Consider the following 133,078-nt stretch of genomic DNA (forward strand, 5'->3'; position numbering starts at 1 on the left):
ATGAACATCATGCTGTATTGTAGAAGACTTGAAAATTGAAAATGTTTATTGAGGCAATAAACCAAATCTTGCATGGACTATTTGACTACCTACTGAAGAGCATCTGGGCCAAAAAAATATTTTACTCAGTAACATTTACACATGCAGTACAACCAGGGTGTGATTTTCCAAGGGGGATGAGTGGGATTTCCCCCTTTCTGGGCTATATATCGCTGCCTCTGCTCAATTATTTTTATCCCTGGTGGGGACAAAATGTAACCCCCTCAAAGTGATCAATGCTACTTCACCAAAAGACCATTATATGCCTAAAATAGAAGTATTTTGAACTAAGTAAAATGCTGTAATGTAAACATTCTATAGTGCGATAGAACGTTAAAATCTGAGTGGCAGTTGCTGGTTGTATTTTGCCACTATAGAGCTCCGGGATGCCGGCTACCAGCGGCAGTTGTTTAGCTGCCAATAGGTGAGTGCGAGCCGGTAGTGGAGTTTAGCCAGAAAAAGTTAGCATCATGCACCGATTATAGTTAAGGTTAGGCACCAAAATGACTAGTTAAGTTTAGGAAAAAGATTGTAGTTTCGATTAAGACATTTCTGAGGAACGAACGAGCATTTCCTGGGTGAAAGTATTTAGTTTTCGCCGTGAAGTGAACTCCACTCTCCGGCTTGAAAGTGGTGTATTTTCCATTGAATATTGAAGTGCATATTGAAGTGTTTGGCATGCCTGGCCAAGTGGCACCATATTCATGGTATCGCAAGGGGGATTTAATTCTTGCATGTTTTTTGTTGTTGTGCATGATCAAAAAACATCCCCCCCTGTAAACAACTTATGTAAGTGTAGGCTACTAAATATGCTAGATCATTATAAGTAGTTTTATGGTATGATATGTTCTCCATACTTGTGATTGTATATTGGTGTTGGTAGTAGCATTGACAGCAGAAGCAGAACTTGTGGTTTCACTGGTCGCAATAATGGAGGTAAAACTAACTAAGACTTGTAATTCACTCCCATGCCTCTATTCTGAATATCTATAAATTTAAATCTTTTCATATACTCACACACCTCTTCCTATTCCCAGAGCGGTAGATCTGTTTGTGTCAGAAGTCACATTAACCTCTCCAAGTCATCTTATTTTCTAATATTGTATCTAGCTGCAGAGCAATCACAATTACACACTGTCCCTCAACTTTTATTCACCTGAAATGATTGTGAAATGACATTACCGGTGACAGCCAGGCAATAATAAAAGTACAAAAACTTCTTTGAAAAACAATAAATCAATAAGCTTCACCAACATATCCTGTTACATTTCCCACTCCTTGACACCTGAAGCTCATTAAACACAGCCTAACGTCAACTTAGAAGAAAGAGAGTACACAGAGGCTCGCCTTTTCACAGCCTATCACAATAAGAGCTACTGAGCAACCTTGATATATTGTATATACTAGAAATAAATGTGATTGTCCTTTAATCTGATTTTATTATACTGGGGACTCCCGCTGGCAAATCTACTGAGGGCTGATAGCCTGTAATCTTATTGCAGGGAGCGCTGTGTGTTTCATATCCCCTTCTTGATGGTGTTTTATCATGTCAGGACTATTATTGTTCCTATTGGTATATGTGTTTCTGCATTTATATGCGCTGGTGTATATAATCTAATAAAGTTGTTGCATATTCTTGAGCAACTGTCTCTATTTGCATATGCATACGTGCATGTTTACATGCACCCTGAAGTCCCTCCAGCTCGGATGTAGGTGCTAATTTTGCTCCTCACTGTGCCGGAGTGCTTTGAGGGTTTTGCTCTGTTTATGAACAAGGCATATTGACCAGATTTGTGGCCTTGGTGCTCTCTCTCTCTCTCTCCCTCTCTCTCTCTCTCTCTCTCTCTCTCTCTTTCTCCTTCTGTCTCTCTTTCTTTGTCTGCCTGCCGGGACATATTGTGAGCCTGCATGGCTGGAGAAAGGGGCGCACTCAGACTGAACTAAACGCCATACGCATCATTGAGCAGCATTACCAACCTTTCCCCACTCATCACTCTCACTGGATGCTGCAGGTGTGTGTGTGTGTGTGTGTGTGTGTGTGTGTGTGTGTGTGTGTGTGTGTGTGTGTGTGTACAGTATATGTGTGTGTGCATGTGTAGAGGGCTCCGCTAACTAGAAGGTCTAATACATCAAACTGTCTGTCCACAACCTCCTCCCTTCCTTCGTTCTTACCTATTACCCCATTACTCCTCCCCACTCGCCTTTTTGCTCCCTTTTTCTCTCTTTTTTCCTCCATCGCTCTTTCCATCTCTCTCGTTTATGTCCTGTAATTCTTCTTTTAAAGCTCAGGGGGTGGTGTTGGAGGCATTATGTGCCTCCTGATAAATCACTGTCTGGGAGCAGGTCAGAGTAACATGGTCATTTGCAAATCAATCAACTTACTGACGTGTGTGTGTGTGTGTGTGTGTGTGTGTGTGTGTGTGTGTGTGTGTTTGTGTGTGCGTGCGGATATTCTTGCAATGCATAGTATTGTCCAAGTGATTTTGTACGCTTTTATAGCTGTGTGTATTTGTGTGCGTGCATGAGTACATGTGTCTCAGGTATTGTATATTATGCGCATGTGTGTGCATGCGCTACAGAAAGTGAATGCAGTTTCTGGCCAGTACTGATCTCCCTGTCCTGCTGAATGGTGGCTGATTGAGACACATGGACTGCCTTTGTGCCCTGATCTGGTTGCCATTGATTACCTATCAGGGTTTTTGATTGCATCCTGGAAGTAATTCTTTTAAATAGGCCCTAATGGCTTCCAATCTGGGCTGATGACGACCTCAGAGAGTCCAATCGCAGATCCATTTAGGCCCTTTCAGACCCCTCTACGTACACTCTGAAACTCCCACTCATTGCTCACATCCCCCCTCCACCTCCACCACCACCACTAGTAGCGCTTTGCCTTGTGTTGTGTCAGCGCCACATCTCTCTGCTCTGGTACTCGCATGTAAAAACACAGTGACAATGACAATCAACCTCAAACTTAGATATACAGATCCTACACATCCTTTATAGCATGGACCAGGTCTTGGTAAAGATGAGAGAAGCTGATGATGGCAGGAGGGGAGCAAAGTAATTGAGAATGACAGACAGATAGAGTAAGGCTGAGGGAGGCACAAGTACAGCGTAATCCTGCTTTTAACTGAAAAAGATGAAGTAAGAGGGAAGGAAGTCCAGGTTTCAAACCTGCAAAAAGAGGAGGAAAATGAAGCTGAAGAGAAAGAGGAGGTATGACAGGTCTGTTAGGGTAACAGAGAGAGGGGAGGAGGGGAGCGGGGGAAGGGGAGGGGGGATATGTCAGGCTGTGTTATTATAGTCTGAGGGTTGGATGGAGGCATGAGAAGGAGGAAGAAGAGGAGGAGGATGAGGGGGGTTGCAGCAGACAGGAAGAGGGCTCGCCGTCTAATCCTCCAATTTTCTTACATTACTGCTTTCCCTCCTTCTCTCCACCTCCATCCATCTCTCCACCACCGCCTTCCTCCACTCCCTCCCTGCTGGCAGACCTGTCGACAAATGAAACTGATAGCGCCAGCTTCACAGAGATTGACTTGAAGGAGTAAAACACACAGAAATGACAGAGTGAGACAGAGACCTCCTGCATCTCTAACAACATAAATGTACCTAGAAAACCCCAGTGGCTCAGTCTATTGTTCTGTGTTGAACAAAAAAAAAACCTGTGTAAGTTCCTACATGTGCTATATGCTTTCTGCAAACTTTCCTCCACCTCAGTCAAATAGCAAATCACAACTATACGAGCAGGGAAATGTAAATACACATACTGATTTGACTGACGCGCAGAGAAAATGCAGCTGTCTTGTTGTGAAAGCAGCCCTGAGTGTGATCAATAGCTTCCTGCTGATGAGGAGAAAAACCTGATGACAGAATATTAAATTAAAGAGATTGTTTTACGCTGGGAATGTATTAATGGCTCACTTAGCAAAATTATGAAGCAATGATGACAAACAAGGTTCCTTTGCCAGGCAATGCTGTTTATTAATATGCTGAACCTTGTTAATTTTTTGATATATTTTATTATTTTCCCCCAGGATTGGTTCATTTTATTTAATTCAGAGTCATTCTGTACCTGGTTGGCCTGGCACTGATTTGAAGTGGAAATGAAGCTGGGCTTTTCGGGGAATTAAACTCACAAATTCAGAATAATGTTTCTACAATTTACACTCCATTTCCTTAGATTAGTAACACTTTCATGCACTATTGCAAGGCATCGCCCTTGAATGTTTTGTCTCTCTTTCATTTTTCTGCTGGTAACAAATAAGCCCCAATTTGGCTTTATATTGACCTTTTCCAGTTTTGTTTCTAAATACTAGCAAACAAGACAACTTGATTTTTTTTCAAACGTCTCCTCCAAAATAAACGTGAACACATTATTCTCATCCTCCCCTCTCCACAATTTAGTGATTTCCATTTCCCCGCCCTCTTGATTGATTTGCATTCCTATCACTTCTTATTGGGCAAGGCAGAACCCTGACTGAGTGGGACTAATTTGCCATGCTAATGAGATGGCTCCGACAAACAGAGCCAGCTGGAGACCAGAGTAAACGATCCTGTCATCAGTCAAGAACACAAACATGGCTAACAGCTAATTAGCTCGCGGCAGTTTGTAGAGGTGACATTCTATCTGATCTGTGCCGCGGTGGAAGAGAGGAAGAAAGAAAAAGAGAGAGGGAGGAAAGGGGAGGAGGGAGGTTTAGCTTGTTAAGGATTTTTGTTTTGTTTTCCCAAACACACTCTTGTGGCATGCAATGTAAAGCGTGCACACGCGTGCGCACACACACATACACACACACAGGCATCTATAACTTCCCTTTTTCATTGCTTTGTGCTATGCAATGAGGATAAGAGCGAGTATGTGCCATCAGAATGAGGGTAGAAAATATGCTAAGCAGACAATCACAGGCGTACCCCCTGGTGCTAAACAGCCAATCATGGCTGTCCCAGTGTGTGTCACCAGCCAGCAGGAGGCAGAATTAGTCCTGGTTAGCAGCCAGAGCCCTGCCGAGTAGCTGATTAGTCTTTTAGACTGAAGAGGAGACAGAATGTTAAAAGTCAAACTGCATATCCGAGACTCTTATGCACAGCAGACAAAGGAAAGGACTTATTAAATTGAAAAGAAAAGTTAGCAGCCTTGTTGTCGCCTTGTGAATGTGATAGGAAACTAAACAATAATTTAATTTACCAGCATTACACACGTTTGTTTTTAGCATGCATCTGAGGAATTTATTTGCTACAATGGAACAATGGGTTGAGGTGGACTAATTCCTTTTAGTACAGATATAAGAAGAGTAAATGTTCAAATTTTCAATATTTTGTATTTTTAAGTCTCCCATATTTAGCATTTATAAGCAGTACATAAACTTTTATTAGATGGTTCATGACACATGATAATTTAGTTGCAAGCAGATATATGTGTTTATTTATGTATTCCTATTCTATAACTCCTTCTGTGAGCACCCATAAGTGGAGACTTGTATATAAACACATAATATAAAAATTGTCTTCTTAAAAGACGTTATAATAGTTATATGAAATGACTTTATAGCTGCTCATAACTACATTATAGTGCATTGCAAAGCATGTATTACATGTTTACATATAGCTTATGGATACTTTTTTCTACAATGTCTGTGATTAGCTCGCTGCATTATTTAGGCCTTCAGGAATCTTTTTTTTCCAGCCGTTCTCAATGTCACCATTTTGCTGTTAATTAATTGTGCTTCTTCTGGGTCTGTCTACCTTTTTCTGCCTTCAGCGTCTTGGTCTGTTTGTCATCTAGCTGCTGCATGCTATTTGGGTTTGTATCAGCACAAACACTTTCATCCATCCATTTGTAATGTAATAAAGAAATGGCAGCAATCTGTATGTTCCTTTTGGGGGACTGGATGACTTTGATCACCAGATGCTGATGTTCCCCCAGAGTCGTTACTATGATTGAGCCAATCCTTAACTGTCTCCAATAAAGGCACACACATCCTCTCACACACACACGCATGCACGCACGCACGCACACACACACACACACACACACGCACGCACACACATCGTCTCCCCTCGCTCACTCAGTGCGGAGGCAGGATTAACCTGCTGGTAGTGGAGTAAATCCAGCGATGCCTCCGCCTCTCCGTCTCTGTGTCTGATGAGGCCTGGTTATCCCCTCACACAAGCTCCCTGTTCAAAGGGGCGGCCGCTGGGGATTAATGACGTGTTAAAGAGGCGAGCATGAGGGATTCAGATGCAACTTGCTGTAAGGACAGGAGATTTAAGAACACGAACCGGTAGTTAGTGCTCACTGAAGTTTGATTAGTTAGACATTTAACTCCCAACACACAGACACACAGACACACACACACACACACACACACACACACACACACACACACACACACACACACACACACACACACACACACACACTGTGACAGACAGGTGTTATATTATTATTCTATAGTGTATACCCAGAGGATGGTTCGGGTTTGAAAGGAAAATACTGTTATAAAATACTGCTATAGGACAACAGCAGAAGCCTGCAGGATAATTGTCACAGATAATTTTTCATCTTTTTTATTCATTTTGAAATGATTTCTATCCTTTAAATGTGTGTCTGATGTTTCTTCTATATGTAAAGCCCTTTGAATTGGCATCAACAATAAGATATATACATGTAAATAAACTTGTCTTGTCTTACCCTGATGTGTGTGTTTGTGAATTATATTCCTTGGCTATTTAAAGTGCTTCAAAGTTTAACTGGCATGTTAGGATGTGAGTGACATTAAATCCTGAGCTACAGAGATGTATCACATCTCAGGTGATAGAATAAGTGCAAAGAGTAGTATGTGTGTGAAGGGTTCATTTAAACTGCAGTGTGCATACATATAAGACAATTGGCACTGCTGTTAGATACCACTGCATTGTTATGTAGCATAATATACATGTTTTCATAATCAGGTAGTATTGGTGATTTATGTTTCAGTTGTAATTCAAGCCAAGGATGAACTTGTGTGGCCCTAAATCCATCTCTAGAAAAGTGAGCCTTGCTTTAACACTGTGGTCTGTGGTCATCAGTCAAACCAGTCGAAAGGCTGGTCATAGAGGAGCGTGATAATTGTTTCAACTTGATTAGTGTCGTAAGAATAGGAACAACAAGAAAATGGGAAAAACTAGCTATGAAAAATAGAGAAGGTGCAATGCAGCCAAATAGTTAATAAATGATTAATTTCTTTGTTTTAATCCTTTTTCCTCAAATGAACGATCTAATAGACCCATTCCACCATCTGACTTTCCCTAATGATTATGAAAAAAGTCAAGAGCCATAATGTTAAAGCTACTGTGGATATGAACATGTCTGACGTTGGCACCCTCTAATGGTAATAAAAAAGACAATATGGCAGACTCCTATGAATTAGAACCAACGCTCAGTGCCAATGCAGGAGCGAGTTTACGTGTCTAAAATAAGGGTGTGTAGGTTGGGATGGAGGATGGGTGTGTACCTCATCCAACTTTCATGCGGCAGACAGGAGTTCAGTACAGGAGCTTTGTGCTACAGTTATTGATCTTTCCCTAGTCTGGATTGACGACGGTTCATTTACCGGATAGTTCCTGTCCGTCGGATGTCCCTCACCTTCCGCTTTCTTTGTGTTTACTTTCAAAATTCTGGTCTCTTCGAGAAACAGCAACTAGAACCTTTGAGCTAGGAAGCTAACTTTACACGCTGAAAATGGCAAGTTTTGAAGTAAATTTGGATCGTGCAACAAGGCAGGCCTGCTTGGTTCTTTCGTGGAATGATTGTAAAGATATAAAAGGATATGTTTACAGTATTTACTGTCTAACTGGAAAGTTTTGGGACCTATTGGCGGGGATTAGCTATGGACAAAATACACATGGCAATACACTGGTAAGAGCAAATCACATTTAACTGTGTATTCAGCTAACTTAAAATAGCTCACGTCATGGATTGTGTGAACAGTTAACTTCATTTAACATTGTATGTGGCATTTTCTTTGGCGGGGTGCAAATGTTCCACCAAAACAAGTTCCTTCCCGAGACTCCACAGACTTCAAAGGGTCTTGGGCACCTCGAAGTAGCTAACAACTAAGTCTGTGGCTGCACATGTTTAGCCCACCTCTCTAATAAGCGCTGTCACCCATACAACCAAACTACATTCTCAATTACATCTTGAGGAAAATGTATTTTGTCCCAGATTATGTTTGTCTTCGACGTATCAGAAACATGTTTCTAATCGAATGAAAAAGATCTTCTGGTGAGTTAGAATGAAGTGAGCTTACCTGACCCCTGTAGAAGGAAGGAGAGTGCGTGGCATATGAAACAATATCTCTGGTTATGCTGTATCAATTTGTCATTAATCAGTGGAGTACTCTTCTAAGTCTGACACAGGTTAAATACCACGACCAGTGGGCTGTATGTGAGAGAGTACATGGATGTCAAAGTTACTAATAGTGAGGGAGTATAATATTACATAATATATAAGCATATGTGTGTGTGTGTGTGTGTGTGTGTGTGTGTGTGTGAGAGAGAGAGAGAGAGTGAAAGGAGGGAGGACTTGAGAGAGAGAGGTGCAGGGAGATTAAGAGACATATGTACAGGTGCTGATAGCTAGTCGGGATCAAGCTCTGAGCAAGATGTTAAGGCCGGGGTTTCTCGCCACCCACTACCCACCTCCTCCCACTTAATCCCCCCTTCCTCGATAAGCCACTTGGCCCCAACCCCCCACACACACACACACACACACACACACACACACACACACACACACACACACACACACACACACACACACACACACACACAAACACATCCAGCTTGCTACCCATCTACCCTCAAAATCCGCTCCTGTGCAATCTCCTGCGCATCAGCTGCCAAATGAAGTTCCTCTTTAGAAAAAAAAAACACTTGGCTGTCGAATCGCCTGAGGCATCGTGGCTGGCGGCAAAGGCAGCCCTTGTGTTGAAGCCAATAATCCGGCGTCAGGGCTTCAGGTGCGTAGAGGGATGTGATTGACAAGGCTCGATATGAGGCCCTCGCCTCACTTGACATTTGGGTTTCATAAGGTCTGGAACAAAAGGCAGGGGCAAAATAATCAGAGAGGGGCGCAGGCAAATAAATCTGTTTATTCCTCCTCACCTGCCCCCCCCTCCATCACCTCTCCACCTCCCCTGCTCGCCCACATCACAGCTCAACCCTTGGAGTGAAAAGAGGGAGGGCATGATATTACCTTTTCTGAGCCTTAGTGGATTCACATAGACGGCAGCAGGTCACTTTAGGCGCTGTGCTTACCTGAGATATTAGTTTGTATGTGTGGTAGATAGAGATGTGTATTTGAATGGCTGAAGCGGTGTGTATGTGTGCACAATCCAGTGTATGTATGAGAGAGAGGCAGAGACAACAGGAAAGACAGAGAGACAGAGGCAGGCAGACTGAACAGAGGAGAGAGGATTGATGTGGTGTCATATTGTGGATAACCATTTGTACGCCTGTGTGATGGTGTGTGTGTGTGTGTGTGTGTGTGTGTGTGTGTGTGTGCGTGTGTGGCAAGAAAAAAAAGATGAAACAATGATAGAAGTCCTCCTTTACTGTGTTAAATAAAGCAGCACAGCAGCTTTGAGACACAATTAGGCACACAAATGATAACAGATCTGATTCTAAGAGGCGGTAACACATTCAGAGAAAGAGAGAAGAAATATAAAGCGTAATGCAGCAGAAGATGATTAGGATTTTCAACACAGTCATTTATTGCAGCTAAATGACTGAACGCAGTGTGAGCTGCTGACCCAGCAACAGCATGTGTCATACCCACACTAAACATCAACTCGCAGCTGCAAATGTAGGCTGACATACTGAATGATGAGTGTGCATCTGTGAGACAGAGAAAGAGAGGTGAGTCCTAGTTATAATAGACTGTATTTCAATTTGCTCGGCAATAACTGCCTTACTTGGATTGTAGACAAATGTGTAAATGTCATGTAAGCTGATTCAGATTGTTTTTCCTTTAAGTAATTTTACATGAATTTTACTTTTACTTATTTCCATTTTCTGCAACTTTACACTTCTACTGCAGTTCAGAGGCAAATATTGTGCTTATGACTTCACTACATTTATTTGATAATTTTAGGTACTGGTTAGTGGTTACTTTGCTGATTCTGATTAATAATACAAAATATACAACCAACAAATACATTCTGATATATCATTATAGGTTAAGATAAGACATTATTGATCTGTAAATGGAAATTCGCGAGCTACCCAGCAGTATACAAAGTAAATAAATTAACCCAACTTTCACCAGCTGCAAAATTAAAATGATAAACACATTAATGCATCAATAATACAATCATATCCAGTCCAATTATATAATATAATAAATAATATATAATAAATATATTTTTATGAAATGGGCCATTCTGTATAATGAGTACTTCTGGTACTTTAAGTAGCCTACGATGCTAAAGCTTTCATGTTTTTACTTCAGTAACATTTTTAACGCAGGGATTTTATTTGTAACATAGTATTTCTACACTATAATATTGCTACTTTTACTTAAGCAATAGATGTGAGCACTTCTTCCACCACTGTCAAACATAATAAAGGGGGTTAAGAAAGCCTAATATAACCTTTGTAGCAGTGATAATATTTCAAATTGAAATTCATTAAGTGTTTACAATATTTGGTCTACAACTATGATGCCTCCAATACAAGCAACCAGAGGTACATAAGGGATCTAATTTAATTGCAGGGTTGTGAGTGCAATATGTGTACATAATAGCAGACTGTGTTAATAGGTGATTCAATTTAAACAACAGGAAAAACACGAGACACCTAGAGGCCACATGTTCGCTTCTGTCTGGAAGTCTCTGTAAAAAAAAAACTCATAAGTCAACAGATAGTTTCCAGATTAATCCCTGTGACATCTTTTAGTACCAGACTGAGCCCCCACGTGGGGAGTCTGCATAAATTGCATCCTGTTGGAGGTGATTGGACAAAATATATATGTATATCGATGATTGGCAGAAGGATGGAACGCAGTATGTACTCTCATCTCTCGCTATTGGCTGTCTTTAATGGCCGCTCCTCCTTCTGACCACACACCATTGGCTTTGGGGGGCTTCGCGGAGGAGCCGGGAAGTTGTAGTTCTTTACAGCAGACGCACATCTGTAGTGCTCATTATCGACTAATATGAATTAAACTACACGTCCCGACGCCACGCTACGGGCTCTTATACTTTTTGTGAATATGTAATTGCGCTCGTACGACTGGTTGCTTCTAAATTTGGCTTCGCAGTGGCAGGCTGCTACAGTCGGTGAGGTGATCGCTCCGCCGGTGCTGTGTGGGGATGTGAGCATTCACGGAGGCTGTAGGAAAATAACTGATAAATGCGTGACGACGGGACGCCGTGGAGAAGCTCAGTCGCGGACAAGCAAGGTCATGATGTGTCAAAAGTCGATGCTTTGTAGAGAAAATCTGAGAAAATAGAGGATTTGTTGTTAGTTTAGAGGGAGAATATCAAGCGCGCTGGAGATTTTGGGAAAGACTGAGACAACTCTTGCTTCGATTATCACACTGAATGGACTTTTGAAACACTGTCTAAAACAATGACGTCCAGCCAAAGGTCCAAGGATGTTTCCACTCTTCACGGAACCTGCACATAGGCTGCAAACCGGCCACTGACTGACCTTTTACGCACGGGAAAAAGATCCGTGCTCACACAATTTGTTTTCTTCTTTATGTGGATGAACTTTGCAATACATTTTAAATGATTCGCGATCTGAGCAAGATGTACCCCCCGGCACGGCATCCGGTAAGTAGCTGAGGCACTATATGTCAAAGTATGTTCAGATTAACAGCCGCGCGCCTGATGCGTAATCCGTTTAGATCAAGTTCCCGTGCCACTGCGCGCTCGCACGGACAATTGCGGTCATTGTCAAACTGCTGCAGCTGCGTGCGTCTGTGAGTGTGCGTGGGTTAACGTGTAAAGAGACTGAGTGAAACCAAAGGCCATCCGTATCACAGAGGCCTTTTGTCATCTACAGCCTTGCCCCTGTGTGTGTGTGTGTGTGTGTGTGTGTGTGTGTGTGTGTGTGTGTGTGTGTGTCGTGACACTGAACTTTGGTGGCTCAGTTCTTCCTCTCTCTCTCCCCCCCCTCGCCCCCACCCACACACACACACACACACGCCGTTTGGTTTGAGGTCCCCCACCAGCCGGGACAGCCGTTAAAGTTCACTGTCACCGAGTCCTGCGACCGGATCAAGGAGGAGTTCCACTTCCTACAAGCCCAGTACCACAGGTGAGAGTGTGGATGGAGCATGACATTAACATGGAAACATCTGCTCAATAAACATTCCATGCATTGGGCTGAAAAGAAATTGTAAATCTGATCTATGTGTTATTCTAGGTCCAAATTAGAGCTGTAACGATTAGCCAATACATTATGGGCATTTTCAAATGATTCATTGAGAAAATCGGTAGATTTGTCGATAATTAATAATCATTAGCTTAGAAAAAGGGTAATTTCTGTGATGTTGACTTCCCTTGCACCATGAATCACACACTATGTGACCAAAAGGTTTGGGAATGATGGAATGAAATGAAATACAAGACAGAATTTTGTTTAGGATTTGATTGAGAAATAAAACATTCTAAGTTTGAGGTAAATATCCATGTGGAGTTCCCATGAAATGATTCTCCTCAAAGCCCTCAGTAGAGCCAACATCCTGGGACAATTTGCTAGGTCCATCTATCACTGGTGACTAACCCCAGGTAGACCACATCAACCTTGGTATGCACGTCTCTCTCTGCAAATGCAAGTGGTGTGAAATACTTTTTTACCCAACATGATGAAGTGTGAAATACATTGCTTGGGGGCAGAACCATAAGCACGATACCAATGCATAATAATCGCCCACCTCTGGCCTCCTCCTAAGTATTGCCCAATCACCTGATGAGATGGTGCAGCGTTCCAGTTTGCTGGCCAATCCTGGAACTGAATGAGCTGAACCAAGGATAGTGTCTGCTGCATGCCTAATACTGTGATCAAACTGCTGCATACACGTGAAATCCAAACTGAGGGGAGACACTGGTGTGGTAAAATAAAAGGAAGTACGGCTTGGTCAGATATACACATTGAATACATCATTATTTTCTTTGGAGATATTTGCTTTTATGGATGTCGGCCTTTACTTGGAAGAAAGTAAAATGTCTTCTTTCTTTGATCTTAGACATTTGTCAAAGTAATTATCCAATCTCTAATCACATTTAATATAATTTTAAATAGCTGGAAAAGCTTATTGAAATTCGTATTGTGTAAAAAAAAAAGAAAAGAAAAAAAGTCTCCAACTTAGATTGTTAGCTGGGTAAATTCTCCAACCTTCTGGGTTGATGAAACCAACTAAATACGGTCAAAAATGCATCACCATCAAGCTGAAATAAAGGTTTATGTTAACGTATTGTAGATCCAAAAGTTTTAATGTCCTAGTGCCAAAATGATTCAGCTGATTTTATAATTTATGTTTCAGTCACATGCACAAATGTCTCTATTTGGCACATCGGCGTCCTAACTTTACCTTGCAACATTGTATACCTGCCAATTTTCTCATAAATGACATTTACAAAAGCTTGCTGTAGTGACATGTGGAGGCTTTCCAGTAACAGACAACATTTGAAAGAGTTAAGCTTTTGTGTAACAGTTGTAAAATGGATCCTAATTATCTGGTTGCTTTTTTGTTGATGGTGCAGTTTGGGCATCCACTCACACTGTAAAGAATATATGATAAGGTTTGTGTGGTCGTTTATTGATCCATTAATTACTGCACTGCTGAGTAAGTGTCTGTGTCTGCAGGGGAAACTGGGGTTATCCAAGCAACTCTTTTTTTTTTTCTTACTTTCTTAGTTGCACTTAAATTTAGAAATGCAAATTTAAAGTAACAGGATGTAGTCACAGGCTCAGTATTATGCATTTAACATCTCCAATTTTCATATTTTGTGAATTTGTTTCATGTGAGAAAACATGTAAGGTATCTTGTAGAGTATAATAATTTAAAGTCATAAGATTCCAGGTGTTTGCTTTTTTTTACTTTCTAACGTACGTGTGTGTGTGTGTGTGTGTGTGTGTGTGTGTTGCTATGTGTTTAATCATGTAATTCACTAACATAACATTTTCCTTCTGCTTCACAGTCTGAAATTGGAGTGTGAGAAACTGGCCAGTGACAAAACTGAGATGCAGAGACACTATGTTATGGTGAGTCTCATTGACTGTGTGTGTGTGTGTGTGTGTGTGTGTGTGCATGAATCAGTATTTCTGGTGTGTACAAAAAGGGGAAGAGAGAAGACATGTTTGTTTGACCTTACTTTGATCTTTGTTTTTTTTTTAGTACTACGAAATGTCATACGGACTCAACATCGAGATGCACAAGCAGGTAGGAAATGTTTTCCTTGAATGTAAAAAAAAGTAAAAACTAATTCAAACCACACTGTAGTAGGTGACCTGGTAGGTATTATAAGAGGTAGGTATTATAAGAGGAATGCATATGATACATGAATAAGATGAAAACTTGAGGTTTTCTTACACCAGTTTTAAATTTTGAAATCTTGACTGAAATATCTCAGGTTTCAAAATGTCCCATTATGTTTTCCGAGGCCCCATGTTTTATACGAACTGGCAAGAATACACAAGTTTTAATTGTTTTTATCTCCTTATAATGACGCTTTCACCTTTCTTTTGTCAACAAATTCCCTGCCAATGATATTCTTGTGTTAGTCCAGTTTGGGCCTGTCATGTATCACATTCAAGCTCCAGTGCTAAGAATCAGTAGCCTGGTTAACACCAGACCCTGGGTCTGGGAAAGGTTCATTGACAGTTCATTTCATTTCCCAACCCTAATGCCTCATGCCTCTGGGCTCATTGGATAGTCCTTCAACCAATCAGAGCAACGATACGGGTGACGCTTTTCACATCCAACAAAAAAAATGTGATTCTGGTTTTTGGTGTCGTCCCTCCACGCCCTACTTTCTCCTTGCAGGTGTTGCATATTGCTAACTTGTTATCTTCTGCACACACGCTGAAGAATTTCCAAACAGCTGATATGTTGCAGGTTAATTCACGAGGTTCCCTACATGTGCAAGAATAGCGCGGACACGCGCTTCACACCGCGAGCGGGTACACGCCACACACAGCGGAGAAGTTGAGAGAAAGGAAAAGGAGACTGTGTATCTGTCCGTGTGTACGTGCGAATACACAAGTGCGTCCTTGAGAACTGTAACTCGTATAACTTATGTTGTCAGTTAATTATAGCATTGACCGGTATAAAATCGGCATATGTCAGACTGACCTGCCGGTCCCTGGTCATGGTGAAGCACGGCTTCGGTAGCCGTCATGTTGAATGTAAACAAAAAGCTGCTCGCCGTCGCTGCGCTATCCTCGTCGCGTAAAGCCCGCCTCAACGGTTGTGATTGGTGTTAAGCCCGCCTCAACAGTTGTGATTGGTGTTAAGCCCGCCTCAGCGGTTGTGATTGGTGCCTCAATTTTGAGGACATTGGAAATGGGTTTGAATGGGCTCTTCGCCAGACTGACCTGCAGAGCAAATCTCAAATTTGCCGGAAGTTCGTCAGGGTTTACCCAGGCTAAAGAATCAGATGTCCCTAAAAATAATTACCTACTGATATTTTTTTCAAATATCAGTAGGTAATTATTTTTAGGGACATTTAAGGTCATTTAACACTTATCACTTCTTAAAAAGGTATTTCCAGAAGAAGAAAAAACTCTTCTAAACATCTAGATGAACAAAAATATTCCCTTTTCTGCATGTTAATAAGATTCATCAAGCAACAAACTACTCTTTCCTAGTCCAAACAAAGATGGTATCTCCAGGAAATGACAAATCTCTGTGCAATAATTTGTGAATAATAAAATAATAATACCCCCCCATTATTATCACTATTGGTATATATTGATGTTTCTTTCCAATATTTTTTACTTTCATACAAAATAATGCATTGTTTTTTTTGCTTGTTTTACAAAAAGAGCCATTTCTGGCTGCCTATATCAGGAATAAAAGTCACAAATTGAGAAACGGGGTAAAAAGTGCATACAGAATCTGTTTTTCACCCAGATAGAAGAGTCTTTGAAGATTCTGGAAATACCTTCAGCACAGCGGTCAGTTTTCTCAGAAAAGCTTCTGGGTTTTTTCAGAGATCGCCGGGTAATAATATTTAGAAAAATTAGATCCTTAGCTGTGACTTGAATGTAATGGAAAAACATGAGAGATACAAACTGGAGCTCTCAAAAATCAGAAAATCATCCCAGAATATACATTAAAGGTGTTACATTTTATAATGGAAAAGTGATTTACAGGGTAAAAACAACGGTTTGGTTGCCTTGTGAGGTTGAATAGTAATCATGTGAACAATGATTTCATCAGTTTAATTGAACGAGAAAATGGGCTGAAAAATGACTTGAGTGAATGAGGATTTGGCCTTTAACGAGCCTTTACATTACTGCTGCCTTTTTTTAAACGCGGAAGGTCATTAGCATAAATGTCTGTGTTAACCACACATCAGCTGCCAGGCTAAATGGGCCACAGCTAACCAGCTACACAATCATTTCCAGAGAAATGTGTGTGTGTGTGTGTGTGTGTGTGTGTGTGTGTGTCTTTGTGAGTATGAGAGAAAGTGATGTATGCTTGTCCTTTGTTTGCTGTGTGTATGGTTTTCTGTTTGTGTCTATCTGTACTGCATTTACTTTGCTTTATGTGTGTGTGTATGTGTTATGTGTATGTATACTGTACATGTTTACTTAGTATGTGTGTGTGTTTGTGTGCATTTGTCTATGCACACTGTTATGGTTTATTTAGTTGTGTGTGTACTATTTGTGTATCCATGTGTGTGGTGCGTGTGCTCATATATTGTAGACCTTTACTTGGGTGTGTGTGTGTGTGTGTGTTGGTCTTTGTTTCTGTTGTAGTGTTTATGTGTGTTCGGAGATTTTTACTGGCACACTAATCAGGAGGTATGGGTTGTCCACTATAAATCCTGCTGTCTGCTGTGTGTGTGTGTGTGTGTGTGTGTGTGTATCTGTGTGTGTGTGTGTGTGTGTGTGTGTGTGTGTGTGTGTGAGAGAGAGAATGTTGCACACCCATGCAGCTTTTTACTGGCGCACTAATCAGGTGGTATGGGGAGAATAAATAAAAAGAGGCAAAATGTGGCACGTGCCTCTGTGTGGTGCCCAATGATTTCTTTGGAGAGTGCATCCCTAATTTCTGCCAGCTGTGTGTGTGTGTGTGTGTGTGTGTGAGAGTTTTGGAAGCAAATTATTTTGATGTGCAGGCTGTGTTTGTGTGTACAACGTCGTGCATGAGATTTGATGTGTTCTATCCACGGCATTCAATATGACGATACAAAGTGTGTGGCTCATTGAGTGGATGCCGAGATTAAAGAGGGGGGGTTCGCCCCATTAAGGCAGTCAGTCTCCTCTACCAAGCGAATTTCTAACATTGCTTGTTTAGCATTTTCTGAGGGTAATAGGCCCATTGATTTTTGGCTCTGCTCTGTTTTATTTACACGGAAGGGCTCTGGTGCCCTTGTTAAAGAGAAATTGACTCATGGATGGAGGAGAGGACGGGCGGGAAGGCGGAGAGGAAGGTGCGAGGGGTGTAGAGCATGGGACTGAGCTGCGAGAGGACAGCTAATCAATTGCAAATTAGTGAGGCTGAAAGAGAAATGAAGCAAGCGAAGGATGGGGAGAAAAAGGAAAGGAGGAGGGAGGAGAAAGTGGTGAAAGAAGGAAGTAATAAGACGTTTTGATACTGAAGACTGGCAGTGTTTTCAACGAGGTCTGACAACTCATTTTACAGCAGCGGATAGAGAGCCATTTGTTTCATTTCGAGGATTTTGGTCACGTAATGTCTTACTTCTAGAAAATGCATTTAGGTTAAAAGCACATTGGAACCTTTGAATTACGCGATTTGAAATGACGATTTGAATTATTTCGTCATATTTTCTGATGGTTTACGAACGTAAAACTTTTATGTATATATATTTTGCAATGCAACCTTAGTCTGAACAGTCAAATCGGAATTCATGCAACTTTTACGTCACTCAAGATTGACATTCATCTCAATTCTGTGCTGGCGGGAGTCACTCACGCAACAATCCCACCCCTCCTGGCTCCAACTTCGCATCCATACACCTCTGTACAGAAGCAGCAGCCATTGCTTCACTAAAAGCCACAATTAAAAATGTTGCTTTCTTACTCCTCATCCACGCCTCATCATCATCTGCTCAAGGATATGCTTGCTTCCACTGCACAACTAATAAATTAAAATTGTCAACTGCAAATCAAGGTATCAACACTACTGACCCTGTCAGGAGGAAGAGAGGGTTTACAGTATTTTAAACTTTAATAAGGTGCAAAAATACAGCATCATTTAAATTATGAACACATTTTGCAGCTTGAGCTGTTTGTGTATAGTGCCCTTTGTTGTTGTTTTGTCTCTGTCCATCTCTAATGGTGTCTTACACATACACACACACACACACACACACACACACACACACACACACACACACACACACACACACACACACACACACACACAAGGGAATACAGTCTGTATATGGTGGGTTCCATTAGGTGTATTAGCTGGTGGTGAAAAGTGGTGCTGATGTGGTGCTTACAAAGCTCCACAGGGGAGATGGACATTTGATCTTCTATCTGACCCAATCTGACTCTAGAGCTCCTGACTGATCTAATTTCTTTGTTAGGAGTTAAAGTCAGAGTATTTGAGCTGTTTTTTTAATTATTCTGGGCAACATCTTTGGTGATAAGTGTTTTTTGCTGGGCCATCCTGTTATCACAAAGAGAGCACTGTAATCCAATAAGATAAAAGATAGCAAGTAGGTGCTCTCAGGTAAATAATGAAAGCATATTCAGTGGCAAGTTCCGCAGGAGCCCTTATTCTGTTTATAAAAGTCAGTGGCTCAGGCAGATCACACCATTCAGTGCATGTTGTTGATATGATCACAAGGGGCAACCCATAAAACAAGTTCAGTCAGACAACTCATGTTTGAAATGTTTAATATAACAGCAGAACATTGTGTTTGGCGGCCAGACTCCGACCTCATCACTCTCCGCAGTATGGGTTTATATGAGATATTGGGGAGTGATGTTAAAGTAGCTTCCCCCCTGGCCGGAGCCTGCAGGTGGATGCTGGGGTGGTGGTGGGGCTAACAGCGGGCAGTGATACAAGTGCAGGGTAGCACCAGCATTGACAAGGCAGAGATGGGGGAATTGTGCAGCTTAAATAGACTGCCAAATTGAGGGGGTGTGTTTGGTAAATGATACGGGGAGTGAGGCATGTCACGTGTGTGTACACAGCGGAGCTCGAGTTGGCTGCCTGAACTAGCTCGCAGGCGTCACCCCATAAGTTTGATGTTGTACAGCTACTGCTCACTGATTTTTCTCTTTATTAACTGGAGCAACATTTTCTCCAGCAAATCACACAGAGGGTCAAAGATATATTCAGTGCACATGATCTCGCCTCTGAGGTTACTGGGATTTATGTGACCACAGAGTCCTCTGATCTAGCAATAAGCTCCATGGATCCACCTGAGTTTGAGTCATCACCTTAGAGGACTCTCAAGGCAAGTCTTTTTTAGTTATTTATTCACTCGTGATGGTGACAGGTCCAGGTCGAAGCCAAGGCCCGCTTGCTGCAGGAAAAAAGTTTACACAAACCACAGCACACTTTTTTTGAGAAAAAAGTAGCCCTGCTTTTTCGTTTTGGTCTCTGTAGTGTGAACAGACATGTGAGCCAAACAGGCTGACATCCCCTGCACTCTGGCCGACAGTCACAATTGTCTGCTATTGATGTAAAATGTCACCTGAAATTGGTTGTGTTGCCTCGTGGTAAGGCATCTCCATTTCCTTTTCTGCTCCAGTGCTTTTGTTTCCCTTTCTGTGCTATGTACATCTCAGGGTCAACTCTTCAAAATGAATCGATTGGAGGTTGTAGTTGTATTTGTTAGTGGAGATCTGCATCTTACAGCTTAAGCGTCCTTATTTTTACACTTTTGTACAGGGTTGAAACTAATGATTATTATCAATTAATCTGTTTAATATTTTCTTTGATTTCTCCATGAATCGCTTGGTCCACAAAAAAGTACAAAACCCCCAAAGATAATTAGTTTAATATCCTAGAGGACTAAGAAAACCAGCAAATATCCACATGTGAGAAGCTGGAGCTTGTGAACTTTATCTTTTTTACTTAAAATATGACTTAACTAAATTTCTGTTGAACGTCTAATTGTTTCAGCTCTAAATTCTATATGTTTTACATTTGAAACCATTAAGAAAACCATGCAGTTGTGTTCTAGACAGCTGTGTGTGTGTGTGTGTGTGTGTGTGTGTGTGTGTGGGTGGGGTGGGGTGGGGGGGTTAAATGCAAAACTCAACACTGCTTTGTCAGGCAATAACAAAAGGAATGAAAATCCTATCCGTTGCTCTCCTCATTTCCCGTCAGCTCTCTAATGGCACTAATATGCCCCCCAAATACTTCAAAATCAATAACAATACTTATAGAGCCAACTTTTGGAGCTTCACTGTGTCCTTAAATATCCGTTTCCATAAGCTTGACCAGAGGAAGCAGTTATGTTATTCATTCACTTCTTACGGTGCAAATACTGAGCATGGCCTCTTTTGCCTTCAACCCATCACACTACCTTGAGCAAGGCACTTAAATTCCAACTAACTAATACAGTAGATTTTCTCAGAGGCTAATATGTACTGGGTAGCTCCCCAGTGTGTGTGTGATTGTGGAACAGAACCGAGCTGAAAAAGGGCATGTGTGCACAGCAAGTCTTCCCTGGATAAAGGTTAAATATAAAAAGAAAATGTCAGTGTTTTAGGTTGTCTGTGGGAGTGTGAGCGGCTGCAGCACAGTGGTAATCACAGGTAAGTTGAACTGCAACCCTCAGTCGAGTTCCCCATGCATCTGCTTGACAGTAAATGGCTCTCTAAGTCTACTGATAGCTGGTGCTCAGACATCTTGGGTCTTACAAAAGATGTTTTTTTCTTCTCTGAAGTCTTATCCTAAAAGCTCAGCACAACACTCATAATAAAAACACATCATCAGAAAGAATGAGAGCCCTTGGATGTCAAAGATGTTTTAGGGTATTTTGGTTTATACATAGTGTGATCATTTTCAGTAAGTGTATCATCAAGCGTGAACATTGAATGTATCAGTGTACTCAGTGGAAGCTCTTCAGTACATTACCCCTGAAATCTGTGGGAATGACTGCAAATGTCTGCAGAGTGAATAAGACTCAGCTTATGCTCAGTTATGCTATTGCCCTTATGTTTGGCTCTTCTGTATGTCTGCTGTCTGGCAGAGGAGAAAATGGCAGCATTTTTTTTAGCTTCTCTTCTATTCTGCAGCATCTACTCTTTATTGGCAAAACCTTCACCTACTGGCAGATTACACATCTTCTCCCTGAGCAAAGATAAAATCAGACATGTAAAAGTCAGCTTTCAGCCCTTGACTGCTGATCTGTAACACTGAGCAAGTCCAAAGTATTAGACATAATATATAATAATTTTTTTTTATTTATGGCACTGTTTGTACTTAAAATGCAGCTGGAAGGGATTGTTATATATAATATTTGTGTTTGCATTAAGACAGATCCTCTCGAATTCTGGCACTTTGAAATATCTGAAATCTGGTGTCTTGTACACCTGAAATGATTAATCGAATAGTCGACTGACAGAAAATGTATGGAGCTCAGGAGTACTTGCCAAAGGAGGTCCCAAATACTTTGAATAGGATCTCTTCAGGGCCTTGAAATTTCCCTCTTTACATTCCACTCATTGCAGTCTTAAGTTTATGTAGAAACATTTAATAATAAATGTATACATTGCAAACCCTTACATCTCTCAAAACCAGATGATGTACAAATCTTTTTACATTAATATGTTTAAAAGGTGTTGTGTGTATCTCCCTCTGATCTGAAACCAAACCTTCACTAGGGGATTGTATTGAGTCAATGAAAGCACTGGATTCACACAGTTTTAGTTTTAGATCTAGAAACCTGCTGGGTTTGCTGCCATTACATCAATATTTTTGTCTGGTTCTGTGTGCAACTCCTCAGCAGGTCATTCAACTCTAGCAACCTGCAACTAATCTCTAACTGTATTTGAATATCTCTTTTTGAGTCTTTTCCAAACAAGGCTTTATGGGTGGTTAGACCACAAAAATAGTCAACCCTTGACAATGATTCATGAAATGCAGAAACACTGCACTGTAAACCTTTGATGTACGTTTACAGCTACAATCTCAAAGTATCTTACTGTTTTAATGTTATACAGGATCATACTGTAAATAGCCATGCATTCTGGGAAAAAATAATATAACAGCACTATCTGCGAATGTTACAGATTACAGGTATTTACTCCAATGCATCTTGGGCAAATAAAGGAAAAAGGCGGGAATTACTGTAAATTAAAATAATACAGTAAGAAACTGTATGTCTATTTACAGTAAAATACCTTAAACTTTAAAAACAGTATGCATACTTTAAATAAACAGTAGTTTACTGGCAAAGCTGCTGCCAGTACAGTATATTACTGTAAATCTACGGTGAAAAGTTTTACAGTGTGGTGTAGTCTTGAATGCCTGACACCAATAAGGTTTGAGTTGTAAATGCAATGTGCTCTCTATACCTTTAGTGCCAAGTAAGGGTCTTCATTTGGGAAGCATTTCCTGACCTTACCCTCTTTGTTGGTACCAATCACGGCAATAATCCATTTATTGTTTCTCCTGTTATGGTGTCTCAGTTTTGTTTATTTTTATCCATTCTGGCTCTCTGGTCCCTCCTCCTTTCAGCCACATTTCAATTTCTCCAGGCCCCTTCATTGCCATTTGTCTACCTGTCCACCAGATACCCTCAGACTTTTCCACCTGTCCCAGTCACCTGACTCCCACTGCTCTGCCCTGTTGTAACTTCTTCACCGCCCACTTGCTCACCTGTTTTCACTTTCTGCAGTATATAACCGGCCCGTTTTAACTCATTCCCTGTAAGATTTCATCACTTATGCTCATGCCTGTGTTTTACAGCCATCTGAACCTGAAATGTTTCGTTTTTTTTTGTTGCCTGCTCCTGTGTTTTGACTTGTTGCCTGTTCCTGACCTGAGGCCTGTACTATGAAGCAGGATGTGGGTTTAGCAGGGTAATTCCGGGTTTAACCCTGGGTTTTCAGTGTTACGACTGTGGTTCACTTTTTACTGGGGCACATTGCCATGGTAACTTATGTTGCACACCTAACCTGCTCTGAAGCAGGTTATGTTCGAGTTAACAGATCAAGCTGTATAAAAGCACTGCCTACTGACCAATCAATTCTCTTGGCATCACCATTCAAAAAAGATCCCGAAACTCTGTGCGCATATCATGAGTTGGGTCTCTTAGAGGGCAAGAGTGTTCAGAGATCGGCAAAGCCCTTTTGCTTTCCCTGATGATTATTTATATGAGAGATATAGATTATTGTCAGAGGGACCGATTTATCTGTGTCAGCTTCTTGAGCTGTATGTTGCCCAGTGCAAAATTGTGTTGCTTTTAGCCTGGATTTTGTGTTGAACTTCTTTGTATTTGTCTAATATTGTACTTTGCTCCTTTTTTGTGAAATATGCCACGCTTCTCGCAGTAGACTTGTCCATGTTTGTGATTGGTCACATGCTGCAAACACCTCCCTTTTACCTGTATGTGAACACACTCGTGACTAGATTGGGGAAACTCTGGGTTGACTTACCGATTTGTTAACCATGGATGTGTGAGAGCTTAGCGTGACTGTGGTTGTTAAGCTTAGTAGAGCAAGATAACGAAAAGATATCCTGAGTATGTTGAACTTGCTTTGTAATACAGGCCTCTATTTCAGTCGTCAAGTCAAATTGTTTCCTGTTGCTTGCCATTTTATATTGTTCAAATTACAAAAGACAATACTGCTGTAAATTTTGGAAGTTAAAATTAAATTTGTAAAATGGAAAAGCCCAAGTGTATTTCAACCATTCTGCTTGCAGGTTGACCTCTTTCGAGGAAAGACATATATAATACAGTGTTTCCTCTATGTTGATATTACCGCGTTTATGAAAAGTCATAAAGTCGTAATTACACGACTCTGCAGAGCCGTGTGCTCTACTGAACTCAAGCAAACTGTCATCCGCTCTCTCGCCCCTTAGGGTGAGCAACTGGAACAGTGACAGGACCATAGACAGTATATAATGGACCAATAGACCCCGTTGCTCTGGACGGAGACCAGTGAAGGCTATTAGAAGCACTTTTCCGGTGATGGCCAGCTTTACTGCGCAGCCTCCAACTGAGAGAATGTGACGTGAGCAACGTGTCTGAAAGTTGTAAGTCTTCTGGTAGCTGTGACAAGAGAAATCTCAATCATTCCCAATCTTACAGATACGGAGACTGTAGGTGTAGGAGATAACATGGGCACAGGCTAATTATTGATCACTAACATGCTAGTTAACATTAGTAATTAAACCTAAACATCTCATGTAAGTCGAAACTGCCTGCGAGCTTCTCCTGTACTATACGGTAATTCCTCTACTATGCGACAGTAAGTCACTTGGTTATGACACAATCGTTAGCTTATTTTTACAAAAACGTCTGCTACGGAGCCATAACGTGAGGTACAAGGTAATGAAGCCTTTTATACATTGTCGTGTTTCTTTGGAACTAAACAACGGACAAATAGAGTCTTTAAACGCTTCAGATGTAAAGTTATTGGCGGTCAAGTGAGGTAAAAAAAAAATGGCGGTCAGCGGAATGCTAACAGGAGGTGATGGCCAGTTAGCAACAAAATGGCGCCATGATGGCTCGAGTTCTGAAGCGAAGCTTACCCCCTTGGACAGGACGTCATCACTCGCGAAGTCATGGCAACCAAATAAACAACAGGGCGAGTACTACTCGTCACTCATAGGCCTGGCAAACTCGATTCCTTTTAAGGATTCAAGTTATTCTGAGTCACTCACTAAACTGATCCGGGTTGTGCGAGTCACTTGAGTCAGTATTGATCGAGGCGAGCTTGCAATGTTTCGGACTGTCTGCTCAACCTAATTGCATTTGAATATACTACATTTATACACCAAACCAACAGTAGGCCATAGCTAGGCTACGTGCAGAACATTGTATGTTATTTCAGAAGCAGTGTTTGGAATAACGCCGTTTAAAAGAACGGCGTTAGGTAACGTTATTACGTTACCTAAAATAAAATAAAATATAAAACGTTATTTTTTCAGTAACGGGGTAATCTAACTAATTACTTACAACGCCGTTAACGTTACTGGACGTTAAATGCGTTGCGTTACTATGCATTGATTGAATAAACTGTGTAATCCGAATGCACCCCTGGCTCACAGCTATTGAGGAGGTGGGTTAATAATGAGGTGAGCGATTATGATTGGCTAAGGCAGAGTCATGATTCATGGTAGCCAATCAGAGCCAGTGTTTTTACACACATGCCAGCACACGCGCCACACACACACACACACACACACACACACACACACACACACACACACACACACACACACACACACACACACACACACACACACAACAGCTAAACAGAGATTTGATGAAGCAGCAGAGATGGCGAGTAAGGAGCAATCCGATGAAAAGTTGGCATTTTCAAGGTGGAGATATAAGCACTACTTCAAATTCATTGTAGTCAAAGGCAAGAACGTGCATGTAATGTGTACATTATGTCCAGGAGCGAAGACTTTGTCGAAACACCGATACCTCAACCACAGATGATAGCTCGCCATCCATTAGCAGAAGAACTCGGAGGAAAGTCCTCCAAGCAGCAAAAGCTAGATCTTTCTGCCTCACAACTAAAACCTATGACACAGGCTGAAGTCAACCGTATGATAGGAAGGTATGTTGTTAAAAGTATGTGTCATATAAGTTGGATGTGTAACTGTCTACTTTTCTTACAAAGATAATACTTGAAGTGCAGGATAAACCTCTTGCTGTCTGTCGACGTGCAATAAATATCGAAAGTTATGTACAAACACCTGTCTGTTCTACTCATTTCAACTGACTTGTGAAAACTTGCTTTTTTTAACAGTAACACAAATAGTTACTTTCCCTGGTAACAAGTTACTTTTATTATAAAGTAATTCAGCTACTAACTCAGTTACTTTTTGGAACAAGTAGTGAGTAACTATAACTAATTACTTTTTTAAAGTAACGTTCCCAACACTGTACAGAAGTGAAAGAATGGCTTTTGTTGTGGATTTGCTTTACCCTGACTCAAATGAAGTTCACTCTGCTCACTCAGTCGCTCGAGTTGACTTGTGGAGTTGTTGTTGCCTACGAAATTGTAAGTTATAAAGCTTGTGGCAGCAAAGATGGCTAGGACAAATGTTGCAAGAGGTTTGTGTATGGTTATCATTTTAGATTGAATTGTAGTAGGACTCAACTGATCCGAGTTAATGATGGGACTTGCGACTCATGAGTTAATTTAAAGAGTTGGGTTAAAGATCCGAGTGAGTCACGACTCAAACAGGTTTAGTCACTCAATCTTAGGCAAAGTGACAAACAGCGACGAAAGCCGTGACATGAAATCCGCACTCAAGTGGGTCCCGAAAAAATAACAGCTACAGTTTATTGGAAAATAGCATTGTGAACACTGAATTTGATGAATTTACTGTTTATCAGACCCCAGATGAGACAAGAAACTAACGTTAGCAAACGCTGCGGTGATGGTCCCTCTGCCTTTGACTCTGACGCTGTATTCCCGCGACACGCCGTATTAACGTTACTGTTTTAAAACCGTTTCCCACGTTAGTGGGGGTGCATAACACTCAAAACCAACATGAAAAACCTAGCTAGTAATGTTCACTCAGCGTTTTGTTTTGTTGTTAAACTGTATGTAAAATGCCCCGCTGCTGCTGAAAAAAATTCTCGAGGAAACACTTTATATATATTTATTTATTTATAGTTGTACATATTTAGTCTTAAAAATAAAGAAAGTGATGTTTATCTCTGTGTGCTATTAAGTGTGTGCTTTTGTGCAAGTCTGTGTCTTTTTTCTGTGTTTGTGTTTGGATTTGAGTTGCACTACCAGCACTCCCTTTGGGACAGTGGATCAGGCAATTTCCTATAAAAAAATCCTACCTGATGTCGCGAGAGAGAGAGAGTGTGCTGTATAATCTTTAAAAGCCAACCCTTGGGTTCAGTAAAAACATCTGATGAATACAGAGAAGGTGGTGGAGGAGTGTATCTGCTTGTGCCTGTGTGCACATGGTTATGTTTATGTGTACCATCCTGTTGCCGGTGCGTCTGTCTGAAGGGTTTGTATCAGTGTGTGTCTGCAGGTTTGCTGTCATGGCCTCCAAGGGCTTCTGTTACTACTGATTCCAGAGCAAAGTTCCCCTCTGTCAAGGTTATGAAACAAGCCCTTGACATGTAGCTTCTTCTGCATTTGTGTTGGACTTAGAGGAATCATCTCAGTCCATGATGACTTTTTCATTAGTTGGCTCTTAATTTAGTCGATTAAATCGACAAAAATCTCACATTTTTCTTTAGCTGTCTGCTCAAGTGGACTCATCTCTATGTGCTCCTCCAAATTCTCAGGATGACAAAACCCTGGGTTTATATTTACAAATCATCCATTATGCTGATGTTGATTGATGCTCAGAGAGTGCAGGAGAAGAATATCTTTCCAGACATACTGAAGGATTAGTGGTACAGCCCAATACTGGATTTTGGAGGCTGATACTGACATGGATATTTGTGAATTTAAAAAAATCAGATACAGGTGTGATATAGAAGTTAAACCGTCATGAAGTTGGCACTAAATCTTGCTCACAAAAATGCCTCTCTAATAGTTTTAAAAGTCACAAATCTTGTCAATAAAGTGGGACTTGCTCCACTTAACAAGTATTAAGAGATTTCTATTGAAATGTGCTTCTGTGACATACTAGCTACTAGCCTAACACACTGCTGTCAGTGATCAGGTTGCATTGTGGGTAATGTAGGCGCCAGGTAGGAAGAAGGATGCATGGAATAAATAGCAGGGCAATCCGTGGTTAACACAACTGCATTGTTCTGTTTCTGGCTTTTGCTGAACAGACTCGTTGAATGCTTGATGTATGTAAAATAGCTCAAGATTGTTAGAAAGCTACCAGCTGACATCTCTTAAAACCTTTGGTTTTTGTGTTGGAGTCAATTGATTTGGCTTCTGTGTGTTTATGCTACTCAGTGTGTGTATAAAAAATGATGGATAGAAAAGAAAAAAGCTTCAGCATTATTTCATGGCCAATGATGCAATGCTCTATAATGATGATCACGAGTGTGTGCTCTATGAGTGCATTCATGAGCATTTGCAAACTAGATTTGTATTATTGTCATTGTAAATGTGTGTGTGAAAATGGGGGTGTATTGACTTCTTGACTCCTGGTTAGCAAGATTAGGTAACCCACTTTGAGGAATGTTTGTCTCTTAATCTTAATCACATTAAAGATTACCTTTAACCAGGGCAGCAACTAATGATTATTTTCACTATCAATTCATCTATTGATTATTCTTACAATTTAGTTTATCTTTTAGTCTATAAAATCTCAGGAAGTATACTTAAAAAGGCATTCACAATTTCTCAGAGCACAAGTGTCTTTGGATTGCTTATTTTGTCAGCAAATATCACATCTGAGAGGCAGAAACCAGATCATGTTTGGCATTTGAGTTTGATTGATAATTGAATTGATTATCAAAATAGTTGCCACTTCATTTTCTGTCCATTGACTCACTTACTACTCATCTAATTATTTTAGCAGTACCTTTGTGGAACTAACTCACTCCCTGGTTGACACCTAAACAACCACATTTTTTGTTCAAGTCTAAATAATTTCTCATTAGTCAGACTTTTAACACTCAATAATAAAGCTTCAGACAGCAGTCTGTCTGTGAGTTTTTTTTTTTCAGTTTGGGCGACATTGGTGTTAAGCGCTCATTACTATGCTGCCTGTGCACTGCACGCTCCAGAGATCATCGTTACAACACACAGTGTGGGTGGTACTTTGATGTCTTTTATCTTGCATTTTTCCGCAGATGAAGTTTGAGTTTCTGGTGGTTTTTGCTCTTTTCATGGCCATTGCTGCAAACAGTAAAACATTCTGTGTTACTCATTAAAACGCATTGTGTGTATCCTTGAGGTCTAACAAATAGGTCAGGTCCATTTCCTTCCTCATAAAACGTTTGTGAAGCCTGACTTCCTGTGAACTAGAAGATTTTTCTTGGCAAAGACCCACCAGACAGTGTTTCTAACAGCACATGTAGAAGCTTTCAACAACTGAGAATGCAGCTTTTTTTTGGGCTATTACTTTAATCTAACACTCATCACACTGACTTGATGTGAGCATTTATAGGTTATGTGAAAAGGATGACGCCTTGTCTGTTGGTGAATTTAAAGATGATTCTGTTGTCTGTGCCCACTTCTCTGTCTTGCAGGCGGAGATCGTCAAACGGCTGAATGCAATCTGCGCCCAAGTCATCCCCTTCCTCTCTCAAGAGGTAAGACTCAAAAGTGCCTGTCGCTGTGAGTTAAGACGGAGGAGAGAGAGAGAGAGAGAGAGAGAGAGAGAGAGAGAGAGAGAGAGAGAGAGAGAGAGAGAGAGGACCCATAGAAGAAGGAGAAGTGTGTGGTGGATTGTGAGGCAAAACAGACAGATATGGACACACACATGCATGCACACAACCATGTACACACACACACACACAGATTATCCTGGGCTAATCCTCCCTGCTCGGGATAGGCAGATATGCACTGAACTTATTAAATGTCTCCCACTAACATATGCAGGAGCCAGCGGCTGAGTGTTTGTGTGTGAGACAATTATTTGTGTCATTGTGTGTGTGTGTGTGTGTGTGTGTGTGTGTGTTTGTGTGTCTGTTTCTGTGTGTGGGTGTGTGTTTGTTTAGCTGGTTAATCCTTCCTCTGGAGGAGTTGAAAGTGGTGTGTGTGTGTGTGTGTGTACGTGTGTGTGTGTTTGTGTGTGTATATGTGTGAGGGGTGGGAACAGCAGCAAGGAGTGAGTGTGGACTCCAAAGCTCTCCTCCAGATTAGCCATGGATTAGGAGGGTTTAGGGTGGATTAGGAATAATGGCATTAGACTGTGGAGCTGCTACACAGCCCTGAGGCCCACAGAGAGGGGAGGCAGGGAGAGGAAATGGTTTTTACTGCTTTGTTTTGATGCACAGTCTTTACTGGGTGTGTGTTCGAGTGTGTGTGTTTTTTTTTGTTTTTTTTTTTTACATTATCAGAACTAAAATAGGCTTCACCATGTGGTTATTTTGTATATACTATTTATTAAATTATCAGAAAACATTCTATACCGTGATGTATATCGTTATCGAGATAACCCTCGCAGTCAACAATGCACATCCTTGGGTCCTCAGGAATACATCCACCCAGTGTGACAGACAGACTGCTTCCATTTTAGTTAGATTATGCCTAATACATATAATTGTGCATATATAAATATGATTGGGTCCCACATCTTATAAATACAGAATTAGGAGCTCATCCCAGACTAAAAAAACTGTCTAGCAACTAAAGTTGGTACTGAGGTCACGGGTCACAGTCTTGTTATGCTCATTCTTTGATCAGGTATTTCTTGACTTACAGTAAATCATGATTTTGCTAAATACTGCATTTTATTGAGGCAAAGGTATATGTTCACATTGTCCTTCTTTAAGAAAATTACTTTTTTTGTAGACAAGCATTTGTCCTCAGCACGTACTAATGGAGTTGAATAAAGTACTGTTTTGGTATCTGTGCCAAAACTCAGTTACTGTGGTGGCACCGGTATTTTTATTTTATTTAATTTTTTTAAACAAACCCAGCCAAAAATCCAGCATAATTCCGCTAGACTGATCCAATGTTTTTGGTAATTTTGTCTGTTTAAATGTGACAATTACTAGCTAATTATTGAAAGTAACAAATTGTTATTTTACTTTTATGTGATTGTATTTGTCTTTGTAATGATTGCGGGAAACATTTGATATGTATTTCCCTTGCAACAGTGTAAAAGTGTCTATCCCAGGGCTATAATTATTAGAATCGATTATAGTTTAGAAGCTATTTGCCAATATTCATCAAACTGATGGATCTTTTCATGTGTGTGAGTCACGTTCAGGCAGGTTAGACTCTGCAGAGGTGATGCTGAACTCGATGGTCAGGTTCATTTTCACACTGGATAAGCTCTTTCATCTCTGCCCTACTTTGATGTTTTGCGCTCCTGGATGAATCTTTGCTGCTCTCTCTCATCGTCTGGATCTGTGTTTCTCGCTCTGTACCCTTTGGATGACTTTGCCCTGTTAGCTGTCTGTCTCTCTGGGTATCTGTCTCCTTCTCTCTACAAATACATCTGTTTTCTCTCTGTGTTGAAGTTTTTGCAGCTACACCATTTTGAGATGTGTGGGCAGAAAACAGACGACCAATTTTATGGTTATAGCTGCTGTGCCTTAAACATGTTGATTGAAAAACTGATGGATGGTCTCCATCACAGAGAACATAATTATATGCACACTGGGCTTCTCCATAAGATATTGTCGGTGTTTAAATGTTTGGCCACTTGCACTACTGTATATCTTGGATGCATTAGCAAACCTGGATCTTGAATCGTCCCTTTGGACCTCTACTTGTTTGGTTTTTAAATTCTGCAATTCCCCAAAGAAAGAATTAACTGGCCTGTGCAAGTTACACTTGACCAACTAGTACACCCCAATTAGCTGCACATTTTTTCTATCCGGCGTTTTAATGAACACACTGGTGAGTATCAAATTGTGAGGGAGGGCTTTTGTTTTCCAAATATAAAGCAGTGATAACTCAGATGTGTCCCCGCTTCTTGTCTGATGAATATTTTAACTGGATCTGGCTCAAGGTACCATAAGAAACTGTAGCTAACTGCACATTTATAGCTGGTTTAATGAGATATACAACAGTTTGTCAGGTTTTATGATCAGTGCATTGCTAATGGATAAGTGTATGTCAGACCATGTAATGTTACAGTGTACAGCTGACATAAAAAAGCATCACTTTTATATGAGGTGTGCAGAGAGTCTTTTTTGATATACTCTATTACCATCTTCATTTATACCAGATAATTGTGTAGGAGGAATGAATGTGTTGTTGTAGTTCCTCCTGTTTGTCCATAGAGGTCATAATCTTCATAATCCCTCTTTAAAAATCCAACACATCTTTCCTCCGTCTCAGTTGCTGCTTCAATTCACTATCTCTGATTGTCTCCATCTGTCTGTCCCTCTCCCAGCATCAGCAGCAGGTTGTGCAGGCGGTGGAGCGGGCCAAGCAGGTCACCATGGCTGAACTCAACGCCATCATAGGAGTGAGTGTATTGCACACACGCACGCACACACACACACACACACACACACACACACACACACACACACACACACACACACACACACACACACACACACACACACACACACACACACACACACACACACACACACACAGTCACAAGGGAATACAGTCTTTAATAGAAGATGCTATAAGACAGATGTAACTGCTAAATGAGTGGACCAGTCAGTTGCTCGCTCTTGAATAGAAAGAGATGAATGCAACAATAAAGTTTTATTTCTACCTTATTCATTCACCAATGTTTAGCACATTGGCCAATACTCAGCTTTACATTAATGAGACTTTGTTATAATCCTGGGTCAGTTTTGAACTAGTTTTACATTGTGAAAAATAGGCCTTTCAATGTCTTCTTTGATATTTCCAAAAAGCACATGTTAATTGTGGCAGTGGGTTAAGAGCCGTGGATTTACATCGGCATGGCAGATATTATCAGATGGTTTTATTTTATCACAGATTAGAAGTATTGGTGTATATGTTGGCTGATAGGCAACGAGGAATTGCACTACAGAAATGCCAAAGATACTGTATGTATGAGGAGATTTGGACACAGTGTCACAAGTTTGTCCATCATCTTAACCAAATCTTGTGTTACGTTTAAATACATTTATGGGATCCTTTTGAAAACAACAACAACAAAACGAATATAAGCTAAGATAATATCATTTTTAGATATTTTAAAGCTTTGCTAAAAAATGAAAACATTGCCTTTCTTACTGCTGGTATCTTTATTTATTCAAGATGTTTTGCATGGACCATACCAGCAGTAAGCAAGAGTTTTTTTTAATTTCTGTTCAAGTTGTTCTTTTCTCCGACACACCTGTCACTTATTCAGGTGTCCAGAGACTTTTTACAGTTTTTTGAGGACACTACAATACTTGTATCTCATGTATTAGACAGTACTGTTCAGGCTCTTAATGTTTAAGCTACCAAGTGGTGCTCCTAATGTTTTTTTCTTCCTTTGCACTTTGCTTGTTTTGTCCCCCAGTTCTTCCTGTTTGTCTCACCATCCCAGCTTCTTCTTTTTCTTTGACCATGCAGACTGCTTCAGGTCAAAATGCAGCATTGAACTAATCATTATTTCTGTGTGGTTCAGCAGCAGCAGCTCCAGGCTCAGCACCTCTCCCACGGCCACGCCATCCCCATCCCGCTCACACCACACCCAGCGGGCCTTCAGCCCCCCCTGCCCCCAGGGGCCGGTACTGCCAGCCTGCTGGCTCTGTCCTCCGCACTGAGCCACCAGCTGCCGCTCAAAAACGAGAGGAAACACCACGACAACAACAACAGCGAACACCCGAGAGGTAAGGCCTGTCCTTGTGTGTGTGTGTGTGTGTGTGTGTGTGTGTGTGTGTGTGTGTGTGTGTGTGTGTGTGTGTGTGTGTGTGTGTGTGTGTGTGTGTGTGTGTGTGTGTGTACTGTAGGTGTTGATGTGTTTATGTCTGCAGTAAGTCTTAGCGTGCATTGCTGTTTTTTTATGAGTTAAACTTTACAGTCACACCTTGGAATGATGCAAACACATGAGAAGGAAATATAGAAATCTTCAAAGCTACAATTTCTTGTCAATTTATGTATTGTTGAAATGTCTATTATGCATTATACATTATTGTATCATCATATTAAATAAGAGTTTTATTAGATCTTTTTATGATTTTTTGTTATTGCTGTAGATTTTAACAAAAATTTTCTTTCTCACATCCACTGACAAATGAATTATCCAGATAAATGGTATTTACGTATACCAGGCTAAAATATAATTTTGCTTATCTGACATTTTAAAAAACACAAACAACCCCTTATAACATGTATAACAACCCCAGAATCATCATGTCTGGAATATTCAGTCAAAGTTATGAATTATACCACCACTTGTCTTGGCTGATGCTTAATTTTTAGTGCTCTGAATGAAGAGCAGATGAAGCAATTAAAAATGTTTTGTCATTGTGCCATTTTAATTGGCCTAATAGGGAGCGATACACAACTACCATGATGCTTCTTTTCTTTTGTACACGCACAACGCCTCTAATTCTTCTGTGAGCTGACTTTGAACTCAAGCATTTAATTACAGTACATAGAAACTGTGTGTGTGTGTGTGTGTAGAAACAGTGTGTGCCTGCTCTTAATTACCCTATTGCAGCATGACTGTGAGGGTTTTTACAGTGCAGTAGAGCAGTTAACCTTGGCCTGCAGCTGCAGTAAAGCTAACAGCTGCCAGCTCAGGTAATACTTATCCGCATTAGGAGCCCAATCAATAACAATCCAATTCCTTTAGTTCCTTTGAATGGGTGTATATGTACAGTAGGGTTTCTTTATTTGTCTTTTTTCTAATACATGCTGTTTTGAATTAGGTCACTTTATTGCCAGATTTGGTGTTATTTTGACCCCCTGGGCTCCTTAATTTACAAATCCAGCAACTTCCGGGCAATATCCTCATTGTCAGTGTTAACATTTTCACAAACAGCTGATCATGTGTACATAGTATGTACATTTAGGCTGCTAGCTTGTCTAATCTAAACAGGCCTGATAATCATAGAACTTCCATTGGATTGGAAAATGCAATTTCTTTCTCTGCTAAGACAGCAAATGTGACCTAGTGTCATCTTGCAACGTCTTGCAGGTTTTAAGCAGCCTTTTGCAACACTTTTCAGAACAGAGTTGATTGATGATCATCTTTAAACTTTCTCAATGCTTGTTTTTGCACCAGCAGCTGCTGCAGTACTGAACTTCATATGTCTTTCTTTATGCGAACAGGATGATCAAACTGTATTCTGACAGAATACATCAGTATAATTGTGTATTTCTGCTTTGTTTCCCATCATAACATTTCACTTAACATGCTGTAGGCTATCAGGAAAAATAAACAAGAAGATTGAGAGTTAATGTACTTTTAGCTTTAGCTGGCATTAGTGATACCTCAGGTAACATCATAATTAAGCAGGAGAATCAGTAACAATGGCAATCCATTATTAGCTGTATTGCTCTCTCTATGAGGTTTCCATTTTCGGTCTGTTTTTTGTGTGTCCATCTTTGCTCATGCATTATTGCGCTTGTTGCTGAGACATTAAATGCCTTAATTAGTCATTTTATTTCTGTTTCCTGCCCTTCGCCTCCTCAGACAGAGACTCGGTCAAGGTAAGTCCTTCCTTTTATTTTCTCTGGTACATACGGATGTGTTGCTGTGCAGTCTCATTTCTTATCACTCAACCTAGCCCGATAAAGTAAAAAAAAAAAAATCAGGTGACAACCTACTGCCATCAACATTCCACACCAGATATCTTCATTCATTTTCATTCATGACACGCATGCTAGTGGCTGAAGACTAATATTTGCTATCATATGCAAAGAACATGACGTGAGACTTGTATATGATTCTAGTTCAAATATGAAGGAACGATTTCTTGGCATATAATAATAATATATTTTTTGTCAACTTGTTATTTGTTATAAAGTCACAATGTAAATTACTGTAATGAAATTCAGATTTTGTTACAACAATGTAATTTTACAGAATGTTCAGGAAAAACAGTATTGTGTATTAACCTGTTCTGCATATCTTTAAATGAGTTTTAGATGTTAGTAATATATAGATAGCTACTCTATATATATATATATATATATATATAGCTACTATATATATATATTTCAATATAAAATGTATAATTATAAACGTACAAATATTAAAGACATTTAAAAGTGGCTAATCATTTTAATATTAATAATGATCAGACTACTGCCTTCATTTCTCTATCAGATTAGTATCCTCTGATCCACTAGTCGTTTATGTACAGTGTTCCACATTCACTGTAAAAAAAAACACAAAAAAACAAAAATGTATTTTTAAACATTCAGATTTGTGGAAATGGAGACAAAGAGGAAGACAGAACAAGCCATGGAAAAAAATTGAAAAGCTAACGTCTGACTAGTGAAGAAAGGATGGGGCAAAAAGAGGCAGTTCAACAGAGCAACATTACATCCAGCACTTGTAGTAATTAGTCCCTTAAGCTGAGCTTTTTTTCTCCCAAGGCAAACATTTGGTTTGTTGAATCCTCAATGAGCAGATTAGCATTTCTTCAGCAGCCCGAATGCGCGCACGCATGCACACACATATACACACACACAAACACACACACACACACACACACACACACACACACACACACACAGATGTAGGCACCATGATGGGAGCGATTAGCTGTGTGTGTGTGTGTGTGTGTGTGTGTGTGTGTGTGTGTGTGTGTGTGTGTGTAAGAGGCTATACTACATGTGTGTGAGAGAGAGAGAGAGAGAGAGAGAATCAGAAATCAGTGGTAAAGATAGAGGGACCAGAATGATGAATGCCTTTCATTAGCGCCCTGTGAGAACACACCCAGCCAAAAGTCACTTCATGAAACCAATAAGCCCCTTGTCAGTGGTCTACAGTTGCCTTGGCAACAGTCCACAGGGTACAGTGTGTGTGAATTGCATGAACATCTGTGCCTTAATGTCCTTGGCGTTAGCACCTCACACACTTATAAAGGTTTGTGGGTGCTGATGTGTGTCTGCATACTTATTGTTGCCAATACAGACAATCTATTAGGCCTATATAGTCGTGACTGCACCTCCTCAGGCCTGTCAGACGCACTTATCTAATGAAGCTAATTGTTGGTTCAGTTGTCAATGCCATTGATTTTTTTTCTTCTATAATGTTCACTTTTCAGTCCATGATGTGATACGTGGCGTGAAATATGACCTTAAATATAAACACTTGTGTAAAAATGTAAAATCACTCTTTAATAAAAATTGCCTTCCTTGTTTATGTACTCTATGTTTAGAATAATAAGTAGAGAATGATTTTCTAATGAAGCCACTTTTTTTTAGACTGACCTTTAGAATGAATCACTTGTTGAAAGTAGACATACTGCTTGTTGTTAGTGTGACCACTGCGGTGGCCATCACACTTCTTTCTTGTAATTTTTTTGTCTTGTTTTTTGTTCACTGGTAAGCTGCAGTCTGTCTTCTTGTTAATGCTGGGATGCTCTTTACAAAAAGTGTGCACACAGTGTAAATCCTGCCTTCGATGCTGAGTTGGCTGCAGAATTAGAAACAAATTGTATCGAACAGAAGTATCAGAGGTGAAAGAGTAAACCAACTGACTTGAACCCAGAGTTAGAAAGGATTTTTGGTATGAACAAAGCCAAGCAAAAGCAGCTTAGAAACAAATGGAATAAAATATAGAATTTCAAAATAGCTACATCTCTTTCTCACTAACGGTGGCATAAAGCAAACTTGTGATGTCTTTCTCAGGGGAAAGAAAATAGGTAAGGTGGAAGAGAAACAAAGTAAAGATTTTATATTTAGTAATGGTATTGTAAATAGGGTTTAACATATTGTATGAATGGCTGAATTTGCTGTGAATGTACACAAATGATTGTGTTTTTAAGTAAACACCACACCACGTCCATTTTCTTTTCTTTTTTTAAGAAATCTTTGGGGAAGTGGAGGCAGAAAGTGTAGAAAAGTGAGCTTTTGACCTGAGAGTTGCTGGTTCAATCTTTGGACAGCCAGGATAAATCTGGGTGAAAGAGAAGGAGCAACTCGCTCTCAGAACTACAACTGAGGTGCCTTTGAGCAAGATCCTTAAACCCCCAACTGCTCAAAACCCATCAGATCAGGCAGCTTCCAGGTGTGAACTGTGTGATTGGGAGCAGGTTGTTCCTGACAAAGATGCACAATCAGATATATTAGATTGCTGGCCTTGACTTCTTAGATACAAGAGAAGTTTGGCTATTCTGGGCCTCTCAAGTGTAATTGAGCAAAACAGTGAAGGTTACAGGTATCATTATCACGGCTTGCGGAATCAATTTGAAATGGGAGGCAAATATAATTATGTTGTGCTGGTAAATTAATAATTTCACCCAGTCACACCGCACAGTTCTTCACACTTACAGTGCTTGTACTGCAGGCAGACCATCCATTTGTCTCTGCAGTAAAATTAATTTGCCTTGATGTTTTTCAAAGAGCTAATTTGCAGGCTAATTAATCTAATCAGTCTGGAGAGAGAGAGAGAGAGAGAGAGAGAGAGAGAGAGAGAGAGAGAGAGAGAGAGAGAGAGAGAGAGAGAGAGAGAGAGAGAGAGAGACCTGGCTCAACCTGCTCTGTCTCACTCAAGCGAAGACACCTGTAGACACACTGACATCTTAACTAAACATTGTTTGCCACACATGGAGTACTAAATAAAAACAGGTACAAGTGTTGCGCGCGCACACACACACACACACACACACACACACACACACACAAACCTCACAACTCCCCCACAGAATCTTTGTCATCAACACTTGCAGCACGGCAAAGGGCAGTTAAAAGGTTACAAGCGTGAGTTAGTGGAAAGGTCGAGGTAAAGGTCCTGCTTTATTTTTCTTCTCTCTGTCTGTTGTGTGCTGGGTAAGGAGAGCCTCCCAATGAGAGAGAGAGAGAGAGAGAGAGAGGGAGAGGGAGAGAGAGAGAGAGAGAAGGGGGGGGGGGGGGCTGGGAAATGTTTAGTTGACCTTATTTTGATCTTTGCCTCTCAGAGAGGATTAAGAAAGAGAGGATTAATCCTTCAGTAATCGTATTTAAAGGATGCCATATTTGATTAAGAAAATAGAGACATCAATGGATCAACTCTCCCCCACTTTCCCACATTTCAAAAACAATGCTGCTGAGTTCAAGCCATTATGGTGTAGTCAAGGATGCAGCACTGCTTTAGTATTGTGTTATACAGTCAAAATAAAATGGTTTGGCAGGAAGAGGAGTTTTGAAAGTGATAAAGATATCCAGCCGTGGAGTGGATCACAGTCAGTTGCGGTGTTTGCATTGCTGTCTGGCTGCATGCTTAGTCCAGACATTTGAAGTCTTGACATACAGTAGTAATCTATTTTGTAGCATTTGAACTGTAGCTTACTTGCGCTTTTCACATAATAATTTAGCCTCAGAGCCCCTGCGTCTAATTTCCTTTGACATTGCTGAATGCAATTTCATTTTTTGGTATTAAAGGGTTGGTTCTCCTAAGTTACAAAAATTATCTCACCTACCCCATTGTTATGTAACCATGCAGATACAGTAGTTTTTTGGGGATATATCTGCTTTTACCCGACACAAAGAATGTCAATGGATTTATGTTGATGGATTTTGCTGCTTGCTTTTATGAAAAAGATGCAAAATGTCGGTGTCCTCATTACTCTGAATAATTCATAGAACACAGTGTCAACTGTTTAAGGAGTGGCATTGTTCTAAGACAAGATGGAGATGGTTACAATATATTCAAATGTATGCATGAATGAGACCTTTCTTTCTTATAAATGAAGACGGATGTTTTTTCATCTCCTTTTAAGTAAATGGTTCTTTTTTCTTCCAGAGCTCATCTGTGTCTCCCTCGGCCAGTTTTCGGACCCGAGAGAAGCACAGGAGTTCAAGTGATTACTCCTCCGACAGCAAGAAACAGAAGACAGATGACAAGGAGTTGGCCTCTACACGCTATGTGAGTCAACATAAATGTTAGCTCTTCTGACGTGATAAGTATATTATTTAAGGTAGAGTCTTGTGTGAGGTATCATTTAACTCAGCAGAGAGTTCTTTTGTCATTGGTGATGCTTTGCCCCGCCCCCTATGCTTAAGCCCCTTTCATAACTACTGACCCGTTTATCGTAGACTATTGTGTGAGGTATCATTGAACTCAGCAGAGAGTTACTTTTTCATTGGTGACCATTTAAGCACGCTCCACCATGTGCGCTGTGTCCAACTGTTGCGCAAATGCAGGGTCGTGTTGAACGGCGTCCGTTAGTAACCCTGATGCGCGCAGAGGAGCGAGGGCCGGTCCAACGCTGCTTGCAGCTTTAATTTTAACTTATTTCTGAACGAAAGTCTGATTCGCTTTATTTGACTGTTTTGTGATCAACTACATTTGTTTACACCTTTGACTCTTGGTTCAAATCTATTTTGTAGTCAATGGTTCAAATATTCACCATATTAGAGAAGAAAGAGGAGTGCCACCTTTCTAATGCAAAATCCACGACAAAACAAAGACGTCCTGACAGACAGTGTGTAAAGTTATCTCACATGAGCCACATTCAAACCCACACTTTCTTTCTTTTTTTGGACAACACAGTGAGAGAAAGACCTGACATGTTAAAGGACGTAGCTTGGATTTGAGCTCAGTCTGTTTCAGTTCATGACATGTTCTTTAGCCAGATGAGCCATCTGGATGATACACAATGGAACCATTCATACCACTTTAATCTGATAATTAAAACATGCAAAAATATAAAAGAAGTAATGCCAGAGGAATGATTACAATGGTCTTTATGGTCTTCTCTCAGATCATTTATTAAATCCTTGATTTTATGATTACCCTTTTTATGAATGTCTGAGTAATTTCTATTTTATGTACTATCAAATAGGTGGGATATTGAATTTAAAAAAAGCACTGAATATATGTAGTTTTTTACTACTTTTACTGATGAAGAACATAGGTCTACATACAGTAGAAATGTTTAACGCCAGAAGTCCAGCCATTTTATAAAATGCTGATCACAGACACATATGCCAATTTGATACATGTGTTTGTTTATACTGTTCCATAAATCTAGCACAAAAAATGATCCCACATTTTTCACCATGGAGTGAAAGTCAAGTGTGTGTCTTCTATGTGTCCATCTTAGGAAAGCGATGGAGAGAAGAGTGACGACAACTTAGTAGTGGATGTCTCCAATGAGGTACAAAACGGTTTAGGCAGTATGGTATCTTTTGTGTCAAAAACACCAACCCCTCTCACTCTCTCATCTTTCCCTTTGCTCACCCACCACAGGATCCAGCGTCTCCTAGAGGAAGTCCTGCCCACTCGCCTCGGGAGAACGGATTGGACAAGAGTCGCCTGTTGAAGAAGGATGCTCCGCTGAGTCCGTCCTCCATCGCCTCCTCCAGCAGCACACCTTCATCCAAATCCAAAGAGATTAATGTGGTGAGTCATTGGGGTAATTATAGCCCTCTGATCTTCTTTTTCATCATTTCTCTAGGGTTTCTATGTTTAGGCATTCAGAAAAATGGAATCATTGTAAGTAAGGTATAGAAGAGAATGAAGGTTTGATGTTAAAGAAGGAAAACTCCTGTTAGTCAGAAGATAATAAATCAAAAATAATAAAAAGTGGCAAAATGAAGGTAATAAACCCTGGATTATATAAAGTGGAGAAAGCGTTTAATACATATTTAATAGAATATCAATTTTGTGAGTCATGAACTCAGTCTCAGCATGAATAGTTCCTGTATTGAATGCTTTATGCTCTGCTATTACATTTGTAAATTGTGTGTCTTTTATCTCTACAACCCTTCTGCAAATAGATATCTGCTCCATCTGAATTAACTGTTTAGACTAGTGTTTAAACCTTTTGTGATTATTTTTTGTGTTGTAGAATGAGAAGGCCACAACACCTGTGTCCAAGTCCAGCACCCCCACATCCCGCTCTGACGCCCCGACACCCAGCAGCACCTCCACCCCGGGCCTGAGGTCTGTACCCAGTAAACCGCCAGGAGTCGAGACGCTGGGTCAGTGTTGCCAACAGAACATAAATCTTCTCCGTGTGCATCAGTGAGATAGTGGATTTGAATCAGTTAGAAGTTTGGCTAAAGTAGATGTTTTTGGAAACCGTTTGATCTTGTAGCTCCTGGTCTCCGTACGCCGTTGGCAGTGCCGTGCTCATACCCCAGTCCGTTTGGAATGGTTCCTCACCCGGGTATGAATGGAGAGCTGAGTGGAGCCGGAGCAGCCTACACCGGCCTGCATAACATTTCTCCACAGATGAGTGTGGTGGCTGCTGCTGCAGTGGCAGCTTATGGACGCACACAAGTGGTACCCAAACACACACACACACACACACACACACACACACACACACACACACACACACACACACACACAAACACATTGTATATGTATACATGCATACCAACATATTCAATCTGAGTATGGTATTAATTTAAAGTTTTGTCTGCCAAGGACTAGTAAACTAAATACAATCATACATGTTGTTTAGGCATTCCAATCATTTGCCTTCTTCTGCTGGTCATTACAATTATTTAAAAGTAATAATTTTGTATATATGTGATACTGTACATATGGAAGAATGTGCCATGAGTGAGAGATTATTATTTTATTGGGTAGCTAGCAGAAATGTAAGCGTGCAGCATGTAAACAGATTGGCTTTAGGAAAACTTTTCTACTCGGTAACAGAAATATAGCTAGCTATAATATAACTCATCATTATAGCAGCTACCAACAGCTCTAGTATTTGTGTGATGTGTTAGATTGTACTTTAAACCCATATTCTCTAGGTGGGATTTGATCCTCACCACCACATACGTGTCCCTGGACTTCCTCCCAACCTCTCGGGCATTCCTGGTGGAAAACCGTATGTTTCCTCTTTGTTTAATAAATCTCCATTTATTTCCTCTTCTTTCCCACGTTTGCATGTACCTTGACCCACATGTCCACTCTCTTCTCTCCACATGACCCTTTTCTTTCCTCTAGAGCTTACTCCTTTCATGTCAGCGCTGATGGACAAATGCAGCCTGTGCCTTTTCCTCCGGACGCACTGATTGGCCCTGGCATCCCGCGCCACGCACGACAGATTAATACTCTCAGCCACGGGGAGGTGGTGTGTGCTGTCACCATCAGTAACCCAACGCGTCATGTCTACACCGGCGGCAAGGGCTGCGTCAAGGTGTGGGACATCAGTCACCCGGGAAACAAGACCCCTGTATCCCAGCTGGACTGCCTTGTGAGTGCAATGACCCTTACATACATGCAATGTGACTTCATGGTTAAAACACAGAACATGTTTTCTACTGTTTAACCTGTTACCTGCTAACAGCAACTAGTTTATGTACTGGTACTTTTTTAATGATAGTAAATAAAGTACTTCTGTGCATCTGGTACATTAGAACAGAGATAACTACATCCGTTCCTGTCGGCTACTTCCGGATGGACGGACTCTCATTGTTGGGGGCGAGGCGAGTACTTTGTCAATCTGGGATTTGGCAACACCAACTCCACGAATCAAGGCTGAACTAACTTCGTCAGCACCTGCGTGTTATGCTCTGGCCATCAGCCCCGACTCCAAGGTCTGCTTTTCCTGCTGCTCTGATGGAAACATAGCCGTGTGGGATCTTCATAACCAGACTCTGGTTAGGTATGAAGCTGGGGAGGGTGATGTGTGAGGGTTTTGATTATTGCTGGGTGATAAAAATGAAATTTTGAAAGTCTTACAAACTTAAAACCAGTTGTTTGAACCTCATACCATTAAACTGAGAATAGCAACAACAATAAATGGCATCTAAACCGACTTCTGAGTCCACAGTCCATTCCAGAAGTCCACAAATGATTGGTCCACCATACTTTGCAATGCAAGACAGTCATCAATAAGATACTGTATGTCATTAACCTTTAACATAACCCTAAAAAGGCAGATGATTTTTTTCAAAAATGTTTGGAATGTTTGTATTGTAAATATTGTTTTATAATATTTAAGTAATGAACAGCGCCTTCTTGGGCTTTTTTGCTCTCTTTGCACATTCAAGTTATTTTTAATCCATCTAGTCCTTAATTTAACTGTGTGTAACAAAGTGCCTACAATTTTTTGTATATTTTGGATTGAGGCTGAACTGCCAGAAATCAATAATGTATTGCAATTGTTTTGCTTTGTTGTTTTAAATAATGTGTGTGTGTGTGTGTGTGTGTGTGTGTGTGTTCTTAATGTGACCCCAAATCTTGACTTTATCTGACACATTTGCACAGATTTTAATAAGAATTTGAGTTAAAGTGGGTCATTATGAAATAATTTCTGACATGTCACTCCATTGGGTGCTGACTTGGCTGATGTCAACAAACTAGCAACAACTCTTGCAACCTTGACTGTGTTTTTCTTCAGGCAGTTCCAGGGCCACACCGATGGAGCCAGCTGTATAGACATCTCTAATGATGGGACAAAGCTGTGGACTGGAGGCCTGGATAACACTGTCCGGTCCTGGGACCTGAGAGAGGGACGGCAGCTGCAGCAGCACGACTTCACCTCCCAGGTACACAAGACACTTTGTCCACACAAACACACCGATTCTATTAGTGCTGCAACTATACCTATCACTTTTAGAGGGCATCATTCACCAACACTTTAACCAGCTGATGAACTGCTGATACTCACTGTTTTTATGCTAAATGTCTACATTGATCAAAGTTTGTGTAGCAGTAGAGAGGAACTAATTTGCAGGTGTAAGTTGCAACCAGGTTTGGGATTGCACTGCGTTTCCTTATTATTTGGTGGTTAAAGTAAAATGCACAGATTGTTGAAAATTGTGCATCTCAGGACAAGTCACAACTATGCGCAGTTTGTGTGATTACACTTTCTGCCTTTGCTTTATTGCAGTCATTTACAAGCTTTAACCCACCATAAAGGCCATACTGTGCTCTGATTTTCTGCCCAGTGCTCAAAAACCTTTAACACTAACACTGGCAGTTAGAATTTAGTTTTTCCAGGTGAGAAGAGCAGCAATAATAGACCATTACTGCAATTTTACTTCAATTTCACAATCTCAGTGTGCACAGGAGGAGGTGAGTGTACATAAAAGAGAGCTCAGAGAGGGCTGGGCAGACAGGGAGAGACAAGGCCAATAGAGTGCTAATGCTATCTGTTCCAACCCCCACATCCCCTGAAAGAACAGCTTCGATTTTAGAAACTGAAACAGATCTGTTTGACAGATTAGTAAGAAATGCTAATGATGGTGTAGAAAAGCATACAGTGGACTTTTGCTTACATAGATTTGCCTGCCCTAGATATGTTAATATCAGCGGCCACCTCGGCAGACAAACACAATCTTTATGCAGTGAAACAATTCAAGACTAGACTAATAAAAGAGATGGATATGTGTTATATTATTTTATAAACTATGAGACATTGTAACTGTTGGGCTTCGTTGCAGATCTTCTCACTGGGATACTGTCCAACGGGCGAGTGGCTGGCAGTCGGGATGGAGAACAACAATGTGGAGGTCCTTCATGTTACCAAACCTGACAAGTACCAGCTCCACCTGCATGAAAGCTGTGTCCTCTCACTCAGATTTGCTCACTGTGGTAAGAATCAACAATTCTGTCTTTAAACTTATTTCTATATGTCTAAATATATATAGATATGTACAGTATATATCTAAATGTGTCAGCTTTGTGTAGGAGACATGATTAGAAAATTACTATGTAAATGAAGGCACTTTTCAGAGGAATCATTGTACAGCTAGAAATCATGTTGGACCAAGATTACTTTTTAGTAGTTAGGATTAAGACTTCTGAATAAAATGGAATTAGCCAACAAGTACAAGAGTTACAATGGAGCACCAGCATGAACTATCTGGAGGAACAAATAGATGATTTTGATGTTTACATTGTAGTCACTTCATGGTTAAATTGACCAACTGGACAATATCCCAAAATTATGAATACAACTACTTGTTTTATTTTGAAGCTGCCAGTTTATCTGCCAGTACTGTATTGTACATAATTAATGTAGGATCATACTAATGTTAAAAAAATGTCTCTACATTATACTTATTTTTGAGTTTAATTAGGTATAACAGAAAGTAATAAGTGTCAGAATTTGAGCATTATAGCCTGGTTAAGTATTTATCCCACTCCGGTTGAGTTTTGCTCCAGTGGTTAAAATTTGAAGCTGGTGCCCCCTCATTTCTGTCATTTCAACAAAGTCTGGTATTATTCAAGACAGTGGCAATATTTCACCCAGTTATAACTTTCACTTTGCACTGAGTATCTCCATGTTTGACTGAGAGTATCTGCATTGTTTCTTGAATTTCAACCTATAGCAACTGATACATCCTAGATCGAAGTGTTCTAAAACACTATTTCTCACTATGATTGGGCCAATCAAATAAATAGTTAGCACTGCATTAGATAGACGTCTTCCACCGTGTACACATACATCTGGGCCATGTCCGGCCCTGACAAAACTTAGCAAACGGTTTATTTAAACCAGGGGTGGCCAACCAGTTAAAAAAAGAACCTGCACCATAGCAAAGACATGCCTGTCCACACTACAACAGCAACAGTGACTCCCAGATCTAATGACAGTCATAATATATAGCAGTTTTTGTAGTTTTTTTCTTACCTAGATTAACTCAGTGAGAAACCTGACAGTGTTTTTTATCCACAATCCTTTTCAGGTCTGGCTTGTACTCGGTTGTAGCCACTCGAAGCGATTCTTTCACGTGTGGCCATAAGAACAGAACTATGTTTTTTTTTTAGTTTTTTTGGGGGCTTTTCCACTTTTAATGGACAGGACAGGTGAAAAAGGGGAGAGAGAAGGGGAAGACATGCAGGAAATCGTCACAGGTTGGATTCGAACCCTGGACCTCTGCGTGGAGGCCTAAACCTCTAATTATACAGTATGTGCGCCTGCTCTACCCACTGATCTAACCCAGCCACATACAGCCACCTCTGCTGTAAACTGAAACAAGGGTTCCTTGAACACCCTGCTGTGTGCACAAGTGCACTGCCTTTTTATTACCATGAGTTTACATACACGTCTCTACTGATTGGGTATTACCTGTGACACAGCCACTAAGCGAGAGACACGCCCACAAAACATACCTCAAAGCCTGTTGCACACCGTTCAATTCAATAAAATTTTATTTACAATATCTATCTATAAATTGCAGGAACGTCTATCTGTCTGTGTGTGTGTTATGCGCATAGCTCTCAAACCGTTAGTCCGATAGATTTCAACCTTGACAGGTGTCTTGCTACGGGCACGAGTAAGTGCAGTGCGAAGTTTGACGTTGTTTGGATTAGAAATGCAAAAGATATCATCGGTAAAAGAATAACACATTGGCTTTTGCTGCTCTAGCCGCTGGCCACTCCCCCTCTCACACTTCACGCTGACTGAGCTCAGCACAGGACCAGAGACAGAGAGGAAAGCAGCGGAGCTTTGGCAGCTAAAATGTGAAATACACCTCAGACCCACAAAAATGTGCAAAGTAGCACTACTTTGGACTGTCTTTGACTTTGAATAAACAAACGACAATTCCCGAATTTAAGGACGTTTCAGAATCCCACACATGTAAAGCACACCCACAGACAACAAGTGCAGACAGAGTGTGATGCCACTTATAGGCAGGTTATCTATCTAATATCTGTATGTATGTGTGTCCGTGTTTGGGGGGGAAGGTAACGTGCACATCACACGCAGACGCCACATGCAGAATGCTTTACAAGAGCAGGGGGTGGAGGGTGGGGGGTGTTATAGCCTTTGACTCTTTTCCTGCATTTATTATGCATTTATATCTATTAAATATCTGTGAGCTGGCAGACCATAACATAATCCCTGAGATGATTCCTTCACATCTCAGAGTTGAACCGGGCAGACACAGCACCCTGGGTCAGGTTTTAAATCGAATCGAATCGTAAATCGAGTTTTTTATTATAAAATAAAAAAAGCAGCAATACCACAGACCAAGCAATCGCCCTTTTCAAACAGGCACATTTTCAATGGGCTCTGTACTAGTAGTATCAAATCCTAACAAGAGTTATCTCAATACACTTTACAGATAGAGTAGGTCTAGACAACTTCTATAATTCACAAAGACCCAACAATTCCAATAATTCTCCCGAGAGCCAGCATTTAGTGCAACAGTGGCGAGAAATACTTCCTTTTAGGCAGAAACCTTGAGTGGTGAAGAAAAACTTACTTTTAGGCAGAAACCTCGGACAGACCCAGGCTCTTGGTGGGCTGGCGTCTGCCAGTGATGGTTGGGGGTACGATGAACAGTGGCAATTATAGTAACAATAAAGATAATGGAATTGTGACTAGAAATAGTAGCTGTAGTAATTCCGTTGCACACCGTTCTGAGGAAACATGTCGTTCAACCTGAAACCCGTAGCAAAATGGTGCGCACCGTTGTCATCTTCTTCTACTTCTATTGAATTTTATGGCGGTTGGCATATATAAGTGTGGAATTACTGCCATCTGCTGGACTATCCCTTGCCCCATCTATTCCAACATTGCCATGGCATGTGTGAAAAGACGCAAGACAGAAATGTTCCTGAATGTAGTGCTTGTGTGAGTTGTGAAAATCAAAGGTTATCTACCGGGAACTATGTCTGAAAGAGGCTGTGAAGCGCATTTACTGTAATTGAGACATTAAAATTTAGGGCACATATTTTTCCCTGATGTGGCCTAATGTAGTTTGTCATCCTCTGCAGGGAAGTGGTTTGTGAGCACAGGAAAAGACAACCTGCTCAACGCATGGAGAACCCCCTATGGGGCCAGCATATTCCAGGTAAGTGTGGAAGAACGTAACACAACAACATATACATCCAGGCAGCTGAGAGGCCAAATACAGTACAGTATGATTACTAGAGTACTGAGTACTGATTTTACGGAATTGCAAGTCTTCAACACCTTTCAGCTTTTTTGAGGTAGAAGGTCAAACAAAAAGTTAAACACACAAGTGGAGTTGCTGAATACAGCAAAATCAGAAATCTTAAAGGTAAAAGTAACTGTAGGCTATATGAGGGGCACAAACATTTGAACAAGAAGCCTTTATTGGTGTTTAGAAAAGATACAGTTGCAGTGTGAGCTAAATGTGCACTCTATACATATATTGTGGACTGACTGGACGGAGAAATAAATCACATCTACAGTTCAACACCTGTCTGTCACACACATGGCCTTCATCCCTTTTTGGCTTTTTCTCAGTCTGTGCATCTTTTACATTTTCACACATCTTTTATTCCCCTTACAGTCAAAGGAGTCGTCCTCAGTGCTGAGCTGTGACATCTCCACAGATGACAAGTACATTGTGACGGGCTCAGGAGATAAGAAAGCAACTGTCTACGAGGTCAACTACTAGGAAGGCTCGACCACTTCCATTCAGGCACTCTGCGGTGTCACCAACACCTATGTACAATTCTTAATGTATAAAATGGATTTGAATGGAACTAACCAAACAGACTCTTGGACAGGAGCGTTTTTCAACTTCAAAATGAAGAAGCAGAACCTAGCAGAGATTTTCTTTTTTTTTCTTCTTACTTGTGTCTTCTTAATTGTCTTACTTTGTTGTTATTGTGAGGATGAATGAATGTCCATGTGCACTGAATCTAGAGAGGATACTTTTGGCTATATAACATTCCTAAACTTTTAGGCCTCTTTTTTTACCAACATATTTGTACAGATAAGCAGCTACAACACAAGTGTAGTTGTTCACATGCTTTCCTTTCGTACTTTGTTATACCTGAAGGCTATAAAAACATTGTGGCTGGATCATTCCCGGCTGACACCAGAACATTTTCTCTGAGATCTTCCAATTTGGCACAACATAAACATACTTACCTAAAAATGGCAACACTTGAAAGGGTTACTATTGGTTCTTGTAAATATTACAAAGAATTTTCTCTTTTAAAACTTTGTTTTTCTGTTCAGAGTCTGCTGCCAAACTTATTCCACACCCTGATATACTGTTTATGTGCTTAATTGCATCTTTAAGGGGTGTAGCTTTCATTTTTGTAGATGCACATGACAAACACACAACAACTATATCCAAGGCTTTATTCAGTAACAACTTCCTGTGGATAAATTGTATTGTTCTGTGTTTTGATTGACCTGGACAGCTTGAATTACTACTGTAAATGCAGTGTTGCCATTTTTTTTTATTACATTTTGGTTCTGTTTCCTGCTTGCTTTCAGGCACTTCATGTTAATACCTCATACCAAATTTGCCTTTTTTAAATGTTAATACACTTTTTGTTTGTTATGTTTGTCTAAATTAGTAAAATCAGCATTCCACATGTGAAAAACATCACATTTTCATTCCATAACAAATGCATGCTGAACATAGTGATTACACAAACAAAATACAACATGTTGATTAGTGAGCTGTACAGGTGCTAGTAAGCTGATTATGTTGCCAGACTTTATGCTAAGCTAAGATAACTGGCTATAACTTCATATTTACCTTTCACACGCGAGTGTGTAGATCTCCTCATCTAACTCTCAGCAAATTATCACTCAGTCACTGCGTGTGTGTTTTTGTGTGTGTGTGTGTGTGTGTGTGTGTGTGTGTGTGTGTGCGTGTGCGCTGCGACCCAGTGGGAGTTGATCAAACAAACTCACAAGATTGCCCTCGGTCCCCTCACTACTGTGTGACCTTTGCTCTTGGTTCTGCCCCCTCAGTTCAGACTCCTCTGGATGCTCACTGGATTCTGTGTGACAGATTTCAGTGAAACTGTTTGATTGGTGTTTGGAGGTCAACCAGCTCTTCATTTCCTGCCTGGAGTTTTATGTTTAGACTTTTGGAAACTTTTCTGAAAAACAAGTGGTCAACAATACGCTTGTGATTTCTCTTGGATATACTTCTATCGGCTTGTAGAAATAACACAGTGCCTTTATGCTGCTGCGCTTCTGATTCCATTTCGTCCTGCTGAGGGTTCAACTACACAGCGATGAAACGAGATGGACTCTGCTATTAGGTTTTTAACAAAATACTGTTTTTGAGTTCAACATTTAAGGATGAATTTTATTAAAAAAAAAAAATAATAAAAAGATCAGTCATGAGCAAATTAACACAAACGGTAACCCAGATTATCCAGTCCAATTTGTATCGATTGTCTGTTGTTCACTTTGAAGTAATCAGGACCAAACTCCTCTTTGTCGCCCGCTTTGCTTAACAAATGCATGGGATGGAAAATATACTATTCATGGCTACTGCTGTCTCAGTCTTTGTCTTGTCTTTTTGATTGTTTGAAGTATGGTGCCATTAACTACAAGTTTTTGAAGCTACAATATTCTTCACCGTACTTTTTCTTTCTGCTTTCAAGCTTTGTTCTTATTGCTATTGCATTTCTGTTGCATAATCCCCATGCCCAAATGGCACTCACCTCACTTGTATTGTTATTTTAATCCCAGGAGTGGCATATTATAGCTTTATCTTCCAGTTCTAGACTCCTTGAGTGCAAAAGACGTGCTCAACCTGTAAATCAAGAAGGAAAAGCAGGTAGCAATGAGCCAAGAGAGATTTCCAGGTTTTACTGTTTATGGGATTAAAATAACATAAGGATTGGTTACTCTCTCTGATTTACTTTTCAAACTGATGAAGGGTGCAGTGTTCATACCTAGTTCTAACCTGCCTGACACCTAACTTCCTGTCTGATAATTTTACTGTAGGTCTGAATAGTATATTAAAATCAGAAAAAGATCAGTATGTGTGAGTCTGGGACACTCATGCAAGTATTAAGTCTTCTCTAGGTTTCTGAGCATGCCCTTCTCGAGTTAAATGCCAATGAGAAACCTATTTAAAGATTGCCATTTCTTTTTAAAATGTCTTTAGGATATTTTTGTGGCTGTGACACAGACGTAATCAATTTGAGTTGAGAAACTACTGATAATAACTGCACTGGTGTGAATGTAAAGGGATATTTTGCAGCAAAGCCACTGAGACTAAGTCTAATGAGTTTGATACAGGAGGGACCCTATGTAAGATATTACACTGTTATGACTGATATTTTTGTAATTTCTTTGACAGACACACACAGTGACACTGTACTGTGTTTGTTTTTCACAGTGTTTGCCTTATTCTGTGCTTTCTTTCTAAATTTGAAACATCTCTGTGTTTGCTGCAGTCAGCTATACGCTTTCAAATTAAAGTGACAATTTGTTCACCTTGCTGTCTTTGACTTCTCAGCTGCGTTTTCTGCTAAATAGCTACTGTGCGGCCTATGTCCCCATTAATAATAGGAAAATATAAAATACACAGGTAATACTTATGTCAAAAGTCATACCTTAATGTTAATTGTGTCATCTGATTGCTACAAGTTAGCTGGCTAACATGACCTGATACAGAAATTATTTACATGCGTACAATAATGATGTGTAGAACATACTGTATAGCTTGACTGAACTCATGGCGGTGTTGTACATTTACTGTAAACATGTATTAATTCAAGCTTACAGTGGAAAGAAACTTCCTGATGTTGAGTTTTTTCTTTCCTCTTCAATACAAAATGCCTTTGCTCTCTTTTTTCTAGTCTGTGATTGATTTTATTAAATTATTGTGTGGAGTTGTTGTCTGATACTTTCTGAGAAGTTCTGCAACAATGATTCCAAATGTTGAAGAAAAATATATCCAGTGGAAGCAGTACTCAGACCTTTTACTAATGTAAAAGTAGCAATACCACAGTGTAAAATACAAGTGAAATTCATTCAAAATTCTAAACTTTTGTTGAAGTACAAAGTATTACCATCCAAATACACCAAAAGTCAAACGACTGATTATGCAGATGAGCCTATATCAGTATCATATATTTAATATTGGATTATAATTATTAATGCATTAATGTGTTACCATCACTTTAATGTTGTAGCTGGTAAAGGTGGGGCTAATTCTTTAAGTTAGTTCATTTTTAAGTTTAATTTAAGTTTTTACATGCTGCTGGGTAGCTTGTAAATTCACTAAAATAAAATAAAAATCAATAACGTTCAATAAAGTCTTATCTTAAACTATAATATATCATAATTTGTTAATTTGTTAATTATATTTTGTATTATTAATCAGAATCTGTAAAGTTACTAGTAACTTCAGTTATTAATTAAATTAAGTGGAGTAAAAAGTGCAATATTTGCCTCTGAAATGTAGTGAGTGGAAGTAGAGAGTAGCATGAAATGGAATTACTTAAAGTACATGTACCTGAAAATGTTACTTAATTCTACTAGATTAAATGTACTTCGTTACCTTCCACCACTGAGCATATCTGCATTTCTGTGGGACAGGCAGCTTGTGCCCCATGTTGGTTCAACTGACACACATTTAGTTTGACTCCTCTACTTGCCCAGCTGAAGTAAATGACCTTGTTTTTCCTCCGTGGTGTTATGGTGTGTATAAAAGAAGGATTTTCTGTATCTTCAAAGAGTATTCATGGTATTACGATGATCATATGAAAAAGGATTGGGGGTGTGATGGATTTATGACACATGTTAACCTATACTCAGTGACAGCAGATTCCTAACCCCCTGCAAAAAAGGTATTACATGTTCATGACACAACACTTGACTTCTCCACTGGTCTCTACATATTTCATTCCTTAATTCACACATTTGTGTATGGCAACCTTTTAATGGACTCATTAACAACCGGCCTCTTTTGTGCATGCCCAGGGCATTAATATTCTAACAGTTTCCTTGACAATCTAATCCTACTACCACACAATTACACTGGCTACAGCCTACTGTCAGCCAAAGCAGACATTTAATTTGGCATCAGGTTATAGCTTTCTGCCCGTGAAATAAACTTGCCGCACTGTCTCATGGCCAAACAACCAGAACAAGAACTTGCCTCTGAATCGTCTCTACACTTGAGCAGAAAGCAGATGCTTCAATATTAAGTAGCCATGTTATATCTGCTGAGGCTATTGAGTTCATTCCAATGACTTGACTGGCAGTTTTAAAAAAATGTGGCTTTTATCACTTTTTCTACATTCACTACAAACAAACCTGTATTTAAAAAAACTATTAAATACAGACAGTAGTACCAGTACTGGATGTGTACAAAACTAATATCACATTAATTGTCACTATTAATCTTCAATGTCCTCTTTAAAGTAATGTGACAAAACTTTGCCAAAAAAAGCTATGGATTTTGACTGGTAGTTTTGTTAGAGGCATACTCCACATCCATATTAAGTGAGCTACAAAACAGGGGTTTCAGGTGTTTCAGTGTGGCATTTTAGTGCAAGCTCACAGGTCAACGCATGTCTCTGTCTAACCTCCTATTGTGAACGTGCTGTGTTCACGCAGAGCACAGCGCTGGACTGTTGAAGTGGATTAAGTGATCTAAGTGAGGGCTGTGGAGGAGGACGCTCCAGCATTACAGTAAATGATACTCCTGTTACAGCTCTCCAACCGGCACTTCAAACAACCAAAAGTGGGAGAGAAGGAGGAAAGGTGGGGATGCAATGTGGGAATGAGCCAACCCTACTTTAACATGTTATATCAAGAGCACTTGCAAATTGCCCACTTTCCTGACAGACATAGACGTTGGATTAAACAAACAATAGCAAGATGACTTTAGCGTTTATGTGTTGCATCACATTGCTGGTAGATTTGGCTCATAAAGCTGCAAAGATAGAATTTACTTCTGCACACTTGGATGTTAAAAGTATGCATGTTTGTGACCACTGCTGTCTGCTGCCATAATGTTTGCAAAGTGCCACTTTACATAACATTACAATAGTCTACCAACTTCAGAGCACTGTGAGAATCACTCTTAATGAATTCACTTTTAGAGCACTGACAGCACACTTTGGAGTCTCCTAAAGAGGATTATAGATGCAACGGAGTGAATATTTACTGCACTTCAAAACAAAGTATGTCAAGCTCTCCTTCAGAACACAGCTCAGTACAAAAGCATTGAACAAGAGTCTACACTAGCCATGTAGCAGCACTGTGAGGTTGTACTTAAGCACAGATGCTACCATTTGGCAGATTTAACATGTACACCATCTAGTGTAGCGTGCTAACATTTGAGAATTAGGACTAAACACAAAGTACAGTTGAGGCTAATGGGAATATTATAGGTTTTGAAGGTATTCTGTCATAAACCAAAGTAATAGAATAATAATTAAACATTTAACCTGATGATGGTGCTGTATGGCAAGTTAAGGGATCACCAAATGTATTACAAATCATCCCGAGGGCAACATGAATGCCTGAACCACATTGTATGGCAATTCATTCAATAGTGGTTTAAACATTTCATTTAAAACCACAAACGTCAACCTGATGGTGGCGCTTGAGGAAAAGTCAGGGGATCACCAAAGTCAGCAGGCTTTCTCCTCTGGGAATCACGAATGTCTGTACAAAATGTAATGCCGATCCGTCAGTTGTAGAGATATTTCAGTCTGGACCAAAGTGGTGGACCAACCGACGGCCAGATAGATATTGCCAGAGCTAGAATAGCTAAAAACAAGACACAAAGCTCTCCTTCGCAGCTCACTGCAAAACTTTATATACAAATGTGCCATAACATCACAGAATAATGCCCTTTAAACCCGAGGAGTCTGCAAATTGCCATCCAAACACCCAATGCAGCAGCTGATTTTAGTAACAGCTAATCAGTAAAATCAGTAAAGCACAAATTACAGCAGCATCCAACATAAAACACATCAGATGCTATTTTATCACCAGTTAGTGCTCATTCAAAACCAATCACTACATCAGCAGAGCCTTCTTGCCCTTTCTTGGCTCTTGACAGATTAAACCACTTAAAAAAAAGCTCTTTCTTTTGGCACAGTACGAGTTGTGGTTGCTAAGATATTTTTTTAACCTAACCTCACCTGATAACAGGATTGGGGATGTTAGTGAACAACACCATTCCTTTCCAGCTACTGTGCTTTGATCATAGAACCTCAGCTGAACTTATAATCATTGGTCATTCTTTTGAAGGGGTACATACTGTAAAATCCCAGGAGAAAGCGGTGGATATGCTGCTGTGTTTCTTTGGTCTTTTATTCCCTTAGAAAACCCATTTTGTACAAAAGGGACAAAGGGACTGGAAATGCTAGGAATATTTTTCACTTTGGTGGCTTTTATACTCCTTTAGTACACTGCGGGCAACTTAATAACTTTGGCCAAATACAAAACATTACTTTATAACCAAAAATTGGAGAAACATATGGCTAAAATGCACCAACAGGATTTTTCACACATCGAGGTGTGCAGCAAATACATTAACAACTAACTTGCCAGACAGTAGCTCAGCGTGGCATTTTATAGCATGGCATTAGAAAAGAAAGTTTGTCACAGTGCTGGCATTTCTGCCCACTGTGTCACATTAGTGGAACACCAGGATGAAAGCTCATTTCTGTCAGTCCCTGTCCCCACCAAAAATATAAAATAAATGATGCTCCCAGTGCTGCAAAAATGTGTCTTACTACAGTGGGAGGATTAAACCTACAGTATGAAAGGAAATTCCTGTGAATAGAGATGTGTTTCTTTAGTGCAGGGACAGTTCATGCTATATGTTCAGGATGCACTTTAGAGTATTTTTAATGGGATTATATAACAGCTGTAAGGCTCATAGTATTCTCTTTTACGGTCTTGTATTGCATTCAAACAAATCTATCCTTGTCATATCTGACTTATGTATTAATATCTCCTCCCATTTCTCACCTTGCCCGTCTCATCATAACTGTGAAAGAGATTGGATCATGGTACATACGAGGGAGCACGTCCATCAGCTTATCTGGTGGTGATCCTGTAATGAGATGAAAGATTTGTAAGGAGCTTTATACTTTTGAGTGATTCAAAGGGACATTTCTCACAACAACTGATGCTGCTTACAATTTCCTGCCCTATTACAGGGTGGACTAATGATTAATTCATGTCCCTACCGTCTTTAAGAGGTTGTGCCCGTTAGTGGGCGGGAGGGGGGCACACTCTGCGGAGCTTTGATATCCTACATTTATTGCCTGGTCACACATTAATGACTTCTTTGAGCTGTAAAAACGAGCATCATTATCCCTTTTCACAAAGGGAAGGATGAGAGATTTCAGCTCAGCTTGTATAAAGACAGGGGCCTGTGTGTGTGTGTGTGCGCACGCGCATGTGCGTGTGTGCGTTTGTGTATATATGTGTGTGTGTGTGTGGGAAAGGATGGAAGAAGCAGCTTTTTTGTGTACTGTTCAAACCAAACAGCAATTAAGGCTGTTGAAACAGGTTTTATTAAATAAATGTAATAAGTCTGTACAGTAAAATGTGCGCATTGCCTCTTGATTTATTCATTTGAAATGGGGTTTATATTGTACTCCCATACATTTGGGGTACTTGCAAGAGACTGAGATTTCCTGACTTTAAGTTAGTATGTGTCAAGCTCCAAGCAAAGCCGGATCCCACATTTCCCATAATGCAACTAGGTAGCATCATTCATTAGACCCTTCCTTCTTTGATAATGCCCATGTCTTTCAGATTCCACACCCTCTGTTTATAACACATGTTTGAGCAGTTAACTCTGATGACATTGTCAGGGTTATTCCCCAGACTTTAGAAAGCTCCCTCCAGAGTTGTAGCTACGCTCCATGATGAGTAAACTGACCTTCATATGTAAAACTGATGGAGTGTTCCTTTAAATTGAATTCATCTTACTGTAAGACTTAGACTTGACATTGTTTAAAATTCTTCCAGTTCTGTAATGCTGTTTGTCTAAACACAACCAGCACTACAGGTACTGCTCTTAAATCAAAACACTTCTTAAAATATGATAAAAAAACAAACAAAAGGAAATAATTACAAATGTGACCAAACAGTCAAGCACCACCTTTCAATTTATTAATACAGAGTGCAACGAACACATTTGAGTCAGTACCAAAAAGGTATTGAGGTTTGCTACCCGCCCTTACTCAAGACATGAGTGGTGATAACCTGTGCAGTGGAATATGTATCAGTTCTAGCTGCAAATCAAGGAAGCTTTGAGACATCTGTATGCTGTACAAAATTGACTAATAAAATACTATAATAAAAAACAATTAGTACATTACATGTCATTTTTCTTTTTTAGTACATGCTGGCATAATGCTTTAAAGTGACCTAGTGGCTTGACCATTTGGATTTTTAACAAATTTAATGAGGAAATGACCCTGTTCTTCCTTTCTTTTTCATCCACCCCATGTGTGCTTTTCCTTCACTCCACTTGCAGTCGACAAAATATGTTATTTGTTTATATATATATATATATATATATATATATATATATATATATACATATATATATTTTACTTTTAAGAGGCTTTTCATGCCTCTACATCTATTCTGTCACTTCACCACTGCGGCAGTGAGAAGGGTTCAAGGGTCACGGCAAAGTAGAGAGAGCTGGATGAGTGAGAGGGTTTAAGTTCGCACAGAGAGTGGAGGATTGTATATTTCCTAAGAAAACAGGAGCAGCCATTTGAGTGGAGGTCATCAACATTTCTATGCATGCCGACAGAATAGGTGGAAGCGTTGGAGGAGAAAGGCCTCTTAAAACTAAATGAACTAAAAGCTCTTGGTTTGAATGCTCTTCAGCCTGTACTCTGCCAAATGTACTCTAGCTCGAATAAAGCACTCAGGTCAGAAGGGATGTTTTTTTTAAGCTTTTAGGCTAACTCTGATTCCCACTTAAAACCACCTTTAGTCACCATTTCTAAACGAGACAAGGCCTTTTCTCTGCACCCGTTTCACTATCATGTTACAGTTCAATAGAAATGTTCTTTACACTTTTTGAGACACTTCATACTGATGCTCAAAACTTCCATCTAAGATGGGTCAAAAAAAGAAACTTAGATGAATTCCTCTGCTTTCAAATCAAGATATCAAGATAATAGCCAATTTAGCTTTTTTTTTCATTTTCTAGATTTTTTTTTGGAGATCAACAAATATATTTTTATATAAATAGCTCACACACACACACACACACGCACACACACAAACACACACACACACACACACACACACACACACACACACACACACACACACACACACACACACACACACACACTATGCACTGATTTTGGGGGTTTAATGCTTGTAAAATCCACATGATGGCAGTATGGATCTGTCTAATGATCTCTTTTTCTCTCACTTGGCATCTTGGTTTGTAGCTTAATTTGAATCATAAACACACTGCAATTTTCAGTTTTAATGTTTTAAAACATCACGTTTTAATTGATTAATGGCGTTATAATTGATGAATTGTGTGAGAAACCACATTTTGCATAGATTAATTAATTAACATTTTTTGAGCAGGGCATGGAGGATGTAGATTACACGGAAGATGTAGACTACATAAGAACTTAGACTTATTGCTGACCATGGGAATAGTGTGTGGACAAAATAACATGAATAAATTAAATCTTAATTCAATGTCCACTTACAAGCTTTTTTGGAACTTTCAGCCATACGTTACTACATAATTCATAGGATGCAGTTGAAAGCTACAGAAAAAGATTGTAAATTGACCTTGAGTTAAGATTATTATGTCAAAGATTTACATTAAAGATTATACTGATAAAAGAGTAGCATATGTTGAGCACATACTGTACTGTATATAAAACACATGTAGACAGTTTGCATAGCAGCAGGTGGCGATATGGAGCTTTACTCGTACTAACCCTAACCACAGAAGAAGATTTAACTGCTAGCTAGGTTAAACATTGCACGTTTAGATAGACGTGAGCATCAAAATGCTTCTACAGACGGTCAGACCGTGGTTGCTTCGTTGCAGGAGCATACCTTTGGCTTGCACACGGTCTTACTACGCCGATAAAGTAGCTCGACTCGGGTCTCAGCCGGATAAACAGTCTTCTGAATTTCAGGTAGGTTAGCCTGTTGCTAACGTCAGCTATTACTCACTGCTAATGTCAACGTTAGCTAACTGTTTAACTACACAACTGACAGACAAATTTAAAACCACGCTTATGTCAGCTAATGTTGCCAAGCATAAAGAATATAGTTTATTCAGTTCCTAAATCACGCAGAGGCTAGTTCTAGCTAGTTTACTGGATACAAGATGTCAACTTCAACACCTTGAGCTGTCATTTTTATGTCAGCCAAGGTCTAACGTCAAGCAGCATTATCATCATCATCATCATAAGTTTGCTTGACAGCTGCATTTCTACTATTTCTACACCATTCTTCCTGCCTTTCCACAGTTAGAAACAGCCTTCAGCTCCACGTGTCATGACAGGTTTGTAAGTTAAACAGAGTCCTGGTCGAGTAGTCCTGCTGGTTAGTTATGCCACCAAGTCGGTTTACTGGAGTGAAATTGTAATTTCCTTGTATGCGTCCTAGTATGGGCGATATGGAGAAAATCAAATATCATCACGATATTTTTGACCAAATACCTCGATATTGATACCGCAACGATATTGTAGTGTTGACTATTGGTGCTTTCACAAAATATTTACACAATGAGATTTTTGATAAATAATCATCAGTAATGTGGATATAATGACTAAGTGGGTAAAGGCAAATAATAGAACATTTACAACAGTCTGGTAAGTTCAGAAAATGACATCACTTTACTGTAATGCAGCCTTTAAAACTAGGAAAAGACAACTAATGCCATATTACGATATTCATAATCTAAGACGATATCTAGTCTCATATCACGATATCGATATAATATCGATAAATTGCCCAGCTCTACATCTTAGCCCCATTTTGTGGCTCTCAAGTAATCATCATTTTCCCAGTTGAAACTTTTCATAGCTGGGATTGTATACATCCCAGGTGGAGGTGTAGATTGCTAGAGTGGCAACCAGCAGAGCTGTGGTACTCGGTGACCAGAGTTAAGAACCTCTGGCTCAAGGTATACAGTATAACTGATGATGAGTTAGAAAAAATTAAATGCATCAACGTAGAGCTGGGCTGTATATCGATATTATATTCATATTGTGATATGAGACTAGATATCGTCTTAGATTTTGGATACCGTAATATGGCATAAGTGTTGTCTTTTCCTGGTTTTAAAGGCTGCATTACAGTAAAGTGATGTCATTTTCTGAACTTTTCTATTATTTACCTTTACACACTTAGTCATTATATCCACATTACTGATGATTATTTATCAAAAATCTCATTGTGTAAATATTTTGTGAAAGCACCAATAGTCAACACTACAATATCGTTGCAGCATCGATATCAAGGTATTTGGTCAAAAATTCTATTTGATTTTCTCCATATCGCCCAGCCCTACATCAATGTGCAAAATCTACCATAAACAACATTTGTTGTTCAACTGTAACTTCTAAAGCTGACCAGTTAGGTACCAGCATTACTTAGCACTTAAACATAATATAACAAATACAGAAACGTATCAGGCCAAGGTAGGAGAAAAGGCAAATAGGATTTACTTTAAAAAGAAATGTTCATAGGTTTTAATGCTGAAGAGTTATAATTGACTAATTCTGATCATAAGATGCATTAGTATACCCGTACATAGTGTCCACATCCAGTAACCAACAACCAATTCATCTTTACTGATGCAACACCAAAAAATTTCACTTGATGGCACCACACACAAATTTTCTTTATATTTCCAGTTTATACAAATGTAAACATGTCAGCTTATACCAATGTAAACATTTCAATTTTTTGATTGCGTCCCACATTAAATCAGTGTTAATGCAGCTATGTTCTTGACATTTTTTTATTTCGTCTTGACAAAAAGGGGGTAGTAAACTTCGCTATTGCAGATGATCTAAGAGCTGACTTTAACAATGTAATTAGCGCCATAATCATTACTTGTCTTCTTTTCTAATTGGGAAATGTCATGATGTTCGCCCACTCATACGATGATTGGGTGTTATTGCAAGCTAAAGGGTGTTCTCAGTTAACAGTCATTAGGTGCTATGTCTGCCACAATCTGTAGAAATTATATAACATGACAAACTAAACTAATGTCTATGTACTCTTCTTGTTTTTCAGGAGAATTATGAGCGAATGCAATTGCTTGTTGATGAACTGAAAAGCCGGACAGAGAAGGTTAAATTGGGTAGGTGTGAGCACATGACGGATACACACTTTGCCAAACTTAAATTCATCACTGTGTTTTCATTCCAACAGTGAGTTAGTTTCCAAGTTCAGGCCATCTGGGTGATGAAAGTGTTGACAAAACACCTTTACTTACCCTTATCTGTTCTAATAAAAATCCCTATAAAAGGGTAAAAACTCTGTTTACACTGTTTGCAAACATTGCCAGTCACACTTTTATTTACAGTCAATATTGATTTCAGTGCTAGTACTCATTTAACTTTGAGTAGAATACTGTGTATAACTATAACTGTTTTAATGTGTAGGGTGTATATAGGTCTGTACATAGTCTATATTCACAAAGTACCACTTCCTGGATTGCTCCAGTGCTGCAGGAAATTCTGCCGGATGCATGTCTTTTTGCCGATGTCCGTTTGCTTCTGCTTTCTTTGTGTTGGAATTTTAAACTCTGGTGGATTTATGAGGACTGTTAACTGCTCCTCAGATCTCTGTATGGTAAATTGAAACAGCTAGCTAGACTATCTGTCCAATCTGAGTTTTCTCTTGCATGGCTAAAACAACTTTTGAGCATACACGTTCCATCAAAACAAGTTCCTTCCTGAGGCTATTTAAAATTCTATGGCTATGCCAATGAACAGAGCACATTTTTCTCCCATCCCGGAATGCTGTGTGGACTAGCCAGACCTTCCTCCGCAGCTCTGTGGAGAAAGGTCTGGCAACACTGCTCAACACTGGACTATCCAAAGTGTTGCCAACTTGTTTGTTAACATTCTGTTTAGGGCTGCAGCTATCGATTCTTTTGAGAGAGAGAGAGAGAGAGAGAGAGAGAGAGAGAGAGAGAGAGGCGCCAGCTCTTTAGAGCTACAAATGTCATTTTGCATCGAGGATTTTTTCTAATCGAATTATTCGAGTTATTCAAGGAATCGTTTCAGCCCTAATTCTGTTTATTTTTGATTTATCCAGGTGGGGGAGAAAAAGCCAGAAGACTTCATACTTCTCGTGGGAAACTCCTGCCTAGGGAGCGTATAGACAGACTGCTGGATCCAGGGTATATCATCTACTTCCGTCTTTGACTCAAAATTGATTGCTGACTCATACCCAGTAGACCAGATGCAAAAGATTTGTAGTGCTCAGGTTTGATGTCATTACACAAACCATGGCGCCAGTAGTTCTAATGTCTGATGCTTTACACACTTCCCAACATCTCAAGTGTAAAATTGTTATTTTAAATTAAAGCATGTATGACATGTTTCTTTTTAACTTTGGTTTTCTTGCAGGACCCCTTTTTTGGAATTCTCTCAGTTTGCAGCATATGAATTGTATGGAAAAGAGGAAGTCCCTGCAGGCGGTATCCTTACTGGGATTGGGCGGGTTTCAGGGTAAGCACCATGAATGAGCAGATATTTCTGCTAAAAACGGACTACAAAATTAAATAGGATTTTAAGCCACTGTCTGTGCCTCTTTAAATGCAGATTAAACATTCTTAACTAGATGCAGAATATTCAAATTGTAAAGTCTATGATAATTACATGGGGTGTTAATTTTATCTTTGTCACTTGTAATTAGCTTTTTGGTTAATTTCCAAAATGAGATTTCCCTTGAGTACTTCAGGTGCACAACTGATTTCAATGTTGTTTTTTATTTATTTATTTTTTTATCATAGGGTGGAATGTGTTATTGTTGCAAATGATGCCACTGTCAAAGGCGGAACATACTTTCCAATTACAGTGAAGAAACACCTTCGGGCACAGGAAATAGCTCAGCAGAACCACTTGCCATGCATTTATTTGGGTGAGTTTTTCTATATTCAAAAGAGTTTGTTAAATCAACAAACCTTTATTTACAAAATGGGGGAGGGGGGGGAAATATACGTTCACTAGCAGAATTGAACATATAAATATGAAAGTCATTCTGGAGAAAAACGGAAATATTGTATATCAGTAACTTTATAAAATGAGCATAATAGAAGTTGTATTTCTTCTGTGATTTATTCAGTAACTTGATCAGCCTGGTCTCCTCTGCAGGATTGTCCAAATTCAAAGGGCCTCGTGTCAGCGTAGACTTGGGACATCCCAGGAGTCCCTCTTTAAGGCTATTTAGGTTTTATCGTATAAGGAAGACTGAGCGTCTGTAATATAGCCAGAGGCCAGATTTTAACGGTCCCATGGCATGAAAATTTCACTTTATGAGGTTTTTTAACATTAATGAGTTCCTTTAGCCTGCCTATGGTCCCCCAGTGGCTAGAAATGGCGAGAGGTGTAAACCAAGCCCTGGGTATCCTGCTCTGCCTTTGAGAAAATGAAAGCTCAGATGGGCCGATCTGGAATCTTACTCCTTATGAGGTCATAAGGAGCAAGGTTACCTCCCCTTTCTCTGCTTTGCCCGCCCAGAGAATTTGGCCTGCCCATTAGAAAGAGAAACATCATGGCTTTTAAACGAGCAAAGTGGCAGTTGGTCAAGGCCACACCCCCAACATCCACCTTGCCCCCTCCTCCTCAGTAGCTACAGACACAGAAATGGCAGATCCTAAGGAAAGCTCATTGTGGGACTGGCTCTAGTGGCTGTAATTCTGCACCAAGGCTGAATTTTGGGAAAGACTTCAGATACAGTATTATGGGGCCACTAAGGCCTATATAAAAGCATCCAAAGAGCACCATGTCATAGGACCTTTTTAATAATAATCGTTGAGTTCTGAATTCTGATGTTCTTTACTCCTTTAGTGGATTCGGGAGGGGCCAATCTTCCCAGGCAGGCCGACGTCTTTCCAGACAGAGATCACTTTGGACGTATTTTCTACAACCAGGCCAGGCTATCTTCAGAGGGAATAGCACAGGTGATGCTTATGTTTGTGTATAACTTCATGGATCAGTTCTTAGAAGTGTACAGGGTTGTCTGAAAAATGATATCAAAGAGGAAATTGATTCATCTGGTTATTAACTGTTTAAGAATAGACATCCTTGTGTTTAAAAACAAAACAAGAAGAAGTCCATTTGTGTGAGAGCTGATAAATGTGATGGGTGCTGTAGAGCAGTCAGGTCTTGCCCTCCCATCTCTCCAGAAGAACCAGGGGTTATAAACATAGCTACATATGTTCTTACAACTTCAACAAACTGAATGCCTATTAATTCTTGCTAATATTGTTTCTCCAAATGATTAAAATCATATATTATTCAAGGCTTTTCCTTCTATGGCATCTGTTCTTGTTTCCTTAAGGTTTTTTTTTTTCGCCAAGCCCTATTACCGCCTGCCACATTTACCACTAGCTTGCTATATTACAAATTACGAGCCCAGTTGCCAGTGCCTAATACATTGTTGTTAATCGCATTGACAATTCATTTCTTTATTGAAAAGGGCCTAGAAGGACAGTGTCATAAAAAAAAGCGTAAAAACAAATACTGAATCTGACTTTCTACTGGTACAATCAAGTGTGAAGCTAAAAAATTGCTTGAAGCCAAGTTCTCCTTGAGCTTGTATTATACTGTCATAGAAATCAGCCATTCATTTCATAGCAGAGCTTTTGTGGCTTGGCTATCTTGAATGCCTGTTGTTAGTATTATGGCGCTTTTCCATTACATGGTACCTGCTCTACTCGCCTCGACTCTACTCGCCTTCGTCGAGCAGGTACCATGTAATAGAAAAACGCCATTAGACTTTTTCTTGACTCTTTCAGATTGCTGTTGTGATGGGCTCCTGTACTGCTGGAGGAGCTTATGTGCCTGCCATGGCAGATGAGAGCATTATTGTGCGGAAGCAAGGAACCATTTTCCTTGGAGGCCCTCCACTGGTAGGACATAATTTTGTTGTTCGATTATATAAGACTAGGATGAAAGTTGGAGCATCAAGTTGGCCGATAATCCTGTTAGTTGATTGGTGACTCATATACCATAAATAGATTTTACCAACAATTTACCAGTTAAGCACAATAAATAACTTGCTAACGGCACATACTTTTTGTTGTATTAATTAATAGCGATCAGGTAGCAGACACTACTTAATGGTGAAAACTACTTCACTCATATTGTGTTAGTTGTTTTTGTTTGCTTTATAGTCTCTGTGCTTTTGTATTTACAGGTCAAAGCTGCCACTGGGGAAGAAGTTTCTGCAGAGGACCTTGGTGGGGCTGATCTTCACTGCAAGTATGCAAGAACAGTATTTTTAATTACATTTCATGCATGGGTTTTTGATCTCATGTTTCTGCTTTTAGAGACGTGTTGTTCGTCAACTGCAACATCATTAAGCTGTTGTCGATAGGAATACTGGGACTGCACCCTAAAATAGATCAACATTCTTGACAAAAGAGGACAAACAATGTGGTACAAATATTTTCCAGTGGGGCCATTTACAAGCTGAATTTCCACAGAGAGAGTAGGTTGAATTGAGAATTGTGTAATGTACGCAGATCACATGCAGATGCAAGACAATTGGAAAGAGTAATAGGGTTTTCTTCAGGTCAAAATGTTTTTGACATGAGAAGACTCCGCTGCGACAAAACGTTCATTTAAATACATTTGTGGTATGGAGTCAGTGTGCAGGCATTACTCTTTTCATCATATTTTTTCACTGTAGGTAGAGCTAATTTTTTTGACACAACTAAATAGTCAGAAAATGTCAGTGGTCCACATTTACAGATTTAAATTAAACACATCACACACTCTTATCAGTGCTATCATTTTTTTAAGTAATGATTTATGTGCTGTAATGTCACAGCGATTGATTTTTTTTTCTTATTTTACAGAAAATCTGGTGTGACAGACCACTATGCGTTAGATGATAACCACGCACTCCATTTAGCAAGAAAGACTGTGAGAAACCTCAACTACAGAAAAAATATTGAGGTCAGTCCTATGATCACAATCATTAACAATTACCTTTTTAATTCTCTAGCATGTTAAGCTGTCTGTGCTTTCTGTTAAAATGGAGTCTGTTATATTTTTTCAGGTCACAACAGAACCTACTGAAGCCCCTCTCTACCCTGCAGATGAACTCTATGGCATAGTTGGGGGTAATTTGAAACGCAACTTTGATGTCAGAGAGGTATTTGTCCAGTTTCCTATACATTGTCTCAAAGGGGCAAGAAAAAGAAGTTAAAGGCTGTAATTAAAATGATGATCAATCACTTTGTTTTTGCTCTCTCTGGCAGGGCTTGTCAGATGGTCTCATTTGGTTTAAAGCCTGTGCCTTTGATTCTTGATGTAGACCCAGGAGCAAGAATTTCTGCTAACTCTAGAGATGTCAAACTGTTGTAGTGTAGAACAGTATTGACAGTCCATTTAGGATACAAGATCAAGTGACTGCTCCCTCTTTACAGGAGTTTTTCAACTGTAATAGGCTTTTCAACACAGGGCATCCTTAAATCACTTACATTAAAATTGTTTATTGTATCAGTTTCTTTTTTTTAAAGTATAAGTCTGGTGATTTTATATGTAATTTGTCTACCAATTTCTAACAACCAAAACCAACAATGAATTGATCCTACTAACAAGTTTCATCTGTGTAGCCAAACCCTGATTTAGCTTATTCATCTGTGCCATAGAGCTCCATTTTTGTCCAAAAGCTATTACAAACAAATCCGTGTGCAACACTGTTGCGCTGGGTAACGTTTTCCTTTGTTACCATGAGCATGGGCATTGTAGTTTATTGAATTGATTGAACATGCACTATCATGCTGTTGTAAATACTCACTATCACCATATCTTTGGCTAAATATAGTCCCAAATAAATACACCTTACCACTCATTCACTCCTGTTTGAGTAACTTTGCTAAAAACTACAGTGCCCAGGGGTCTCATTTATAAACGTGGTGTACGCACAAAACGGGGCTGAAAATGTGCGTACGCCACTTCCCACGCAAAGGTTGTGATTTATAAAAAACAAACTTGACGGGAGACTGTGCGGTCCTCCACGCAAACTCTGACCCATGCGTACGCACATTTTGGAGACAAAATAGGAATTGGCGACACAGATGGTGAGGTGGTGAACTGAAGTCAGACTGCAGAAAGTACATGTGGGAATAACGATTAGGCTACTCTTAATATGTTTAAGTATTAATGCCTCACGCACATTTCTTCACACCATATCATGAAGATTGTACTGAGTGATAATTGAGTGATAATTGTTCCATAAACACCTTCAACTCAAATCTTAAATAGAAATGTATTCTTAATATTTAATCGCCGCTGTCTCACCGTCACATTGTCCGATACGGAGCGCAGGAGGAGGTGATGGACCAGCTGCATGGAATACAGGATATCACCAAATACCCTACCATTAGATAATGGCAGAACACAGTGTAAATAACTAAATATCTGTCTTTAAAATTGTGCATATATCATCAAATGTCAAAGTCTGGAAATACAGCCGTTAAGCTCTCGCGCAATCGTTACGCTCTATGTCCTCGTTATCAGTCCGAACTTTAATACCGTTAGTGACAAAACCTGCATGAAGAAAAGTGTGTTTGCCTATTACACTTTCTTTCGTCTTCAAATTGTATCTCAGGGTGGGGGATACCACTAGTTGATGCTGTGATTTTAGCAAGGTGTTAACAATCACAAATTGTTGTAGGCTAAACATATAAATACTGCAGTGAACCAGTACATAATGCTGCATGATGGCGCTGCTGGCCCTGCAGGAGGACAGCAATGGAAGAATCAGGAGAAAAAGAGACTTCAGGGACCATGACGATGACTGGCTCATATGCCGATTTAAATTCCCTAATATAGCTGTAATAGTAATATAGCTGCGCTCTTGGATCTATGTACTGAATTGGGTCCAGTAGAGAGGGCAACGCGCCGGAACCGTGCCATCCCGGTCCATCCCGGTCCAAATACAGGTCCTTGCCACTCTGGGTGAAACCGGCCGTTTTCAGAGGGAAATGTCAGAAGTGTTTTTTTAAAATAAATATTATATATAATCTTCAACTTCATCACTAAGGCTTGTTTGGATATAATATATAGTTCTGTTAAATCTTATTATATACGTCTGGTATATCAAAGCTGTCCCCGAGTGCCGTAATGCCTGCTGTTTTGGAAGATTTTATTAATAAAGGTAGTTTATAGATCCGGTTTCCCTACACTGTGCGACAACCGGCCGAAATTATAATTCAATTGGCAGCAGTTCCCGAGTATCTGAGAGTTTTTTTTGTTTGTTTGTTTTCTCTGCCAGTCGTCATGATTCTGCATGTTTCAGTGTAACGAAGAACAGCTGCCAGGGTCATTAACATACTGATCAGCATTCACGAGGTGCTTTGCATTGACTATTTATGGTTAAAAATGGGCGTGTACAGGGCGGGATAAGAAGTTGATCCATGTACGCACACTTGTAGTCAATCTGTGATTTAAAAAGGGAACATTGCTTACTTTTTTTTCAGCACACGCCAATTTGGGCTTTTGGGCGTACGTACACTTATAGTAAGGATCCTACGCACAGTTTTATAAATGAGACCCCAGCTGTTTTAGGAAATTACTTAGCCTTTAAAAAAAAAAAAAAAAAAAAAAAAAACTATATTTGTGGTTTGAAAGAAAAAGTTACATCTTCAGTAGGACTGAATGGACTTGTTGACACTAACAAAAATATAGAATATGCTGTAACATGTCAATACACAAGCAAATTGTAAACTTGTAATGTAAGTCTCGTCCATTTTTTTTTCACTAGTCCTGTATTTGACTTTGCATTATTGACTTTAACAACTCTTCTCTATACATTTGATTGCAGGTCATCGCCAGGATTGTAGATGGCAGTAAATTTGATGAGTTCAAGGCTTTCTATGGAGACACACTTGTTACAGGTATGTGAAATGACATTCTTTTCTATTTCTACAACCCAGAGAATTATTTTTTTTTTTTTTTTTAATGGAATCTACCAAACCTTAACATTTGACTCTCCATATATACCTGTTCAGGATTTTCAAGAATATTTGGTTACCCTGTCGGAATCATTGGCAACAACGGAGTCTTGTTTTCAGAGTCTGCGAAAAAGGTAAATAAATATCCTTTGGCCGAAAACGCTAATAGTGAATGTTCTCAAAAGAATAAATATGGATTTTTCAACAGGTTACTCGTGGTACAGCGTCAATCCTATATTATAAATAAACAGGCAACACCTGTGTAAAGTGTACCAAGCTAAGCCAAAGGAGTTAGCATTGTACTGGCAATGTGTTTCTCTAAATTTCAAGGTCTTTAACTTAATACTGAAGCACTTCAGATAGTATTCTCCACAATGTATGCTGCTTACAACACTGACTACCAAAACGTCTCTCTTGAAGTAGTCTTCGTAGGTGGTTTGTACTGACCTTTCAAGATCGAGGCGCAGAGTTTCTCTTGTACGATAAGGCAGTCAAATTGCACTTGTCTGGGCCATCTCAGGAGTACTCTGATGAATGGCATTGTAATAACAGCATTTAGAAACGATGAACAAGGGACAATCATAATTTTCATTTAATATAATTCACTTAATTTGCAAGCCAGTCTGCCGTGAACAGCTGAACTTTACCCAGGCTTTGGAAAGATGAGGAGCTGAATTTGTGATTATAGACTAATATATTTTTCAAAGACATTTTGAATTAGATTACAAGCTTGACCTGAAAAAAAAATGTTTCTGTGAGGTCTCAATATAACCGTATGAGCATTATCTCATCAGTGTAATTGCAGTTGAAAGGGACTGACACAGTGCTTCAGACAGACAGATGTGGAAGAGACATGCTCAGAGAGCATATCCACAAAAAATCAATACAGCACCTGCATTTTTGAGATGCATTTTTGAGACACGCTGTCATCACTTAAGACGTGCCTGGGCTTCTATTATGCTAACTGTTAAATGGTTAAAAGCTTTTCCCCAGGTGTTTGTTAAAAGGAGAGGTAACAGAGAAAAGATTAGATTCCTGTTGTTGTGCACACATTTAGGAAGAGCAAACTGATGGATCATTTTTCACCAACTGACAGTTTCTTATAAGCAGCCGTCTTTCACGCTGTCTCCAACTTCTGTTTACACCTTGCAAGGCAAGGCAGGATGCTTCACTGAAAGAAAGCCAGCGGAGGTAGCTGCCAAAATAAAGAAAACACCTGAGTAATTCACCAATACAAATAAGATGTCTCTGCACAGTGCACTTTTGTGCTTGTTTTCCTGTGCAATAGCTCATGGTAGCTCTGTGTTGTTAAGTGTATTTTTCTGGCAAGGCTGAAGGCCATTCAGCTCCTTCGTATTCAAAGTAAAATCTAACAAGTACAAAGCAAGTGTGTAGCCAGATGACCTCCCTCCCAAGTTGATACATTTCTGATCTTGGCTCCGATGAAGATGATGATGATAAAGGTGAGGCCAATTGCTCAAAGGACACGCACTTCAGGACCGCTTCCTGTGTCAGCACAAACTATGTATGATATGTAAATGGGTATAGCAGCAGCCCAGGCACTAGACTAGTACTTCAGGCAGTTCAGCATGTACACTTTAAATATATATTCTGTTCTGTTGGTGCAGGTTATATTGCCAAGAAAAATACATCATTATCATGCTCATCATCATTTTATTTAAAGGTCATGATAATACATGTCTGTGTTTTTGTGTTTTGTTTTTCTGTTGCAGTGGGAACATACTAGATACACTGAATATTTTGATTCATTTTCAGGGAACGCATTTCATCGAATTGTGCTGCCAGCGAAACATTCCACTTATTTTTCTCCAAAACATAACCGGTCAGTGGAAACTCTTGATATCTGAGGTTTGGGGATTATTGACAGCTGCATTTTTATTTTCTCTTTCTATTACTCCATCACTTGAATTCAGAGTGAAAACAATAACGAAGGGTATTTATTAAGATTTAGGTACTTAAATAACTCACCTAGTGGACCCTGTATTTAATATAAGCTTGTAATCGCACACTGTGAAGTGATATTTGATAAAAGTGAAAATATCACAGTTTACATAATCAGATATGGCATGATGTACGTTTTATTTCACAGTATGCTCTCAGTTTACCTGTTTACCATTGATCGTTTATTTGTAACACACCTGCCCCTTGAGATGAAAACACACAAAGTCAATCCAGTTTGTATTTGCAATCTCTCCTCTGCATCTTTATCTTAGGCTTCATGGTGGGTAGAGAGTATGAAGCAGGAGGAATTGCCAAGGATGGAGCTAAGATGGTAACTGCAGTTGCCTGTGCAAATGTACCCAAGATAACTGTTATCATTGGTGGCTCCTATGGTGCAGGAAACTATGGCATGTGCGGCAGAGCCTACAGGTAAGTTAATGTAAAGTAAAATCGACAGCACCGGTAGCATTACAAATGAACAAAATGGAAGCCTGGCCAAGACCTACAGTATTACATAAATATGAAGACCACTAGCTGCATCTGAATTATTAGTGCATAATTTAAATGTACAACATGTACTGTGCATGCTGTTCAATATGTGTAATAATATGCATCAGATGCACTAGATTCTTTTATTTAGGTGGAAGTGGCCTCTTCTTGACACCCAACACCTGTAAAATGGTTGTTGTGTTGTGTACACACTCATACCTTTCATTGTAATATACTGTAGTAACATTTGCATATATTCTGTAAATAGTTTAGACATAAGCTATTGTCTGATTGGATTTAATTCAACTCTTGTCATCTGTGTCTCATTTAGAAAACAAATGCCAAGCATTATATTGTAAAATTGTTGTGAATTATTTAGTATTCCCTAAGTGGTACTTTTTCTGGCCAAAGCTCTCATAAAAGATGTTTTGCTGTAGTTATCAGACTATTACTAGAGTAGGAGATCTTCATTAATGCTGCAGGTTTCTGTTTTTTGTTGTTGTTGTTCTTATTAGTTGCTTGTCTGTGATTTAGCTGACTATTCTGGCTCTTCTCACAGCCCTCGATTCCTGTACATGTGGCCAAATTCCCGAATCTCTGTAATGGGGGGTGAACAGGCAGCCACTGTCCTGGCCACCATCACCAAGGATCAGAGGGCACGTGAGGGAAAGGAGGTAAAGATTCATATTAATCATCCAGTCGATGCTTCACTGGAAAGGCTTAAATTAGCTTTTGAGGATTTGCTGCCAAAAAACATAAACATATGAAGATTCTTTTCTTGCAGTAATGGTTTGACAAGGCACTTATACAAGGATAAAATTATATCAGCGTTAAGTGTTACTGTGATGGCTTATCTTGAATAGTGCAGTCATCAAGTGGCTGTAATTAAATTGTGTCAGGTATGCTGTTATGGGTGTATTAAGAGTGCTTTAATAGCTTCAGAATGTCATGTCACATCAGTGCCCTGATGGCAACCGTTTCAATCAGTGATGTTTAAGATGGCATTAAAAAGGAAACTAATCATTAGTTCCTTTTTTGTTTATAAATTGAATTGTAGTTTCTCTTTTTACCATCTTTATTCTACTTATATTCACAGTTAAAACCTAAAGAAAAAGTTATAGTTTTGGAGATATAACCAGCAGTTACCATGCAACAAAACAAAAACAAAACAAAGGATTTGCTTGGCAAATACAGCAGCAAGACACTGTTGGCCCGCACCTCTCTCACCCATGTATTTAGATTAGGAGATGGTGGACAAGGGAGGAATTAATGAATTCAACCTCAGTCTCGCTCAAGGTCTTTGCCAACTGACATCCAAACACACACATTTGATCCATGATCCCTTTTAGCTACCACGAACCACAAGCTAATACATAGTGGGTTTATAGGATGGGCATGCTTAGCTCGTCGCCCAAAATCACATTTGATCGGATACATTTATGTATACAACCCACAGTTCAAGACGAGTCGAGGGATTTTGATTTTTAAAAATACTTAAAAATTAAAATTTGTGACCTATATTTTTCATATAACAAGAGATAACTGAATGACACAGGATTAGATTGTGTCTAACATACAGTGTTACCTCAGTTCCTAGTTTATTTAGTCAACCTAGCTAAAACGATTACAGTCTGCAATGCATCAAAACTTCATGATGATTATACTGTACATAGTCTATATCGGCGACCTTTCATTTCTGGTATTGTTCAGGTGCCGCCGGAAATTCAGCCAGATGTCCGTGATCTTCCGCTTTCTTTGTGTTTGCATTCTAAACTCGGTGGATTTATGATGACTATGGTTAACTGCTCCTCAGATCTCTCCAGGGTAAATCGAGCTAGCTAGACTATCTGTCCAATCTGAATTTTCTGTTCCACCAAAACAAGTTCCTTCCCAAGGCTATTTTGCAGCGGCACCGTCATTGAGTCCACCCAAGACAATCGTGATAGGTTTTAAAGAAATGCCAGTTAGGGCTGGGCGATAGGCAGAAAATCAAATATCACGATATTCTTGACCAAATACCTCAATATCGATATTGCGGCGATATTCTAGGGTTGACAATTGGTGCTTTAACAAAATATCTTCACACTTAGATTTTAGATAAATAATCATCAGTAATGTGGACATAATGTCTAAGTGGGGAAAAGGCAAATAATAGAACAGCGAGAATAGTCTGGTAAGTTCAGAACATGACATCACTTTACTGTAATGCAGCCTTTAAAACCAGGAAAAGACAACACTTATGTCACATCACGATATTACGAAATCCAAAATCTAAGACGATATCTAGTCTCATATCACGATATCAAGATAATATTGATATATTGCCCTGCCCTAATGCCAATAAACCGGAGCACGGTTTTCTTCCATCCCGGAATGCTGTGTGGACTGGCAATGCAAGACTATACTGTACATGACTGTTAACATTTTTCCTGCAGTTGAGTTTTGCATACCTATAGCACCAATTCCTCTTTGTTTTAACAATGTATTCACAGTTCACAGCAGAGCAAGAGGCCGCCATGAAGAAACCAATAGTACAGCGGTTTGAAGAGGAAGGCAGTCCATACTTCTCTAGTGCTAGGTGAGCTTTGGTCATGACACATCATTCTGTGTGTGTGTGTGACAAAAATTATTCACCGAATGTAAGCAACATCTTGATTTCTGTATTAAAGTAATTGATGAAAGACCTGCATAAGTACTAGAAGAAGCATCCGATAAGTGAGGTGCATTGCGCCATCTAATGTGGTGTTTTGTTATTTTATTTTTTATACAGACTGTGGGATGATGGGATTATTGATCCTGCTGATACTCGTCTGGTTTTGGGACTGAGCCTCAGTGCAGCACTGAATGCACCAACGAAGAAGACACGTTTTGGAGTGTTCAGGATGTAATGCTTATTTAGCTTGAACAAGTGAAGACTTACCTGTTAGAGTTGGACATATGCAGTCTTTAAACTAGTCTTTGTAGTTTTACTTGTGAGGTGTCACCAGATTATAAGCAACAAACACCGAAAAAAGATGAATCACTTACGTAGAATCACACTACCTGGGATCAGTGGGGACGTGATTGGATGATGTGCTGTTGTTGTGGGATATTTCCACTAATAAGGTGTGCCTTAACTGTTACTTTTCCAGTGTAAATGCAAACTGTACTTCACTGTATTCTTTTCCTCTTTCCCCTCATACTTTGATTGGGTTTTTTAAACCAAATACTGTAAATGATGAATTATAAAAATGTGGAAACATACAAGTTGCTATCTTTTTATTCAGGACCATTACTGCAGTACCTGGTATAGGAATATCAGAGAAAAACAATATTCATAAGGGGGCACTGTTTAGCTATAAATGTTTGACTGGCCACAGTCTAGAGGGTTGGTAGAAGCACACTCAACCTTTTTTCAAGCTAAATGCCTTTGTTATAACACAGTGGTGTTCTGGTATTGACAGAGGAGCTGTTTTGAGGAAAATTAAGCTGAAGATGTCCAAGCTCGGTGCAATTATCTCTGTATGCCCACTTGAGCTCTTGTCCAGAGGCGCTAGTTTATTGTGCATTCTGAGCCAGCCGCCTATTTGCTTTTCATGTTAATAATTGTGCAAATATTGTGTTATAGCAGGCGGCAATAGGATGTAGTCTTATAGATCGCAAAGTACAGGCAGTGTGTACTGAAGCTGAGCCACCGAGGAAGAGTGCTTAACTTTGCCAGCTGGCCACCCTGTTCTTTCCTCCCTCTTTTCCATTTTGTCAATCTATCTCTTTAACTGAACATGCTGCACACAGTTGGTATGCCCACATATTGGTATGGACCATCTGAGTTTACTTTAGCAACAAGTTACATTCTTTTTCCGTAGGACTTTAAGTGGCCAAAGATTAGGTACAGCAGTAGATTTGAATGTCAGCCAGCTGGTTAAAATGCTTAACTTGAAGCCCTTAATGCTCATCTGGGTATGCTTGTGTGGCTGGCACACTGAGGCTGTGGAGAGCCTCACCTTAGGGAGAGCAAAAATAACGTGTGTGTGTGTGCGCCACCCACACATCCTCCACCACCTCCTACCACCAATTTTTAAAACTGGTTCGCTGGTTATGCTTCATCTTCTTCCACCAAATGTCACTGTGGGAGCATTACCAAACACCATGAACCAGTTTTAAAAGTTTAGATTTTATTGAAGGAAGAAAAACTTTCCAGAAATGTTCTAATGACTCAGAAAAGTATTGTCTCATGCCTGTTTGTTTTTTTTCGGTATGTAATAAAAGACAGACTACATAAATGTAGTATAATCAATCGGGTATTTATAACAATGTATGATTTCACTCTAGATTGATGACCTAACTTTTCTCTCTGACCGTGACTGCTCTTAACTGCGGTAATTATCAATCACTGGGTGGCTTCCAGGTCTCTTAACAGAAGGACAAGGCTGTCCTTTTGTCTTGTCAGAATATCTGGCAAGCTTTCGATTTGCTGTCGAGCATTTTGGCTTTGAGGTTGTACAACACTTCACAACCTAGAGGATGACAGCCTTCCCCAGAATACAGGCAATCAGGACAGTTTGCCAGACAGATGCTCTTATAAACAGAAATGTGCAGCCAGTGTGTCCAAACTTGAATGTCTTGGGACCAAAACCCTAAATTTCACATTCAACAGGGTCAAGCGTCAAACCTGGCCCTAACCTTTAGAGAACCACAATACTCGTCCTTTTACAAATCAATTTTGTATCAGAGATATGCATCTTTAAAGTTTCATTGCATTATAGGGATAAATATTGTCTTCAGCAAGAAGGACATTCCAGACACAATGGAGCTGTATTCTAGTTGAGCTGATTATTGCATCACTTAATGGCAAGGCCCGCAATACACGATTGGTTGCTATGCGTGGGTCGTGGTATCCAGGGCATCTGGCAACATTTACAACTTTGAAGAAAACTTCAAAGTAAACTTTTGAGTGCTGCCAGCCATATGCCAGTTATCAACAATATTACAGAGTCCCAGCAAGATTATTTTCTCAGGTATTCTTGCTGTATTGTTTGATATCCTTGTCAAAGTGACAGGAATGTAGTGCTCCACACATCTTACAGGTTCTTTCAGAATCCACCTCATTTCTTCTTGGCCACGAAATGTACTTTCCATAATATTTTTAGATTTTAAATTGGACTACACTTGATGGGATGGGAATTAATAACTGGCTGAAATGGTGTCAACTCTGTACTCTTCCAGTTCGGACAAACGACAAAATACAAACTCTAGGTCTTAAGTATGATTCTTTCAGACCTTCCTGTGGAGGAGGGCAAGATCTTAAAGTATCAACATATTCCTGTCACTCTGCAAAGTGCAAAGCATGTTGCTTTTGTGAGGCTCATTGTGACCGTTTACTGTTCATACATTCATTGTATGTTAAATACAGAGATTATGTTAATTCAGACCATGCTATTCTGTAGTCATTAGTTGCAGCCGTAGTGAAAAAAAAAAACTCCAGGCAGATTGGTAGACTTAACAGTAAACTAATTTACCCCCCAAAACAAGTGTCTTGGGTTAGTTTGAGGTCAGCAAAGTGAAATTCAGCGTAGTTATCATTCTCAACCTCCTAGAAATCTGTTCTTAGTTCAGTACGAACATTTCAGTTTAATGATTCATTTATGACAAATAAATTATACCCAACCTGATTCAGGAGCTCATTCACTCTCTTGACAGATCTGCTTGGACAGCTATGACTCATGTTGAAGTCACCCCACAGCCTAAAAATAATCATGACTGAGGATTTGAGTCAGTCTTAATGTCCAGCTCCTGTAGGGAAATGGATTTTTGTCTGATGCAGACAATTTTCTTCTTTCCCCAGTGAGTCTGCAATAGAGCCAGACCGATATATCGGCGTGCCGATATTAAGCATGTTCCAAACTATCGGTATTGGCATTTATAATGGTCGATAAACAAATATTTAAAAAATTAAATAAAAATGGACGAAACACCCTTCAACCACGTTATGAGTGTTGGCGTTGCATAGTTTGTCCACCAGAGGACACTCTACAACGTCCCTGTGGGCAACACTCTGATTTTTGTTGTTATTGTGTTTTTGTTCAAAGGACTTAGTTTCATGTCTTAAGTTTGTATTTTTATACATTTTATTTATAAGAACTTTAATATATTTTGATGTTCCTCTGTTCTATTGTGACAATAAAACAAACAAGTTTATTTTTAAACTGCATTATCATATTATTTTAGTGAGGATTCCTAAATAACTACAAAATCTGTTTATGTTTTGTTATGTGTTTCTGGATAAAAAAAAAAAAAAATCTGCCAATATATCCGAATATCGGATTTTTAAATCACCAAATATTTGTAGCGATATCCGCCTTAAAAATCCTTTATTGGTCGGGCTCTAGTCTGCAATCACTGCTGAACGTGAGAGAGATGCTTCAAATGAATATGTCAAAGTCCAGGAGATAAATAATGTGTATTAATTGAGGAGGAAAAGATTTGCCAAGATTTGTTTTCAATTTGAATAAAACACAATACCAATCACGCAATCATTTTGATACCCTCTTATTTTCATTTCAGTGCATAGTTAATGTCATTATTGGGCATGGAACAATCAACATTTAGTTTAAATGTGGGGTCAGTTCAACTGTTATTAAACCGTAACAGAAATCCAAATCCAACTGTCAGAATGAATTTGGAAGTGTTGGTGCGGTGTAAAAAGTATTGCACCAATCACAGATACAGGATCATAGGTAACATAATGAAAATACAAAGACACAGCTTACTGATTGCAACGTAATAATTGATAGAACTCCTCTAAACAGAAGTTTTGTTGCAAAGGCAATACACTGCAATGCAGAAGAAGCTGCAAATTCAACGAGACAAACAGTCGTATTTCACAGGACACAGATGAGTCAAGAGGGCTGCACAGGATCAGACCAGGTCAGATGCTTTATACCCCCCCATCCCCCAACTTTCTGTCCCGGCTCCTGGGTGAAGAGGCTGCAGCCTCCGGGGTGAAGCTGCCGCCTCTGTACTCCCCCACTCTGTGCTGTGTGGTGGCCCGGACACCGAAGTGACGATCGAGCCTTGTGGTGCAATGTAGGCTACGTCTACACCGTCCCCAGACTGACGGGGCCGGAGGTCCAATGAAATGAGTCGACATACTGAGGTAGTCAAATCAAAGCCAAAGGGAGGCGCTGTTCCGTCGTCGTCTGAATTACGTCATGCACAAACAGCTGGTCGTTGGCAAAAATCTGAAAAAATGTAGACCAGCACAGCGACTGAGAACTGCACCCGGGCTGTAGCCCTCCACTAAATATTTTGCTTTTAACGATGTGGCAACTGGAGCGTCTGGGCTCAGGATGTAGCCCTCCGAGGCTCCTCTTGCTTGTTTACACCTATCTGTGCGCTCTTGGAGGTGAGTGGTTTCCATTCAGTCAGAGTGTAAGCTTTGATTCACGGGGAGCTGTTCCTTTTGTCGGGGGTGCTGAAATCCTCACAGAGAGCAGCAGCGGCAGCAGCATCGGATCCCGTTTGTGGTTTGAATCTTTTGAGTCTTCTAAACATTCACAGCTGCTGCTTTTAGTCTCAGACACCAAACAAAACCGTTTTCATGAACACAGACTGGCTTCAGTTACGTGACGCATGGGGAAGGTTGCAGCTAATTATGGCACGCAACACATTGACAGATGCTCCTATAGGTTGCACGTTACGATACTGAGGGCTGAATGTGGCCACAAGAAAACCCATCAGGCTGGACGCTTTCATTGTTGTTGCCTTTGGTTGTTTGTTTATTTGTTTGTCTATGTTTTGCTTTGTTAAAGAAGGCAAAGACAAGTTAGGACACGTTGGCATCATAAAAAATATGATCGGATTCAATGTTTAAGTTAAACCTTGTTATTTATAATGTTAATTTAGCCCTAATTGTAAAAATTAACAGATTTACTTAATAATCTTGCAACATTAAAGCAAAAACCTTTGAAATTCTTTAAATTTCGATTCATTTTATTAAACAACGTGACCCAACAAGTTTTTCTCTTTCTGCATATTTATTTCCTTTTAAAAAAGAAAAAAGAAAATCTTATGTAGACAGACATGAAGGGTGTTTTCTCCTGTTTTTTGGTGTCCAACCACCAAGATGTCTTTGCAGCTTCAAGACAGAGGCAACAAAAACCTCAGAGCTCAAATGTGAGACAACAATGAATCCATACCTACAGCACACGCTGTACTGGCTGTGGTCACCAAAGACCTTAAAGGTCTGTCTAAGGATGTTGCAGTCCCCTGACAGACTTGTTGCTGTTTCTCTCCAGTGGTTTTTGTAAATCCCTGGACTTTGTTAAAGTCATGTCCCATTTTACCCATTTTGTGTGGATTACTGGGGTTATTTTTTTAGTATCACAGTGAGGAGGATCACATTGATATTTGACAATTGGGTCATGAATGCAGAATTCAGAGCTTGTTTATTTAAATGTTCATTGTCTCGATGATCAGCTGGAAGTCAGTTTATCCGGTTGGGATAATGTGTTTGACCAAGAGTTGGAATTGATGGTCAGTTTGCGCCAAATTCTGTCTTTTAATCATTGTTCTTACAGATGGTTCTCCTTCTTTTATCTGTCTTTACTCCTACAAAATGATGCTAAAAGAGGAGGAATTTTGAGAAGCAGCCTTTACGCTGTTCCAAAAAATAAGGTTTAAAGACTATCCTGCTAAGCATTCAAGGATAAATCTCTAGTTGAGATGACAAAAAGCAGGATTATGCTTGTATTAAGCCTCTAACGGAGTAAAACAGTGGTTAGGAGGCGCTCATTGAAGATTACTGAATTCTGAACTGTGCTGTAAGAACAACTGTAACTCTGCTGCCTTTATCTTTAAATGTCTATATTTAGCTGGCAAACAAGCAAGCATATTTAAATATTTTTGCGTGTTCCCACCTTCACATTGAGTGCAGTTACAGTGTGTGGCTGCTGGATTGTCACTGAGACAATTCCATTGCAGGTTCTTTTTTTTCACATAGAAGCGGTTTAAAGATAGATTATTAAAGTTGATTATTCTAATTTTCTATAATAATACTGTTGGTTTTAGTCATGTATACTTAATTTGTCAAAACAACCTAAGATGCTGACATGCTTGAGATGTAGTCTGTCAAGGCTAGTTACAAGTGTAACTGTATCCACCTTTTTGTTCCTTACGCATTACAAAACATTAGGAATCATAATTGTGACATGTGAAATCTGGCAAATACAAGGTTGTGACAATTACCATTTTAATGCTATTTCAGAATATTGACCATTTACAGTCCATTGACATAAATAACAAGTAAAAGAAGTGTTTTTGCACACCTGTATACAGCCAGGCGTGTAGAAAAATAAATGATGACTAAAAATAATCTGCTGCACCCTGTCAACACTTATGGTAAATGTAATAAATAGCTAAATTTTGGTACAGTGACCTTTTGTCAGGCATTTCAACATGCCAAAGCGTAGCTCGTTAGACCACTGGTTTCCTAAGTTTTCTGTCTTCAATATGAAGCAACGTCTCCTTACTTCTCAAACGTCTTTTAGTTGTGAGCAGTTCAATCCAAGGCAGTTTTTTTCTCCTTACTGAAATGCTTGAATAATTTCTCTATGCTGAAGAGGTAAAACTACAAAAAAATTAATATTGGATAAGTGTGAAAAAAATAAACATAAATTTATGCAGCATGAATTAGATTTTTTTAGTAACCCCCCTTCATCCTCTCTTCAGTCATCTCACAACCTCTCTTGAAGATTCTGATCCCCAGGTGGGGAAGCACTGATTTAGAGATTGGGTGAAAGTTTATTTTTGATGTAAAAATAGGGACTTCATCGTGAATGGGGTTATTATTTTGCTTGAAAAATGTGGCAATGCACAATTCATCCTAATTAAAGACTTCTGAATAGTGCAATCACAATTAACAACACGTCTAATATCCAGATGTGCAAAATTGTGGACTTTTTTCTCTCTAACATCTGTCCAATCAACAAGTAATCAACTGGTTACAGTATGTTATTAACTTTTAGTGGTCTTAGTGTGAGCTGAAGCTGGAAGTCTGTTTCTTTCTAATCAGACAAGGTGAACATACGGTGGGCTTACTGAAGACTCGAGCACTGTTAGTGCCACACTCTACCAGCACTTCAGTCTGTGACATGAAACTAGTTTCTCCTCAGCCTTAGCCTGGGTAAACCCTGACGAACTTCCGGCAAATTTGAGATTTGCTCTGCAGGTCAGTTACAACTGAGAAGGGTCTGGTGTTAACCAGGCTACCTAAGCCTCAGTTATACATAATGCATTTTATTTAAAGGCGCCTTTCTCGGCACTCATGGATACCATAGCCATTTAATGAAAGGGCAATGAACATCCTTAATGTAAAGAAGGCTCACATACTATATAACGCACATGGTGGACCAGAGAAAGGCTGGAATGAGAGTGAAATTAAGGCTGGGAGCTTTGTATGGGATTAAACTTTAGCTCTTGACAGCGAGATTGCTTCATTCTTCTGAGTTTCTGCTTCCCTATTCTGCGTCTTTAGTATTCAAGGTTGCTTCCATAGGTGAGAGCCAGCGTGAGCTTTGAGGACTGGTAATAGTGTGGGGGAGAGAAGCAGAGCAGAGCAATTTTTCTCTTTTTCCTAACATGCATTGTAACACACTGCACATTCAAGCAAACCGTTTTTCATTTTGCATCCACGCCTCAGCTCCTTGTCACTGTAGAGGGTCATATGGTTTTCTTTACTCTGTGTCATCATTAAGGTAAAAAGCAGAAGCAATAGCAAACCATGCAGCTGAAAATGACAGCATTATAATACTAGAGTAAAGTGAACTCGCCAAAACTCTTAAATTAATTGGGCTCATGCTGTTTTAGAGGCACAGGCTTTTCGTTGCATCCTCAAACAGTTTTGTGAGATTTTACTATTTTTGAAAAAATTACAGGGGAGATAAATTATCCCCACAACGAAACAAAACGGTGAACGACATCACCACAGGTATTCCAAGTACAGATGGTAAAAATGCTTGATATGCATAAACACAAAGGGAGTGTGCTACAAAAGTAAAACATCAAGACTCCACATTGTTCTAATGACACCACTGTCTTCTTTCATATGCACTTATGTTTATATTTATGTTAACACTTATATAAGAGATGCAGTACGTTCTAGTATAGCAATTAACTGACCTACACTCCATTTTCCCTTGATTTTGGCCACCCACTGGGTGTAGCTCGATGACTCATGTAGGTGTAATATGGCAGATTACACCTGTCACTTGTTCTGCTGCTTTTATATGCAGAGCCTTTGGTGGATGTAATCCAAGGATTTGACATTATGCAGGACGTGAGTGAGCCTGCATACAAACATCTCCCTCAGATGCTTTAAAAAGAGTTAAAGTCTGTGATCACATATTTAGATGATCTAGCTCTCTACAGTTTGTGGGGTTCAAGGAGAAGGTTGTCATTATGGATTTAAGACAGCTTATGTCTCTGTTCTGTTTACAAGAATGATAGCGCTGACAAATTGTAAAATGTTTGTACTGTCAGTAAGCAACATTCCTAACTCATTGTCAGCCACGCTAGCAGCGTGGCAATGTCTGTCTGTCTTTCGGTGGATCAGTCCGCCACTTTGGTTCAGAATTTAAATCTCTCGACAACTACTGATCTGGATGGGTTGCCATTCAATTTTGTACAGAAAACAATAGTCCCCAGAGGATGAATTCTAATAGCTTTGATAATCTCATGACTAGCTCAACCAGTAGGTCAAAGTTTTCACTTATCCTGTGAAATATCTCAACATCTACTAGATGAATTGGCACAAAATCTGGTAGAGATACTCATGGTTCCCAAGAGATGAATCCTAATTACATTGATGATCCAACTGACTTTTCATCTAACGCCATCTTCAGGTCAAAATTTCAATTAGTCTTACTACTTTGGTTTATGACTACATACCTGCAAAACTCATCTGAAATGTTCATGTAGTGCAAATTAGCCAGGATTAGCTAACGCACTAAACTAAGATGGTAAACATCAGCGCGCTAACACATGGTGAACTCAAAGAAGAGCTGTGCAATTCTCTAAATATGGATATCCTATGTGTTCCTTAAATGTATCCTCACAAATATTCAGGGATGCTTTCCTTTGGTTCTGCTCCCTACAGATTGCCTTTTTGTGACAGAATACTTCACCCGGACGCCTCGTAAGCTGAATGCTTTCAACTCCTTCGCCAGTGTGGAACTGTTCCACTTCAATGTGCCTGACGACACCATGATGGCCGTATGGAACCTCATCACCTTCAAGGAGCAAGGGGGCACGTTTGGAGACAGCTGCCCAAACCGCAATGTGACTGTGTAAGACAAGGACTTTGTCGCAACATATTTTTCTCTTTCTGGAGTTGCTTGTGTTTATCTTAAACCTTTCTTTTGTTCAAGTAAGACATTTAGAAGCTGAAATCTGCTCCTTCTCTGGGGTATAAATAGATAACAATAAGCATCTTATACACGTTACCTTTTGGGCAAAAGGTTATAGCAGCTGGTTCAACCTGAGCAATGTCAGCTATTACTGGCAACCTCGACATATGGAGGGAACTGCTGTCAAAGCATTAGCTGCAATTAACTTTTAATTTTACCTGTCTATATTTATCATATTGGTAAGCATGAGAGCTGGTATCTCATGTGACTCTACTGTGTCCCTGTGATGTTGTGATTGATGTGGGCATGGCTATCACATTCAAATATGTAGTGTTGGATATGAATATTAATGTTTTGGATTTTAATTTTTCATATTTTAAAAAGAAAGATGCCATCTGTGCTCATGCTGTCAGCTGTTCATATGGATGCATTTCATGCGTATATGGCAGATGCCCCTGTTGTTTGTGGAAATATTAGGCCTAAAAGGGATTGAATTTTGTCTTTGTGATGAACAGGTATTTCAGGTCTGGGGCTCCTCCAGTAATCAATCCCCTGTACACCCGCTTCCCTCGGGATACAGCCGTCCCAGGATCCTTTGCTGTGACTCTTACCTGGACTCTTCCAAACCGTACAACAGGAGCATTCAACGTGACCAGCCCGCTCCCTGGAGACTGGTTCCTGGCTGCACATTTACCCAAGGATGAAGGCAAGATCTCAGTGAAGGTCAGCCTGAACATTTATCACAAATAAACACAATTCTTTCATATTAGAATTGTAATCACAAAGTTGTGATTTTGGCAACATAGTTGGTGCTAACATTGGTCACTTAGTTGTTTCTGCACTGCACCTCCCAGACATCCACTTATAAACAAACAGTGGACAAAAGTGTCTTCTGTAGATGGTTCTCTTTTGTTTTTCTGTTCAGCCATGAGTTGCTTTTACTGTTTGGATTAACCACCAGATTCATCCTTTAACAAGGGTCTACAGCCATGCTAGCAGCTCTGTGAAACCATACATTGGCATGGTGATGCTTTGAACTAAATACTCTCATGCTCACAGCGTCAATGCTTACATGCAGGTATATTGTTCATTATCGTCGTTTGGCTGATGGCTGTTGCGGATGTTGTTAGCTTTGCAGGTATTTAGTCAAATTAGAAACCTGATATAGGCCAAAGTTATTGCACAAATATTTGTACCAAATGATATGGCAATCCATCCAATAGATGTCAAGACATTTCGCTCAAAACCACAAATGTCAACCTCATGGTGGCACCAGTGGAGAAGTCACACGGTAGACGCAAGTTTTGTGTCAATCTATCAATCTATCTATGTCAACCTCATGCTAGCATTAGAGGAAAAGTCAGGGGATAACCGAAGTTCTTGGAGTTCTTCCTCCTGAGGAACATCAATGTCTGTACAGAATTTGATAACAGTCCATCCAATAGTTGCTGAGATGTCAGTCCAGACCAAAGTATGGACCAACCGTCCGACCAACATTGTCATCCCTAGAATCAGAGCTAGTGTGGAGATACAATCTCAACAAGCATCAGCATTTCATGTATGCAAATGCAGCAAATGAAAAGCTTCAGTCACTGTTTTGTTATACATCACTCACCAATTAAGACTGGTAAAAAAAAATAGCATATTTAAGTGTTATGTAGGATAATTTAAGTGAGATCTACCGTCCATCTAAAATATTTTCTTCATGGTAACTTAACTCCCTTTCATGATCGAAAAAAAAAATATTATAAAAATGATGTAAGTGTTCGTTGGGATTAGTATTCGTGCGTGTGCTGCTGAGCTTGAAGAGGCAGAACAGTGTAAGAGAGTCTTTCTTCATCTCATCATGTTCTCCTATTTGGCCACATAAAAACATCTGCTGATTTCCATTTCTGGCAATTTATTTGTCATTGGCATGGTGTTCAAAGTTGTTTCCTTTGTGGTTCCCCCAGGCTGGAACAAGTGCACCTGGAATACACAACAATCAAAAATATCAACAGAAGTTCCTATCAATATTGAATAGTTTGCTTTGGGGGCACTGAGAATAGAAGCTGATGTGGCTAAAATGTGACCTGCCTTCAATGACACACCGTATAGATGGAAATAACATACCTTTTCCGCATTTTGCTTCCTGAAGCAATTTTTAAACAACGAAAATGTGATGTTATCAGTTTAGAAAGGAAACATGGGTGGAAGCAATGCAAGCAGAACAGGGGGAATGCACGGTGCATTTATATCAATCTCAGTCAAATACTGAACATAGCACATAGGATATAAGGATTTAACAACCAAAAACAAAGAGAGCAGTGATAAACTGTATTTTCTGTCTTTCTTTTTTTGACTTGCTGAAATGTCCCCTGAATTGGTACTGTCCAGATGGTTTTTCCATTGTTTGCTTATCAAGACCAGGTGTGTCATATCCTGATTACAAGTCAATACACATCATGCAGATAGAAAAATACGGGAAATGAATGGGAAGTGATAAGAGTAATAATGTAAATAAAATGTTTACCCATGCATCCGTCTTTGTACTTTTAGACGTTTGTTGGTACGACTACGTTAAAGTGTAGGCCAGTAATAATAAAATTTGCATAATTATTCTAAATAATCTAAAGACCAAACACAGAAAGTTATTTTAGCTGACAAAGTCTAATGCCATATTATGCCATATACTGTATATTGTAGTATATTTTATTGAGAGGTGTTCCTTTCTATCTCATTATATTGTGTAAATGGGAGTATTCAAAATATAAGAAACTTAATATGAATACTACTATAACACTAACACTACTAACTACATACTTAAAAATGACCATAGAGTTCAATAAAGCTATACATACCCTCTCAAATGTTGCATTTATTTCAGCACTATTGTCGTGGATTGCATTAGATTGTTCAGGTGAACCTAATAAAGTGGAAGCTCAGTGTATACCCCAGAGATTTCTCTAAAATTGCATAGTCTCAGTGGTTCATTCTGACTGAAAGAGCTGAAATAATGCAATTAGTCAGGGTTTGAATGTTTTTTTTAATGCTATGGCCTAAATCGGGTTTTAGAGGCTTTAACATCCTGCCAAGACTGAAAAATAAATGAATGCCTATATCTTTTTTGGCATTAAAATGGTCAAATTTAAAGCTATTGAACACCATCAAAAGATGTATGCACTTATAGTGTAAAAACATTGGCCTTAAAAAACCCATATTGGTTGAGCCTTAATTAAAACACAAATTGCTCTACAAGACACATGTGCAGGACCAACTGACAGGCTGTAATAAATCAAAGGGTCACCTCGGCAGCTCCCGGACTAATGACATGCCACAGTAATTGTGGCTCAAGCAGGCGGGGTCAGTGATCGGCTGACAGGAATGAAGGGCCTCATTTGGCATTCACACCTGTCCTTATGAATCCGGTGCAAAAGGCGTCCCCGTTCCTTTTTAAAACAAATTTTAACAGCAGATCATGTGTAGAAACAATGCACGGCCTCCTGGCTCTGAGTCGTTCTGTCTGCTCGGCTCATCTCACAGAGTAATGCATATCAAGCATTAATGGTTCAGAACAACATGAGTGAAATAGTGTGTGCATGTTATGCTGTGTGGCAGGAAGAGGGAGGACAAATTGATATTAATCCAGGAGGCTGACAAGCTTTTTATACACAGTCCATTAGGAATTTTCAGCCCTTCTGAATGATATCTAATCTCCTCCTTAACAGCTTTTTAAAATATTGGTGCGTTAACTACTTAAATACCATTTAAGCAACTGATGTGTTATCTTTGTAGGGTCTGTCTGAAGAATGCCAGTATCTGTTTCAACCCCAGCTGATTGTCCAGAGGCTTATTGGGATTTCAGTGCTTTATCCTGGATACTTCATCGACCAGATGATCCCCGTCCATAACAGATCTGCACTTTATAAGTAAGTCTTCTAACTGAGCTTCCAAAAACCAAAAGTAAGGATGGGTTGGCTTTGAAATCAAGCACCTAATCGTAGACTATTTCCTGTAAGATAGTGGAGTATTCTTAAGCTTAAAGCTTAAAGCTTATCTTGCATTTTCATTTAAAAAAGATGCCATTTCCAAGTGTGTGTTTATAGTCTGAGCATCTTTATTAACTATCTTCTCTAAAAGTCACCTCAGTCTTGTTAGCAGAGGAATATTAATTTTCAAGGTATATGTTCTGTTATCCATGATCTTTTGAAATCACAAGCCCCTAAAGGAAGGAGAGTCAGTATTAAGTGAGTTCTGCATGAAAAGAAATTATGTGAAGGGTATTGAAATATGAGTATATTGTTTAAATATTATATATGATATATACACCTAAAGTAAGTTGTTGGATGTGTTTTGTGTTTGATGTGTGTATGTACTGTATGAAAATAATATACGTTTTTGTTTTAAAGCACTAGTCGTTGCAGAATATCACTATTCTTATATAAGGACAGGCTAGCTATTACTCATGAAGTTACTGCAAAGGTATGGGTTTACCTGCTTAAAAAAACAGCAAATTATGTGTTACATTACCATAAAAATAATTAATTTGATTAAAACTATAACAGCAAAGACATGCTGTTCTCTTGTAGGAATAATTAATAGGGCATTTTTAAAACAGTTTTTGTTTCTAATAAACATTAACTTGAATACATGTTCTATACAGTACTGCTCTACATTCTGCTTACTGATATAGCGTATAGACTAGCTTGGTATTATAACAGCCTGAAACATGTGTCTGTGTGTGTTTTGCTCTGTGTGTGTGTGTGTGTGTGTGTGTGTGTGTGTGTGTGTGTGTGTGCGCGCGCACGTGCCTGTGCAGAGTTTTCATCCCCAATTATATATCAAAGGTGAAAGTTCAGCTGGTAAACTGCAGCACCAAGAACAAGAGTGGCGACAGTTGTCCCGTGGTGCTGAAGATAAGAGCGCGAGCTCCGCCGGTGCATAACTCAAGTGCCCTCGACTGCAGGGAGTGCAACCCTTGTGAATTAGACACTCTCGTACCTGCCTGGGAACAATGGTACTACATCCTGGTGGAGAGATATCTAAGTAACTGCAACGTATACTTTCGCATTGGGGTGCAGGTCACAGGTGAGTGTGTTTTATGGGCAAAATGTGATTAATAAATCTTATGAAATTTATCTCTGGGTTGTTGTGATTTTCCGTTGGTTCAGAGCTCAATTTACTTTTCAAGTCATACTATACTTAATAAAGCAGCAACATGCATTCATTCTTTATATTAGAATAAACAACATAAAACTATAAAACACTGAGATACTGAGATGAAGAGAATACCCTCTCTCATCCATTCACCTTATCCTTAAAAGTCTTTAAAAAATTTAAACTGAATCATTATAGATCGGATTATAGATGATATAATCCAACCATTAACACAATCCGTATCTATAACAGCGACAGTATAGACCTGTATCTGTATACAGATGCAATAATAGTAGGCTACATTAGACTTTTTTACATATCACATCAAAGGAAGCAGAAATTCAAACTATAAATGTTCCTATGTTTACTGAGTGGGTTATTCTGTTCATTGTTTAACTTTACAATCACTAAAATGGCAAAAAAAATCATCAGTAGGTTTTGCATTTTTTAAATTATTGTTATATTACTGTTAAAGTCGAGCACGGTGTTTGAGCCCACTGGTATTCTTGTCTTCTTGGTTTAATGAGAAAGTAACTTGCAATGTTTGTTTTATTTGTCCCATCGGGGTTTTGTGCAGACTGTTTGGTTAGATGAGAGTATTTTGCCAATTTAACTAAATAATTTAATGATTTATGAGAGGTGTTAGATACTTATTTTCTCTCATCATTTTAAAATGAATTGTGATCATGTTTATTACTACAATATGTGAGCTGTTTGCTTCCAGGGTTGATCATCATTTTTCTTCCTGCTGCTTTTGATTGAATTCAAGATGATACCGGGGTTTTTTTTTTTTTTATAAACCTGAGAACTCATAAATTAGGCTGAATAAAAGCTCAAAGTAGATCTCTGCAGCATATCATATCCAACATCCAAAATTATACTGTACAGTCAAAGTATAAAGGATTGTCGCTTTCTTTTGAACAGGCGCTTTTAAAAAAAATGACTGATTATGAGGTGTAATTTTGTCTATGGATCCACCCAAAAATCTCCGAATGTCTTTTTAAATGAATACAGGATGCTCATGCGTCTGTGGCAGAAATTCATTTTGAAGATGTGTTTTGATGGGAAAAGGGAGGCCAGACACAGTCAGACTATTAAGAGGCTTGTTCAAATAAAGACCCTAGCACAAACTGAGGAGATCCATATGGGATTGCTAAGAGGCCAGTGATACCATGCATAAGTGCTACATGCTGTTGTGGGGTTGTGGAGAGCTGAGATATTTTTTATGCTCAATCCACCGGGATGGCTCACAAATCTGTGGGAAGTTCCCTCCCATGTAGTGATCCCCTCCCTCTGTTGGACACTGTACAGTGCACTTTGTCACTATGGCAACACAGACACTAATTATTCACACTCTGTCTCTCCCCCTGCCTGCCAGGCAGATCTTACTTGACCTTTTGCAGATTTAAATTGAAGACCTCAAGTTCAAGGGAAAAGACCATCTGGAGTCACCTTCTCATGCTTTCTCGCTTATATTGGTTATTGTTGTTATGAGCCATAGAAATATATGCCCTTATTTGAATTTAGTCCAATTTACAGATATCACAGTCGCTGGCTAGACAGGAAATAGTGAAAGTAGGTTGCACTTTATTATTTATTATTGTTGTTTATACAGTATTTTCACTGCAGGTGTATTGCCCTCAATAGCTGATTGGGTATGGAAGAGAGTTTCTGTTGTGTTATTTAAAGCGAAAGAAAGCCAGTGCGTTAGCTTATGAATGTTATGTGTATATTTACACAGCCCCTCGACTCTCCCACCCACCCACACATATGCATAAACATCAATATATATTTGGGTCTTTACTGATTTCACACAGATTAGTCTTGTTTCTACCAAAGTTACATTTGCCTCGAGCCAGCATTTGGTATTTCACTATTTTTTAGGAATGCTTCAGCTGCCTGAACGGACATCAAAATACTTCAAACCCTTTCAGAGACAACACTATGCAAACGAGGCTGAGCTAGAAAAGCCTTTGAAATCCTTTCCCCTTGGGGATTGGCAGTATGTGATGGTACTCAATGACCATTTTGCAGAGTTGCTTTGTGTTGAGTGAAAGCATACTGTTTGCAATTACTGTGAATCTTTGTCTCATTAAAAAGCAGTGTACAACTCTGAACCTCGCGGTTTACATTATGGAAGCCAGCCGAAGGGGATCGTTTCAAACATTTGCAAAAGACTTAGTTGCTTAGCATGCATAATAACCCAAGTAAAATAACTGACTTGGTTATTGCCTTTTGTTTGAGGCTTGCTGGGGATCGGTTGTTTGACTTTATGATAGGGATTATTACATTGAACAAGATGTTCCAGGGTGCATTTTTGTAAGCTTCTGCAACAAGCCAGGGAAAATCCATCATACTGGAATCAGTTTGATTGATTTCCTTTGTGAATTTGATATATTTTTCCTCTGACTAGATTGCTCCAAGTCCAATTTGTCAAAGGACCAAGCACAGCCCAGCTCCTCTATGAACATGCCTCAGTCTTTTGGAACAGCGATGGGTTTCTACCTGTCTGAGACACTTTCAGTGGCCTCCCTGCCCAGCCAGAACGCCAGTCACCTGCACACCTCGGAGGACAGCATTATTTACCTCGCCCCCACAGCCGACACTAACAAGTGCTGGCCCATCCGTCCAACTCTGCGCAATGAGCTGGATACCTTCTCTGTGCACTTCTACGTCTTCTTTGGTCCAAATATATCGATCCCACCGGACAGGGCCGCTGTGTTCGCCATCAACCTGATGCCAGTTTTAGACAGTGGAGGCGTCCTCAACATGGAGCTCAAACTCAACATGGTGAGTTGCTCTGATGACACTAATACTGCTTGTTTTAAAGGCATAGTCTGTGATCCAATTGTAAATGTACATGTAAAAGACAATTTGATATTATACAAATAGGTTGGAAGGCTTTTTTATAAAGATGTAAACACTACTCAAACTAAAGTCAATTAATGTTTTCTGATATAGTTTGTTTACTAAACTTTTTATAAAAGAAAACAAGATTATGTTTTCATTTATGATCAGTTGACAAACACAATATGCTTAGTTTCATCATCAAGGCACTTGATTAGGCAATTAGGTAAACGCCGTATGTAAAATTAGCTAACATTATATGTCAAAATAATTAAGGATTGTGCAAGATTAAGCGTTTAATTAGCTATCTTAACATTGCGTGAGACATTTGTAAGCATGTACAGGTTATTGTATGTATAACTACTATATTCCTGATATATCAGCCAAAAATAATTGTTACCAGACACCTTGAGGATTCTGAACTTGGTGTTGGACCTGCTGTATTCTTTACTATCGCAAGGATTGAATAGTAATCAGTTAAATAAATATTAAACAGCATAGGGAGTTGTGTCTGGCAGAGCTAGCCTGCAAAATACGGATGCTCGTATAGTCATAGATTTTTCTGTGGGATCTGAAAAGGTTTTACAATGAAACAGGCGCCAGTGTTTGGGCTTGTGACATATGTCTCTAATTAAGAGCGAACAAAATGCAAATATCAGCCAAACAGGATTTGATATGTCTTTGTTAAGCTGTCCTTCAGATAGTAATGACATTAGGAATGCACCTGCAGTGGCTCTGAAGGTCTACAGGGAGCCAGAAACTGGAGAGCTACAGGCTGGCAGATGGACTTTTGAACATTTTACTCCTAATAGAAAGCAAGCCAGCCAGTGTTGAAGTAACTAGAGGATGAAGCATTCAGTAAAACCACCACAAATATCTTTGATTGTTCAGTTTAAAGAAATATGCTGACATTTTGGGAAATATGCTTTTCTTGCTGTCTTCCTGGGAGTTAGATTGATATCAGTTTCATCTCTTTGAATTCAGAAAAGATATTGGTCAAGAATATTTTTAGTCTTCAGTACCTGTAGCTTAGCATAAATGGCAAGAGGAAACAGAAGGAAAAATAAGCCAACAACTCTAAAATGAACAAAACAATCTCACCAGAAGCTGCGCTGGAGCTTTTCGATCGTATCATGTCATTTTCCTCAGCACTTTAAGTGTTATCAGTCACTAAAAAAGCTTCAATATATAAAAAGAGCTGGGAGAATTAGTCAATAAATTGATTAGTTTTAAAACAATAAAAAAAAAATCAGCAACTGTTTTGTAATCATTTAAGTCATTTTTCAAGCAAAAACAACAAAAGATCTAATGGTTCCACCTCAAATGTGAATTTATTCAGTTTTTACCTCATTTGATATTAAACTATACTAGATATTGACTTTTTGGGAGTTTTTGTTTCATTGTTCAATCAAGAACATAATGTCAGATTAAAAAATGAATGAAAATAACCGTATTTTTCAGCCTGACATGTAAAAAAGACAGGTTTGCAGTTGTTATCATGCAGCCTCTATGCTGTCTCTCCCTGCTTCCAGACTTTGTGATAAGCTAGGCAAAACACATCTTTCATCTCCACTGAACACCCAGAGATGAACCTGATAAGTGATCTTCTCATCTAACCCCCCGTAAAAAAAGCACACACCCTATTTCCCAAAATGTCAGCAAAAAACAGGAATAGTTTACTTTAAAGGAAAGGAAATATTGTAATTGACTGCAATTATTGTGGTGGTTTATTGATTGATTGATTGCTTGGTTGATGTGGCGACACAGTGGGTTAGTGGCTTTACTGCCACCTCACAGAGAGATCGTCTTGGGTTTAAATGGGAACCCTGGTCCTTTCTCTGTGAAGTTTCCATGTTGTGATTGTGTTTATGTGTGCTTCATCCTACATTCGTCAGGAGAACCTCTGTTTGTGTCAGCGCTGTAATAGCGATCTCTTGGGTGTTTTCCTGCCTCATTCATCCTGGGATAGACCCTGACCCCTTCCGACCACTACCCCAAACCGCAGAAGTGTGTATAGTCGGTTGATTTTAACTTGGCAGATGTAACAGAGACAATGTCCTGTGATGAAACCTGGTTGCTGTTGCTGTGTGAGCCACAAGATGTATTCTTCAGAGAGACTGTCATGCTATATTATTCTATGGACAGATTTATCCCCCCTCGGCGATGATCTGTCACTTGCTTGTCACATGCGCAGATTCCAGTCAGCCGCTGCCAGTGGGCGACTTTGGCAGATTTGCACGGCTTTAGGAGACAATAGCTGGAGCTGCTTGTCTGCCTTGCATCACACTCTGTGAGAAAGTGTGAATGGAATGCATATGGCTTCTATTTCTACTGATACCTCAACTGGCTGTGGATCACTTTAATCACTTTAGATCCATTTTTCAAAGTGTTCTTCAGGTAGGACTTATGCAGAGAAAGAAATTGTAAGCACTCTAATGAGCTTTAGTCCCTGAGACTGTGTCAGTGTATGCTTTGTTAGTTTCAAGGGGCTCAAATAAATAAATGAGCATGATGGATTAAAAATAAATGAATAAATAGAAATGTTGCCAAAAAATAATACAAATAAATAGGCAATGACAATAGATAAATAGTAATAATAAAAATGTATTGTATGTATTGTGTAATGTATGTATTTATTTATTTATAGATTTATTTCAGTATTTATTCACATCCACATTTATTATCAAATATATCAAAATATAATAGGCTTTATTTGTGTCCATTCATCTATTTATCTGTTCTTTTTTTGTTGCAAAATTCTGATTTGTCACCATGCTTATATATTCATTCACTTACTTATTACCCATCTGAGAACTTCTTTGTAACATGTTTAATTTGATTAGAAATATTAGATATTGAACTGAAAAAAACGAACATGTTAGCTGTCACTTAGCGGCATTGGTATATTTGCAAAACCAATATGAGTCAAAACAGAAGACATTTTAATATTTCACTAAGCAAAATTAAAACTCATGGAGTTTATTTTAATTAGTTTGGGCACTGGGATGTGCAGCATATAGTGCACATGCCAGCTTCATCCATGTTCTTGCTATAGTTGACATTGTGTTTTTCCTGGCACATCAGCGTAACTTCTGGGAAATTTAGCAAAGCAGATGCCACATGAGTAAACAACAGAGATTAACTGGCATTCATCAAAAGTCTTTTTCATTTGCAGCATTTTTATGAAATTTGAAGTCAGAAATCTGTCCTGTTGTAGTAATTATTTTCTAGTTTTCTTAGTTCCTCCACAGTAGTTTGTGTCAGTCAGTAACCTTGAGCATTGCATTGTTGGAAGGTTGCGCTCCTGATTGAATTATGCCTCTGCAACTCACGTTCCACAATCCTAACTAACAGCTGCATAATGGATCAGGCATATACATCACAATATTAAACGTGATTAATGTAGCAATGGTCACAACAATGTTACAAAGTGCTTTACAAGTAACAGCAATAAATTAAACCCCAAACAAAATTAACGTTAAAATTACAGGCATGAATTTAAAATGGGGCACAACAAAAAGAGGCAAGCACAACAAGAGCTGAACAATAATTCATCAGCAATGCTCTGACAACAGCCATTTTAAGAAGTGATTGAAATCCTTTTTGAATCACTGGTTACAGGACAGCAAAGATGCAAGGTGCAGGGTCGGCATCCAGCTTGAGGGGAAATCATTTGGAGCCTCCAAAGTTATCAGTAAATCTTAATTTGAGCTCCACACAGACAGGCAGAGTGGAGTTGAAAACAAATTAATTTCCTGGTTTCTACAGCACATGAGTGGTTCAGACGATATATTTGAGAAGAATCAAACAAAATAATCATCTGTATCTTGAGAGCATCTTGCTTCCTTAATTTGATATCCTGTTGAACCAACGTGGGCACGTTACATGCGGGGCCATCATTTAAAACTGTTAACCATAAGATATTATGGATTCTAATTCTGAAGGTTGAGCTTAAATGATTTGTGTCAACACAATGTAAATAACCTGACCTTGACTAAAGCTGAAGTATGAGGAAATAAACTCTTTAAAGTGGCAGTAGCCTGGCTTTAGCTTAGCCACCTAAAAAAATGTCTACAGGGATTTTATCTAAACCGCTAGCATATCTAAGTGAGAATAGGATGTGTTATTTATTCCTTTCTTAATTTCAATTGCTTAAGGCAGAGTAAAACATATCCGGAAACCGGTTTTATATTTGGCTGGCCGTTCTTGCTGTACTGCTCCTCATGCACAGTGATGTCATCGCTTAAGATTTTCTGTGTGCCCAGAAGAACATGTAAAGAGATTTTTGGAACCACAACACAAGAAATTACTTTTCCTTTGGCTCAATGTTTCGATTTATCTGGACTAGGGGTAGGGGCAACAAGTTTGGGGAAACTTATTTTTTGAACAGCAGTTTGGACACAAATGCATTACTTGAAGCCTGAAAAGATGATTTTGTGTGATATGTGACCCTGCAATTATTGCATGATCTCGTGATATCGCAAGAACCCAGCTGCCGTGCAAGCTAAGGAAAGGGACTCCTGGGCACAGATGTGTACAATGCCCATCCTTTTCCTATTCGTTGAAAACTGCACCTGAACTTCGGCTTACTGTAGCTATATTATGTGAAAAAAATGAAAAGTCACAGGATCACACAAGTCATTAGTAAACATCGTCTGAGAACCATGAGTCTGTGCCAAATGTGCCAATTCATCAAATAGATGCTGAGATATAACCCGAATAAAAGAAACTTTGACCTGCTGGTGGTGTTGGAGGAAAAGTCAGAGCATCACCAAAGTCGTTAGAAGTTATTTTCTATTATCTCCAAATGTCAACCTCGTAGTGGAGCAAAAGGAAAAGTCAGGGGTTCACCAAAGTCAGGAGGATTCATCCTCTGGGGTCCATGAATGTCTGTGAAAACTGCTGGCACTAGAGGAAAAGCCAGAGGAGCACCAAAGTCATTAGAATTTCACCTCTAGGGACCTTGAATATCTCTCATAAATGTCATAGCAATCCATTTCATAGCTCTCAAGATATTTCAGTCTGAACCAAAGTGGTGGACAGGCCAACCAAGAGGCTGGCATTGCAAAGATTCTAGCATGACTAAAAACATGTCTACTGAGCTCTTTGACTTACCAACCAAAAATGTTGATAACAGTTACTTCATATAAAGAGTCTGAGTTTGGAGGCCCTCTGATCCCTTTGCAGCCCCTGGGCTTCCTGTGGTCCGTCTGGTAATCTATCTTCAAACTGTAGGGCAGAGTCCGGACGAAAGGGGGAAGGAGGGGGGAGGGACTATCTTGAAATGCCAGTGGACGTGATTGAGTCTTACTACCAAGATAGTACAGGCCAGATTGCGAGTTTAGGAAGTCTGAAATCTCAGCACCTGGCAAAGTGTTTGTTGAGTCATTGCATTAATCAACAACTTTGCCAACTCCCTGCATATACATTATGCTCATTTTGTGCTGGTGGGGGGGGGGGAGGGTGATAGAAATATATTAATTCAAGAAATAATTGCCTAAAGTTATCCCTCCCTACCATCAAGCGCATTTCCTTTTGGACACAAAACAAATTAATTTAATGTGCTATGTCTTCTGTAAAGCTTTTATCTAAATAAAAAAGGGCTTTTTACTAATTTTGACCTGCAGTTTCAAGTTTAGTAATTTAGTTGGATACTTTTCACAATTGTTGTAAAACATTTCAACGCTCTTCATTCCCAAAGACACAGTGAATAAATTACAAGGAATTTAGAAAGTTATGAAGTGTCAAATTTGATGCCTGAGTGCACACTGACACTTTATGAACACTTACAGTAATTCATTGCTGCTATTTGTATTCCCGGTGTCCTTTTACTTATACACCAAATTGGACTGTAGTGGTCTCCTTTCACCTCTCTGCGGAATGAGCCAATTTGTATAAGCAGATGCAGCTCCCAACGCTTGAATAATTCTCCAGATTATTATTATTTTTTTTTTTTTATGCCTGAACGTGTTAATGTATAATTGATGCTTTAAGGAGATAAACTGCCAACATCTTCATTTAGGTGCCTCAGGCAGACAGAGGGAGAGCAGTTTCACTTGATTTGTTAGTTTTAAAGTTTACTATCTGACGGCTGAAATGACACCTGAGGTAATCATGAACAGTGTTAGCTCACCAGCATGATGGCAGCAGATGGTTGATGGTTGGATGGATGAATGACATTTGCTTGTGTTTCCTCCTGCAGTCTACGCTGAAAGGAGCTAATGTCACAGTGTTTGGCTGCCTGAACCATGGGATGCCTCTCTTCTTACGGGAAAACTCCTCATTGAAATGTGAATCAGGTATGTCAAGTTTACCTTTGACAATATACCCCAAATTAATAAACAGTATATTAACTATATATTATTATACTGTAGCATATTATAATTCATGTTTAATATTACAAGTAATACATTTTTTTTCTATATGAGTGTGAGACTCTTCTAGGTCTTCACATTTGAGCAATAAAAACATTCTCCAGCTCCTCTAACTCACAAAACATTGACTATTCATACACAGTTTACTCCAACTGTTAGCTGACATCATCTTAAGAACTGGCACTAATTTCTATCAGGACTTCCACGTTAATTAACACTTCAAGCTCAATTTATCCCCTACACACGACTGACATTTCAACTCCTTTTAGTGGTTCAGTGGTCAGGGGTTTCACTTCAACAACTTCAACTTAATTTATCACATCCGTTTGAATTTTAGCTCCTTTCAGTATTTGTATTTCCGACTGCAACTTCAACTCTTCCATTATTTCAACAATTTCAAATGTTTTAACTGCAAAATTTTAGAAGCAAATAAATGGAAATGTATGTAACTTCTTCTTGTTAATGCATTTATTCTGTTTAAGCGTTTTAAAATATGTTTCTATTACTTTTTTTCACCTGTTGCAGAATCGGGGGCCGGGTTTTTCCTTTCTGTGAATGCCTCTGTTAATATCACCAAATTGAGGATTCCCTATCCGCAAACAGGCCCCTGGTACCTCAGTCTGCGCTCTCTATGTGCCACTGAACATGGGTAAGACAGGCAATATTAATTCTATATTTCTATAAGATATCCACTATATGGTTACACTGTGCTTTACTGGAAAGCTTTACTTAAGTGCATTTAGAATTAATTAGCATTTAGTAACTGTTGTTTTTTTAGTTATAATATGCAGAGTTTTTTCAGAGAGCCCACAGTGGACAGTATGAAGCGTGCACTTCAGCTGCATTCACACAAAATCTGGCAATGCAACACCTTACTCCAGGGTTGTGCGGAGATCTGTGTGTGTGTGTGTGTGTGTGTGTGTGTGTGTGTGTGTGTTTATTTGTGGCCAACTTTGAATGTGTTTACAACAGCAACCGCCAAATCCTGCATTGTATGCCTTTAGAGGAAAGGTCTGACACTTAAACTGTAATATACGCTTATTTGCTCTCTTGATGTGATTTAGATGACCAGTACTACTATCATGGCTGGAGGCCTATGCTAAATATATAGCTACTGCCAGCAGCCAGCTAAATTACCTTAGCATAAAGACTGGAAACGGGGAAACAGCTAGCACTGTCCAAATGTAAGAATCAGCAGAACAGCGCCTCTAAAGCTCACTGATCAACATGTTACAGTATATCTGGTATGTTTAAACCGTACAAAAACCAAACTATAAAAACGACAATTCAATGTTTTATGGGTTATGAGCCGGACTGCTTGGGACCAGTAACTTCCTAGAGTCTCTGCTGGTTTCCCTTACAAACACGTGTAAAAAATAAGAAATCCCCATTTTACGTATTAAGCAAACATATTTAGTGTTAATACACACACTAAGTTAGCCAGCTGCTAGCGCCATTTTTAGCATACAGAAATAACAGGGGTAGCTATCTTCTCGTGGAGCTCTCAGCAAGAAAGTGAATGAGTGGATTTCACAAAAAGTTGAACTATTTCCTTTATACCTTTAAAAAGGAAACAATGGTGTTAATTGTGTGCTCTGTAGTAGTCAACCCATAAAGTCTCCAAAACATAATTTATGAGCTTATACATTTTTGACAATCTTATAATTAATTCTTTGGCTTGGTCCCAGTGGCCCCAAAGCAACCTCTGTGAGACAATATTTTCTGTCAATTATAGGAAGACAATTGACAATAAGACATTCAGTATTTCTTAAAAACATCATTGTATAAAAATCCTATTTACCAAAATTAAATTTCAGTGCTCTAATGAAGACACCATGCTCACTGATTAAACAGTGCTGCCTCCCTCATTCAGCCACATTCTCTCCCATCTGTCACCCAGCAGATTAATTTGGGATTGGCTTCATAAATGTGCCTATGGTGCACACCTAGCATATGACATGGAAAAGGGTTAGATTTTGAGGTTTAAAAAAGTAGATTTTTCATATTCAACATTTGCATATTGGGAAATTTAGACAAAATGATCACTGTTCATACAGGAAGAAATGTTAAAAAAAGAGGCACAGACACTAGTTTTTTTATCTTTAGTATACTAAGCAGACCATAGTGCATTGCACCTAGAAGATATTTGGGGTTTTTAATTAAGGGCACAGCTCTTATCTTGTCTTGAATAGAAATATCTAGTCATCTCTATTGTTCTCTTCACCTTCATTTACAATTTAATCCACAGATGAGTGCAATAAGTACACACTCTTTTTCTGAGGGTTGTTTCAAGTCATTGTGAGATATGTTGTAAAGAGGAGGGGAAAATGTTACTTTAAGTTGGCCAACGCATTGTATTAGCGTATTAGCTATTCAGCAGATTAAGATGTATTGCCGAACCCTTAATGGCACGAAGATGTGCACGGAATGAAATTGAGCAGATTTAGTTGCCGGCCACTTGGGAGTTCCAATTGAATTTCAATAACAAATAATAACAGATGGTACGGGACATGGTCTCATCCTCACGTGAAAGTCATTGCTGAGGTATGAAAATGTAGAAAACATTCACAAAGCTATGTTAGATTTCCACAAATTTCCACATGCTAAATTAATCAGGTCTTGTTAGAGAAGAAAAGCGGTAGTGTGAATGATAGGTGCTCTTCAAGGCTAAAATTAAGTTGAGTGTTATAATTTAGGGATTAGGAAGTGAGCAGCTGTTCCAATTAAAGGAATGGGTTCTATGAAAAGGAAAAGAAACACATTTGTTACCCCCTGATTGAATGAAAGGATACAATGCAAGCAGAAATATGCAAGTTTCTTTCTAATCAGAGATTAACAAATTATATATAGATTCATGTGCAGTTGTTAGTTTCTACACTATAGTTATAACTCATAGCATGGCATAACAACTTCTATCAGTACATGAAATTCCTATAAAATGTACATTTTTGTTGAAATGGTTCTCTAAAAGTACAAAAAAGAAAGTTTTGACATTACAAATGGAGGTCTTTGTTATTATTTTATTATAGGCAGAGTATTGTAAAGAAATCCAAGTGTGGTACCTAACTGAGATACTTAATGAAGGTTAAACTATCACAGGAGAACCCTAACTTCCTTGTTGGTCTATAAAGCACAGACACAATTTGTGGAAAACTACATTTGTAAATGCTTTTAGAGATTGCACAAGCTGACAATCCTAAAACAACCTTTTGATCTCCAACATAGTGCTGGAGCACATAAAACAACAAGACAGAGTCTATAGCCACACTGACTGAATCTGGGAGGTTTAAACAGCAGTGGACTTTTCAGCTGGACTTGTAGGCCGTTAACACATCACAGTTCACAGTTGCAGTTAACCACTGCACATTTCTACTTTAATACTGGCTTAATTTACCAGTGATGTTCCTCATGCTCACCTCTATCTGCATTCTGCCTGTCTGTGACTTTTCCAGATTTGAGGCATGCACCAATGTCACTGCCGAGGTGTATATGCGTGCATACCTGACTCCATGCATCAATGACTGTGGGACGTATGGGCAGTGCAAGCTTCTGCGAACAAACAACTATCTCTATGCTGCCTGTGAATGCAAAGCAGGTAACAATTTACTTATAAAATCTATTGCAATGCATGCCATTGTCAGTGTATTTTTCAGGCTCACATAGGGGCTTTTTTCCCCCTCTTTGTTGATTTGAATTTGTGCATAATTTGAATGCAAACACAATTTAAATTAGGATGTCTATGTCTTAATTGATTCTATTTGAATGTCCGCCTTTTTAAATTGCATTTCCATTCACTAAACACGGTTATGGAAGCCTATTGCCAACAAAACAAAGCAAGTTGTTTGATAGAAGTGGATACATGAATGAATAAATTAGGTGTGTACTCAACAATGCCGTTAATTATCCATCAGTAATTAATAATTAGCAAAAGGCATGACCATGAATTAATAAGTGGAATTGATTTTCAGCAGTCAAAAGCTTTGTTTGCATACAAGATAAGATACAACTTTCTGTGAGGAACTGGGTCATCACTGTGGCAAAGAATTTCTAATTTGTTGGAAGATCATGCATATCATGCAGAGTGACAAGAAAACAAGAGAGAGCAAGGTGGGATGGCCCAGGTCTCTTTTCAGAATTGAGAGCAATTAAATTGTATGTGCTGCTGTCCAATGAGTCATACAGCCGCCTGGTATTAATCTTCTAATATAACCCAATAAAACACAGTCTTAATTACTAACAGCTTTTCAATAAAAGATGAGTTTATGAAACTAAAAATCCTGCCTTTGATCTTCTTTTATCGGGACTGCTTTTAAATTCATTGTCATACTTCACGTGTGTAACTGCTTCCTGGCAGGCGCTTTGCATTCAGCACTCGCCCTTGGCACGTCTCACACCGGAAACCCTCCATTCAACAGTGCTCACGAATATTTAATTCTCACCAGGTGCCTCCATACAAGACAAACAGCTTCACGCAGATCTGTTTTTGATTGTTTTTCACAGAGAAATGTATGTTTATAAGAAAGGGCCGATGAAGCATTGATCTTGTCAAGAGATAAATATTTGATCCATTTTAAGAAATACTGAAAATTCTAAAGGGATGAGCTTTTGAAAAAACCCGATTCATTAACAGTACAGCTCCTTCTCATCCATTCAGCTAAAAAGTTCCAGAAGATTTTCCTAAAGTTTTTTTTTTTGAGTTTCAGGAAGTCAAAACTGCTTTAACTCCAGTTCTTTTCAACCTATAAAGACTGTAGACACAAAAGCTCTCTACGCTCTTAGATCTCTACTTTCTTAGACCATCATACAGTACAGTACTGACTCTCTGTGTGTGTGTGTGTGTGTGTGTGTGTGTGTGTGTGTGTGTGTGTGTGTGTGTGTGTGTCTGTGTGTGTGTGTGTGTGTGTGTGTGTGTGTGTGTGTGTGTGTGTGTCAGGCTGGGATGGCTGGGGATGCACAGACAACTCGGAGGCCTACTCCTACAGTTTCCAGCTCCTCTCCACCCTGCTGCTCTGTCTCAGTAACCTGATGTTCATCCCGCCTGTGGCCATCGCCATCCGAAGCCACTACTTGCTGGAGGCTTCAGTCTACATTTTCACCATGTTCTTCTCCACTGTGAGTGACTGCCACACTAGCAAAGTAGTATATGTTCTATCCTCTATAACAGTGGTCTTTAACGTTTTTTAAGCCAAGGACCCCTTAACTAAAAGAGAGATGGAGCAGGGACCCCCTACTACATATATTGTATAAAATGAAGTTGCATAGTAAACTGGGCCTTCAATAACGTGTGCCTAAAGCCTTTATACATACAGTGCCTTTTTAGTGCATAGAATACTAAACCACATAAAATTTTAATTGTTGGCATGATTTTATAAATCATCTTTTATATGTCACAGTGAATCTTTAGGATGTATGTATGTTGTCTAATAAAAAGAACTTTCAAAATTTGAGAGAAACTTGGAGCTGGACTGCAGTGACTCTGAGGACCCCTGTTAAAGATCTCTGCTCTATAAAACAGAGTTGGCCAATAAAATGTTATTTTTGGGTCTGATACCGGCACAAATATTTGGAAAGCTGCATTACTGCTTCATCTGCAACTCAACTAAACTAGAATTTTCGGTAAGCAGACAGTCAGGAGACGGCAAGCTAGCAATCATTAATGCAAACATTGGACAATTTGCAAATGTTTATCATGGAACTCAACACATTTGTTAGGATGCGTTCAGACTGACTTGAGCCCTGCATGAAAAAAGTGTATATGTTAGCTTCTCAGACATATCTGCTGGTTGGTCTGACCACTCACTGCCTTTTCCCTCTCTGACAGTTCTACCATGCATGTGACCAGCCGGGTATTGTGGTCTTTTGCATCATGGAGTATGACGTCCTGCAGTTCTGTGATTTCCTTGGGTCTCTCATGTCAGTGTGGGTCACTGTCATTGCGATGGCCAGGCTAAAGTCCATCATCAAACAGGTAGGCGCATACTGTAGTTCATCCTAATTATCCTTAAAGGAGAGTCAAGTGACATAGTTGAAGGAAAAATGACTATTTTAATGGAACTGTAGTTGTAGCTGAGTGTAGGCACATTTGTAATGACATTCCAGCTGAATGACCATTTTGTTTCCACTTTAATAAAACGTGTGAGCTTTTCGATATATATTATCTAAAATGATTTATAATTTAATATGAATAATTATAATAATATATAATTAAATATAAATACATTTGCTGCAATGTAAACAGCGGCACATCGACAAGGCCATGTGGAGTGCAGCCCATGTCACCACCTTTAAATCATAAAGATCTTAAATCTCCCACAAAAGGCTCTGATTTATGGTGGCCGAGATGGTTTTTGCATTTGTCTCCTCCACCGTCTGATTGGCTCAAAGCAGCCATTCACAAGAGCCACTTCAGAACAGTGTGGTTTGCTTGACAAAATATTAGAAGTGGGCAGTGGTACTGACGTCTGGAACTAGACATCTTCTGACCCTAATGCCTGTCCACTGTCATGTGTTGCAGTCTGGCAGCACCTTGGCTGAGAGTTCCATGTTAGGGATCGACAACTTATTTCTTATTTTTTTGCTTATTTATTTTATTACAGGGACATATTAATAAACATTTCTGTCAATATGCCAGAGTTAGCCAAAAGTCTATTTTTCATCTGCAGTCCCTAGACAGATGGTAAAAAAAAAGTCACCCTAAAAGAAGGTAAAATTACACATTTACATAACAGTATAACATTTAAAATACATTTGGTAAAAAGTACTATTAAGCTAAAAATGTACAATAGGAGCACAGCAGACCACAAACTTGAGATAAACCCTGAAGCAAAGAGGGATTAGAGGACTAAAAGGTAGAGCTGAAGAGCTGTGAAGTAGAGATACAAATGAGTAAAGCATATGCCTCAATTTTTAGTCAATAATTAAAAGATCAATGTGTTAGAATCAGCGATGCCTGGTGCTAAATTCTCTGGTTGTTGACATATTGCGGTGGATAACAGTAAACACTAACAGGTGCACCTTCTCCCTGGGTCATTCCCTGGCTGCACACCAAGATGGCAGATCAAGATGCTTGAAGACACCAAGCAGTCTTAGGGAAAGTGTGTGTCTGTGGGTGTATGTGTAATGTGTGTGTGCCATAAATGAGACAGAGAAAGAGGGAGGGGGAGGGGGCGGAGTAGTGGGAGGGAGGGAGGGAGAGTATACGAACATCTGCTGTCCTCTAGAGTTTTCATTTTTGCTGAGCGCTGCAGTACGCAGTCACTAATCAAATCGCACATGTCAGGACTGGCAAGTGGAGATGTGTGTTTGTGTACTAGCGAGACTCAGTATGTGTGTGTGTGTGTGTGTGTGTGTGTGTGTGTGTGTTTGTGTGTGCGGTTGTTTGTGTGCGGTTGTTTGTTTGTGTATGTGTGTGTTTGTTTGTTTGTTTGTTTATGTCTATGACCGCAGCAGCAGTAGAGGGTGAAGGACCACCTGATAGTGTGCGTGTGCGTGCGTGCGTGCATGTGTGTGTGTGTGTGAGACTTATGGACCTTCAAAGGTCTAGAAGTCAGCAAAATATCTTGCAAGGGCATTTTTGCTCGTTCACATATAGAAAGTTATTAATCTCAACTCGCTAATGGTCACTCCGTCAGAATCATAAACATCAATTTAAAGGATAATTACATTTTATTACAACTTGGTTCTCATCTTTGTAGTTTTGGCCCTCTTTTATTGAGCGGTTATAATAACATTGTTCTCACCAAAATAACTTGGTCCTCTCCTTGGAGATTTTAAAACCTGATCATCTGACTGCTTGTGAGTCTCACCCCATCAGACTTCCCTTTAGCAATGTTGCCACTTTCTCAGACTTTAGCAATAAATTGTTGAGTACAATTTTACAACTGCTAATCTCTAAAATCCGAGAAAAGAGATATGAATGCACAAAACACAGAAACACAAGGTTTCACCATTCATTAATTATTCAATATGTTGTAATTCACACATGCACAAATACAGTATAAGTCTATATTACTGTACATTGGTGAGCCTGTAAATATGTGTGGCAGGTAAAAATAGACTTCCTACCAGAATCTCCAAAGGCTCGTCTGTCACCAAGACAGATAATAATTCATTACAGCGAAACCCTTGCCTGTGAGCATCCATGCATTCATGCCTGCATACAACAATACATGTTTACATGCATTTTAGTGCCCCTGTTTGATCCAACGGTGCAGTATGAGTGATGATTGTTGCTGCACAGTCCTCGGGCTGCACTACGCTGATCCTCTACCCCTTGGTCTGTGCCAATTAGTTCTGTTATCCTGCAGCACAGGTCATCCCTTCCCCCGCTTAAAAATCCCCAATTTCCCCTCACGTTCCCTAGGTTCACCCAAAGCATGTGTAGCACATCTTATTTTTTTTTTTTTTTTTCCCTCTCACTTTATCCATTTTATATCCTGTGGCTTTATGTCAAATTGTAAGCTAAAAAAAAAGGCATTATTTATAGCATGGGCCTCTATCAGCGTTTTGTTTTCTTTGTTATACTGTGGCTCTCACTTCATAGGAAGTTCGGTTGGGGTATTACTCTGAGAGCACTTTGAAATATTTATTTTGTCTTCAACAGACTTCAAAAGACAGTTATTTTCTGTACTGACCGTTCCCTCACTGATACATTAAACTGATGACATATTTACATAATGGCAGGCTTCTCTTTTTTTAACACAAATTTGCATTATTTTTGTGTGTGTGTGTGTGTGTGTGCAAGCTAATGAAAGAACACATCACCCAGTGCAATAGTGTGGCTCATTGATGTGTTTTTGGACAACAATGGAGGAAGCTGTATCAGGCTACACAGACAATACATGCTAGTAGGATCAATGTATTGTTGGCGTTAATTTCTTCATAAGATTGGTTCAAAATTAGAAAAATATAGAATATATAAAGCCCTAACCGTTAATATACTGTATATGGTTTTCTAATTTAGCTTGCTGGCTAGTTAACATCACAGTGCTAACAAGAAACACTCTTCAAGCTAGAGTTCATATTGCATTACCATAGTGACCAGTACCAAATAACTACTACAGACAAGATATTTCAATTCTTCTTCACTGTACTATTTATTTTTCTTAACCTTATTGAACTTGCACCCACAATACTACAGCACTATCTTTCTTCCTCCTGCCTGTTTGTGGTACATTCAAGCTTTTATTGCAGCAGCAACACAGTTCTACATTAGACCTCCATGAATACCTGTGTTAGGAAAAGTAGAACTTTCACATCCCAGAAAAAGACAGGACACAGGTGCAAAAATAATGAAAATGTACTTCCACAATACATACAGTGAGTAAATGTTGTCTCGGCTTTCTGACATCAGAAATATCCTGCTATTTACTGCGGATGTAACAGTGTCAACAATGTTTTATGAAGTGCCGTTATTGATCCATGTGTTTTTTTGTCAAGGTGCTGTATCTGCTGGGGGCGATGTCTCTGTCTATGGCTTTGCAGCTAGACCGTCACGGTCTGTGGAACCTGCTGGGGCCCAGCCTGTTTGCTTTGGGCATCATGGCCGTGGCATGGGTAAGGGAAACTCATATATTTACTGCACAGTAGACCAGTAGCCTACAGCTAAAAGTGGGTTTATTCCATAATGAGTTTATTTGCATTTAAAAACAGTAGCCGTGTGGCCGGGTTAGCTCAGTTGGTGGAGCGGGCGCACAAGTGGCCATGGGTTCGGCTCCGGCCTGCGGCCCTTTGCTGCATGTCATTCCCCCCCTCTCTCTCCCCTTTCATATCTTCATCTGTCCTGTGGAAATAAAGGCCTAAAATGCCCTAAAAAATCATCTTAAAAAAAACAAACAAATAAAAAGAAAAAGACAGTAGCCGCTTCATATCAAAATTACCAAGTTAAACAGTTTATTGTAATATAGCAGAAAACAAAGTAATTTAATACCTAATACCTAATAACCTATTTGTAGCATTCAGTATGTTTCTGTTTGACAAAATTATAACATTACATTTTAAATCTTGTATTTCCCCCAAAATATTACGTCTTACAGTGTGTGAACAACTGGTCTACAAGGGATTTCTACACAGAATAAAAGATGATTAATTTTAATACACGTGTTTGACATTCATAGACAAGCTTGTTCAAACATGCAGATGAAATGAAAAAGCACCGTCCCTCTATTGTTGCATATGCTAGTAAGTGTAAAATGATTTAATCCATTATTTGAGCTTAGAGCTGGAACATGGGGCTGGAACATGTGCATGGTTAAAAACAGTGGGTTTCTGACCAATGAAGCTATTTTACATTAGCATGGAAGGGGCTTTAAAAGTTTTGCAGCCTGCGGGTATTAGTCATGGGTTGTAGTTCCATTATAAGTCAGCTTGTACTTCCACTGACTCTTCTCTGAGTCATATTGTGCTCCCTGAACTGAAAAGATAAAAAATAATAGTCTTTCAGGCAAGGTTCTTGGAAAAAAAGCCTTTAACACCAAACCTCTGACATGAGTTTGAAAACAAGATTTGAGGCTGCCTTGGACAAAGCTTTGCTTTGAATAAAGTGTGGGAGTTGTAGCTCTGAGAGTTATCTGTATGTGAGCTGGATGATCCTACAGAAACTGTGGAAGATGATGTACTGTTTAATTCACCATGTAAACCCTCCAGTTTAAGCACCAAAGGTAGGACAGTATATATAAGCATAGTGAGATTCTTTTCTCCTGAGATTAACAGCGCTTCAGAATTCATGCAGGGCACTACTGTATCATTAAAATGTGAGTGTATTTGGAGACAAACATAAAGACATTGGCTTCCACTATTTGGCTGGTTGTAATTCAATTATAGATGGCTTGTTGACATGTTATTTGACAAATTTGAAATACCATGGTCTGGTATACTGTGTCAATATCTACAGAATCTAAGTATATACAGATTGTGTGCAGTGTCAAATTGCCCAAAACAGTAAGACACAATCTTCCTATGGCGATGAACTACACAGTAACTAGCCACAAAAGTAACTTGGATGTTATGCTAATGTTGCCATTTTTTTAAAGATAAATCTGTGCTCATGCTTTGATTACGAGACACTTCATAATTTATCAGCTGTTCCATAGCGTATGTCTGCATTTCAGCACTCGTTCCTCAGTGCTGCACCTCTAAGTTTGAGCGCCACACATTTTCTACAAGAGCCCTTTCATTTCAACTTGTCATGTTTCTGCAAAGCCTGGCATTCTGAATGTTCCCAGACACAACCGAATTAGATCAGTCAAGTGAAGGGCACGGAGCATCTTCTACTTTGTAGAGGTGTCATGAGCAGTAAGAGGAAAGGGGAGAAGTTCAAATCTGTCAATGCCAAATATTCCTAACCCTCCAAAATAAATGAGGTCCTTATGTATGAAAACACCGTCCTAGTCTGAAATTGTTAGTCCTAACCAGAAATATTTACAGTTCCAAAGGGAGTGGAGCAGTAACAAAAAAGTTCATGTTTTTTTTTACTTGGCTTCATGTAAAGTCTTTATCCTAAAATGTATGCATCATAATAACTCAATCAAAACCATTTATGTATTCATTATACATTCATAGAATACATTTAATTTGTGTCATTCATGAACAGCTTGCATTTCCCTTGACAAGGTCGGGATTCTTTATGGTAATGTTTTGGGAAAAACAAATCTAATGCAAGCTATCAGTGTTTATGAACCGATGAAAATAGAGACTGAATCCAATAATGAAGCACTCTCTAAACACTGTTTAGAAAGAAATGAAATAAAATGTCTCTCTGTGCCACACGTTCAGCAAAGAATAAGCACATTCTCTCTATTAAACAAATAGAGACGTCATATACAGTTACTGCCAAACAGAACACGAGCATAAATAGCAAAATAGCCAAAGTGGTGACGGGCCAATCACTGATGACCAATTTAAAACATCTGTCAGCTGATTATGATCATCGAGATGGACTTTATGCTACAGCAGTAGGCATGAATGGAAATTTCAGACAATAAAACCAACCGAGATTTATTAAGAATCCCATCCCTCTGTTCTTCCAATCAAAGTAAACTGCCTGCTGCTCCCTCACTCAAATCCCATTGCGCTCCATTTTTGAATGACTGCTCCCTGTGTGATCTCCCAATTCAATATCCTATTTCGGCGTGAAATGTGTTCATTAAATTACGGAAAGAAGAGCATTAAACACGGGGGCCTTTGAGATCAATTGTAAAATAAATAAAATAATAATGTAAAATTGTATGCGTCCCTTAGTTTCTAATCATTTTCTGGAAAGAAATTGATATGCAACTGTTATTTCTTTGTAAGTGTTTTGGAAAGGACTGTTTAACTTGAGACTCATTACAGAGAAACATTTTATTTTTCAGTTTCTTGTATAGCACACAGTTAGACAGTGTCTTAAACTGGAATTAAAGCGTGTTGTGCATACCTCCCGAATCTCAACAACATATAGTGCTGACCTGCACTTTGTTTATTTCAGAAAAAGAGTTTGGTCATACGTTTCAGCATAGTACAGCCAAAAGTGATCTTCTAGCAGAGCATAGAAATCTAAATTCCTCTTTAAGGTACTTAATAATGTTGCCCATCCTGTCATTGCTCCAACTTACAGTGATAAATCCAAATTATTTCATGTGTGTTTCGTGGATGTAGTGGTTTGTTTACACTGTTACCAGAGTGCAATTTGTTTCCATTTCCTGATTTTGTCTGCGTTGTCTTTAACCTGTGTTTAAACGTGACACTGTAGACACGTATGTTATACCCCCAAACACACACACACAAACGTGTCCGAACAACACCTGTGCACATACGCTTACGTGCAGCCCGGAGAAGCATTGTTTTAGCTTTGCTGAGTAGTGAGCAGGTCAGTATTTTAGGTTATTGGCATAGTGTTCAAATAAAGAAGCTCAAATAAATTTGTGGGTATTCATCAAATGGACCCATTCTCATCTTACGTATGACCCAAATTGTGCAGGCTTTTCCTAGAAAACCTTACAAAGTATAATTTGATATTCAGTCAATTTAAGGAATGTAAAAACTAAAACTAGCTGTTACCACATAAACTATGAAATAGATTTGGACTTTAGTTTGTTATTTTAAACTTAATTAAAGGTCCCATGACATGGTGCTCTTTGGATGCTTTTTATATAGGCCTTAGTGGTCCCCTAATACTGTATATGAAGTCTCTTTCCCATAATTCAGCCTTGGTGCAGAATTACAGCCACTAGAGCCAGTCCCACAATGAGCTTTCCTTGGTATGTGCCATTTCTGTGTCTGTAGCTATTAAGGAGGAGAGAGGGGGGGCAAGGTGGAGGGTGGGGGTGTGGCCTTGACCAACTGCCACTTTGCTCGTTTGAAAGCCATGATGTCTCTCTCTCATGGGTTGGCCAAATTCTCTGGGCGGGCAAAGCAGAGAAAGGGGAGGTAATCTTGCTCCTTATGACCTCATAAGGAGCAAGATTCCAGATCGGCCTGTCTGAGCTTTCATTTTCTCAAAGGCAGAGCAGGATACCCAGGGCTCGGTTTACACCTATCACCGTTTCTAGCCACTGGGGGACCATAGGCAGGCTGGGGGAACTCATTAATGTTAAAAAACCTCATAAAGTGAAATGTTCATGCCATGGGACCTTTAAAGAAAATAGGCCTGAATGGTAAAGTTGAAAACATTGTTTTATGTGTCTGTCAGACGGTGCGCACCATCCGTCGGCGGCGTTGCTACCCGCCCACCTGGAAACGATGGGTGTTCTTCCTCTTCCCGGGAACCATGATTGCCACGTCTGCCGTGGCCCTCTATGCCTTCGTGGAGACAGAGGAGAACTACTTCTACATCCACAGTATCTGGCACATGCTGATCGCGGGAAGCGTTGGCTTCCTCCTGCCGCCACGCGCCAAACCCGACGCCAAGGTGACCCCGCTGAAGCGTAGGCGGGGCTGCGGCTATCAGCTGTGTGTTAACGAGCATGAGGAGCTGGGCCTGGTGGACCCCGCCATCATCTCCATCAACAGCATCTGTACCAGCTAATAAACTCCCCACTCCCAGCCTTTTACCTTAGAGACACTTCATTGCCTTCTTTTACTTGGGAAATTCACACACGGGAAATTAAGCCACAGAACTTGAAAAAGCAATGTAAATACTTTAATGCAGATGTGACACTTTTTTTTGGGTTGTTATTGTCATGGTAATTACTATCAATACAACTGTAATTATTATTATCTATAGTTAAAGTTGTTCTGATGAATTGTGGGTGTACAGTGACACACTGTGTTTGTGAATATGTATTTAAAGTCAAAGCTGAAACACTGCTGCTATCTGACGGTGACTGTAATACTGCTTCTGTTGGTTATTTATTGGTGGTCTTGTGAATAGGCCAATTGTTTTACTGTTGGGGCACAGATCAGGGGGAGACGTGGGGGGATGTTTATCAAGGGCACGGCTTTTCTGAAATTCTTTTCGAATATATCTTTTGCACTGAGACACAAAAATGTTATTCTGTACATTTTTATAACAATATAAACTACAGTGGGCATCACAAATGTAAAACCTAGTTGTTATGTGGAATGTTAGACTGTCTTTTGCAATTGCAATGTATTGCTTTTACACGAATGTGCAGATTGTTCTTGATGGGAACAATTCCAAAGTCCAGCTGCCTGTTGAAAGAGAAGAGGGGAGGCAGGATTATTTCAAAGACCTCAAACAAAGACCTCACCTCCCTGTTCTTTTTCTGACAGGACCTGTGTGACACCACATTCATAAACAATAAATGTTTCCTTTCTTGCCTCAGTATTACTTCTGCTTTCAAAGCTTTTGAATATAGTGTAACTGGTGAACCTCCAACAAAGACATCACATTGCAATTCCTGCCCTGATGGAAGCCAGTGGTACTTGTGAGATGAGACACTGTCAACAACATCCTCCAGGAATAGAGCAAGAAATAAGTCTCCTACAGAGCAGCAGTATGAGAGCAGCTTTGGAGCATACTGTCGATATATGTAGCCTCTCTCTTACACAAGAGAGAGTTATATTGCTCTTTGCTTTATGCCTTATTAGGCGTGATCCATTCGCAGCACCTCAGTATTTATCATCCTGTGTGCACGCTGTCTTTTTCCATCAAATTATGAGAAAAGAAAAATTAAGAAGGTGAAGAATTCATACATTTTTTGAGGTTGAACCTGGCCTTGACATCACACTTATAAACAAGATTAACAGTCTACAGCCATGCTAGCAGCTCTGTGAGGCTGAAATGCTTACATCAACATGTTCACAATGATAAGGCTTGCATATACAAAGAAAGAAAAATAGATAGATAGAGAGATAGCTAGATTGATAGAATATTGATGTTAAGCAGGTATAATTTATATAATGATGTGTTAGCATGCTAACATTTGCTGAATAGCACTAATCACAAAGTAAAGCTGAGGCTTATGGGAATCAATGCCCTTAGTTTTGCAGGTATTGGTCAAAAACCAAGTATTGGATAAAATGAAAATTTGACCAGATGATGGCGCTAGATGAAAGGTCTGGGAAAGATTACAAATCATCTTCAGGGGACCATGAATGTGTGTACCAGGCATTTTAATAAAAAATAATCCTTCAAGCTCTAAGGGCATAGTTTTGGGAAACACGTTACCATCATTTTCTTTCTTACCAAGTGTTGGATGAGAGGATTGATACTCATATATTGTCTGCTAAATATGAAGCAACAGTCAGGAAACAGTTAGCTTATTTTAGCTTAGCAAAAAGACGAAACAGCACATACCCCTCTGTAAAACCAAAACGTTTTCATACTTTGTAAATTGTACAGATTCAACAAACAAGATATAATGTGTTAATTAGTGAGCTTTATAGATGCTGGTAGGGGCTTTTTTAATCTTTGAACAGCTGTCAGTCTTTGTGCAAATTCATTCAACTCACAGCCCGAAAGAGTTTAGGCTAGGTGTATTTAATTCCTTTAAGGTTTCTAGTGATACAGAATAAACACACACGCCTGCATACACCCTCATATTAGTGACCTAATCAACATTTTTCCATTGAAGTTTTGCAAGCAAAGCATTTATTTACAGGGCAAGACTGAGGAGGAAAAAAGTAATTCCTCATTTTTACCAGAGCTGCCACTGCTGCAGCTAATTATGCATCAATTCTTTACTCAAAGTGTTTCTGTTGAGCTTTGAAAATGTGATGGAATGAGGTCACTGGGGGCATTTAAAATCCTTACATGAACTTGTCTTCTCTTCTCTGTCCAAAAGGGAGGGAAAGCACAGAAGTGTAGTGGTGTTTCTAAATAAGAAAGAGCAATATGACTAATGCACAGTAACATCGCTTCATGCTTTTATCTAAATCTTGTCAAATGTCATGTATGTCCTTCATATGCTTTTCCTAAAGATTATTAACCTGAACAAGGTACAACCCACACAACCTATATATTAAAAAGATATTAACACTGGTTAAATCAACACAAAACTTTGTGGAGCTGTATATATTCCAGGGCATTTCTCCATTACTCCCTTGCCACTTCAATGAAAAGCAAAGTAATGGAAATTTGTGTAAAAAGAGACTCAATATTCCAAGTGGAGATTGCACCCCTTGGCGGGAATAAAAGGCCTGTGACTGTACTTAATGAGACAAATAACACCAAAATGACAAGGTCTTCGATATTGAAATTTCAAACAGTGGATATCCCTGTCCTTCCACCACACATGAAATCAAAAAGAGTACCTTCTTTGTATTCATGGATGCTTGGCTAACATATCTAACAGGATTATTACTCACACACCATAACCTAAAGCAGTAGAGCAATTTCAGCTCAGCTTACAGTATTTGCATGGCTTTTTTCCCTTGGGTAAATCCTGCAGTCTGAGTACAGAGCTACATTACCAGGCTAAAACATGATGAGCCACAAAGTGCCAAATTTCTTTTGCCAAAAATCTTTTGTTTTTCTCTTTTTACTTTTTATTGCCCCTTTTGTTACCCTACATGTTGCTGGTCCATATCATTCTTCAAAGTCTATACCATGCTAGCAGCTCTGTGAGGCTGTACTTAGGCACAGAGATGGTTTGAGCTAAATCAGCATGCTATCATGTTAACAACAATAGTAACGTGCTAATGCCAAGCAGATATAACGTTAGCATGTTAGCATGATAACATTGACTAATTCATTCTGGACCAAAGTGGTGGACAGACCAACCGACAGACAGACAGACATTACCAGTCATGCTGCTATTGTCGCTAAAGAACTGTAAACAGAGACATCAATATTCCCAAACTATCATCAAGAATATTTTTTTGTAAAATCTTTAAGAACATTTTAATCTAACTATTTTTATGGTGTTTATTCAGGATATACACTCACCTTAAAGATTATTAGGAACACCCTAATAATACTGTGTTTGACCCCCTTTCACCTTCAGAACTGCCTTAATTCTTTGTGGCATTGATTCAACAAGGTGCTGGAAGCATTCTTTAGAAATGTTGGCCCATATTGATAGGATATCATCTTGCAGTTGATGGAGATTTGTGGGCTTCACATCGAGGGCACGAAGCTCCCGTTCCACCACATCTCAAAGATGTTCTATTGGGTTGAGATCTGGTGACTGTGGGGGCCATTTTAGTACAGTGAACTCATTGTCATGTTCAAGAAATCAATTTGAAATGATTCAAGCTTTGTGACATCGTGAATTATCCTGCTGGAAGTAGCCATTAGAGAATGGGTACATGGTGGTCATAAAGGGATGGACATGGTCAGAAACAATACTCAGGTAGGCTGTGGCATTTAAAGAATGCCCAATTGGTACTAAGGGGCCTAACGTGTGTCAAGAAAACATTCCCCACACCATTCCACCACCACCACCAGCCTGCACAGTGGTAACAAGGCATGACAGATCCATGTTCTCATTCTGTTTACGCCAAATTCTGACTCTACCGTCTGAATGTCTCAACAGAAATCGAGACTCATCAGACCAGGCAACATTTTTCCAGTCTTCAACTGTCCAATTTTGGTGAGCTTGTGCAAATTGTAGCCTCATTTTCCTATTTTTAGTGGAGATGAGTGGTACCCGGTGGGGTCTTCTGCTGGTGTAGCCCATTCGCCTCAAGGTTGTGCGTGTTGTGGCTTCACAAATGCCTTGCTGCATATCTCGGTTGTAACGAGTGGTTATTTGAGTCAAAGTTGATCTTCTATCAGCTGGAATCACTCGGCCCATTCTCCTCTGACCTCTAGCATCAGCAAGGCATTTTCGCCCCCAGGACTGCAGCATACTGGATGTTTTTCCTTTTTCAGACCATTCTTTGTAATCCCTAGAAATGGTTGTGCATGAAAATCCCAGTAACTGAGCAGATTGTGAAATACTCAGACCAGCCCGTGTGGCACCAACAACCATGCCACGCTCAAAGTTGCTTAGATCTCCTTTCTTTCCCATTCTGACATTCAGTTTGGAGTTCAGGAGATTGTCTAGACCTGGACCACACCCCTAAATGCATTGAAGCAGCTGCCAAGTGATTGGTTGATTAGATAATTGCATTAACGAGAAATCTTACAGGTGTTCCTAATAATCTTTAAGGTGAGTGTATAATAATAAGAGTCTGCAGTGATTCAAATCAGACATTCACATTCAAAAAACACTTTAATGGGAACATTTTGCATGAAGTGTGATTCTTAACACTTTTATAAAATGTCAAACCCCTATGACAGCTACAGTTTGCAGCATATTTATGAATATTAAAGCTCACCTTACAAATGTGCCAGCTTTCAGCGTTACAAAAAAAAAAATCCCTGCAGAAAGGTGGAAAACAAATGTAAATTTAAAATTTAAATTTAAATTAACAATTACTAAGCCGTCACACAGACAAGCCATTCATTTAAATAATGATTAGCAGTACATGGAAGCATTACCAGAGTTCACAGAATGTGAGTTTTCAACTGTTAAAATCGTATGTGCATCTGTCAGAAAAATTGAGAGCTATTGAATGTTGGAGAAGGAACACTCAAGATATCTACAGTTTGGCCTCCAACTTTACTCAGTTTAGAATTTCCACTTCAGTGTCAACAAAACTGCACATCACAAGCATCACAGAGGGAGGACCTATAACAGAAAAGCTGTTTGTGTACCACTTGTATCCAAGGTCAACCCAAAGATGCATAATGTGATCAATAGAGCTGAAACGCTGAAGGGCTGATTGATAATGAGTCATCTTTCAGCCTCTTTTCATCCAAAATATTGAATTTGAAGAAAGCCAAAAGAAGAACAGTGTCTGTTGCCCACATGTTGCTCAATCTGTTACAGTTTGGGCATCCATCTGGTGAGAGTCATCAGGTCCAATGTTTGTTCTGCACGATTGCTTAGCAACCAGAAAATATAAGGCCATTTAATAGGGCCAGATACACTCTAGGGTGCAAACCCTGGTCCATAATGATGATAGGTTAGTTAAGGTTGGACTGGCCAACTTTTATTACCGGTAATAAAAAAATAGTTTTTTATATCAAATTTTTCGTCGTGGTCAGGTCAAAGCTTGTCAACTGTGTTCCAACACAACCATCAAGGGCAAAACATTGGCTTTTCCTGCATCACCATCATGCCATCACTCGCTTAAATTGAGCTTGAAACTGTAGAATGTCTCATTTGCCTTATGAGTCAGACATTCTGCATGAAGTTGTGATTTTAATACAAATGAGAGATTAGTGAATGTCCATGGGGGAGATTAGAAGTTAGGAAAGAGAGAAAAACCAGCAATGAAGTTGTTACAGCTACTGTAGCTCTATTAGTTAGAGTTGGCAGAGAAGCTCTTCTTTCACTGCAACAGCAAACATTTCAGGGATTGAGGGGAAAGGGGAGACTACCAAGTTTTAGCAGTTTTAACTTTTATTCTGAACTGGGGGCAGCAGGTTAAATACTGTACTGGCGAACAAGCCCAGCAACGGACATAGCAGGTAACAGGAAGAGAAGGAGGTAGTCAACTGAGTTACAAACATGGAATATAATTTTGCCAATGGGCTTATGCACACTATTACTGCTTTTGATTTAGTGGGGGTGTACATCTTTATGGATCATTGTTTACCAAGACACTGTCCTGTCTAGTTAGCTAATGGCAGCCAGATCACACAGTATGCAGCCAATTAATATCACATATCCAAATCCAAATCCAAATCCAAATCCAATTGTTACTGTTGTCTCTCTCTCTCTCTCTCTCTCTCTCTCTCTCTTTATTTATTTTTTTTTACTTTTTATTGAAGTTATTTGCTTGTTGCCTTTTTTGATTTACTTAGTTTTTTGCCACGATGGCAGCAAGGCTCTAAGGATGGCATTTCGGTCAGCCAGTTGGTCCACCACTTTAGTTCTAAATATCTTAGCAGCTATTAGATGGATTGCTATTCAATTTGGTTCAGACATTCCTGATACCCAGAGGATGAATCCTATTGACGCTTAGTGCTCCCCTGACTTTTACCACTTTTAATGAATTAAATGTAACTTTTAGCACAATATATAAATCTTGATCGTCAAAAAGAGATAAAGGGCCACCAAAGCATATAAAAAAGCTTGTTTTTATTGAAATTGAACTACTATGTGACTAAAAACAGAGGGAACCATCTGTTTCAGCTGGAATTATTCCCCAAATTACATCTTGGATGCTGATATTAATAATTCACACAGCCTGAGGATTTTGTTTATAAGAACCGGAAGCAGACTGACTTCTCACATAAGACCAGGACACAGTTATCATCAGGTTACACAGGAAATCATATGTGATGAGAAAGTCTTGCACAATACTACAGAGCACAAATTCATTTTGTGACCTGCATTTCTGTGATTTTTTTTCCTACATAATCCATGATTAGGTTGGTAGATGGAATTTGGAAATAGCATGTGAGCTATCAGCCCAGTACAAAAAACTGAAATTAGATAAATTAAACACACATCAGAGTTTGTGCGGTCATCCATTACATTCACACAAAAAGGAAGCAGTGGTTTAATTATGTAGTCTTGTTTGACATGTGTGTTTGCTGCATGCGGATTATTGAACTTCCTTGTCCAATGAGCAGTTTGGTCCTGTGTCCTGAAATAAAATTAAAGTGTTATACCAGAGAATTGCTGGCAACTTATAGATCATCATCAATTCAATTTTCAATTCAATTCAATTTTATTTATAGTATCAATTCATAACAAAAGTTATCTCGAGACACTTTACAGATAGAGTAGGTCTAGACCACACTATAAATTCCAAAACCCCAACAATTACAGTAATTCCCTCAAGAGCAAGCATTAGCAGTGGCTATTGCGACAGTGGCAAGAAAAAACTCCCTTTTAGGAAGAAACCTCGGCAGACCCAGACTCTTGGTAGGCGGTGTCTGACGGGCCGGTTGGGGGCGTGATGAACAGTGGTGATAATAGTCACATTAGAAGTCACAGTGACTTCGAAAGTTATCGTGGAAGTTCATGTCATAGCAGGGCACATCGTGTCATACTGAGTAGTGCAATCTCCTATACCGGATCCTGACTATTCTGTGCAGAGGAACATCACAGCAGGGTGTTGCGGGATGTAACGTGGCGCTGCAGAGCATGGGTGGGTGCGGCGGGTGCAGCGGGACGCAGCAGGATGCGGCCGGGAAATGCAGAGAATCGCAGCACTAAGATCTAGTAGAACAAGCATATTTTATTCGATGAATATTATAATTTTTTTATAAAACAGTATGGTTCTGACTATTCTGAATCTTTTACATACTGCTCATTCAGCGTAACATGAAATTTAAGCTCAGGAGGGTTTTAAATGAGTCCTAAATAGAAAGGTATGGAAGGGTGTAAAAACTGTCATAATAGGGCAGATCTGAATAAGCTTCACATCCCAGATTTGGCTGCGCTCTGCTCCTTCCTGTTTCCTGTCACCACATACTGGACCCAAACACATCAAACAGACAGCCTAGCAGTCTGATGGGACCAGATAGGTCATGCTACATTTCAGATGCTGTGTAGAGAGGGATCGGCCGAATGTTTGAGCTTGGTCATGGGTATATACCGTGTGTAGCCCAGCACAGACATCTGTCATACAGGACTAAATGTTGGCTGGCTTTCAAAACTGAAAACCCTTGGGGTTTGTAGAGTGCTAATGATGCTCGCAGTTTAAAATGTTATAGTGTTGCGGCTTCAAGAAGGGTCCTTGTCCTTGTAGTTTAGTCTCAGATTTGACTGCTGCTGGTCAGAGGGACGGGGGCTTTAATTAGAACTCCTCAGTGTCAACACTCTGTTGTGAGTGTTGAGATGCCACATCTTTTTAGTGTCTTATAAACTCTGTCACAGTTTTATGCAAGGAAACTGAAACTAAAAATGCAGTAAGAGCCTTCATAAAATCACTTTCCATGATTTTTCAACAGGAATTATGTTACAAAAAAATGTCATGTCCTTTAAAACTGACAAACTTTAATGATTTGCAGTGGTGGAAAATATACTGAGATCTTTAACTTGATGCGGCTATAATTGATATTTTTATAATAACAATGTATCAAACGACAATGTGAGAACAAAACATATAGGTTCATGGTGATGAAGCATATAGTGATGAACCTGTTTAGTTTTCTGGCCTGCAATTTTACTATTTTGGTTCACTATCACCACTTCAGTCGTTTTCAGCTGAAGCAGAGTGTTAAAAAAAGCCTTACCAACTAGCTGTCGATTATAGGAAAGCATTTAGTAGCTGAAGTGCCACATATTCCCTCAGTAACTGTTGGTAGAGACCAAAAACATAGTTAAAAGAGAGTGACTGTTGGACTATATTCCTTATGTGGACAGAAACACGGCGCTAAATAAAAATGCCGCGCAATAACAGCAGGATGTGTAAAAAAGCTATCGTTTTCTAACAAGTTTACAAACCTAAAAATCTATGTCAATGTTGTGTTCACAATTTGTTTCGCTGCCCCCAAGTGGCCAAAAGAAATCAGTTAATGCAGGTTAAAATAAAAGAATATTTTTAAAATTTCCCAATCTTTACAATATCTTCTCCTTTGACTTTAACAAATCTTCCATTTTGATGAGGGTTACATGTTTTGACTCAGAGCAACACCATCAAACAGTTTTTCAAAAGATTTTCAAACAAGTAAAAATGACCATAATATTTGCAGACATATATGAAATCTTCTGATACCTTTCATTTTCTCTTGGTTTTGGAAAATACATAAAATCTAAAGATTTGTTGACATGAAGAAAGCCCATGAGATATGGTTTTAGCTCCAAAACTACTAAATGAACCTCTGAGCTGAGAATCCTTTGTTACACTTGTTTCCGACAATAAACTTCCGTGCCCAAACGTACGAAGCAGTTCTCACCTGTGCTGCAACATGCTGCTGTACAGTAAGATATAATTTACTCCACTACATCTCCACTTTCCATTTTTTTCAAAGCTTTGTTGCTGTTAAACTGTATAGCTTTCCCAAAAGTTCTCCCACTTTATCATTGCAGGAGAGCTGAAAGCATTTTCCCCTGGTTGGTGATAGTTATTTCATATCATGAGACACATCTGGCCCCCCTGTTGCCTCCAGGGGCTTATGAATTATGCTAAACATTCAAACCTATCAGCACACCACATGTAGGCTTCTGCCAGCTGCTGTTATTAAATTATAAAAATCACTTTAAATGATGTGATTAATTTTAACAAACTTTGTTAACAAACTTTGTAGTTATTGTGTAGCCGCCATTGTTTTTATTATTTTGCCCGGAGGATGCAGGGTCTGTTACAGGACTCATAAAAACATGCACTCCTGAAGATTAAAGTTGTTATGACAGAAGCTTTTTTCTGGTGCTCATCATTCACTGCCTTCTTTTGGACAGCAAGGTCTGATGTGACCTGTGCTGTGATCTTTTCAGAGGGTGTCTCTCACTCATGTCAGGCTCATATCTCAAGATCGCGGTCACTGACAGTGCACTCATGCTGCAGGCCTTCAAACTTCTGCACATCCCAATTTATTTTTTTTCTTTGGATGAATGTGGGTGAGGCTGAAATACTTTAACAGCCTTTGGGTGGATTGCCATCAATGTTTGGACACACATTCATATCCCCCAGACGATGAATCCTAAGTATTTTAGTGATCCTTGCCTTTTCCTATAGTGCCACAATGCAGCAGGTCAAATTATTCACAAATCCAGTGAACTATCAGCAACTAGTAGATGGATTGGTACATTTTGTACATACATTTATGGTCCCCAGACATGTATCTTAATGACTTTGGTGAGCCCCTGAATTTTGTTACAGACATGCATGTCCCCCCATGGTAAACATTATACAAATATCATTTTAGGTTTGTTATTGTGAGCATGCTGAAGTTAACATTTAGCTCAAGGGCCCCCCATGCACAACAAAACATGCAAGAATTATATCCCCTTTTCAGTACCATGGGTGGTGCCACTCGGCAAGCCATGCCAAAACACTTATTTATGAACTTCAATAACCAATGGAAAATAATCTCAAAATGACATGGCACAACTGGTGTCAACATAAAACACAACGCTTTCACCCAGAAAGCGCGTGTTCGGTCTTTTTCCTAAACTTAAAGCAACACAATGTAACTTTTAGATACATTTTGACCCCACCGGGAATACAAATAATTCAGCAGAGGCAGGGACCAAAAAGGGGGGACTCCCACGCATCCACCCTGGCAAATCACACCCTGCCGTAAGCCATATCCATTTCTCACATGAACTGATGGTGGTGGTGAAATAATAACAGACAACATCTCACACCGATTTGACTGGAATTTAACGGCACAATTTGATCAATTGTGCCGTTAGATGCCAGCTATTTTACTTTCTTTCCTTCGTTGTGTCTTATTGTCTTCCTGTCACCCAGAAACAGTTTGCTTGACTATGATGTTATGTACCTTCCTCAAATGTACCCCATACATTTTCTACTTGGTGTTTTCCGAGGGAGCGAAGTGGTGATTTGAGTAACTGTACTGTATGTCTGCTGTGTGCTGCTGCTCCCATGATGCTACAAGTAACTATGCCTTAACAAGCTCCACAGCCAGCATGCAGTTCCACTCCTGTGGAGAGGGAGACATCCTGGTTGGCTTATTTTTTTGCTATAAGCCCACAGTCTTCCCAATTAAGGACTCAGAGTATTGCTTTGGGAGGTGAAGGACAGGGAGCCCAGCAAGTTGGGTCAATCACTGGGTCGAGTCTGGCCATCCCTGAACAGCTTCTTGGGTTTCTCAATGGAGAAGATGGTGGGTCGTTGTAACTCGGGAAATGTACAGTGTTTTGTAAAGCAAATTTCTTCTTAGTTTTCTACAGTTAGGGATGTGCTGCTATCCTGGAAATCACTGAGCTGATACACGAGAAAAGTGCAAATGTGCCAATGCTGAGCCTATATCAACATTTGCTTAAGCTGCAGTATATAGCTTTTTGGTATTAAAATAGCAACATATTAAAAATGTGGGTCAATTCCACATTATCAACCTATGCAGGTCTTGATCTTCTTGTTCACCTGGAATTGGCTCTTAGTGATGTTTTGTGACAGAGACATTTCCTGAGGGGCTGACATTTGGTGAGAATGAGCAGGTGGAAATGATTTCGGAAGGCAGCCAGAAAAAAGAAGAAGAAGTGCGTGGCAAAGATAAAAATGGAGACAAAACATGTTCATTAACAGCTTATCGAGATTATGTTTTCACTGACATGGCAAGGCAAGGCAAGGCAGCTTTATTTGTATAGCACATTTCAGCAACAGGGCAATTCAAAGTGCTTTACATAAAACATTAAAGAGCAGTTAGAAAAAAATTAAAAAACAATAATAAACAAATTAAAAACATTAAAAGACAAGAATAAAATTGATAGTGCAGTATAAGAATAAAAGTTACAGTGCAGTATAAGAAATTAAAGTTAATAAAATAGATTATTTAAAGAAAAGCAACATCAAAAAGATAAGTCTTTAGCTGAGATTTAAAAGAACTGAGAGTTGCAGCGGACCTACAGGTTTCTGGGAGTTTGTTCCAAATATGTGGAGCATAAAAACTGAACGCTGCTTCCCCCTGTTTAGTTCTGACTCTGGGGACAACAAGTAGACCTGTCCCAGACGACCTGAGAGGTCTGGCTGGGTCATAATGTAGTGGCAGATCAGAAATGTATTTTGGCCCTAAACCGTTTAGTGATTTATAAACCAGTAAAAGTATTTTGAAATCAATTCTTTGAGGCACTGGAAGCCAGTGTAGAGACTTCAGTACTGGAGTGATGTGATTCACTTTCTTGGTTTTAGTGAGGACTCGAGCAGCAGCGTTCTGAATCAGCTGCAGCTGTCTGATTGATTTTTTAGGGAGACCTGTAAAGACACCGTTACAGTAGTCAAGTCTACTGAAGATAAAAGCATGGACAAGTTTTTCCAGATCCTGCTGAGACATAAGTCCTTTAACCCTTGATATATTTTTAAGGTGGTAATAGGCTGATTTTTTAATTATGTTAATGTGGCTTTTAAAATTTAGGTCTGAGTCCATGACTACACCAATATTTCTTGCTTTGTCTGTTGTTTTTAACATTGTCGTTTGAAGCTGAGCGCTGACTTTCAATCGTTCCTCTTTTGCTCCAAAAACAACCACCTCCGTTTTTTCTTCATTTAATTTAAGAAAGTTCTGGCACATCCAATCATTAATCTGTTCAATGCACATATTTAATTGTTGTATTGGGCTATAGTTCCCTGGCAATAAGGTTATGTAAATTTGTGTGTCATCCGCATAACTATGGTAACTTATTTTGTTGTTTTCCATAATATGAGCCAGTGGAAGCATGTAGATGTTGAACAGAAGAGGCCCCAGAACTGAGCCTTGGGGAACTCCGCACGTCATATTTGTATGCTCAGATGTATAATTACCTATAGACACAAAGTAGTCCCTATTCTTTAAATAGTATTCAAACCACTTTAGTACTGAGCCAGAAAGACCAACCCAGTTTTCCAATCGGTCAAGCAATATGTCATGGTCTACCGTATCAAATGCAGCACTGAGATCAAGTAATACTAAGACTGAAATGTTGCCACTATCTGTGTTAAAGTGGATGTCATTAAAGACTTTAACAATAGATGACTCAGTGCTGTGGTGTGGTCGACAACCTGACTGGAAGGCATCAAAACTGTTGTTCAGCGATAAGAAAAGGTTGAGTTGTTGAAAAAACACTTTTTCTATGATTTTACTTAAAAATGGAAGGTTTGATATTGGCCTATAGTTGCTCATTAGTGTCGTGTCTAGATTGTTCTTTTTTAGGAGTGGCTTGATGACTGCAGTTTTCAGGGCCTGTGGGAAGATACCTGAGAGCAGAGATGTGTTTACAATCTGTAGAAGATCAGAAGCCAAACAATTCAAAACATTTTTGAAAACACCCGTTGGTAGAATATCAAGGCAACAGGAGGAGGTTTTCAGATGTTGTATAATGTCCTCCAGGTTTTTAAGGTTGATCGTATAAAATTGTGTCATGTTGGAATTTGTTTTGCGTGCACACTGTGACAATACATATCCTGTACTTGATATGGAAGCACTGACTGTTTGTCTAATTTTCTGAATTTTGTCTGTGAAGAAGGAGGCAAAGTCATTGCAAGCCTTGGTAGACAACAGTTCAGATGCTACTGGTACTGGAGGGTTTGTTAATCTATCAACAGTAGCAAACAAAGCATGTGAATTATTATTGTTTCTGGCAATAATGTCAGAGAAAAAGGACCGCCTTGCATTCCTTAGTTCCATATTACAAATGCGAAGTCTCTCTTTATAAGTGTTGTAATGGACCTGGAGATTAGATTTTTGCCAACTGCGTTCAGCTTTTCAACACTCTCTTTTTTTCTGTTCTCACAACTATAAAATTCCTCCATGGAGATCTTTTCTTACCAGAGACAGCTTTGACCTTAGTGGGAGCAATAGCATCAATAACATTCGTAATTTTATAGTTGAAATTATCTACAAGCTCAGTGACTGAGGCCCCAGTGAGGGTGGGTGTAGAGGAGAAAAGCTGAATGAATGATTCACTGGTGTTTTCAGTGATATACCGTTTTCTGATTAACTTTGTTTGAACACTTTTGGGCAGAGAGATAGTGCCATTAAAGAAAACACAGGAATGATCAGAGAGAGCAACATCAGTCACCACAACCTTGGAAATGTTCAGACCCTTGGAGATAATCAAGTCCAGAGTGTGCCCCTTATTGTGCGTGGGCTGTGTCACATGCTGAGTCAGTCCATAGCTCTCAAAAACACAACACAGTTCTTTGGTCCCTCGGTCCTGGGGGTTGTCAACATGAATGTTGAAATCACCAGCAATAATTACACGGTCAAAGTTAATACAGATTATAGACAGCAGTTCAGTAAAGTCGTCAAAGAAGGATGCACAGTATTTAGGTGGCCTGTAGATATTTAGAAGTAGAGCTTGAGGGGAGGATCTTAGCTGAAGAGCCACATATTCAAAAGAAGCAAAATTTCCGTAAGATATTTGCGTACATTGGAATGAGTCATTAAACAAAATGGCGACTCCACCTCCTTTCTTATTCACTCTATTTTCACTCATAAAACTGAAGTTAGGGGGGGCTGACTCAATGAGAACAGCAGCACTGTTATTATGGTCCAACCAGGTTTCAGTTAAAACCATAAAATTAAGATTGTGGTTGATAATAAAATCATTGATTAAAAATGATTTTCCCACCAAAGACCTAACGTTTAGTAGGGCTAGGGTTAGTGCGTTTTCATTTTTGGGACAGACTATGGCTGACGAGGAATGGATGCTAAATTTGCAAAGTTTGCAGTTACGTGCTTATTCACCATTCTTTTTCTATTACCTATCACAACATAAATTGTGGAAGAATCTAATACACAGGGCCCAGGCTTGTCTTGGAAAAAGTCCTGAGTGCTACTAGGCATGCAGCCTGGACCCGGCCCATATCAGTTAATGCTAACTGCATTTTGCACACAAGCATCCTTATCAGTTTGGGGAGAAGGAGTTAACTGCCGTCCTTGAGGGGGCAGAGGTGCCTGGCGATTTACGATGGGAGAAGGAAGTGGGGCATACTTGGTTCCAGCATTTACCAGCTGCTTCATCTGGTCAGTGAACTCCAGAAAGAGGGGAGAGCGACGTATCCTTAAAGAGGTCCTTAAAGCTTTCGTGGTTGTCAAAGGGGTTTGAGGAGTGTTGGACGGGTGATAAGGGGTGTTGAGATTTCTCATCTCTGGTCTTTGGTCTCCCATGGTCAAATCTTTGCTCAGGTGGGGGCTGTGGTGGCTCACTGCCGCACTTTGTTGTGTCTTCCTCTTGTTTTGGTTCATCTTATCTTGTGTCCTTGGCCAAGGGAGCAGATGTGTGGTGCAGAAAGTAAAGTAGGCTAGAGGTGAACAGCTTTACTCCTGGCTTGTTAAGGAATAGTCCATCTGCTTTAAAAAGATGTCTGCAGCCACATAAAATGTTAAAATTGTCAATGAACTGCATAGAATGGTTGTTGGTACATGCAGTTGAAAGCCAATCTGTTCAGTGCCAACAGTCTGCCGAATCTCTCAGCTCCTCCTCTGACTGGCGGTATAGGGCCACTGACAAACACCTTTGCGTTTAGGGAGCTGACTGTGTTCAGCAGATTCATAAAGTCACGATTCAGCACTTCTGACTTTTGCTTTAAAACATCATTTGACCCTATATGCAGTATAATGTTCTTCACAGTTGGGTGTGCTGCTACGATGTCTGGGATTCTTTGGGCCAAGTCAGACACCATGTCTTTGGGAAAACAGAGTATTTTGGTGTTTTTACTGCTTTTTATATCTTTCACAGCAGAGTCACCCACAATCAGAGTTTGGGGCCCAGTCATTAGCTTTCCCTGTAGCTTTTTACTTTTAGAATTGCTCTCAGTCCTTACCCTGCTGTGTGACGATGAGACGTAATCCAGGTCATGTCCAGGGTCCTGCAGCAGAGGAGCAAATCTGTTCTTCACCTGCACACTCACTCTCAGGGCGCTGTGTCCAGTTAGTCGTCCTCCCATTTCCCAGGAAAATGATTTACTCTTAGGCTTTGCACCAAAAGAGTTCCAGGGAGGACTGCCACTTGTTGATTTATTATCCGTTCCACAGCCCTCCTGTTTCTTTGTGGTCTTGCTGGTGCTAGTTAGCCGTGTGTTAGCATGCTTTTGTCCATTGTTTTGGGTCACTGGTAAAGTGGTGTCATTTCCACATGATCCGTTCACTTCCATATTAACTTCTAACCGTTAAATTTTGGTTTCCAGAACTGCAATCTTCTGAAGGAGTTTGTAGTAGTCCTCTATGGAGAAGGGTGGCATCTTGCTGCTAATTAGCTTTAGCTACAGTCACTTTAGGACAGGCTTGAGCTATTGGTAGGCCACGCTCACGCAGAAAAATGTTCAAATATGACAATAGCCTACTATGTCTACAAAAAATGTATAGTCCAGTGATTTATAAGTATCCAAGAGCCACTGCTCATAGTTTCTCTCAGAGGAAAAGCAAGATTATCAGCAGAAATATGCAAGCAGAAGCAGGAGCAAGCAATAGAGCGTCTGCACTTTAAGAAGCAGCTAAGCAAATTCACACATGACACTCTTTATAAGCTGCAGGTGACACAAACAGGTTTGGCATTGAAGGCAGTTTAAGAGTGATCATCCCTTCTTAGAGTGATTCATTTGAATACATTTTAGAGTTCTGAAGATTTAAAACACTATCCACAAATTCCATCAAGTCCTACTTTTGTAACTCTCCTACAGAACGGCAAACAGAAGTGATTTCTGATGCCCCTAATTGGCAGGACATCATTTGTCAGTGCTTTCAAAACTCTTAAAAAGTCTGGTTTAGTTTGGTTAGATTCAGGCACAAACACAATTTTGAAATATCATGGTTTAATTATGTTAAGGTAAGGGAACCTTTGTCACCATGGCTACAATAATAACTACTTTGTTAAGGAAATGATCACAGTCATGGTTAAAAGAAACCAACGTATAGGAAACTGAAATGAACATCAGCCCCCTATGACAAAGTTGCAGGAATGCATGAGAAAAAGCAACAATTACAGAACAAATTGATTAAAAAAATTAAAATTTAAAAATTTAAAGCAGGGAAGGGATTCCTTTAGTCTTATGCCTATAATAAACTCGTAACCCTTTAGATTTATCATATTATAATTTTACTTCAGTTGGAACATCACAGTGAGGACTTGAACATTTGTTTGAATTAATATGTACAATAGGGAAAAATAAAAAATATGTTTTTGATGACAAGGCAGCAGTACTCCTTACTGTACCAGTCAAGTAAGACAGAAGGTGTACTGGAGTTATAGAAGTGATATAAAATCACAAGTAATTCTCCCGAAGACTAATCTTTGTCTTGTTGTCAAGCTGTTAAAAGTTTTGTTTGATCCAGTTTTTTAGACCGTTCTGCATCATGTTCAACCACTGTCAAAGCATTGAAAAGAAATGTTACGTTAAAAATATATTTTACTTGAGGTTTGAAAGAATGTGCTTCAACACGATCTGTTCAAAACTTTGGATGTGTTAGAAAATGTGTTTTCCAATGTGGAACGCTTCAACCAAAATATACTGTCTAGATAAACAGAAATAGAAAGTCAGCAGGTATAGGTAAAATTTCCGTGTTCCACTTTGATTTATTTTGTGCAGAAGCACACATCAGCATTCTATTTAAACTGCCTTCTTCAGGGCACCTTTCTCCCAATCACATAGTAAAACAAAAAACAAAGGTCATACAAACACAACATAGATTCCCTTAATTAACCACTACCATCAACTGACATGTACATTAAAAACCAACAAGTACATCCCAGCACATTCTCATAGCCTGGATTTCAGTCTCTTTTAGTGGGAGAGAAAAAGCAGTAAGAATAGATAATTTCACTTCATCTGCAGAGGTAATGAACGTAGGTGCACACCAGAGGCGCATCCGTGGTTCACTTCTGTATTCACATTTCACTCATGACTGCATTGCAAAATATGATAGGGACCGCATCATTAAATTAGCGAGCAGCAATACTGATAGAGGGAATTCAGAATAATGATGAGCTTTTTTTTTTTTTTTTTTTTACAGAGAGGAGTTTGTGTGACTCACAGTGTGGTGAAGTGAAAGTAAAGTTGATTTAAATGCCACCAAGATGAAGGAAATCATTCCTGACTTAAAGGCACACAGCAGAAAGCTCACTCCTATTAGTGTGAATGGTGCTGATTTAAAGAAAGTAATTTTTTACATTATCAGAAGTTCAAATGTCCAAGGACATTGAATGTCTCCACTGTACAGACATTGGAAAACAGGCTCCGCAAGTACCGTTTATAGAAATGCACTATGTAACAAGACATTTCCATATTATAATCTAGTAAGAAAACTGCACTGATGAGGGGGAGGCTTACAGACAAGGCCATAAAAACAGCACATTAAACATCTCTGGAACACAGTTTCCATCTGTGGATGTCATTTAGGTGCTGTGATGGGGAGATAGTCACAGATGCAAAATCAACAGGGCGACGACTGATAACTCCACTCTCATCAGATAAATGCTATCACTGGAAATGCAAAGTACTTGGTTTTGAATTTGTGACACCACAACAAGAACACACAACAAGCTATTGAACTCATATTATTATTTATTACATTTGCTTCATCAACCGCTATTTATTCTCTTATGCGTTTTCTTCCTATTAAATGTATCTTTTCTGGTATGTGTCCTGTATTCTTATTTTCTTGTCATGTCTTGAGTGATGATCAATGAATCAATTCAGTTGTTTAAAAGTGCAACAATGGCAAGTATTTTGTGATATACCTTCTGAAATGTGAAGATTTGCTTTTTTTCAGTGCGTTTTATTTTTTTTGTTAACCCTCCTGTTGTCCTCAGGTCAAATTTGACCCATTTTCAAAATGTTTCTATATCAGAATAACGTGGATGGCTCCCTACAACGCTCTTCATAAGTGTTATCCAATTTCATAGTATTTAATTTTTTTTTTTATAAAAGAACATTGAAAAAATTTCAGGAAAAGCTCCAAAAACATGGGGAAAAAGTGAAAAAACATCAGTGGAAAAGCAACAAAAGTCGTCCTAAACGTTGAAAAAAAGTTTAAATTTTGACCCCGAAAAACAAAAAGCTTGTGTTGGGCATTTGTAACTTGTATTTTGAGATTTCATAGAACCAAAAGATTGATCAATTCATCAAAACAATGTATGTAAATATACAATGATTAAATGGTTTGCATGTATTTATGTATAATAAGTTATGTACATTTTGTTGATACTTATCTTTTGGATAATGTTTTGGAAAATGACAATATAATGGAAAAAAAAACATTCATCTATACATTTACAAAAAAGAATAAAAGTCATTACTCAGCTCATTAGGGATCACTTTTGCTGAGTGAATGGATCCTCATCGCTGTTTGAGCAGATTTTTAATGTGTTTCTTGCCTAAGGTGCCAGGTTGATTGTAAAACCGGTCAGCTTCTTTCTTGTAATACTCCGTGTTGTCAGTTCTTGTACTGAGCTCAGATAGTCTCCACTGACCCTGCAACCCTGCACAGAATAAGCAGCTAGATATAATATAATGGACAAATCCTAAAATGAAGAACTAGTTCACAGCACATATCTACAATTAGGAAACATGATCAGTAATGTGAAAGCCTGTGCTTGTGCCAAGAAGCATTACATTGAAGTGACCACTCACAAAACAGCAGCTCCACAGTGCGGTAAATTTATGCAGCATTATTATCTCCTATCTTTATTTGTTATATAACCTGATCAAACTGGAATTTCTTTCTGAGTTCCAGAGGATTTTAACTTTGGAAGCAAGCGTATGTTGCTGTTCTGAAAAGAGAAACCTTGCATGCTTCACTGGGGACTGCATTACATAAGGATGATTGAGTCAAATCAAGCTATTGTAACTCTACAGCCTGTCACAATCAAATAGGTAAAAGCCAATCATCTTCACAGGAAACAGTCTTTTAAATTGCTTTCCCAAAACTCACCGACTGAACTAGCATTTCCAACATACATAACAACTTTAGGCTTGACAAGTTAA

General features: G+C 39.3%; 3 protein-coding genes across 3 annotated transcripts; all 3 read left to right on the plus strand.

Annotated features, from left to right (window-relative positions):
- The first annotated feature begins 11,209 nt into the window (after window positions 1-11,209).
- Window positions 11,210-52,303, plus strand: LOC114555595 (transducin-like enhancer protein 4). The gene is made up of 20 exons (XM_028578106.1): window positions 11,210-11,855; window positions 12,257-12,342; window positions 14,229-14,292; window positions 14,426-14,470; window positions 29,559-29,621; window positions 32,381-32,455; window positions 33,590-33,794; window positions 35,606-35,622; window positions 39,866-39,988; window positions 41,169-41,222; window positions 41,315-41,467; window positions 41,916-42,048; window positions 42,165-42,352; window positions 42,835-42,911; window positions 43,031-43,280; window positions 43,444-43,691; window positions 44,430-44,577; window positions 45,475-45,625; window positions 48,761-48,837; window positions 49,303-52,303. Exons 1-20 carry the CDS (start codon window positions 11,811-11,813, stop codon window positions 49,408-49,410), a joined length of 2,310 nt encoding a protein of 769 aa, XP_028433907.1. The 5' UTR covers window positions 11,210-11,810; the 3' UTR covers window positions 49,411-52,303.
- A 7,349-nt stretch (window positions 52,304-59,652) lies between these two features.
- On the plus strand, window positions 59,653-75,612 carry mccc2 (methylcrotonyl-CoA carboxylase subunit 2). The gene is made up of 17 exons (XM_028579056.1): window positions 59,653-59,896; window positions 62,010-62,076; window positions 63,039-63,123; window positions 63,353-63,454; window positions 63,739-63,866; window positions 64,796-64,908; window positions 65,746-65,859; window positions 66,147-66,211; window positions 66,811-66,910; window positions 67,014-67,109; window positions 69,786-69,858; window positions 69,973-70,049; window positions 71,692-71,758; window positions 72,150-72,306; window positions 72,926-73,040; window positions 74,859-74,944; window positions 75,137-75,612. The coding sequence occupies exons 1-17, from the start codon at window positions 59,765-59,767 to the stop codon at window positions 75,252-75,254; spliced, it is 1,695 nt and encodes a 564-aa protein (XP_028434857.1). The 5' UTR covers window positions 59,653-59,764; the 3' UTR covers window positions 75,255-75,612.
- Window positions 75,613-79,665: 4,053 nt separating this feature from the next.
- tmem8b (transmembrane protein 8B) lies at window positions 79,666-113,447 on the plus strand. Its single transcript, XM_028579159.1, is given in 15 exon segments — window positions 79,666-79,750; window positions 84,500-84,689; window positions 85,265-85,472; window positions 88,524-88,657; window positions 89,548-89,816; window positions 92,299-92,375; window positions 92,410-92,484; window positions 92,487-92,675; window positions 98,935-99,031; window positions 99,632-99,755; window positions 102,559-102,701; window positions 104,040-104,218; window positions 104,928-105,074; window positions 108,545-108,661; window positions 112,773-113,447. Coding segments are annotated over 15 exon segments (2,370 nt in total). The 3' UTR covers window positions 113,109-113,447.
- Window positions 113,448-133,078: the final 19,631 nt, after the last annotated feature.

Source organism: Perca flavescens, chromosome 5, assembly GCF_004354835.1.
Source record: "Perca flavescens isolate YP-PL-M2 chromosome 5, PFLA_1.0, whole genome shotgun sequence".
Lineage (NCBI taxonomy): Eukaryota > Metazoa > Chordata > Actinopteri > Perciformes > Percidae > Perca > Perca flavescens.

Coding starts and splice junctions, on each gene's coding strand:
- LOC114555595 (XM_028578106.1), top strand. CDS start 11,811: ATGATTCGCGATCTGAGCAAGATGTACCCCCCGGCACGGCATCCG. Junction 14,471..29,558: donor ACATCGAGATGCACAAGCAG/GTAGGAAATGTT, acceptor TCTGTCTTGCAG/GCGGAGATCGTCAAACGGCT. Junction 29,622..32,380: donor TCCCCTTCCTCTCTCAAGAG/GTAAGACTCAAA, acceptor TCCCTCTCCCAG/CATCAGCAGCAGGTTGTGCA.
- mccc2 (XM_028579056.1), top strand. CDS start 59,765: ATGCTTCTACAGACGGTCAGACCGTGGTTGCTTCGTTGCAGGAGCATA. Junction 66,212..66,810: donor GGGGCTGATCTTCACTGCAA/GTATGCAAGAAC, acceptor CTTATTTTACAG/AAAATCTGGTGTGACAGACC. Junction 73,041..74,858: donor GGGCACGTGAGGGAAAGGAG/GTAAAGATTCAT, acceptor ATGTATTCACAG/TTCACAGCAGAGCAAGAGGC.